This window comes from Lutzomyia longipalpis, chromosome 3 (assembly GCF_024334085.1).
Source record: "Lutzomyia longipalpis isolate SR_M1_2022 chromosome 3, ASM2433408v1".
NCBI classification, from domain to species: Eukaryota; Metazoa; Arthropoda; class Insecta; order Diptera; family Psychodidae; genus Lutzomyia; species Lutzomyia longipalpis.
Window position 1 is genome coordinate 22,455,927 of NC_074709.1, and position 115,559 is coordinate 22,571,485.

The window sequence follows — 115,559 nt, forward strand, 5'->3', positions numbered from 1 at the left end:
GATGTAGAAATCACTCCAGAAACGAAAATATAAACATTTATTTTGACTAGAAAAAAAAACTCCACGGAAAATGAGCGACAAGTCTACAAAAAAGTTTTCAAACATTTTTTATAGGGAAAAAAATGTCAAATGGCGTCGCAATATTTGAATTTTTTTGCAATTTTTATTTGCACTTTTCGATGTGATCCCAGTGGATTTTGGGGAGGTTCTCTCGCGATTCTTCAATGTTTTTTGATCCTCTACAAGATGGAATGGGTTAAAATTGTTCTGCGATAGAGGATCATCTTTCATACAAGCCTGAATAAACTCCTTTATTGAGACAACAAAATTTCAAGAAGATGAAATCAATCAGATTGATTAATTATTGACAATAAATTGACCAACCCTAGATTGAATATGATTGCTTTATTATAATTGATTAATTGAATTAATTTCATCTCAATCAAACTTTGATCATGAATTGAGCAAATATTGGCAAAATTTTGGCATTACTCGGTTGGTCAATTTATACGCAATTACCAGTCAATCACATAATTATCGCTCAAACTTTAATAAAAGTTTAAATAATTCCTTTAATGATTGACTTAGATTTTTCTTAATTAATGAATTCTACTTTTTACTCTTTCGAATTTACTTTTCTCTTTATAATTAATTATGAAAAACTCTAAAATTTAATGTAGAAAACTTACAAACTTGTAAAGAATTTTCTCACAAGAAGCCCATCACTGGGTTTGTGCATAAGGGGTGGATTATGCCCTTTTACCGCTGAAATTAATACCTACTCATTAGTTTAATTGAAAAAATATTTAAACAGTTTTATCAAGTACACACCCACGCTTTCCCCAGACAGCATATAAAGTCATCCTATTCATTTGACTTTTTAATAAATAATATCTCCCTCCACATCCTACACCTGACCATTGCAAACAGCACCATATGTGCGGGGCTTGCGGTTGTAAATTGTGTGTACAAATAACATTTCTCATTGAATGAATGGTGTTTGTAATATCGATATAGATGATAGATATTTTGATAAAATTAGTTTTATTGCGTAGTCGTACGTTTTTTTTTTTTATACAATTTTACACTGATTACCATTGAAGACTCACTAAATCGCTTGATAAAACATTCACACATTGAGCCAACAATTTTTTTTTAAATAAGTCTTCTTATAGGTAAGAAAGTTGTGCTTTTTCATATGGGAGGAGGAGGAGGAGGTGAGAGAATAAATAATAAAAAAAAATACATAAAATGAATATAATTGAATGAAGACAGTGAAGAGATGAAGTATTCAACAATATGTTGAATATCCGGAAGAGCATTTTGTGCGCGAGAAAAGAGCGCAACCATTGTGGGCAGAATTGCGATGCCACACACAGGTGCGAATTCAGCGAAATCCAATGCAATTCTGAACAATTGCTCATTTGAATAGTAAAGATACCCTCCCTCCCGGACTGACTCTTCTCTTCATTCTCTGCACCTCCTCCCACAAAACTTCCTCTCACTTTCGCCACAAATTCACATACACTCGCTCTCTAAAGGTCACCCGGTGTGTACTCCTCAACTTTTGATGACACTGTACCCAGAACTTATGACCACGTCATGTGTATCAGCTGCATCATCCACAAACTCATCTGGGTCAGCACGACTCTCAATAATATCCGATGAAGCAGCTTCCATGGGATCCTCCGTGTCTGGCGTGGGGGTTGTTGATGGTTCTTCCGAAACATCCTCTTCAGGTTTTCCTTCTGAATCCATTTGCTGAATTATCCCACTATCCACCACGGTGGCCTTATCAATATCCTCTGTGGCGGCATTTGCTTCTGCAACACTCACAAAAGCCGAAGAAAGTTCACCACTGAGTCGATTAACAGTTTTTGATGGGATGTCATACATAAAGATCTCCTGATCTGTTGCATTTTGGGGGTTCCTGAAATGTGATTATTTTTTTTACATTAGTCCTTAATAAAAAAAAACAGTTCTTCCTCTAATCCTCACCTTGTTACTAAAAGAACAACACTCTGGTACTCAACATCCGTAGTAGCTTCCTTATCGAGCCATTTCTTGAAGTTCTCTTGCGATGGTTTCTTGATGAGTTGCTTAAGTGCATCTCCCGCTAGGAATCTTACATGTTTAGCATCAATGACATCCCTCTCGAATCGTCCATCTTCGGGATCTTCAACAGTCTGCAAATTATCCACTGTGGCCAACACCACAACACTGCTAATCTTCTTGCCAAGCAATTCCTGTGGAATCGGGAAGTGTGCCCCATTGATTTTCAGTGGCAGGTATCGGTTGTAGTGATGATCATGTATGTCAACAGATGGTAGAACAGTGGAATCTTCCTTAATGTACTTATCCGAGATGGATTTCTGGGATGCAGCATCGAATCTAACGACTCTTAAATCAACATTCTCCTTTGATGAGAGTGCCGGAGTCGCTTCATCGAGCTTTGAGCGTTTCTCTTTGTCGGGATTTGCGAAAACCTCAACGCGATTTGAGCTGGAAATTTGCGATGCTCCACCTGCATTGAAGAAGTTCGCCAAATGCTCTGGTGGGAGACTCTGCAAATCCGTATCTCCTATCTTGTCGTAGTCTAGAACACTAATATCGGCATTATCGAGAATGCCCGAAGAAAGAAGTTGCTCCCGCAGATCATCTGGCACCTCGTCAGGAAGAACAACATTCGGTGGGGGTTTCTTTGATGTTCTCTGAGTTGTTGAAGATACCTGCTGGGTTGTTTCGGTTACTCTGTGTGTTGTAGGTTTGTACGTGGTTGACGTAGGGACTGTCGATTGCTCTGTACTTCCTCCATTGCGTCCTGCAATGTTTACCTGAAGAAAAAAAAAAGATTTTATTTTGTCAATTTTTTAAAAGATTAAAAAAAAATCTAACCGTCTGAAGTTGATCCTGGCCTTGGTCAGAGACGGGATTTTTGTTGTAGTATCGTTGTTGCTGCTGCTCGAAGATGGGGAAAACTTCAGAGTGCAAAGTAGACACACTCTGTCCCGGTGCTGGTCGCTGAGCCGTTGGGTGAGAATTTGGAATAATTTGTGGCTGAATATTGTATTGGTAGTTTGCCTGATGTGGTGGATCCTGCAGCAATTGCGATATTTGCTGCTGAATGTATGTCTGCGCCGAGGTTTGAGTATTCTGATGGAAGCTACTCTGAGGCAGAGGTGCGACTGAATTTGAGACACCCTGCAGTGGAAGAGGAGTACTCAAGTGTCCAATCTCATTGGCAAGAGGTCCAATGTTGGGTCTCTCCTTGGATGGTGGGGGTGTTGACGAGAAGAATTGCTGCTGGTATTGTGTCTGACTAGAGATGTACTGATTGACTGTGGGCACATGCTCAACGATATGCTGCTCATATTTAGCCACAGAAGGGATGAGTTCACTTTCAGGTCCGAGATTCTGAATGATATCCTGAGGTGGGTGATTCTGCTGGATGTTCTGTTGGATGTTCTGTTGAATGTTTTGCTGGAAGTTTGGCTCTCGACTGAGATTGGGTGCTTGATGTTGCACTAAACCACCACCCTGGATTGCTCCTGGAGGTGGGGGTGTGAATGAGAATTGTTGCTGTGGTGGAGGTAAATGCGATTGATGGATTTGGTGCTGAGGATGGTGCTGCTGAGGAATTTGCTGCTGATGATGTTGCTGCTGTGGATGTATTTGCTGATGATGGGGCTGTTGATGATGGATCTGCTGGTGCTGTGGTGGCTGATGAACTGGTTGATGTTGCTGCTGAATCGGTTGATGTTGCGGCCCCTGATGAATCTGCTGAGGCTGATGAGAAGGACTTTGATGTGGTGGTCGGAATTGCGATTGCGACTGTGGTGGTTGACTAAATTGATGGATTGGAATAGGAATGGGACGCTGTGGTGGTGGATGTGGTCGATACTTCAATGGCTGGTATTGTTGACTTTGATGATTTGGTGGCTGGTTCTGTGGTGGAGGTCCCGGGAAACGAACTTGCTGAGGGGGTGGCGGTGGAGGCTGCTGCGGAGGTGGTGGTTGGAAGAATGGTGGTTGCGATGGTGGTCTCTGTGAGAAGTGATTCGATGGAACAGGCCGGAAAGGTGGTGGAGGTCCAAAAGCCGGTGGAGTTGGCGTAAAGTGTGGTGCTGGAGGGGGAGGTCCAGTATGTCTTGGAGGCTCTTGATGGTGTTCCTGATGGTGCGGCACATGCTGTGAATAGTGTTCCTGACGGTATTGCTGTTCTTGATGATGGTTTGCCTGGAAACGATGGTGACCTCCGAAAAATTGTCCAGGTGGCTGATGGAAGTTCGGTCCAGAGCGGAATTGCTGTGTCGGTGTATTTTGTAGAGGCAACTGAAGATTAGGACTCACAAGGCCTTGATGGAGATTCTGTGGTGGGTAGTTGAATTGATCACCACCGAAATTTCTTCCTTGTTGTACAAATCTCTGACGGAATTCTGTAGCTTGAACATTTGATTGATGTGGAGGGAAGGAAACGGATCGTGGGAGAGCTACTACGGGCTTTACGACACTCTCAACTCTATCCTCCTGAATCTGATGACCAAACTGTGATTTATCCTCTGTATTGAAGGAGACATGAATCCCACTGTTGCTGTGGAATTTCTCTGAATCAGGATGGATTATCGTTCTAAGCGTGGTGGTCTTTAGAGGTGGAGGCAGAGTTACGATCACAGGCTCCTCATGCTGTTCGTCCTCAACTTCATCATGCCGCTCCTGATGGTATGCTGTTGGGGAAAGTGCTGGTACGGGTTGGTCAATGATCACACCTTTGTGTCCATCTTTCTTATACTTTACGTAGAAGACTTGAACCTATAGACGAAATTATTTTTTTTTTAAATTGTTTTTCTTTAGTTTTAATGAAGCTCCAAAAATACTGACCTGTTCTTTCTTCTTCTTTCGCGGATGTACAACTGGGGGTGGTGCAGGAAGAGTCTCATTACTGTCTTTAATGATGATCTCAATAATGGGCTCTGGCGCTTCAATGTAGTGTGGATGGGGTGCATAGGAATGTCCCCCAATGAAGTTACTTCCCTCATGTTCATACTGTGGCTGATAGTTGAATGATGGCACGTTGAAATTCTCCTCGTACTTCCGCTCTAGCGGCGTCTGCAGGTAAGATCTTCCGTCTGGCAGGGCATTTCCTACTCGTCGCTGCATAACGCGCGGGTATGTGAAGAAGGCCGGCGTGAGATCGTCGAAATTGCCGAACTTGTTGAGTGTCCGCTTGTCCCGGAGCTCCTTCCCCGTTCTTCCGCTTTTTGTGGCTTCTGTGGCATTTTTTTGCTCCTCCGCCCCACAAATTGCCACCAGCACACCCAAAATCTAGCCAAAAGAAATTATGAGAGGTGTCGTAAATAAATATTTATAGTGACTTTCTCTCCCATCTGGCACAAGTCGCATGGGCAGTGAATCTCCTCCTCACAGATTAAATTGCCTCGCAAACATTGGAATCTTATGAGAAGCAAATTGCCGGACAGATTGGATGGTTTTTTTTTAAATACACATTCTAACACTCTTTATTTCACTTGATGCGTTTAACGCTGTTTTTTGTTGTAGGTTTTGTGGCACATCTTATTCTCATCATATAAGATTTGCTGCGTAAAATTGAGGAGAGGTTCTCACTAAGCGGAAGTATATACTTATGATGACCAACATCTTATTCACCTCCTATTCTTCTTTCTCAATTACACAAGAATAATCGATTGAGCTTCAGGAGTTTTAATTTTTAACGCTATTTAGCGTGCCCACTAAGAAAGTTAAAAAAAAAATGAGAAAAGTTCCATAACTAATGTGACTAATTTAAATCCCCTAACGACGATAGACTGTGAGTTTGAGCTTAAGATCTCTGTAGCCCAGATTCCAGAAGAATATTCTATTTTTTCATACCTTTAAAAAATTCAAAGAAACTTTATTAAACCTGCTTTTACTTTTAATATTTGTGAAAGGTATTTGATATTTAGAAAATTATTGAAAATGGTTTTATTAATTTCATCTAATTTAAACCATTTTGCGTCCTCTCATGTAATCTAGAAGTATGTGACAAATATTTTTGAAGAAAGAAATTAATTATATAGTCACGTGAAAGTGCATACAAATTTGATCTTATTGACTTTATTTGTCTCGCTGGGATGCTCTCTGAAGCACATAATAGAAACATAAAACAAACTCTCAGCATGGAGAAAATGTATGAGATCATCTAAACAACTTTTAGAATGTGTGATTTTCCATGCGACACCTTTCGATGACCATAAATAATCCACACCTTTCTGTGAGTGAGAGGAGCGCGTATAGCTTCAAAGTCAAATATCACAAATTATTGGGAGTGACACTGTTATCTCTTCCAAGAACTTCCTCTTTCATGGGCTGCACACAGCCACCACAAATTCCATTTCAATCGTCACGAGGAATTTGGGGTCAAAGACAGGGAGCGCAAAAAAAAAGCCAATCGGTAATCCTCTGCGGAGAGATGTCTGTGCATTTTTCCTCACACGATTGAACAATCCCATTTGATGGAGATGTAATAGATTGGGGGCTTCTTCGCGGCTTCTTGCCTTTTTTCCTCATCATTATACATAGCATATACCATGAACTTGATCTTGGTGTTCCAGTGAAGTGTGTCCGATTATGTCAGAGCACCGCATGTCTCTAATCTCGTTATGTTGTTGCTGGGGATATTGATTCATGTGCGCGATGCAACATAATTGTGAAGCCGCTGATCCAGATCTCGCTTAATTTACTGCCATACCATCCAAAGTGTGCCTCTTTCGCATTTTCATCTCTTATTTTATCTCAATATAACAAGCCGCACATTGACCAAAGAGACACACGTCTCAATGGCTGATCGCGCGTCTTTCTTCTCTTTTTTTTTGTACACCGCGCGCGATCTCCTTAAGACATGTCGATAGTGAAAAGATGTGCCCATAGCGGTTGGGGTCGAAGACGGTGGAAAAAAAAGAGATGAAAAGTACACAGACAAAGTGGTTTAGTAGTCTCCACAGACAACATTGCATTTTAATAACATATATACTGGATTGTGTAATTTCCGCCCACAATTGGGCGCGCAACAGCTCCATTTCGATTCCCATCGTTCTCACACCACACTATATCTCTTTAAAAAAAAAAGCGGCGACCAAATATATGTAATTATTAGTGGAAAAATGGAGTGAAAAGTACATTAATCATCATCCACTTTTAGATGAAAAATACATCTTCCTAACGAGAGACTCAATCAATTGCCGGATATTTTTTTTGATTCAACACTCATCCCGGCATTTTATGGCATTATAGAGGCAACCACCTCACCGAAAGACATGAGCGCAATCTCAATCTTTCCAACTCTGTAATCTCCAGAGGGGTATTTAAGTTCGCCTATCTCCACTTGAGCATCTACACGTGAAATATTTTCAATTGTTGTAATTCAGGTAGTACACATACATTTTCCGTTTTTTCCCCTCACAAAATTAAAGAAAAAAAATATGAATTAAAATCATTTGTTGAATCACTTTTCTTGTACATTTTTGTGTCTTGCTCAATGCAATCGTAAAATGGCCAACGAACAACGCATCTTTGTCTCCCGTAGCAAAAGAAAAAAATTTCCATTGAGAGAATATGGCAATTATTTGTAGAAATTATAAAGATCATCGCTCATTTGCATTAAATATTGTATAATTATGTTTATCTCCAACTCTCGCTTTGTGAGTTGCTGCCATACTAATTTTAACTGCCTATTTTGGGCTCATTTATGGAGAGAATTAACCAAATAAACATTGTGACGGTGAATTACTGCTTTTTTTTAAGACAAAAAATCCATTTTTGAAAAATATTCAAATGATGTAATAAAAAAATTATAATATAGGTAAGCATGCAGATTCAGTAACCAAATAACCAATATCCATAAACCAATATGTAATGATAATTAATTAAAGTTACGAAAGGTATTGCATTTTAATTAAGTGGAGGTTGTAACCACAGAATTTTTGTGGTTGAAAGTGAATTTTAACATAAAGTTAAAACTCACTTGACGATACATTAGCGAGAATGTTTCATAAATTTATTGAAAGGGACATAAAATACAGTAGTGACGTCATTTTTATTGCATTTTTGAGGTCAACTTTGTTGGTTTTTCTCAGCAAATCCTGCAGTGAAAATGGTAAGTTTCGTCTAATGAGGATCCATATCCAAAATTAGTGGGATTACAATTTAGAACGTGGACAGATTAAGAGGCGGTAAAAATATTCTATTCTAATTAAATTTCCCGAAACATCAATCGATCCCTCAATTGGATCGAAAGACTCACTCGGGTGTGAATTCTATAATGAAGACATATCACACGATTAGTGAATGATTTGTGAGATTCTCTTGAGTAAATACCGCGCCAGTATTTCAAAGCTTTTTCATTCTTTTTCTTTCTTTATTTTTTTTCTCCTTTTTAACCGAAATAAAGTGTGTGAAATTGGGGGTTGAAATCCACGTCAATTTACAAATGAAAAAAAAGTAATGCTGACTCACCGGAGAAAATTAATGTTCGGAAACACCTGAGAGATGGAATTCCACGTGAGATTTAAGTATTAAAGTGTTGCGAAGATGTTGGTAAAAAAATGACATCATTTTCCCACACAATTGAAGAATCTCAATTGTTACCTATCACGGAATTTTTCCTCCCGCTCGATTTATCGAAGAGGATGGAGAAAAAAAAGCACGTGAAATTGCCCAGATAGTTCATTGAAACTCTCATTAAGTGCAAAGTGTCATCACATTGAATCTCCCGCTCTTCTTTTGTGCCAACGAGATTGTGAATGAAGGTTCAACGGATTTGGAGTGAAAGCAATTCCGAGTCAATGGGCAAAAATTGCAAGACACGGTGCTTCTTTTCCCTCTGGGCGCGAAAAAAGCATTGTTCACGTTGCTGATTTTTTTTTCTTCTTCTTCACACAAACCAAGATCACGATCTTCAGAGGTGATCTCCCGTGAGGGACGGTATTACGAACCAAAAAAGGCCCTCCTCGACTTTAACTTTTGGCTGTGTTCTCCCCTTTATTTCCTGTAGCACCGAATATGATACAATTTGACCTGAATTTCAGCAAAATGACCACAAAATTGTAATCGAGTTGATTGCGTTACAGCGCGGTGCAAAATGTTTCGAGTATTTTTATTACAAAATTTATGATAATTTTGCCAAATTTTTGGGCTTTTAATCTTTTGAGAAATGCAATTCATTCGAAACTTTGCATTAAAAACCCCTTTGATTCCCCAGGAATACATACAAAATTAAAATAGACAAACAATTTACAATAGTGACGTCATTGTTGGCATTTTTGAGCATATTCTAGCCAACTTTTCCCAAACAAAGCTCAGCGAAAAAGAATGAAAAGTCTTCTTGGCGATTTCTTGTTCTTTTTCATTCTTAACAGAGATTAAGAGCATCCTGCTCATTTCCTCAGATGAGGGGTTTTCCCACACATTATTGAATAAACTCCTTTAATTTTTACTTCACTGGAAATAGATTTTTAGCAATATCTTCCGTCAAAATTAATTAATTTACCTACTCCAGTTTATCTAATTAATATTTAGAAATTTTAATATCTCTTTTTTTTTAGAAATCTCATTCGCGTACATTTTAGCACCTAACTGTCGATCGCTCCCCCTAATTTTTTTGTCCACCAGACCAGCAGAGTGAAGTCAATTTTTACGGGTGTTGAGACTTCTTGCGCGTTATCGTACCATTAAAATCGTACACCTCTCATGTCGTTGGCACTCTCCCTTCGGGTATTTGAGAAAATAAAGAGAAGTGACTCAAAGTCGTGAAAAGATATTTAATACCGCCGAAAATGAAGCGAGATAGCCCAGAAAAAGTGGACGGTCCACTTTTTCCACCCATGGATGGATAAAGACAAACCGCGAAGGTGGAGAATGAGAGAGATGAGCAATAATATTAAAACAAATATGAGAAAATGATAATTTCTCTGGGATAATCAAACATTGGAGGAGGTAGTAAAAATGAAGAGAAGACCACGGTTTTTTTTGTTCCTGTGTGTGAGTGCTGTGGGGTCGAAGAAAGGGAAAATTGGGTGCGTGACCGACTTCCTCGTATATTTTTTCTTCTTCTTCAGCACTCATCATCACCCAAAAAAAAGCCAATGATGATGAAAAATATGCGTTTTATCCATCGATCGTGCTTGATTTCACATTTTTCGGTGAACTCTTGGACAATTTGCATGATTGATTGGATGAGAGAAGTGTTCCAAATTTTGGGATTCCGGTAGCGGTGCATTATCAATTCTCTGTGGCATTATGGTAGGTTTAAAAGTGAAGAAAATATTTTTTTCTTTCGCCGACATCACATTACCGTTTTTTTTTCTTCTTACTTAGCGGGATGAATGAAGAAGAGTGCAATGCGGTGGAAGAATAATGTGGAAAATGGCAAAGGTCGCGGATGTATGAGAAAGAAGCTCTGTGAGGAGATTTCACTGCCAGATGAGACATACACGAAAATTCCACCAACTTTCTTGTATGATACTCACAATTAGCATAAGTCGCATTGTTGGACTTTCTCATTCAGTGTCTACAGACGACTTCGTGTATATCCTTCATGAACAAGATCACTGATCTTTTCCTTCGTGATCACACTTCTTCTCCCAAATCCTCAGGAGTTTTCTCTTCAACTCTTTTCTTTTTCACACACAACTAATAAATCTATAAATTCACTGGCGTATGTCACTTTAAAAGAAATCCTCATGGACTTATTTTATCACTGAAATCCATTCATTTTTTTCACGATTTTTTCTTTAAAAAAATTATTTCTTTTTTTTTAAAGGAGAACACCTCCAAAAACTCCACGGAGGAAGAACCGCAATTATTGTGTGTGAAGATCTCACGTGCCTATGAGGTGAAGAAGAAAACGTCCAACGAGCTTCACCTTCGATGCAACACTGCCGATGTTCATCTTGGTCTTCCGTGTCTCCAGCCACTCAAATTTAACCCCACCAATCGCACCTGCAAGATGATGATTCCAGGTAAACTAGCTGTATAGGAGTCTCTCACAATATTTCCCTCGCAATCGGTTAATAATTTTTTCACACAACACACCACAATAATACGACCCCATCGTACCAGGAGAAAGGTATAAGAAACTCTTTTTTTTTTCCAACACACACACGCACTTTATCATATTGGCTAAGATGTCTATAATAATAAAAAAGCTCACAGTGGCAACTTTTACTCTTGCCCACGACACGAAGAAGATGCTATATGCTCCTTCCTCATTGATTTGCTACTTTTTTTTCCCGCGCGCGCTCAACATCATCTGCCAGCAACTATTTGCCTTTTATTAATGTTTACTGTAAATGAAATTTAAAGCTCTTGCTGAGTATTTAATTTCTATTTTTGCGCAAAACATCTTTTTGGTGCATCAATCGAGTCTTGGATTTTTTTTAGCAAGCTACATATGTATATTTTCTCTTTCTCTCGCAGAGAAACTTTGTAGTCTTTGTCACAGATATCTAATGATTTTGCCAATATATCACCGCAAGAAAAGCTGCTGTGGAAGCTTGATAAGGCTACTCATGGCTTATACGGTAAAGTGTAATAAATATGTACATATGTATGTTCAATGTTAAATGAAAGATAACATGTTATTTATATGTTTTTAAAATTGAATAATTATAAGAATTTATTTATCTTAAAACGTTCAAAGATAAAGACAATTTTATGGCAAAAATACCAATTTTGAAGATATAGAAATGAAATGTAAGAAAAAAATCACAGCTAATAATTAAGGGAACAGACCTAACGTTTATATTTATTGTGTTAGCTAGAAACTATTTAATTTGATATTTTACAATGATTTTTTATAAAAATTGTTGAATAAAAAATAAATAAAATGATAATACACAATATTTGTAAATAAAAACTTATTAAAAAAATAAACGAAAGTAATTTTTTGATATGAAAATTAAACTAATTTTCATTTCATTTCATAAATATTTTCATGATGAAGACAATTTTACTTTTCAAGTTCACCAAAATGAATTGTTTTAAAATTCAATTAGGTTTAAAAATTATTTTATTGTTAGGTATTTTATTATTATGTTTGCCTAATTGATATATTGTGCTAAAATAAAAACCTTTCACTGTATTTCTTAAAAATCAGGGAAAGAAGGTAAATTCTCTTTCTCGCTTGCCGAATCATGAGCAGCATATTACTAATTGCTCTCAATTTTACTTTTCCTCCTTGCTAATTAATCCGAAAATTATTCCGCTTATTTTATCAAAAAAAAAAAAAGAAGAAAAATCGTTTCTTTATATAAAATGCGCGCGTACCAGTGAAAGATTTCGAAGGCGGTGTGCGCATGTATACATGAAATTTAATATTCTTTTTCAATTTTTAAGATTGAGATTTCAAATTGAGGTTCCTCTCTTGCGCTCTTGCAATTATTGACCTCCATGAAAAAATGACTTCATTTACCACACGAAATACACGAAGAATCGTGCAAGATCAATTAAAAGACTTACCGCAAACGCACAGTGATGAAATTTGGCTATACGATTTTATTTTAGTTTTTGTGTTTGTGTGATCATCGGGGCGCTTTTGGAGCTCACAATTATTGGTTCAGCAGAGATGTTTTTGGCGCGAGCAATTTGTGGGCCACTAACCTCCTTCGTAAAATCAGTTAAATAAAATTCACTGGCTTGTGCAGGTTTTTCAAGTCGATGGACACTCAAAGAAATTTCAATGCGAAGATCTCTTGATTGACTTCCTTGTCCACATCTCGCACTCATGGTGTTCGCGGACTCTCTATCGTCGTGAACCATGTCAAATTCCATTTGGCTTTGTATGCAAAAATCTCACGCGGAACATGATCAAGCGATCGATTGGAGGAGAAGACAAAAAAACAGCCGTACGACAGTAAAGAATTCCATTGAGTCGCTGGCTGGTGTCTCCCATTGCGAGCTGGATGGTACTTTATAGTGTTTTATTTGAGAAAACGGAAATGATCAAAGTGTGATCGCTTTGACCACCATTTCTTGCTCTTTTTCACCTCCACGCAGAAAAAACCCATACCCATCCTTCTTAGCCGAGACAAACATGTAATACAAATTAATTCATCGGTGAAAGTAAATTTGAGCACGAGTGATCGTGAGAATATGCCTTAATTTTGGCGATCAAGGCAACAAAAACAGACAGACACGAGCTCTGTTTTGCGGCTATATCGATGGGATCGCTTGTGGGTGGAGGAGAGAATATTGCGCCAAAGAAGATTCACGATGGGAGTTTAAATAATTAATTGGACAGCGGACTTCTCAATTGTGGTGATCTTCACCATATAACCGTCAAAGTGATTAAAAGCACAATGATCGCAAAGCTCCATACAAAGCCACAAGATCACTTTCACGCGATGCATTCAAGCATGTGCGGTGTGGTGAGTACGATCATCAAAAGAGGATGACACCAAAATGACCAAAAAGATCGTGATCTTGTGAAAATTTCTGAAATTTTCATTCGATCTTGCGTTCATTCCTTCATGTACGTTTGGTTAAATTATTTTGCAACCCAGAGATGCATGGGAGGAAATAAATGAAAATTTCACACCACATCTTTCGAAAGTTGCCCATCATCATCTATCAATATATCCACCTATATGTATATGCGCGAATTCTTTCGTAAATCTTCCTCCTCCATCTCCTTATATCAAGCATGTATGTATGTATGTTGGATGTCTTGGGGCGTTTTAGAAGGTGTCAAAAAGCATTTCTCCTTGGTGATCTTTCAGGTGATCGTGTGCGCGCATACGCATAAAAAACATATATGCTCATTTTTATTAATAACCACATCTAATGATAATTCCACTCACATTTTTATAGCGGGCGGACGAGTCATGCGAAGAAATTTTTCCCAATTTGCCTTTCATCAAAAAATTCACCTTCACTTTTGTCCAATTTTGTGCCATTATTTCATATATATTGTTTGAGATCTACGGACCACGATAAAAAAATTCAAGTAAAATATGAATGGAAGAATAACTTCGTGATCATGACATTGATTCATCCGAAAAGACATGCTCAAACACAGAGGTGGAAGCATTGAGAGGTGCGATGAAAACACCTGCCAATGACTTTTATTTCATCATAATACAAATCATAAAATCATTCCCCAAAATAATCGAAACAGGGAATTAAATTAAAAAAAAAACAATCACAGCTTATAATATAAAAAAAAGGAATTTCACTTTTATGCAAAAAGACGCAGGGAAACCCAAAATTATTAACTTGAATATTTATATTAATCATAAAAATGAATTTCTTCACTTACAAATTTGCACTTCAATTGTCTATCGTGTCAATTAAAATCAAATTAAAAGCATCTCCCATCGACTTAATGACTCAACGTCATGTTTCTCTTGCAGCAATCCTCAATGGGCATCATCTTTCTCACGAAATCATTTAATCCCAATTGAGAAACATTAATCTCAATGAATTTTTCTTCAAGTAATATGAAAGAGTGGGGCAAAAAAAAAACATTAATTCCAACCTCATGTAAAAGCCCTCCCGTGAAAAATGATTAGCTTAAACAGAACATGAAAGTTAGAATGAATGAGTTTATTATTATTTCTTGACATACCAAATTTTGGGCAAAATATTTCAACATCCAAGAACGTGGCATTTTTAATTTCTTTTACACCTGTTAAATGAATTTAAAAAAATATTATTTAATCATTAACTAAATAACTAAAAAGCCTATAGAGAACTTTGATAAAAAAATCAAAATAATATTTTAGGGAAATATGTTAGCTTAAAATGATTTAAAAGGTGAACATTATAAATGTATATTAAATGCAGAATGATGTATATATAAATAAGAAATGCCGAAGAATGCGATGTCTATATGGCTGAAAAGTGATCATAATAAATTATCAATTTATTTCACAATCATCAGTCGTTGTTGTTAAGAAAGAATATAAATGGGTGCTTCTTTCACTCAATTTCTTACTCATACGTTATGTATATAAATTTCTCTCCGTGGTGCTCTTTTTACCATTCCACCAGAAATATATTCCTCTTCCATATTATCCGAAAGATGAATGCCATTGAAATGAGAATTCCCAAACAGCACGATCTCATAAATAGTCTTAAATTTTTTCTTTACTTCTTTTATAATTTATCGTCGCTCAACCACCTTTATATAAAATCAATGAATGATGAAAAACCAGTGGTTTTGATGAAGATTCACCCAAGAGATCGATGAAAGTCAACAATAAATGCAATTATTATTATTCATTGCATGGTGAGAGCTAATATTTTGACATTGAATATACATTTTACGATTTATTGATTGAAGTTCTTTTTGTGGTGATCGTGAGGTTTACATTGAATGAACATCGCATTTGATCATCCAGCATAATCATACGGTTTGCCCTGAGGAAATGTTTCAATTCATGCAAGTATGATCGCAATTCAATCACATTTGATCTCTTTTCCTATTTGACCATAAATTTGCATTTTCTTCCTTCTGCAGCAGCATCAATTACGAAATATATAACTTGTTGATTTATGTTATTTATGGATTGCAAATCAATTTCGTGCTCATTCTTACATTAGCAGATTCTTTCAAATATGAATTTTTTTCTTAAGAATTCCATCCAATTGCACGATCACGTAGAATTCCTCACAACTCAATTGCAGCACATTTCTCCTTGAAGTACATGAGATACATTCAAAATTGCCGCAATTCGGTTTTTTTCTGTGACTGGAATTTTGATATTAAAAATAGGCATGCGATTGAGCAAAAAAGTGACAACTTTCACCTCAATATTCGCCAAAGCAACTACTTTTAATGCTCAACAATAATCAAAAGTGATTGCCAATAAAAGAAGTGTTCTCCATGGCATATTAAAAGTAATAGTGCCGGACATTGAGATACCTTTTGCAGTGAAAAAAAAAGCTCATCTTTCTTTTAACACATAATAAAGCTTCTTTTATTATTATTTCGCGATTCCCAACGTTTGCCAAAACAGTATCCTCGCTTAGGAAAACAAAGTAAATAATTTCTTCTGCACAATTTTAGAGACCGTAAGTTCATTCATGCATTGTATTTCCTCCATCTGATAGCTTATGTTGAAAGGTAATCTTAATCAAACACGGTTGTAAAGTATTTGCTCGTTAATTAATGAGCTGTTTTTTAGTGAAGAAATTTCACGGAAGTCCTCGTGTGGAGGTGTAAAAGAAGCAATAAGCTGCGTTTAAAAAATTAACAAAGGTGGTCCTTTCCCTTTACGTATTCCGCATACAAAAAAAAGTATCAAGTATTCAAATATTTACATTCGACACTACACCACATGAAGACGCGATGCGAGTAGCGTGATTCAAACATCAAGAGTGAACCATTGGAAAATTAGGTGGGAAGAGTGGTTTTATTTGAAGATATACGTCTTCTATTTGTTACTCAAAGAGAAATGACCAGAAAGGCATTTGTCGAAAATCTTGTGTCCACATCATTCATGAATTGTCTCGCATGTGACCATGCATCACTTTCATCAATTTCACTTTCTTTTAATTTTGAATTCTTTCTTTTATGTTAAAAGTTCCTTTCCTTCATTTAATTATTTTAAATGAAATAAATTTTTTTAAAGAAAGCATCAGAATCTTTGTGAGGATTGTCCAATACAAGGATGTAGCTTATGTTCTAGCTAAGGGATGTTTAGAACATTTTTTTTATAATTAAAATTTTTCCTAACGATTGACGTGCCTTTTCAATGTTTGACGTATCTTTTTATCGTTTCGTGTGACTTTTTAACGTTTGACGTTTTTTTTAACGAATTTTTTCACTAATGTTATGATCAAGAAAGAATGAAAGATCCAATGAATTTGTTTCAAAAGAGCATGGGAACTTCTTCAATTTGTTCTTAAACAACTAAACAATAAAATGGACTTAAGAAATTATTATATCCAAACCTATCAAAACTCTTCAACTATACGCCAGACTCATCAAAATCTTTTGTAATAGATTTTTGCCAGTAAGCATTTTCTTTTGTAATAAATCTCAACACCTTTCGCTTCGTGTCAAAGAACTACAGGTGCATTTTTTCCCTCATGTTTGCTGGTTAAACCAGACACTCTATAATGAATGAGTAATTAACATCCTCACAGCAAAATGCTGAGAGAGATAGAATGGAAGCCAACTTCGGGTGCACCGAAGAAAGGGTCATAATAGGAGACGGTATTTGAAAGAGAAACGTCGTATAATGGAAAACATACACTAAAAAGGTGTGTTGGGGCAAACCACCAGAAGTCACACATAAAAATACTCGTTGGATGAAGAAATATTCTTTTCTTATGCAACATCATCATTTTCTTTGTGCTGTCCCCCAAGATGAGTTATTAAGTAATTGCAAATTGGTTTTCTTTCACACATTGCTTATTACACACGTGGGGGAGATGCAGAATATAAAGATGTGATTTTCTTTCAGCGGGGTGAATTAATTTATGTGGACTTTCACCTCAATATGCCATCCGATATAATCCTTATTGTGAAGAAAAAATCACAAGAAAATACAAATCTATTAAATCCAATAAATTTTCTTAATAACGCAAAATGAATAAAATGCAATTATGGGTGGCTGGAAGATGAGCTTCTTAATAGCAAAAATACATACCCAATACGTCGTATTGGCGTATAAAATGAAAGTAAAAGTCGTATGAGCATTAAACACGTTTTCGAAAAAGGAGATAATCATTTCATCGGCATAAGTCCCAATCACATATTGCAGAGATAATCGAAAATGATCGATACAGTGATGATCTCTTATAGAGACTTTCCTCCATTGGGATAACATCAATTCAAGCATCAATTGCCCCAAGAGAGAGAGGTGCTTTTCTTTGTATAAATTGAAAATATTATCTCTTCTTTGCGCACTTTGCATCACTCATCTGGACAAAGATCACACATCTTGACACGGAGGTGATCATTGATCGAGTGTGTGATGCATTGATTGGGCGCTATGTGAAGAGGGATTATGGTACGAGAAGCATATTTTGGTGGATTCGCGTACCTACAAAAAAAAGAGAAAATTCATAGAAATCCGATGATTTAATGCATGAGCAAAAAGATTGCACAATATTTTGATGAAAAACATAATCCACACCAATCTCGTGCGATGCAGTAATCAATTAATGGGACGTTCCTTTTAATTGAAAAATTATAATCTATCTTTAATTAAAGAAATAAGTGATTGCTGACCATTTGTTGCAAAATTCATCTCTGCAGTAAGTACCTACATGCATTAATGACTTGGAATAGCCCCTCATAATAAGATTTTTTCATACAGAGCTATCTTTTATGATTCAAAAAAAATCAATGATCACGTTGATGAGCAATTTCTGATCAACTCGCCAATTCATTTTCCTCTGCAAGAGTCATGCCAAGACCGTAATGAAGATCTCTCACGTGCACTTCCTGAACTTTGCGTGCCATTTAACCATCACAAGTGGTTTGAGATCACAAAATTGGATCTCTTCCGCTCAGAGTCATATGCTTTGGCTTTTATTGTGGTTTAGCTGAGAAACTCATCTCACGCGAAATCATTCGTATAATGATGCAATCTGATCATTCAACTTTTAAATTAGATTTTAAGATTTTAAACCAGAAAACTACCAAAATAATGCGTTTTCGAACTACGAGATTGCTTAAGTGATTGAGGGTATATCTTGCACGATGATTTAATTTGATTCCAACCGATAAATCACAGCGTTTTTTTTTGCTTGGTAAACTTCATGTGAAACTCGAGGTAAAATGGGCAAGACATAATGATAGTTATTAGTAAAGTGGCTCTCAAAAATGGTAACATTTTGCACCCAATTTCAGTAAACACCCATTTAATAAGTATTTTCCACAAGAAGAGTCATTGGAATTGTCGGTGAAGCACATCATTTAGCCTCCATGTGAGCTTTTCTATAAATCGCCGTCCGTAACTTCAGCTCGCCGATTCCTCCCGCTGCTGGCTCTTGTGTAATGATCAATTGGTTGCGTTGGGTGAAATTACACGGGGAATGGCACATCTTTTCCGCCTCTCTCAATCCTCCTTAGTCAGCCTTTAGGTGGACGTACCTGACACGTTGTAGCCCACAAGGTGCCTCTTTCCAATGCATTCACCAACGAAGAACCACATGAGCACCTCCGTGGCAACGAGAGCATTCAGCCAGGCCTCTCGAACTGTTGTGTAGCGCCAATTTCCCAGCAGCATTTGGCAGTAGAGTGATCTACATTGCTCTCGAATTGCCGGCAAATCCTGCCGTGTGGGTGGTATTAGTTCCACTCTCGCAAACTTAATTAATGTCTCCACTTTGGGGGAAGTTCTCATGTAGATGTTCTTCACAAAGAGTGCACTTTTTCCAATAGTTCGGCCGATTTTAATCTTTTTTAACATAATTGTAGTTTATTTTAGAATCGGTTTGAGATTTTAACAAAAATTTGGGGAAAAAATGTTTCCAAAAGAGAAACAGCTAATAATTTAATTACAGGAATTTTAAGTGGTTGCTAAGATATCTTATGGGTAAAAATGAACAGCGAGATTGGGGTTAATAAGGTCAGAAAAAAAAAGATTAAGGAAAAGGATTAATATACATATAAAATAATTACCGATTTTGTTCAAATCTTTGCAGGCTATTCCCAGCTCTTCTGGCTCTTTTACGCATATCCCGATTGTTTCTTTGAAAGAAGGATTTTTTTCTTGCAAAAACGACTAAAGTCGTTAAAAAAATAAATATTACAAAATAATTAAAGCATTAAAAATTTTCAAAAGGCAAAGAAATTTGCGAAATATACGTAGATGGGATTTTTTTTTAAATTGAATTGATGAACTTAATTTTAATTAACAAATAAGTAAATTCATGTATAAATAGGCTCAGGTATTAATGCAATCGCCAAATTTAGCGTAAAAGTACATTTCACGCTCTTTTACCCCTTTATAAAATTTAAGCTGCGCGGTGTTAGTTTTGAAATCATCTCCTTTGGGGCATCTCAATTGATGAATTTCCAATTGAAATGCGAAAGGTAGGTATAATAAGATGTGCCCAACAGTGAAGATATTGCAAGAGTTTGGACAGAAGTCTTTTTTAGAGGCATAGAAGTGAAAGAAGATGCGGTCAATTGAAATTGCTAAATTCCCACATTATAGTACAAGATTAATTTCTCACAATCACCTCGAATTTCATAATAGAGATGACAAGACTTTAATAAATTTTTCGAAAATTTATATCTATTTTTGCGCAGGGAATTAGATCAGAATTATGCAACAAGCGTTGGACCATCATGATGAAAATCTCTTCTGTCATGTGGCGCTTGAGAAGACATTCTCCTCCATCTAAACTCATCTCGTATGGAGAGTCTCATCTAGAAATTCAAGTTGCTGCCTTATTTTATTTATTACCTAATGGCAAATTACTTTGAGAGCAGATTCACAAGACCCGCTTGTTGTGGTGATCAAAATGAAAGGCAAAATCTTGGACTTCTAATTGATTTTCAACGTTCAACACAAATTACCTTCTTTGCAATTACACCCAGGATCGTATTTTTTTCTCATCACACCTGGGCTTTACAAATTACTTTCACTCTTTCACGGAGTGTTGATCTTCTTTTTTTTTATTAACATTCCACTGGCATCTCCGGGGTATGATTTTTGTGCTACTGAAACTCCCACACATACAATTTACCTCGATTACAAATTACTCACCGCCACAGCAGATCTCTTGGGGATTTCCTCATCAATCTCATGCAGGGTACCGCGCTCGTTGGTAAGCCAGAAGTGTTGTGTTTATATGCTATACGATGTTGTATCAGGGGTGGTGCTTTGAATCTCCATGAGAAAATCATTGAGGAGGGCCAAAGAAGCGAAATTTCCGCGATAAGATTTAACATCTCATTTCGTATGCATAGAGATCTGAATGATTGCAAACCCGCAGAAAAGATTTCTATGGAGCTGATAGTTTCGTATGAGATTAAAGGAAAGAGAAAAGTTATAAGATAATGAGTTTGACGCGCGGACCCTCTTTTTTTACCACCATAATTTTCCCATCATCTTGTATTACGTTCAAAAAACGTTGTATTGTGCACAGAGGAAGATCAAAACTGTTGAACTTTCAGCAAATATAAGATGAGGTTTGAAATAAGACAAAATGAAAGAAAACAAGAGATGTCCATGACAAAAAAAGAATCACCAAATCTTATGTAAATAGACGGGGCAATTTTTTTCTCCATTTCAATCGCCGATTAAATAATTGCCAGCCTTTTATATTCCATCCACTCTGAGACAAGCTGTTACGGTCTTTCACACAAAGAGACATAGCCATTAAATATGTGGCATCTTTTACTGCGCGTATACGCTAAAATATTCCTCGTCAATTTTCTCTATGAGCTTCACGACAAAATCTTTCTCTCGTACTATTTCATCACACATATAAATCACAAAATGTGATTTTGCCACACAAGGGGACAACAATGGGAGGGAAAAAAAAGGTGTAAATATCACTATAAATCAACATAATTGCCAATTTTGCAAAACTATTGCATAGGACACAATTTTTTGGGCACTTCAACTAACGCACATACATTTTTTTTCTTAACCGCGAGTAATGAGATTGTAAATTGATGATCATATGGTGAAGAGAATCATCGGTAGCTCCATAAGATGTTAATCAAGTATTTATAATCCACCATAAAATTGCAAAAGTACTTTTTATGAAGATGGAATTGCAATAGAGTTATGTGTGGCAAGAAAAAAATTGTAGGTCTTCTCAATATTAATTATTTTGTAAGCTTCCGATGAAGATCTTATATTCACAAAGTACATAAAGCTCTTAATAAATTGGGCACGGGGATAGACATGAGAGAGCTTTAAGTAAAGGCTAAGAGATTTTTCACATTTGATTCGGTTCCTTTGTTAAGCATTTTCATATGTTTTGTGATAAAATCATGATTCTTTTAAAGCTTTCAATTTGCGAGAGCTTTTAAATAAATTCTTTGTCTTTCTAAGAATAATATTAAATTAAGATTTAAACAAAACAATTAAATAAGCCCCTCCTTTTTCTAAAAAAAAATTATTAATGATTGTAAGACTTTTGATTTTGCTCTTTCTTCGGCATTTTTCGTGGCATTTTTAGCGGAAGAAAAATTTACATTTTTAAGGTGAAGAATAGGTGGTAAATTGCTCAAAACAAAACCTTCTCCTCCCCCTCGACATCAATCATTTTTGTTGAAAACATGGAGTAAGAAAAAAAAACGATAAATGTGAGCTGATAAAAGAATCTCATCTCTCGTCTTGTTGTATGATGTAAGATTGTGGATTTTTCTCTCTATACAGTCTAACTAAAAAACGAGCCAAGCAATACCTTTCACTTTGAAATGCAAATTATTTCTCTCATCTTTCGGGCCAATTTATCATCATTTTATTGCCCATATGCAAATAAATTCCAACATATGCTGCCTCAATTGCACCAACCACCTAACAATTACGGGAGAACTTTTCTCACGCGCTAATCCCCATTATCCGGCTGAAAATTGCTTCCTCTCTTTTCGGGGGGACTTTGTTTTGCAATGAAAATGGGCAGGTGCTGGGGCTATTGGAGGGACTGTGTGGCATACATAAAGGGTTTATGTTTGAAAGGTGAAAATATTGAGGGAATTTAGAACGTTTTTTGCGCACAGTTTGAGATTAATTTCAGCTATAAATCAGCATCATGTGGAAGTTATACCAACAATACTCATCAAGACTTGGCAAGTGTCTCTAATTGATTGATTTCTAATGAGAATTGCATTTAAAATTATTACTTTCTTACCTTCGTCTATTACACTGCTTGCACATTATCACACAATATCTTATGAATGGAGAAAGACTCAATAGTCGTTAAAATCATGTTTTACATTTTATTTCATCTTCCATTTAAATGTGCCAATGATGATCGTAGCAATAATTTCTCATTCTCTACCAATTTGGGCATATTTTTTGTTGCGCATCTGAAATACAATCGAAAGTGTGAGCTAATCGAACGTTATTTGAGAGATAATTAATTTTAAACTCACCTCTTTTTATGCCTTTAGTGTTACCAAACCATCTTCCACAGAGACGTCCTTTATCTTCCGCAGCCTCCGGGACATCACGATATCAATTGTTTTCTCAATTCTCGTACATTCCGGATACAATTTTAGATATTTCTTCAGAAGACGTTTCTTCAATTTCTCTTTCGAAATATTACCTTCCGCCTTCTCCAAGATTTTCCTTATAGTTTCCATCCAGGGGAAACTTACTTGATTTGCATCAGATTCTTTGATTGATTTCATAACTTCCTTCCTTTTTTTGGTCTTGGCAGGAGACTCTTTTTGTTCTGGAATCTTTTCGCTGTTTTCCATATTCTCCTCTACAACATCTTCAGTGGTCTGCTGCTTTTTCCTCTTCTTTTTGGGTTCCATAGCTTCCTGGACACTTTCATCCTGCACTGCATCTCCGTTTTCTTGCTTCTTCCGTTTTTTCTTGGGCTTCTCTTCCTGTTCCTGAACATTATCCGTTACCCCATTATCTGTTGGAATCTTGGGCTCTGCAGCTTCCTGAACACTTTCATCATGCACTGCATCTCCGTTTTCTTGCTTCTTTCGTTTTTTCTTAGGCTTCTCTTCCTGTTCCTGGACATCACCTACAACTGCATCATCTACTGAAGCCTCTGGAGCCTTATGCTCCAATAGCTGCTCGCTGGGCTCCGGGTTTTTATTCTTTTTCTTTTTCTTCTTGGGTGGCTCCCCTTCTTGGGCGATTTTTTCCAATCCATTCTCATTTTTATCAGTTTTGCTGTTACTTTCCTTCTTGTCTTCTAAAGAATGTTCCTGAACCTCCTCGGAATCTCCATTCTCCTTAGCTTCATTGCCATTCTCGCCATTCTCAGACGTCTCATGGCCATTTGCAGTGGTCTTTTTGTCTTTTACATTGCTGGAAGATTCCCCATTTGGTACCTCCTTTGCCTTCTGGAAAGCTTCCTCAATTAGATCAAAGATTCTCGTGGCATCGTATTCTGATGTCTGCTTGGAGACATTCTTCATGAAATTGAGAAATTTGGGCTTTTTACGTGGGACATTCTGATGTTTTGTCAATGTATGCAGAACCCCACGGAGTCTCGTGGAGAGATCATCACGCTGAAGAACACTCTGAATTATATCCGTCCATGCTTCCTGCTTCTTTTGCCCCTTATTCTGCGATGGTTTTGCTTGATAATCCTTGCCGTAGTACCTTTCCGCTTCAGAGATGCATTTTATATGTCCCACATATTCATCCTGCCGGAAATCCTTGAGGCAATCGACACATGTGAGAAAGACCGGAGCACCCTGGCACTTCTGCCACTTGTAGTGCTTTTCCACAGCTTGCTTCTTCAAACTCTCACCACAGTGATTACATGTGAAGACCACCATTCTGTTCACGTATTCCTTTACACCTGGAGAGTGCGGAGATCCTCAAGGAATAGCCACAATTGAGCGAAATTGAATGGAAAACTTTCTAAGAAAGCACGTGGAGTTTGTAATTTGTTGTGACATTTCTATTGTGCCGAAGGAAAATTTGGTGGCGAATCAAAGACGCCGCTATTTTTTCTATCGGCACAATACGCACGTGGAGCGAAATTTCAAATCCCAAAAATTACAAAAAAAATTCACCGAAAGAATAAAAAATCGTAATTCTTGAATTTAGAGATTTAATTAAGTGTAATACAGATAAATAAGTTTCCTCTTGATGTCAATTTATGTATTAAGCAATTATTTCAAGGATTTTCCATCTTCAAGCAGCGGGTTGATCGAAAAAAGTATGTGTTGTGTGGATATTAAATTGTGGCCAGTCTTTGAAGAATCATCGCTCTTCTAGGATCACCGTCTCTTGTGGGCACAGACGTAAATTCTTTAGCGTTTCATCTGCATCCATCGTTGTCAACTGCAAATTAGTTTTATTTTATTATAATTAATGCTTGTTATATAGAAGAAGAAAAAAAGAAATACTCACATCTTTTCTTGGCCACCCGGAGAACATTTTATATTCAGCCACTGGAAATCCCACAGATGTTATGTAATTTAGAAGAATCTGCAACATATAAAAAGATTTTAAATAATTTGCCAACATAATCCTAATGAATTTTTATGCTTCTTACATTCAATTTGGTATCTGCAGTAAATCTCCGTTCGAGGAAATCACCACTGGGTTGACGAACACGAATCTTGGTGACTTCAGCCGGATGATTGGCATCTGGTTCAACTGGCAGAGTCTTTTCCGCCTGGAAAGATTGATTAATCAATAAAGTTTTTTTTCTCAATATTAAAACCTAAAAAAAAGTATTAATATCTCACTTCAAGACGCATAGCTACTCTTCTAGCTTCTTGTTCCGCCTTCTCCGACTCGAGACGCTTCCTCTCTGACGCTAGCATTTGTTCCCTTCTCTTTCTTGCCTCCTCTTTGGCCCGGTCCGCCTCTAAGCTTTCCCGATACGCCATATCCTGCTCAAAAAGCACCTGCTCACGCGCCGCTCGCTCATTCTCCTCACGAATCTCCACACGCTGCTGCTCGGTGTAGAGATCAATGGACTCCATTAGCTGCGACAGGAGATCATCTACCCCAACATTCCCGTGTATAACGCTAAACACTTCGCAGTTGCTGCGACTTTTGGAGATGATGAGAATTGCCGGGAGACGATCTGTGGGTATATTGCGCACTGTGAGTGATGCCGGTGTACCAATTGCGCCCGTAATTGCCGACAGAAACATGTTTTTATTGCTCTCAAAGGTCAAATCCCATCCGTAGAGGATAAAGTTGTGCATAAGTGTCTGAATGATGCTCTCACAGCTTAGCAATTGACCACAGAAGACATTTGTGAGGACACTGCTGTCATGATGAAGGTAAATGGCCAACAATTTTCTCTGTGCAAAAGAAAAATATTCTCTCTTGTAAAATTTGCCTCTTAATGAGAAGAAATTCCATCTAAAAAAAAAAAACATTAAAACTCACATCTTTAGCTGGCTTGTGACATGCCTCAGCGAGAGCATCTGAGAGTGTTCCCTGATAGAATTCCGGATGAGGTTCCCCATACCGTTGAATGTAGTTTTGGACAAATTCAATGCTTCCAATGATTTCATCACTCACTTGATCGGGCACTAAAATTGAATTTAATTAATTAAAAATTTCAAAATCCAATTAATCCCCATTAATTGAAACTTACTCAAATAATTCTGACGACTCTGGGGAGGAGACTCAGCAAAAAGATCATCATCTGCATTGAAATCCTCAGACGCATCTTCGTACTCTTCCATTGAACTCTCAGAATCTAAATCTATCGTGCTGAAAAATTAATTTAATTTACTTTAGATTAGAAGAAACTTTCCATTTTATCCAACAACGTAAAGACTTTTAATAATTTCGGAGTTAACTTTAGAAACTTTTTACTACCTTGAAGTAGGTTTATTGCTTTTCTTCAGACAGCTACTAACTTTTTTTTTAAATAAATAGGAAAAAAATCTCACCTGTTGTTGGATCTTGTTTGCCTCTGGGACCTCTTGGAGGACATACTCTCAGCCGATTTTAATACTAAATTGTGCTCGAGATCAATCCCGGATTGCTAAAACAAACAAATATCGTGGAAATTAAAATAAAACAGCCCACAACATTTGTGCCCAACTCACAGCCAATGATGTGCCTTGAGAAACATTCTCCGGCCATCCTGTCCACACTTGATGCCTCACTGCTATGTCTGTAATGTCTGAAACGTCTGACTTTACATCAAGAATCGTATGTGTCCCTGGAAACTTGAGTGGAATTGTCCTTCCTTCCGGTTGAATGGTTATTTTCAAATTGAACGTATCATTTAGCCGAGATGGGGAAGACCTAGAATGGCAAGAATAACAAAAAAAAAAAAAAATTAAGAATCTTCCAAAAGAATTGATTATTTAGCATTTACCCATCATCTGTAAGATCCGTTAAATCCGTAAGATCCAGCAAATTTTCTCTGGCCACATTGAGATTCTTGAGGACGGCTGCACTATTTTGCGCCTCCCTGTGCCGAAAAGGCGTGATTCCCTTGAGTGCCTGACGGCAGGGTGGTACGTTTGTTGCTTCATAAATGCGTGTCTTGAGCTCTCCAATCGTGGCATGATCCGAGATCACAAAGTTGTGCATTCGATTGTTGAAATTGATGGTAAAATTGACGTCCTTGGGACGCTGTTGGGCATCATTGAGAAATCCATTGTTCCCCGAAGTGGAGGGACCCGCAGTGCGACTATTCGTTGCCGGAATGTTGTACACAATGCTCATTGGTGACGATGACGATGGAGTCCCCGCCGCCATTGGCTCCACACCTGTATTGGATGTCACATCGAGGTTATTCAGATTGAGCTTCTCTGTTGCCATGGAGGATGATGCCATGCTGTATGGTGGTGGATGCTCAGCCGGTGGGTCATCTTGGGGGATTACTTTGTGGATTGCCGTCTATGAGAGAGAGAAAAAAAAACCAAAATTGTCTTGATCCAATTGGAAAGAAAAATATCAACCATCACACTTACCAACAAGTCCCAATTGCTTTCCTCCAGCACAAGAATAGCCTCTCCCACATCATCAATAGCTGTTATATTCTATTGATAGACGTTCAATTTATTCGAAAATTGTGATTTTATTGTGAAAAAAGGGAGACAAAGGAAAATTTCAGAGTCATTTAAGCGAACATAACCACATTTCTCATACACTCGAATTGCTGGGGAAAAATTAACAATTATCAGGGGATTTCTTACTTGAAAATTAGCCAGAGTCTCTTCCCTATTCTCTGCCATGCTCGAACCGATGCAAAAATGCACGAATTATTGATATAAAGCACTTTTTTCGTATAAATTTTCTTTGGAATTTTTTACACAAATATTTTTTGGTTCGAGAACGAGACACAAATACGCACTATGTATGCAAGAGTGAAACAGAATGATTCATGTTGCTCATGTTGCTCGAAAGCGGAAAGAAACTGATGTTTCATCAATGTTTTTTTTTATGCTGAAACTCTGAGCTAAAATCACCACGATTTCTCTGCAATTTGAAAAACAACGGACATTGCTTTGCCATTATCTTCATTAATTTTTGTTTACGTGAAAATTCAGTGGAAAACTCAAATTTTCTACATTTTCACTCTTTTTCACGCACACTCTTGGAATGCCAGATGTTGCAATTTTTTTCCACTTACTACAGCACTTTACACCGCTACATCGCGAATTTTGCAGTGTATTGCCACTTTGCGCACTTATGGTGCATTTTCCGACTTTCTTCACACTTTCACAAAGTTTTTAACGTTTTTAATAATGAAAATACACGACAAATACAACATTTTTCTGTAAAAGAAAAACCCTTCGAAAACAAAAAAAAAAATTTTAATTTTGGAATTTTTGGAAAAATCAAAGTAGGCATTCTAGAACAATCGAGCTATTGATCAGTTTAGCTTTAGCTTAAAGTACCTGAATAAAATAAATCTAATAATAAAAAAATAGCTTTAGCTTTCCTTAAGAGCGGTCGTGAGTTTAGTTCAGTCCAGGTTTTAGTGGTGAATATTGTTAGAAAAAGTGAATTAGTGATCAGGATATAAGAAGGGTAAGCAATAGAAGAATATTTGGGGTAGAGAGAGATAGGGAAACGATGGATATGGTGAAACGATTGGAGGTGAATTTTGATTTGGTTAGGAGAGAGAATGAGGAGTTGAGGGACATTTTGAAGGGAAGGGATAGAAAAATTTTGATTTTAGAAATGAGAATTGAGGAGTTAGAAGGGGCTAGGGAGGAGGAGAAGAGTTTGAGGGAGATTGATGAAATTATTGGAAGGTGGGATAGGGAGGGATGGGAGAAGAAGAATAGGGAGTTGGAGGAGAAAGTGTTAGGGTTAGAGAAGAAGATTGAAGAGTTGCAGGAAGATAGAGAGGAAGGGATCAGGAGGGTGAAGAAGTATAGGGAAAAGTTGGAATTGGATAGGGAAAATTTTGAGGTAAAAATTTTCGAGTATGATGAGTTTATTGAGGAATTGATGGAGATTGTTGAGGTAGCGATGAAGGGGGAAGAGGAGATAAGATTAGTGAGGGAAGATTTTGAATTGAAGATGTTTGAATATGAGGAGAAAATTGCGGAGTTGATTGAGGAGAAATTAGAGTTGGAGGAAGAGAAGTTTAGGAGGTGGGTAGGGAGAATTAGGAAGGGAAAATTAAGGGGAAGGAAGTTTAGGGTGTTAGAGACGATAGTAGAAGAGAGTGAGGGAGATGTTAGTGAGGAGGAGAAAGATTTAGGAGTTAGGAGAGATGGAGGGATTGAGGAAATTATTGAGGATTATTGATTTGATTTAAATTATAATTAGATATGATGATTGGATGAGGTGGAGGAATATAAAAGGGGATAGGAAGGTAAAATTAAAATTCTGATGGTAGGATAGGTAGGGAAAAAATAATAAAATACAAAAAATAAATAAAAAAATTTAAAAAAAATTAAAAAATTAAAAAAATATAAAAAAAAAGTTAAATTTTTATTTAATTTTTTAATAATAATAAGTTATGTGTGTGTGTTAAGTTAAAAAAAAATTAAAAAATTAAAAAAATATAAAAAAGTTAAATGTTTGTTTAACACTTGGAGGATCGAGGTTTCTAACCTCAAAAGTTTGACTTTAATTTTCTCTCAAAAGAAAATACTTTTCCAAGTTTTCTTTCGAAGACATTGAAGTAATGAATTTTTTCTATACTCAGAGATAGAATTTATCACGAAATGCTAAATAGATTTTAATTCTGAGGCGATTGAAAAAATTAGAATTGGCCACTTTGGCCGGGAAAATCCTCCAAGGGTTAATTTTTTAATAATAATAAGTTATGTGTGTGTGTTAAGTTAAAAAATAAATAAAAGTTTTAAAAAATAATAAAAAAAATAAAAAAATATAAAAAAAGTTAAATTTTTATTTAATTAAAAAATTTAATTTAATTTAATTTAAAAAAAGTTAAATTTTAATTTAATTTTTTAATGATAATAAGTTATGTGTGTGTGAATTAAAAAAAAATAAAAATAAATAAAAAAAGAACTATCCATCACGTGGAATTAGAGAGTTGGAGGGGGGGTCGAGCATACCGAGGTGAACCAATACAACAGGTAAATATAAATTAATTTAATAATGTCTATTCAGAATAATATTTCTATCTTTTCAGATTTTTTTGGATTCTCAAAGGGATAGGATGCGTCTCAAATAGCCTCTCCTATCCAACTCCTCGTCCGCACCTCCCCGTTGGTAGAATCTGGGCGCTTAGGGCGGCAGACGCGGAAAGGGGGGAGGATTATGATTCAGACTTCTGTTTGACACGTATTCCTCTAAAAATTGTTAATGATTTTTTAGTGATTTGTATAAATTATTGATTAGTTTTAAAACTATGTATAAGAAAATATATAAATTTCAAAAATTAAAAAAAAATGATTTTTATTAAAATACATATATTCATGTTACTCGTAGAGGACGAATGATTTATAAAATTAACGTACAACTTAAACCGTTCGCGAGATATTGCCTTCAAAACATTTCTTAGGGGATAACTTTTCTTCTTTTCCCGAATTTGCGCATATTTAAATTTATTTGCGTTCTAGTTTGCTCTCACAAAATTGGTACACTGAAAGAAACACAGCTCTCGTAAGCTTGGTCAGCTTACCAGTGTTACCAGTACATTTGTTTTTTTTTTTCTTTTCTTTGCAGTTCTGAGGAAACTTTTCATCATCATTATCATGGATTAACGTGGAAATCAACCCAAAATGTAAGTAATGTATGTACTCAGAAAATAAATATATAGAGTTGAATTCAAATTAGAAATTTTTAATAAAATAAATATTAATTAAATTGCACTTTTTTATTTCCTCAAAGAACGTGTTGAATTTTGGCGCCAAAATGCAGAGAGGCTTAAAATTTTTCCAATTTTTCAATCGGAAACTATAAATTTAATTCATTACATTTCACGAGAACCGTTGCCATTCAAAAAGGTCTATTATCTCACTCGCATGTTACATATTGCTGTCTCATTCTTCGTGCGCACTCAAGGTGTCAGTTGTGTGTTCTTCTTCTTTTTTTTATTGTTGTTATCCGCGGGCCGTCAGTGTGTGTTCAAGTTATTTCGTGGAAAGATTGTTCGTTTCTCTCGCAAGAAGGTGTATCTATTTTTTCCATTGATTTTCACATAATAATATTCCTCTATTTACACCAACAATCCCTGGACAATTAATTGAAGAAATCGCAGTTAAAGGGAGTAATTATATGGCACATTGTGAAAATTCGCGGAGAGTTTTTGACCAGGACGTCGCGGTGCCCCACACATACGGATTTCCTGCAATTTCCCGTGCATTGTCTCCGTGATCGATGGAGCTGAGCATTCTCAATTGATTGGGGGTCCCTGGTAGAGTTGAGACAAGTGAAATACTACTATTTACTTTCTTTCTTGCCATCTTTTATTCGTCTCCCACATCCCCAACAAAGTGCTTCGCTTTAGAATAATTTATTTTGTGTGACGAAAGGAAAACATACAGTGTGTGTGAAAAAAGTGTTTTGGTGTTTTTCTCCGCAATATCACGATTGAATGGATTTTATCGTGGAATCACCATCTCTCTAAACTGCATGAGGTACAATTATTTATTTAATATTTCAACAAATCATCAAAAATGTCCAAAATTAACTCCATCACACCGCCACCTGACTCGCTCCCCCCGAAAATAGGAAAATTTTTGTGGGTTGTTTTGGAAGGAAATCGATGCTTTGAAAAACTATTTCTGGGGCGATGAATTTCTAGGGAAAATACATTTTTTTCTGCTCCAAAAAAATTCAATGTCAATCAATAGAGAAGAAATGCGATTTATTGCAAAAAAATACTCGCATGGGCCCAGCGTCTGATACTATATTAAATGGAATATGTACGTACAGCGAATGCCTTGAACTCATGCGGAAATGCAATTTACACAGTCGCCCCCGCAGTGCCAGAGACCCGATGTTGATGAAAGAATTTTTGTTGCTCAAAGAGAACAGAAGAGGAAAGCAATGGGAGATAAGGTGGAATTAAAGATAAATCCCTTTCAAGCTGCCTATAACATTTACCTGATGACTTGACGCAATATTTTAGTAAAAGCTTAAGCCTCTCATTCAGTGAACTTAATTAAGGATAAACACGATAAAGGACTTTAGTCATGACTAAGCTTTATTATTTTATTTTCTCGTTTTAGCAGCTCCGATGGTTTTGGGGTTGATTTCGAACATTATACAGTATCTAATTCGAAATGTACAAGAACTAGGGAAACCAATATGTACCTAAATCTCTAAATCGGACCTTTGATTTATTCGATTTATTTATTCTCTAATAAATTAAAACCAGATGTAAAGAATTGATGATTAAATGAAAGGATCAGCGCTGAAATTTTAAAGAATTTTAATAAAATCTAAAAGAACTTGCAAAATTATTGAACATTCAACATTGATAAATGATGAATTTATCACATCACAGTCCATACTTAAGAAAAGATTAATATAAATCGAAAAGACTTGTCCCTTGTTTTCTTAATGAAATGTGGACGGCATTGACACGAGACTGTGACTGAAAAGAGAAAAACGTCTTTCGTCTGTAAACAAACCTCCCAGAATGGACAAAGACTTTGTGCAATGAGTGCACTGCGGTGGCGAATGGTTAAGAAAAAGTGCAACTATTGTGGTGAAAAAGGGCAGACTTGGATGGGAGAATCCAAATTTATGCGGGGTTCATTGTTGTCTGAAACGTGAGGAGGCTCAAAGGGGGGCTGGCTCATTGACGTCACCTGCCAGGGTAATGTGTGTGGAGGCATGGCAAAGTGTAGCGTACAAACAACATACGAGGCCAGGGAACCCAACTATAAAGTGAAAAGTCCGAAAGCTCCATCCAAAAGAGATTGGAATTTTTAAGTGACTTCTCTTTAAGAAAAAAAAACATCGCATATTTTTCTTCACCAAGTGTACAGCATTTTTTTTGCACGCGGAACGTAAAATGAACCAATATAAAATAATCCACATTGAACCAGAAATGTCCGAAAATTGCTAGACTTGTACGAATCTGTGGAGATTAACAAGAGAGAATGAGGGGGACAGAGATTTTTTTCTCATGCCATGCTTTCTGCGTGATTTCAATTCCCATAATACTTTTTCATCTTCACGGATATTCTATAAATATGATTCATACAATTTTATCGTATATATTTTTAGTTGAACTCCAGGCTAAAACGGGTTATGCATATCATGTGACTCTTTAGAGAATTTTAATTGTTTTTTTTTAATGATTTTTTTTACTGATCAGATGATAGTTCGATTTTATGAGACGAACCCAGAATCCTCATTAATAGTTCGGCTTTAGTTTTTTCAATCAGTTCTAAGAATTTTTGAATCAGGTTTAAGTTTTTTTTTTAAATGAGGTTTATATTTTCAAAGTCAAGGTTTTTTTGCTCAGACTTAAATCTTAAATCAGACTTGAATGTTGACTAACTTAAGTCTAGGTTTTTTAAAGTTATATTAGGCTTTTAAAATTAGTTTCAGTCCAGATTCCGCTTGATCTAAGAAACTTAGAACCGGTCAAAGAGAACTAAATGCTTTCTTTATTTTTTTTCAACTTTTTTTTTAGATAATACAAAAATATATTTTTTTTCAATGTAAAAAGGTTTGAAACCCCCTCATATGATTTTCTGTCTTCCAACTATGTAGGTTTTCTCCGCTCCCACAAATTCATTCTAGTCAAATGTCGATTATTTTAGTTAGATCTCGATAGTTTAAGATCTAACCGACATGAATCATCTGATGATATTGCAATACCGCCAATTTCAGATTTCTCTCAAAGTGAGAATACATAAAACTCTTTTGTTTACAAGACAGACCGAAAGTAAAAAACTTAAAAATAACAAAAAAAGAAGCACAAAAACCTGAAGAATTTCAACACAAACCGTGGAAGCTAAATATAGATGTTTGTGTTGCTTTTATCTATTTTTTGATTCTCTTTTATTCGACATTGTTGATTTGTCTTTTTTATCAACATTCGAGAAGTACATACTACCTCTACTGGAGAGTTCCACACTTTAGCAAAGAAAATTTTATTCTATTACCGCTATATTACTTTCTTGTTACCTAAGAAACGTTATCATATCACTATTTTTTGTATTGTTTTATGAACTCTTAAAAAAATAGCCAAGAGGGAGTTTGTATTATAAAAAGTGAGATAAGCAGAACTTTATTGATGCTGAACTTTAGCATTTTTCTTCCATATTTTTGCTTATTTGAATTGGTTTAAATTTGAAAAAATATTTTGATAAAAGAAAAGAATTCGCATCAATGATAAGGCTCACTGAGAAATCTCATTTGATATTCTCAAAGTTAATGCGTAAAAACAAAATTTATAGAAAAATATAGATAAGAGGAATGGGAAATGTGCTTGAAACGTCTGTTGATTTCATTGGGCAAATAAAAAGAATAAGCGATGCAGTGCTAAATTTAACTTTCGTCAATACATAATGGCAGCTTTTATGTTAAATTTAAGGGAGATGAGATAACTTAAGTATTTTTATACGAATGGAATTCCGGAACGCGAGAATCGAAACGGGCACGTGTAGACAAGAAGACTGCAGATGAATAAATTAAAATAAATTTTAGCTATATGTATTCATAGTTGTACACAAGAATTGGCAAAACAAATATCGATACTCGCACACGTATCTGCCTCATATCTACAGAGGTCACGATCATTCATTTTCAGATTAGACATTTTAGACAAAATACATACATAGATAACTTTCGATTTCATTAAAGAATCGGCGCAAAAAATATCACGTGATTTTCTGCGCGTTTTTACGATCAGGGAATCGTTTCTGTTGTTTTCGCTTCGACTCTGCGAGGGATATAAAGACATTAACAGACGCACTAGAGTCTGTTTTTTTTAATTTCATAGAATGTATTGAAGATAAGTTTGAATTCTAATTTAAAGAAATTAAAGTTAAAAAAAAAACAGCGCCTGTACTTGAACCGAAGTTAATAATCATGAGAGCCTAAAGCTCTGACTGTATTCCAACAAAAAAAACTTTTTTTTAATGATCTCGTTATACTTAAACTTTTTTTTGAACAATTACTAAACTTAACGAACTATTTAATTATTAAAAAAATGTTTGTAAAAAAGTGTCTCGTTGTCGAAATTACCGAGACGGACCAGACGGTCTATAAAATCGTGGTATTCGACGATGAACATCAAAAGATCGCCATTAAAAATCTCAAGTTACCTGATAGAGTAATCTCGAGTGATTCAGTACATAAAGTGTTTGTGAAATCGCAACGGGAAGTATTCTGTTGAAGGATATTTTGGTGATAAAATAGACTTTTTTCATCAATTTTTATGGTTTATACATATTTTTCTTCTCATTCAACAAGATTTTCTCTATTTTTGGAATATGTAAAAGAAAAAAGAACTTATATTATGTCAAATATTTACATTTGATTCATCATGTGGAAAATTATATTTGTGTCACATGATCACTTCTTCCGTTGTAAGTGAATGAATGTGGAAACATATGACGCCAATTTACGTACCACCTTTATTTGATTGAACATTAAGTTATTTTGAGATGCATAATAAAGAGACATAATCAAATATTTAACATTTTGTTGATGCCGTATCAGCTTTTCGTATTTATAAATGCACAAGTTATAATACAAGAAGACAGAATTTGTATTTTTTTATATATAAATATTCTCATTATCATCTGAGAAAAATAAGAACGTGGCAAATAATAGAGAAGAGTAAATAGAAATATGGAAATTCTGAAAAGAATGGAAATGGCTTAAACGGCTGAGAAGGGGTTGAAGAGTTGGGGGGTGTACGATTTAAGTGAGATGTGTGGTGCAAAGAGTCAGCAGGCGCCACTGAACCATCCCACTCTTCTTCTGGCTCACAAGAAGGTGAGACTTGTTATGTGTCTGGCCATAATAAGTAATAATATTGTGCAAATGTGCTAGAAAAATAGAGCGCGTGCTTTTATCACGTGGATGGTACAGACATTTAAAACATTTTGTTCGCTATAAGAAATAAAAAAAAACACGAGGAAGTGTTTTTAGTTCCCCTCTGCTGATTTTTCTACTCCAGGAATCCCACAGCGTGGCATTTTGCAAATGAAATGTTCTGTACATGATGTGTCTTGCTGTATATACATGTGAATTTTATAGTAAAATGTCAAAGAAGATATTAACATTTTGATTTTTTTTCTCACAAAGTGAAAATGATTCAACTTTCTCATTCGAACATAGCATAGTCTGATGAATAGAGTTAATAATGTTCTTCTACTAGGTACTACAAAACCTTTTGTTCTTTCCTCTAAACTAAAACTGAAAAACTCTAAAACTAATAAACTATGTAGACGATGTAGACTGAATACATTATCAATAATGAATCTTATTTTAAACAAATTTAATTCTAAGCTGCAAGAGAGTTTTACACCTGAATGTTATTTGGGTACTACATTTATAGTTGGAATTAAAATGCATTTCTTGTGGTTAACCTATTTTCATTTTATTGATTTTGTTGTAGCGCTTTTTTCTGCATTTCACCGAAAAAAATTATTCAATCATGTGAGTTTCACTTCCGGGTTGTTTTTCTTTTTTTGGAATGCGAATTATTGCAAATTTTTGCAGAAATGTGAAATGGTCAATTAGCTATTTTGCACGTAGAATGGAGCATTTTTACGGTAGATTGGAGGTGTGTAATGATGATTTCTCGCGATGAAATTTAAGACTTTTCACGCGCAATCTCATTTTGTCATTGTACATACAATTAAATTAATAGCAATAAAATTGTTGTATGGTAGCTGCGCTTATATCAGCACTTACAGGGGCCTACGTGTTGGATGGAAAATATGCGAAGAACATACATATATGTGTAATACTTATATGTATCACTATGGGGGCTGAAGTACTTAATTGGTCATTGGTCGTAGTGTATATTTTCAATGAGCTGTGAGCAAATTATTAACAAGAGCGCGCAAGTTATGTGGAGATGGAGAAATTATTGATATTTTAAGTGGTTCTAAATTGATTGATTGAATTTCAATTGGCTACAATGGCTTCAATTACTCAAATTGAGTAGACAATTTAATTTTCCTTGAGTTAGATATGAAAAAAAAACAGGTGGGAAGATTCAATTGAGGGAGATCAATTAATTTGCCAACCACTGGCACATGGCTTATTTATTACATGTTCATTGTATGTTGCTCAAGTCAATTAAAACCATCGAGCTTCTTTCTTTGGTGGTGGATCAGAGAATCAATTGGATGCTGCCTTCCCTTTATGTACTATATATATAGATGGGGTTAATGCGAGGAAGTTCATTGACGGTCGGTGCCATTTGGTATACCAACCATACTCTTATTCATTTCATTTGCGGTTGTGGTCTTTCTCTTGAATTACGGATCTTTTACCATTTGTCCCTGAATGCCCGCACATAAATTACAATCCATGTAATTGCATTAACCTCAAGCAATTATGATGTATTTTATGAACTGAAAATGCTTGTTGACTGGCTCTGTAATAAATAAAAAGCTGTTCTCCTCATATTATACATCCTTTAAGTTGTTCTTTTATCTCTTCAGATACTCTCACCGGGAATGGCAGAATGGACAACGAACAGCCACACCAGGAGCTGGTGAAATGTGTCCTCGTTGGAGACACGGCGGTCGGGAAGACGCGCCTGATTTGTGCCAGAGCGTGCAACAAACACGTTTCACTTTCGCAATTGCTATCGACGCATGTGCCAACAGTGTGGGCCATTGACCAGTACAGAATCTACAAGGATGTGAGTATCAATAGAGCACAATTGCAACGTCCCGGGAAGAAATGAAGCTTGCGCTAGTCATACAATGCACTCTCAACTCCTCATACTCTCTCTCTTGACTTAAGGGTATATGAAGAACATAGATAAAAGCAGTCTGGAGCCGGAAGGGGCTTTTCTCCCTTCATCCACCTTTTTGGTAGTTCAATCACTAACCGTTGGATCTGTAAAATTAAATATTTTTGTTTAAAACATTGTTTGAAAACTAACTAAACTATGCGAATATTAAAATTAAAAGTAATCATAGCGAATAAATTCAAAAATGATAAAATAATTTCTATAGACAAAAGAATAGAAAGATGGATTTTTAATGAGATTAAAATTTATGGTTTAAGATGTTAGAAAAGTCGTGAGACGGTAGTTGGCAACCACGGAATTTGAATTCCTTAAGTCCTTATTTTACACACTAATTTAGTAAATTAGCCGACCTAAAAGTTAATCCTATATCTTTCTTGATTTTATGAAACGTTTATTCTTAAGAAAATTGTTCTTCCTAATAGTTTTCGTGTTGTTCAGATTTTAGGACCTATCAGAGTTAAAATTTAACGTTTATTTCGTTCAATCCGTTAATTTTTATATAAAAGCTGATGATCGATATAAAAAATTGTCCCTCAATTTATAAACTTAAATAAAATCTCTACGACAACATCTTATGAAACCGTCGATGTGTTTGGAAACTTTCTCGCCAAGAAGCAAGTTGGGAATCTCCCTCGGGAAAGGAGGGGCGATACAGAAGAGACTGTGTGGAGGATGAACAAATGGGAGACTAAACTTTAATGCATCGGAAAGTGAGACTACATCAGCTATTTATGGCATGAAGTGCACCCAATGGTAGAGTCTCTGGTGTGTAAATGGAAGCGCCAGACAGGAAGCAGAAAAAAAAAGTACCACAAACTCGTGGTATGAGAAAAATGACCCTATAGAAATACACTGGGAATTTAACTAGCTCATACTATCATGGGAAAATACATTGGTTTGTATATAATATGGGTAGTAGGAGTTACATATATATATGTAGTATTGGAAATTAATTTGTTCGCCATTCAATACCCTGTGGTTAAGTTAATGGAAAAGCCAAGATGAGAATATTTTTCTGGGGTAGGTTTGTTTATTTTTGTTCGGTGCGCGGCAAAGTGCAGAATTGCGTGGTAAAAGAAAAATAATTATTAAATTTTCAGTAGTCAGCGAGAGTTCATGAGTCAATTTATGAATATATAATACTACTTCACGGGTTATTGGGGGTATGGGAAACATGAAAAACGTGTTTGATATTTTTATTACATACCTACTAATTCTATTCACGAAAGTGACAGAAAGAGAGTAAAATAAATGAAGAAAGCTGCATTATGGAAAACATAATACTATATACATAGCAATTTATCCGCAGTTTATTTAACAATCAGACTGCGCTCTTCGTAAAGTTTTTTTCTGTGCTTTTGCGATGCCATATAGTTGAAAATATTGTTTGATAGCGGTATGCGACTGTTTAGAGAGAATCTTATTTAGTTAGACGCAGAACACACGCAGTTATTCCGCACCTTTTTAGTCAAAACACCGTGAACTACAGTGGCGAAATTAATCTTGCAGTCACCAAGCTATTTTTGGGTGAAAATTAGCACCCATTTAGACAATTTAGAGACAATCATTTGACACAGTGGTGATAAAAAGAAATTTGCATAGATGATAAATGATGACGATGCTGCAGAATTCCCTTTTTATTTAATTAAATGTATATAATGTCGGTATTTGATTTGCTTCTGCTTCTCACCAATTTATAATAGAGACACACAATTAACATGACTGGAACTTATTATTTTTCTCCATTTATTGCCACAATTTGGAGAGAATGAAAAAAAATCTATAAAAAAAGCTATGGGAAAAGTTTTTCATTGCATGCAATATACTTTACGGTTCGTTTTCCTCTCATTTTCTAAATAATAATGTCTTTTAGTTTTACAAATTTTATTTAATTGCATTTAAAAATGAGATGTTGATTAAATAGTTCTTATGATTAACCTAGTTTTCTTGGAACATTTCGTTCGAGTTAGTATAATAAATTAAAGATTTTTATGGATTCAATGATCGTTAATAAGTATTTGTTGATTTTATCTGTTCATTGTACATAGAGACGGGAAAGAAAAATGCATTTTGTGCCCAAGCGATGTTTAATTGGCTGTTTCCATTCACTTTATCCTCTCACCGTACTCAATAGATTACAATATAATTGGTTGAGAGACTTAATTTATTCTACCAATAATCACTCAATATGAATTATGATGAAAAACAAACGGAATAGGTTTTGCGTGGTGGAATCTATTTGAGATAATTTCTATGGTAATTTTTCTTCAATTTCTAGCGCTCTAATAAGTTTCCTCATTAATACTGAAGCGAATAATGTACGTAAAAATGTTCTTCCTACTGTAACTCTCCTCATTCTTTTTTGCAAACACGCTTCTTGTGATCTTACAAAAGAAGAAAAAAATATAAATATATTTTGATAACATTTTATATCAGAATGTTTGTATTTAGGCTTTATGTATTTTTTTTTCTTTTAATGTGATGCTTTTTTGTAACAGTATAAACGTTGCTATATGAACATTTTTGCTACTGAGCTGAGAAGCTGAGAGTGATCACGTTCATTTACACAAACGAAAGACGGAGGAAAATACTTTTGCCAATGCGTAAAATATTCTATTGAATTCAAGATGTTCCAGACATCATATTTTTAAAATTTTTTAAAACATTTATTGAATTAATAAAGAAACTATAAAATTAAACGGAATCAGAGATTTATTCATTAAGTTTGTTTCACAAAGAAACCAGTTGGAAATAAAACTAATGAATCAAATTACAACGCATAGAGATAATTCCTTCATGTTGTGCTGTACAGAATCTCATAAAAATTGAGCAATATTTATGACTTTATTGTATCAACAACTTGTACATCACTTAGTGATCGCTAAAACTTATGTTTTCTGTATAATTTTCCCACAATTATATACAATTTAGTATTTAGCAACTTAATTTATAATGTAAACACGATGTGTCTGGATTACCTTGTGTTGCCAACAACTTAAAGTGAATGTAAACAAAGAGAGAGGAGAATACGATCAATTGAGAGATGAAAAACACCAAGAGTTGATCTTCCCGGAGTTATTTTTGTCTCACACTTTCTATGTACGTAGTTGAATTTATTATGTATATAAATATGCGGTATGTATATAATGTAAAATGTGAATCATAATATGCAAAAACAACGGTGTTTGCGAATCATTATTATAAACATTCTTTTATATTCGAGACATGCGTATCGTTCTCTCTCTCTTTCAGGTACTGGAAAGATCGTGGGAGGTTGTTGATGGTGTGAATGTCTCATTGAGACTCTGGGATACATTTGGGGATCATGAGAAAGATCGTCGATTTGCATATGGACGATCCGATGTTGTTCTCCTATGCTTCTCAATTGCAAATCCCGTCTCATTGCGCAATTGTCGCGCAATGTGGTACCCAGAAATCCGTAGATTCTGCCCTCAGACACCAGTTATCCTTGTTGGATGCAAAAATGATCTACGCTACATGTACAGAGATGAAACGTACTTGTCGTACTTTGGAGATCGAAGTCCTTTCGTTAGGTGAGTCATTTTTTATTTTTGATAAATTCACTATTTTTTTACTGAATGTTTTAAAATTAAAAGTCAATCATAACGCGTCCAGTTATAAGAGTTGGTGTCCCACAACGTGTAGAAGTTTGTTTATGCGTTGTAATACTATTTGTGAGCAGAATTAGTAGGCTTTAATTTTTTTTTTGTAAAATTCGGCAATTTGATGGATAAAAATGGTCATATCTTTGGTTCTATAAGACCTACAGAAATTTCTTGACTAGTTTTGGAAAGGTATAAAAGCAGGCTATAAATTGACATAAATTTCAATAATTTTCAAGGTCATCTCTAGAACACAAAATGGCGGCTTTTTGTTTTACTAAAATAGTTATTGGCATTTTTTGTCTCGAAGAAGTGGTTCTAGAGGGTTCTGATGTTCTAGAAAGTTATAGATAATTGCAAAACCTTTAATTTGATACTAAGATGAGCAAAATCGGTCAAACAGTGCAGGAGATATGACTCTTAGAACTTTTCAAATTCAAGAATTTTTCAAATGGCCATATCTTCTAAACAGCGACATAGATTTTCTTCATTTTCGGACTGGTGAAAGATATTGAGTCAGGCTACAACATATCAAAATTTAAAAGATTTGCCTAATGGGGATTCGGAGATATTGCCCCTTAAAGTTAGGCAATTTTTGCTTTTAATTTTAGCGCCTCTTGCGGATGTTTTTAGAACTTGAAATGTTCTAGACAGTTGTAGGGCTTGTTAAAACCTTTCATTTGATACCAATATGGTCAAAATCGGTCAAGCCGTTCTCGAGATATATCGAAAAAACACTTTTTGCTTTAGGCCGCCATATTTGCTAAACCGCTTGACCGATTTTCAAGTATGAATTATCGATGAAAACGTCTCACTGAGCTCTACAATATACTGAAATTTCAGACCTCTAGCTATAAGGGAAGTGGTTGACAGTAGTTCAAAATGGCGGACGGCGGCCATCTTGGATCTCGAAAATACGAAAAATTGAAATTTTACACCCACATTTCTATAGAAAACTTCAAACCGGAAGTCTCTATCTGTTACCGTTCTCAAGCTATAAGGGAAAGTTTGGCGCACCGGCAGGCCGGCCGGCCGGATCAAAAATTTTCCACCACCATTTTTGGAATGTGGGTTGTCTGAAACGTGCTCATACCAAGTTTGAGCCCGATCTGAGGTGGTCGGAAAATCCGACGATTACAATACTTGGTGTTGGCCACGAAGTGGAACACCAACTAATTTTAAAGTGCCTGCGATGGGAAAAATTGATTTAGCTTTATCACTTATTGGGGGATAAAATATCAACCAATTTACCGTGGGAATTGCGGATAAAATGCAAAAGTTTTACATGTTTCATGGAATATTTTTCCACTGAAATTGTTTTTCCTTTTTAAACTGCTCCATTTTCCTGGTTATTTATTCTCAGTTTTTATCTTTTGTTGTTTTACCCGTAAACCAAATGTAAATAAAGAAAAAAGACAAGAAAAGTTCCCATTCTCTAAGAATGAAAAATAAAGTGATCTCAAAAAAAATTTGGGTTAGAATTAAGATAAAATTTATGAGGTAAAGAGCCTATAAATTTATACATAAATAAATTTGTGACAGTGTGAGATGAAAAAAAAGGGCAGCTATTATGTCGCAATAACAGGTTTTAGTGTTGCTTAACAAACATTATGTTAATTTAGTTCTTATCATTTTGAATTTCAAATTGAATGATTTATTATTTTGAAGATAATTTTTAACTTTGGCCTATTACCATGAAAAAAATGTTTTTTTTTTCATTGTTATATTTTATAGAGTTAATAATTGGATATAAACAAAATAAGAGATTAATAAATTTTTATGCTTTATTTGTCTTTGCTACAAATTATTATCTTTTACCCTATTTTCAATTAAAATTCACCCGCAGGAAATATGTTAAAATCAGGTAAAAAGACTTTTATTGTTCGTCCTTAAAAGCTTCCTAATCTTTATATTACCTCATTTAAAATCCTTGTAGTTTGTTTATATTTTTCTCGATTTTATCAATATTCACCTTATATTGAGTAAAATATAAAATATAATGTAGCTAGTTATCACCTGGGGCAGATTTTTCTGACAAAAAAGAAGCTATAGAAAGCTCAATGAAAATAGATGTGGATTTTAGTTTTGGCCTCGATAAAATGTTTTCCAGGGCGGCTAGGAAGTCCGATCTCGTGATGCCTGACGAGGCGAGGGCTGTTGCAAAGGATCTGGGAGTGGCGTACTATGAGTCGAGTGTCTTCACCTACTTCGGGGTGAATGAGGTGTTTGAGAATGCCATTCGAGCGGCATTGATTGCACGTAGGCAGCAAAGATTTTGGATTACGAATCTCAAGCGTGTGCAGCGTCCGCTCCTTCAGGCACCATTTAGACCTCCGAAGCCACCACCTCCGGAGGTTACTGTCATCACGGGAACACACTCAAAGGATATGCTAACGATGCTCAATGGGCAGAGATATACGGACTTGGTGCTTGTTGTGGGTGCTGTGAGATTTCCAGTGCATCGATTCGTTCTTGCGGCTGGTTCGTGTGCTTTCAATCGGTTGCTAACGATGGAATTGACAGATCTGGGGGCAAGGAGTAGCAGTGAATCCAGCATGGTGGGAACACAAAGCTGGATTTTAAAAAAAAAAATTATTTTAGTTGATATTCGCAAATTTTCTTCTTCAGGTCAGTTCAACGTATGGTGATAATTCAACTGCCGACTTCAACGAAGACACGGAGTGCCTTCTGCGATGTGATCCACAGTCCAGAGCTGCAGCTCAACCACTCAGGTTTGTTTCTGTGTCAATTGGAAATTTTCAGAAAATAAATTTAAATTATTTTTCTACATAGAATGTGGGAACAGTTGAAGCGCCGCTCGAGCTATCAAGCACTTCCGACACACGAACCAAAGAAGCCACCAAGCGATCTCTTCCGTGAGCTCCATCATCCCGTGTTCCAGAGCATCCGTGTTGTTCAGATGGCAGAAATATCTGCCCCTGCCATGGCCAGTTTCACCACACTCTGCACGCGTTCTCAAACACAAACAATTGTGACCCTGAGTAAACTCATAACACCCCAGGCTATGCAGCAGTGTCTTAAATTCATCTACTCCGGGAGCATCGATCGTGAATGCCTGGATATTCAGGTGAATGATTACAATGAGACTCAATACCTGGGGATGGAGGGGGGGATTACTCTGACACAGAAACTCATCGTTTCACTCGCGTTCTTTTTGTTACCTTTGTCTCTCGCACACACCAGAGAAAAAAAACAAATTATTTACAAAATAAAGTCAAACGGAAAATCACCAAACATCTCATATATCACGTTTTAATACCTTTTTTTTAGACACATGTATTAGATTGAGAGAGAGAGAGAAAGACATACAGAATGTAAGGAAACTCTTACGAGATCATACTCCTTAATTTTCATCTGGGTTCGATGGTCATTCTGCACAAAAAAACTCCAATTTGTACAATAGATTTGAATTTGATTAGAATTTGTCTTTTATCACCCAAAAAAGGGATGTTCTCGATATAATTCTTTGTCACTTTCAACGTTTTTTCAGACCGCTTCTATAGGATTGCTTCTGGTAATGGAAATTTGTCTAAAATAACAAACCCTTTCACATAGAAAAAAAACCCCCAAGCAATTTCTTTAGAGTTGTGAGAAAAGTTCTTGTTAACTGAGAATTATTTTTATTAGATATTAGTGGGTGCAGATGTTGGCAGTTTTAACATCCTAATTAAATTCTAAATTTCTTACAACTAATGATTTCTTTTTGGTGAAATTCGATTTGTTTTTATAGGAAATAAGACAGGCGGCAGAATTCCTCGAACTTCCTCAATTATCGGTGCTTTTGTCCAACATTCAGACGAATCAGAATTTCATGAATGACGAAACTATTCAGCACTATTCCAAGGTAAGAAGTTTTTTTTAATGATTTTTCTTGTAGATTAGTTTTAGCAAAAAAAAATGCTCATCTTAAAAAAAATTACTCCTGTGTCTTTTAAAGGCATTCAGAAGATTTTTAAAGTGATAACTTTGCCAACATTCTTAGCAGAGTAACAATGTTAATTCTATTAGAGACGCATAAAAATATCCATCGTGGCTGTAATTGAATACAAATTAGTTTTGTCTGACTAGAAAATTAATATTTTTCTGTTTTTTTGCGACATCTTGCCCAATTAGTGTGTCCGGAAAAATCTGGAAAAGATGTGTGTGAATAGCGGTTTGTTTGGTGATTTGACTTTTGAACTGGATGATGGTCACGTGAAAGCTCACCGGGCAATTCTTGTTGCGCGCTGCGATGTTATGAGAGCAATGCTCAACGGTGACTTCCGGGAGGCTCATGCCAATGTGGTGAGTAAAGTATAAATGGAACAAAATGCTGTAGAATTTAGCATTTAGGAGGTGTTCTAATGGTGTGCTCTGTGCCCTTTTGCAGATTGTCTTTCCGGGTGTGACAGAGTACACATTCCATAAATTGCTGTGTTATCTCTATACAGACGAAATACCTCCAATATCTGCGGATAAATGTCTGAATTTATTAGAATTAGCCAATAGATTATGTTTACCTAGGCTATTGAATCTTGTAGAGTGTCGCGTAATAGAGGATCTAACGAGAATGTCACAAAGTGAGAGCAGCGATGCCGTAGAGCACTGTTTGAAGCTCCTAGAGCCCGTTAAGGTAGTAAAACTTGAGATACTTTGGTAGAAAAACGTTCTTAAACTGATTAATTTTAAAAAAAATCTTTTAGTTACACAATGCCCATCAATTGGCTGAATGGTGCATGTCGTATTTGTGCGTGAATTACAACATCATTTGCCGTGTGTCGCCGAAGAGTCTGAAGGCACTGCATCCCGACAATCAGGACTACTTGAGGGAACACCGTTGGCCACCTGTGTGGTATCTCAAAGACTACGATTACTACCAGCGATGTATGAATGAAATTTCTCGAGAGATGAAGGATAACAAGAAATCTCCATCTGACGATGAGGGTTGTCTCTGTTTCTCAGGAGGTAATTTAGTTAATGCAGTTAGTTTTCTTTGTATTTCCTTTATTTTTTGTTAAATTAATTTTCAACTATTATTAGCATTAGCACTTTCTTTGCTTTTGCCTCATAAGTTCCTTTTTCATTTAATATAGTTTATCCCCCTGAAAATTCATCAAACTACAAATTGAAATTGAAAGATGAATTTTGTATTAGGGGAGAATGGCCTAAATCATAACTTTTCGTTTCGGTTTATGAAAGTTTTCAAAAATATGTTTAACTATAATTCCCATGTGGTCAGATTAATGCCAATCTCTCTATAATTTTGTTTTATATTAATTGCTAGAAATGCCTCCAAGGAAAATAAAATGACGCAAGGAATGAATTTTGAATCAATTTGTAATTTGATGCAAATGATCATCTTTTCAAAAAGAACAAAAAAAAACCGAGAAATAATCCTCTGAGCGAGAGAAAGTAAAAAAAAACCAAATATCATTGGCTTGTCAAAAATATTCTGTAGCAATTGATCTCTCATTAGTTCCTGGTGGCTTTTATCGTTTGGCGAAGTTAGTGAGTTCACAAAGGGATTAATGTGTGGAAAATGGGAAAAGTGTTCTCTTGGCTGACAGGAAAATCGCGACGAACTGCGGATTCATCGGTGATTGGTGGGCAGCAACAGCGAATGCCTCTGACGTCCCAACCAGGAGCGGCGGGTGCTGATGTGGCCGCGGGCGGCCTCTTTCCCAGCAATCCCAATTCCGTGCACCAGATCGAGGGTGATGCTGAGGTGGATTTAAATCTCTGACATCCGCCAAATTGGAGGTAATGTACAAATCTCTTTAATTTCCATTTATTTTATCATCTTCTTATGAATTCTTTTAGATCACTTCGCTTTGTTGTGATCTTTCCTGTACTCCTCTGCTTCATTGCCACGATCCTGAGTATCCTCATTGTCTTTCAGCTGTACACACAAAGTGCAGATTAGGCAGATACATATAGGTCTTTTTTCTTTTAGTTTTTTAATGTATTCTGTATACGTTCACTAAGCGTTTACTTAAAACAGTCAAAAGGTTCTTTTTTTTTTAATTAAAATGATGTACATACACACACCTACATTAAAAGTTGGGGTCCATATAACGATGCGACGAAGAGATCGACATCAAACATTGGGAGTAAGAAAATTTAGCAAATACGTTAGATTTATTTTTTATACAAAAATGAAATATATTTTTTATTTAATATTCAGGCCATAGTTTAGTCGAAAAATAAAGAAGTATGTATAGAATTTACTGCAAATTCTTTCAAATAAGCAAATTTTTTCTTCTTATAAAATCAAATAATTGGCGATTTTTTATACATTAAATAGAGAATGTAATGTAAAATGAATTCATGAAGTAGTTCGTGGTGTGAGAACGGAATCGCCTAATTGTTGGAAAAACTAAGAAAATGGATTTTTCTTTCCTTTTCAAAAGCGAATTAAAAAGATTCGATAACATATTTTGGCATTTTAAAAAAAAAATGATTTTTTTTAGGCATGCAGGGTTCTTTAAATTAATTTAAAATTTATCAAGGCTTTTAAAAAGGGCATTGATCTTATTCCTTATTTGTTGAGATTTTAAAGACTGCGGGAAACGATTATTAAAAGTTAGATTGACGTCATTAAATAATAAAATTTTCGTAAAACAATCCTAAAATTGTTCGTTTAATTCATTCTAATGCTTCAGCAGATTCCAGATGTAATAAAAATTGAAATTCAATAATAATTTTGCAATATTTTCAATTTTTTTTATTTATTGGTCTTTTACGAATCCTCAATTTCAGAATAATTTTTAGTAAAAAAAAATTCTTCCTTTAAATAAATTCTAAATCAACTCTGAACAGAAATTTATGCTAGAAGTTTTGTACTTTCTCGTTATATCCTGGGCAAATTTTTTAACAAAAAAAAATAAATAAATGCAAAATAAAAATAAATCCGATTCTACTTTTGCTAATAAAAAAATTTAAAAAGTTTTCTCAAAGTAATGAAAACTCTAATTATGCAAATTAAAACTTTTAGCACAAAATTCTGCTATTATAAACCCTATAAAAAAGTATTTTTATGAGTCAATGTTTTTGAAATTACAGCGGAAAAAAGGAGAAGGTTTTTGTAAGTCTTGCAATGAAAGAAAATGGTGCTTAAAAGAAATAATGAGAGAAAGATTAAAAAGAAAAAAGTAAAAATGATGCATTTCTTTAAAAATTTATGGCTAGATAATAAAAAAGAAAACTTAATGAAAAGTGGAAAGTTTTCCTTTAAATTTAGAATGGGTATTTTAGTGAAGGAGTTTTAAGATAGAAAGTAAACTTGTGCAAGATTAGGAGTTGATAAACTTTAGTTCGATGTATATTTTAAAGAAATAAATTTTGCTAGTAATGAATATCGATAATTATTAAATTTTTGATACAAAAAAAAGAAGTCGAAGGAACTTTTGATGATAGAATTATTGTCTTTTTATTAATGATTAAAAAAAGGACAAAAAAAGATAAAGAAAACCTTTAACAATTTGATTAATATCTCTACGTAATAAAATATACTCTGTAACTGTATGATTAAGGAGAACTATGTAAACACACAACACAACACAAGAAGAAACATCCAACAATTGCAAACTGCCTGATGAAATCAATATTACGTAGATTAACCATTATAAAAAGAAAAATTTAAAATAAATCATGCTTAAAGATGGCGATAAATTATAGAAAAAAAAGTGTCTCCAAATTTGCATTTTTTCCATTAACAAGTCAATTTCCATAATTATTGGATTTCAAAATATATTTCTTTTATTATGACAAATATGATAAAAAAATATGCGGAAAAGTAGGATTGAATGTGACCTACCCAAGGCAAACTTTCACCAAATTAAAAATATTAGAAATTTCTAATTAAAAATCCAACAATTTCTGTGCAATTTATTTATTCCGTAATCAAAAATAAAATCATTCTACTAAAAACTTGTTAAAATACAACAAGTTATGCATTTTTTATCTTTGAAATTTGAATTAAAACAAAAATTAAAAAAAAATGATTTGTGATAAAAAAAAGAAATGAGTGAAATTCGTGTGATTTTTTGTCAAAGGAAAAACGAAGAAAAAATAATCAAAATTTCACACAAAGCAGTGAAGGATTTTTGCAAAAAAAATGAGGATGAAAAGAAATATTAAATAGCATTTTTCTCAATTTTTTCAGACACATTAGAAATATCTATAAATATAATAAAGTAACAATCCGGGAAGAAAGAAAATTAATCAAGAGCTAAAAAAGTGGTGAAAACAAGAAAGATAAATTGACTGTGCAATATTTTTTAGTTAAAAGAAAATGGTATATAAATGAGAAATAGCTCAGCTTTTTAGACATGTCAAATTAACTAATTATTATATTAATATTAACTTTAGTCATTAACACATTTTTTCAACATAAAAAGGAAGAAAAATGAAAATTTCTTATATACAAACTGAACAAAAAGGTCTTTTCTCATTCCACCTGGCGCTTTACCTCGATAAAAGATTGACGATGGCATTAATTATTTGGCAAAGCTATTATTTGGTCATTTACGGAAAAGGTGTTAAAAGGTCTATGCAGTCAGCTGTGGCCCAACATTTCGCGTGTGAAAGTTCTTGTAGAGAGAGAAAGTCATTCCCAGGTGGCGAGAGCAACATGATTCATCCGGAGGATAATTTGAAGAAAATTCTCAATCCCAATCAGAAGCAATTGCTTGATGATGAGCGTCGTTTGGCAAGGAAGATTAAACAATTGAGTGAACGTGAGTAAAATTAAACTATTCTTAGTTTTTTGCCACAAAGAGGGAACAATTCTGGTAGCTTTGTTTTGTGCATAGAACAAGGATCAGCATCACAGGCATTTTTGAGGCCACAGGAGCGAGAAACAGATCCCGATATTCTTGACTATCACGATAGCTTCTACAAGACCACCAAGAGTCTGTTGGTGCTGTTCCAGATCATGGGCATTATGCCCATTATGCGTAGTACAGCTGGAAGCAATAAGCCTCGTACGACATTTCATTGGACTTCTAAAGCACATATCTGGGCCTATGTTATCTATGGCCTTGAAACTGTGCTCGTGGTATGGGGTGAGTTGTTGCGGCATTTGAATGATCTCTATAAAAAAGCAGCTCTTTGGATCACTAGAGAATGTATTTTCTGATAATGATAAACTCCCGCCCGAAGGAAAACTTCACGGGAGCTTGATTACCTAAGAAAAGGAATGAATCTGTGATAAACTCCCGTAAGATTTTCCCGGTTTTCACTTTGCTTTGAAAGTGCTAAAGCCTTGTGGAGAGAAAAATTGGAAAAACTTCCTTTCTCAGGAGGAATTATCCTGGGGAGTTTATCATTTTTAGAGAATTCGCCTCCAAGAGAAACAAATTTATTCCATCCTTCGTGATCTTTATGATCATTTGAGAGCTGAAGGAAATTCAATAATAAGAGAGAAAATTAAAGATTTTCTTTTTTTTTTAAGTTGCCCATGAACGTATTGGAAAATTCATTTCAACAACGGACAAACGTTTCGATGAGGTAATCTACAATGTAATTTTCATGAGTATCCTTCTGCCGCACTTTCTCCTCCCCGTGGCATCATGGAGACATGGTTCCGAAGTGGCAAAGTTCAAGAATATGTGGACTCACTACCAGGTGCAATACCTTCGTGTAACGGGCACACCAATGCTCTTTCCCAGCCTCTACCCGCTCACGTGGGCGCTTTGCTTTGTATCGTGGGGCCTCAGTATAGTGATCATCCTTTCGCAATACTACCTACAGCGAGATTTTCCATTCAGCCACACATTTGCATACTATCACATTATTGCTATGCTCAATGGGTTTTGTAGTTTGTGGTACATTAATTGCACGGCCTTTGGGATGACGAGTAGGGAGTTGTCGAAGCATCTCATTGAAACACTCAAGAGTGAGAAACCCTCTGAGAAGTTAACTGAATATCGTCATCTTTGGGTAGATCTGAGCCATCAAATGCAGCAATTAGGTTGACTTGATAAAATAATGCTGCTTTGTAGTCTCCTTGCTGATGTATTTTGTACTCCCAGGTCGGGCCTATTCCAACATGTACGGCATCTACTGCCTTGTAATCTTCTTCACGACCATCATTGCAACCTATGGTGCGCTGAGTGAGATCATCGATCGCGGAGGGACTTTCAAGGAGTTGGGGCTCTTTGTCATTATGATCTACTGCATGACACTCCTCTTTATCATCTGCAACGAAGCTCATGCAGCCACAAAGAGTGTCGGTTTGGATTTTCAGGATGTCCTACTGAATGTTAACTTAACAGGTGTGGACAATGATACGCAGCGTGAGGTTGAGATGTTCCTGGTGGCCATTGCAAAGAATCCACCAACAATGAATTTGGATGGTTTTGCAAACATTAATCGGGAACTCATCACCTCCAATATATCCTTCATGGCAACATATTTGGTGGTGCTAATGCAGTTTAAATTAACCCTTCTGCGTCAAGCTGCTCGCACCAACTTTCTCAACAGTCTTAAAAATAATATGACAATGAGGAGGATTGTGGAATGAACAATAAATGTATCTATCAATTGTTTGGCTAATAAATTGGCATCATAATTGAGATTGATTGACACAGAGAGATCGTGAAAATTATTTAATTGTTAAAGGAAATGAGTTTATTCACTATTGAGGGCTTCAATAGAGGTGTTGAGGATACATGTTGAACTATATTAATGGCATGGCTAGGCAGCCTATGGATTGCAGGGATTTTTCAACATTTTTAGAAAAAAATCAAACGTTATAAAAGGAACATCAAATAAAGGTCAAACGTTAATAAAATAAACTTAAAATATTACAAAAAAAAATATTAAACCTTTAAATTAAATAAAATTATTAAAAATTGAATGTCAAACGTTAGAATAAACTTGAAACGTTAGAAAATAAATGTCACGTGTTAGAATTGTTAAAAGATGCTTATTCGAATGCAAAAACTGTTAAAATGATTTAGTAATCTCAATTTACATAGTCCGCATCTCCTAACTCGTTTTCCGATGAGAATGAATAAACTCCTTTGATAGAAAAACTTTGCCCTTTGCGTTCAAAATTTGTTCTGCAACCTTGTCTCCCTTTTTCCAGATCTTTATTGAATAAATTGATAATTTATGACGATTCATCACAAATTTCCACAGAAAAAGAAGAAAGTAAATCACCTGTAGACCTTTCAATTGAAATCATCCTCTAAGAAGTAGCTTCAAAGCAAATGTAAAATCTTATTCAAATTTCACAAAATAAAAGACAAATTGAATATTTTTCTTTAAAATATCTTTAATTACACCAAATAAGTGTCTAAATGAGGGCATAAAATGGTTTTAATCACAAGAAAAAGATATATATTTATCGCTTAATGATAAATTACATAACAAAAAAAGATGGGGAATTTATTGTACAAGGTGGCAATTTTTTCACTCATTAATATTCTCTTTCCACAAAGAAATTTTTATTAATTTTCGAGAAGATTCTCTTTATTGGAATCCTGTTAATCCACATTATATACCAATAAAAATCACGATTTTTTTTAGTCTGTTCGGTATATAAAGTTGAGAACCACCTAGAATTTTACTGCGTTGAGTGTAAAAAAATGTGCCCGCTGTTAAATCAATAGACCGAATAAATGGGGAATTTGCGCAAATAAGAAAAAAATATTTTACACATCAAACTGTGCTGAAGAGACAGCGCTATATGGATTAATCTGCTCTGGAACATTATTTTGTAGCCTAGAAATGCGCGAAAGATGCAGAAAAAGGGGAAGAATTTGAAAATTTGTTTTGTGTACAATTTTTTAGGGTAAAAGGTATTAGAGGAAGATTTTTTTTGCCTTTTTTTACGGTGAATCATAGTCCGAATGCTTTTGTCGGACCTTAATGAAGTCCACGCGTGACATGTGAAGAGCTTTCTGAATCATCTCTGTCTCGGACATTTGAATGTCGCCTACGGAGAGAGGGAAAAATGTTGGTAAATAAATGAAATTTTGAGAAAATTAAATTAATAAAATTGAGATCATACCGTCATCAGCGTATGAAGACTCAAGGAGAGATCGATAGAAAAGCGATAGGGGCTTCTCATCGGGACTCTCCTCACGACTGGAAGGTCCTGGTGTCGAGGCGGGTGTCCCCACGGGGCTATTCGAACCAGATTGCGGACGTCGTTTGGCCTTTTTGCTGTCGCTCCCTTCGGATGTTGCAGTCTCCTCCTCAAGGCGCCTCCGTCGTCGTCGTTGCCGTTCACACGATGGCGAATTCCCACCACTCCCTGTTTCCGTGTCACTCGGTCGACTTGTGGCATTCTCCGTGGATGTGGAGCACACCTCCGCCCTGAGATCCATCGTCGAGGAGCCAGCTCCCATGTTATTGCCACTAACCGCCGTTGAAGTCACCGTTGAACTACTTCCGGATGACTTTTGTGCCCTCTGCTCACGGCACCACTGAAGATACGACTCCCGGGCAATTTGTTCCTCAATCGCCTCATTCGTAGCCTCCCAGTCGGTTGTCTTCAGCTTATCTTCGAACATTGTCTGCTCAATTTCGAGATCCTCACTGAGACGCACAGCATCCCGTACCTGCTTTACGTCCAAATCTTCGGGTTTATACCCTGCCAAGCCCAAACCAACGCCCACGGATGCCTTAAAAGGATCCAAAATGGCATTGTAGTGGGAACAGCGTTGATACGAGAGCCTAAGTGGCTCGTAACCATTGTCACATTGTCCCGGATTGAAGATATTTATCGGTTCTGTGGAAGGCAGACAACACAAATTAGTCATTAACAAGTTCATCCTTTCCCTGTACGTTCCACCTCTTGCCAGCAGTTTGGAGCTATTTAACATGCTTTACAGATAAGACCCAAAAGTATGCCTATAGGCAAAAATTTGACCACAATCCCTCCTGATTGATGTAAGAGATAGAATAAAGTGAAAAAAAAAAGATGCCAACTCACTCGTCTGATAGCAGTACAACTCCACTGGACGATTGTAAATTTCAGACATGGCTTGGATTTCAATGTGATTCCCATGGACGTGATTCTGACGCTTCCTCTGCACATAGCTGGAGATGTCCTCCGTGACAAATTGGGCAAAGTATTCGCGATTTTGGTACTGAAATGATAATTAAAGTTTGTGTGTTAAGATTAACTGACAACGGGGTAGGCTTAAAGAGGAACTTACAATGTAGTCCAAAGCTTGCTTCCGTATCACTTCGTGCATGTCTTGATCACCGTAGATTTGCAGTGAAATGGCCCGGAAGAGGCAGGCACCGTCCTCAGCAATCTCCTTCACAATTAGCCCCCTCTCTGACATGGCTTTTACGAATTTCTCATCACGCTCCGTCCACTCTTCGGGCGTGAGAACGGCATCCCGTTGCCCAATGTGCTCATCACCGCTGTTGTAGCCCGAAAAGGACTCCTCGAGGAGTTCACGTACATTTCCCGAAGTTGCTGCGCCTGTTCTCTCGTGACTCGTTGTGGCGCTTGAGATGTTGTTGTTGTGTGGACTTGAGCTACCCAGAGGTTTCTCACGTTCACCTCGCTCCCTCTTCTCGCGCTTCCGCAGTCCACATCCCTTTTGCGGGGTCCTCCGGTGACGTCCCACATTCTCCTCACCGTACACATGACCACTACTGTGGCTCCTCTTCTCCCGCTGAGGGCTCTGAAACACAGCACAGTAATGAATCTTTTGCAACAATACTTATTCACTTCTTGGAATTCCCCAAAAAGTAATTTTCGCAGACAGGGGAGCTTTTGCCAACAAAACACCCCCCCGTCCACGAGACAACACACTACCATTGTGATTACTCAAAAACCTCCACATTATTGGGAACTATGGTGAGCACATCCTTTCTATTTGCACGAGAAACTTACATTGTTCTGGGTTTGCTCCTCTTTGTTGCCCTCGTCTTTGCTCTTTTGATTAATAAGTGGTTTTATGGTCATTTTTCTGGATTCTTTTTGCGCACTCCCAAATACCCCAATTTACGTTCTCTTTGCACAAATCAATTCTCCACGCACTACCCTTTACGCCTCCAATGGTATCGACATAATCTGCAATGGGGAAATGCAGTAAAAGTTACAATTAAATTTTCCAAAATGAAGAGAAAAACTTACTCAGAAAATGACAGCCATTCATTGGGGTGTCCCACATTCATAACCTCCAAAATTGTCCAAAATTATTTCTTCTTCTTCTTCGTGGGTGTGTTGTCAAAACGAGATTTTTCCTCGAAACGTCAAAAAATTGTGCGGAAAATTTTCTCACACGCAGGAAAGGTTGCAAAAAAGGACTGAAAAGACGCAAAAAGTGCTGTATTGTGTGGACGGAAGTGTGCAAAGTAGCATCCAACACGTCGCGTGGTGTGCACGGGAATGTGCTGGACGGGTGAAATAATGTGTGAAAGCTTGGGTGAAGATTACGGAGGTACCGAGAGAAATATTCCATCTTGATCCTGACGTCATTGGAAAATGGTGAAATAAAAATACTTGACGCGCGATTCCGGAGCGAACGACGATTTTGTAGAAAGAAAATCCAACTTGTGAAGATTATTTCCCCAGCCAGGAGGGAGTTAAGTGCAAAATAAGCATTCAATCATGGAAGGTTCCAGCAACAATCATCAGCAGCTTTACAGGTAGTTTCCCCCGACCTTGAGGGTTTTTTTCTTTGGAATTTTGTGTCTAAATATGCTTCTTCTTTTGTTCTACTCCATGGTTTCCTAGGTCTCTCCTGTCAGCAGTCAAGCAATTGGATGAGCAGAAATCATCAGAGAATCTTACGGAATTGTTTGGGGAGACATTGCACCAGAAACGATGGGGATTTGTGAGAAAATGCGAATATTTGATCTATCAGGACGATGACGGCGTCAGCCCAAAGGCAAGGGTCCTCCTGTGGCGTAAGGGCTTCTATGAGCCCATTGCAATTGCCAAGCGCTTGGTGCGCAGCCAAATTCCCACGTTTGAGGAAATGAGGCGCCTCGAGGGGTTCATTTTGAGTGCCATTGGGTGCCTAAAGGTTATTTTTGTGACATTGGAGCAACGCTTTGATCTCAATCTCAAGCATTTGATCAATCTACGTATCTTTGGGAGTGATTTCGACCGAATCACCGCGGAGGAGCAGAAAGAAAAGACTTATCTGACTGCTGCTTCACGCACCTACGCCCTCGAGACCATTCATTCTTTGGCCATTTCTCTGGGAGATCTCCATCGGTACTATCTTGATTTCTCATTTCTCGAAGCATTGGGAAGCGATGCAAGTGGCCCAGAATGTGCAGCTGTCTTCTATTTTGAAGCTTTCAAACTAAATCCAAAAGTGGGAATGCCCCAAAATCAACTGGGGACCCTCTACACGGGACACAATAGCAATCTTGATTCAATCTATCACTACTTCTACGCTCTCGTGTGTCCAGTTCCCTTTGATCTGAGCGATGACAATGTGGCAAAGTTGCTGCTTGAGAATGCCACCTACCTTGAGCATTTGGATATTGACAATGAAGCAGACTACCAAGTGACTGTACGAGATTTCCTTGCACGCTTCATCCTCATTGCAGACATTTTCTTCTACGACAAAGATGTGGCGGATTTCAGTGGGCTCTGTCATGCCCTCCTGGTGGACCTCAAGTGGCTGCTGGAAGAGAAGAGGACTCATCTTACGCAGGATATGCTGTACAAGATTGTATCAATTCTCTTCTTCTGCATGATTAAGCTGCAGAGCTTGCAGTCCGATAAGGTGCATCATCTCAATGCTTTTCTCCTGGCAATTTGTGCTCAGCTCATTGGATCGTGCATTCAGCGTGTGGAGGAGTTTATACAGCAACATGAGGGGCAAAACACCCTCTTCCGCGAAGCATATTTGCAGCAATATGAAGCTTACGATCGCAATGTTCGCGAGGCAAGACGGGAACGTCAAAAGAAGATGACAGACGTGACAAAGAAAGCCCCATCAATGTCTTCCTATTCTGATCGCAATAGTCTCTCCGTGGGTGGATCGAGTCAAATTGAGAAGGGAAATCAGCAGCAACCGCCAAAGGAAGCCCGGAAGGTGAAGTCAACAAAGCTACGACGTCGTCGAAAGAGAGGACAATCCACGAGTTCATCTGAAAGTGATTTAACATCAAATTTTGATTCTGATTCTGAACTATCGGATGTATCGTCTGCTCTCTCGGATACGGAAGATGAGGAGGAGGATGAGGAGAATGCTCCAGGAGATTTTCCCACTGATAAAGCAACTTTCAATGATTTCTCCATGATTAATCTCAATGGTTTAACTTTTAATGAAGTTCAACAACACGCTGAAGATGATGATGATGTTGTTGTGGAGGAGGAGACCATTATCTTCCCAACAGGAGATAATCCACCGGAGGTTTGTTTATCTATCTTGATAATTTGTTTGCTTATTCAACTTTAATTGATTTATTTTTTATTTTTTAGTTGACCGTGGAGGTGGCTAAAGAGGAGGAAGAAGCAGCCCAATTGGATGTGCCGAAGAAGATGAAATTCAAGCAGAAATTCCACAAAGTCGATCCGAATATTATTGTGGAATTTGCACAGACGGAGATAACACTCAAGGCGATTAAGGTGCTGTTTGATTGGTTGAGAAATAACCGGGAAATCGTGATCAGTTGCCATCAGACAAACCCGGAATTCATCCATCAGACCATGACGCTGCTCAATCACTTCAACATTGACATCTTCACCAGTAAGGTCTTCTTTGAGCGTCAAATGCTCAATGTGGGTGGAATTAGGGAGAATCTCCGGGAGCTCTTTGACGAGAGACTCCACATTCCCATTCACGAGGATATGGCACTGAAGCAGTTGCCGCTCTTTGTGGCCAATCAGGAACAACTTGACTGGGAGATTTCGTCAAAGATGGATGTTTCGGCGTGCGAAGAGAATCTCCTGCGACTCTTCAAGATGCTCGATTTTGGCTTCTACATTTGCAAGACGTTCAAATTCAACTATGTCTTTTGCACCAAGGGGAGGATTTTTGTTGAGAATTTCCTGGCGAAGAAGAAGAGACGCACAAAACGTGCCAAAGTCAAGCAAGTGGACACAGCGAAACGTCGTCAGGCACGTATAAGGCCCCAAAGTGGACCCCCAAAGGTGGCCAGTGATGCATCCGAAGATGACGGAGAGAGCAGCTCAGGGCGGAAGAATGCAACAAAGAGGGGCTACTTGCGGAGCCGCAATGCGGGGAATGTGACTGAGAATGAGGAACGCGATAGGAAGATTGAGGATGGAGATAAGAGTGAAAAGTATGCGTTGATGGGAAAACTCTGGCTACGGAGCGAGGTTAAATCTCTCGAATCCAAGGTGAGCATCTATTCAAAAAACAAAAATGTTTACCCCTCACGTATTTTTGATTGTAAAAAAAACGTGTTGTTGGCTCTCTTGAGCGACTTTTTGCGTGAGTTTTCCCTCCTAAAATTGGCTTAAGCTACATTTTAAGCGTAGAAAAATGTCTTTGGATGGAAATGTGGAAATTTTATGACATTTTTATGTGTTCAGGGGGCAAATTGACGCGATAATAATTTTAATTATTTACGGGAAAATCTTTTCTTTCAATGAATTTCTACCTTTTTATTTGTTTTCTCTTTAAGGTAAAGAAACCAAATGGACTTCACTTAACACCCTACCTTATGATGGATTCAAAATCACTCACGGAATATCAGACTACAGTGAGGAATTTGGTTAAGGCTCGAAAGTTTGTTGTTCTCATCCCAAATGCCGTTCTTTCGGAATTGGATGAGCTGAAGAAGCACAGTGATCGTGCGAGGAATGTTATCAGATGGTTGGAGCAGGAATTCAAGAAAGGCAATCGTTTCCTTCGTTCGCAGCGAGATCATGAGACACTCCCCCTGCCGCTTATAAAGACCCCTAAAAAGATTGGTGAGAAGATGCCTTTTCTGGAAAAGTTTTGTTTTTACATAAAATTAATTTTATTTAATTTGTTTTGTTTTGATAGATCGCGAAGCTTCAGTGTTTCTGCAGATTGCCCAATTTTGCAATTACATCGTAACAAATCAAATGAATCCCGATGGAAGTACAGATGCTGTTACCCTGCTGACTGGAGAGAATTTGGTGGAGAAGAAATGCCCACATTTCAGCTATTATGGAATTCTCAATTCAATTCCCGTAAAATTTGATCAAATTCAGGGATTCTACGCCAAGTATAGGAAGAAGTGAAATCACAATTGAAAACACAAAACTTGGTTAAAAAAAAAGAAGGATTCATTGAAGAAAACAAGACACACACACACTTAAACTCTGTCCAAATGGCGCACATAGAGGTGATTAAAGAGGAATTGAGGTCTCAACTCTTCTTCTTAGGAATCATCAGGAGGGCCAGACAATGATTGCAGCATATTCAATTCATTGTCTCCTTCTGTGAGAAAGAATTAACTCTGCAAAACAAAAAAGCCAAAAGGCGAGTAATTTCTTGTGTTTTTGGGCAGAAAGTTTGCGCGCGTGTGTGTGTGTGGAAAGAATGCCGAATTAATCTGCAAAAATGCAAAATTGAGGAATTGATTTGATGTCTCTCTCTCTCTAAATCCCCATTTCCTCGAAGAGATTTTGCAGTGCCCGGATCTGCACGGGAGTCATGAGTTTTTAAATCTCATTTATTATTCTGTTTAAATTGTTCCTTCATCTGTTTCATGCTCTTATAACTTCTTTACTAAAACAAATGAAATCCCCCCTTCCTTTTAATTCCCTTTTCTGCTTCATAATGTTGATGGGAAATCCTTGAAAGCAAAAATAACAATAAAAAAAACATGTATTGGAAAAAAACTAATTAATGGAATTAAATAAAAAATAAAATATGAGTAAAATGAGAGATTTTGTGCGCGACATTTGCAGTGTCTTGTTGTATTTCTTTCCAAATTACATTTACATATTTTTTCATGCCTCACCCACCTCACCACTCTGTCCAATGTGTTCAACACAATACGCGCATCTGTCGCGGTCGCTAAGTAGACAGTCTGTGGAGGGAAACGGTGGACCTTTTATTTTGCCTTTTTGGTCTCCTTTTTATTGCCACTACTACTGCTACTCTTCTTCTCAGCTGCTTCTTTCTTCTCCTCTGGGTTGTCGTCATACCTGCAAGAAGGACAAAAGAGATGTGTTGGATGATTTATGCTAATTTATGTAAAGGCTCCAACAGATGGACGAGAAATTCCTCGTGCGGTGCGGCGCGGCGAGGTTTTCGGCCAATCAGAAGCGAGAGATGGCACACACATTCTCACCCCACCGTACGAGAACGTTTTTCGGCCAATCCGAGGCGACGATAGGCCACGAAATCCTCGCCGCACCGCACCGCACGAGGAATTTCTCGTCTATCTGTTGGAGCCTTAACAAAGTTTGGTCGTTCAGTTGCAAAAGGATTCTTCAGTTTAATTCTATTAAAAGGTTTTACTTGTAGGAGATCATTCATTGATATAAGCATTGACTATGACGTCATTCTTTCGATTTTTGGCTAAATTTTTCCCATTTTCTCACCACTGTTAATGAAAGTTGATAATGTGAGTAAAATTTTTATTTTCTTTTTTTTTATTCATTGAAAGATTATGCGAGTTTGATTGATTGACATAGAAAATGAATAAACTCCTTTGGGAATAAAATTCGAATAAAATATAAAAGGATTGAAAAGATTACTCACGCAAACATAGTTTTAATGTCTCCCTTGACGAGTGCTAGTGCCACGGGTGTTCCAATGCAGGCCGGCACGAGGTAGAGGAGTGCCGGTTGGGCATGCTTAAACATGTGCATCACAAAGATGGTCATCATGAGTCCCAGGAAGTATGCAATGAATGTGGCGTAGAAGTAGAGTTTACTCTTGCGCTTGAGGCTGATGTCAAAGCGCAGCAGGAGAGCGATAAAAATACCCGGAATGACGATATCTCCAAGACCCAGCATGGCAAAGTTGGAAGCACTGAGGCCATTTGTGAGAATATCCTGCGGGAAGACAAGCTTGATGGGTGCCTCGAAGGATTTTGCCACTGTAACCATGACATTTGTGCCAAAGACCCAGAAGATGTCGTAGACAAAGAGTCCACCGAGGAGGATACATCCCGTGACGACATTATTTAGCCGAAGCAGGGCCACGGCATTCACGGCAAATGCCACCCCGAAGAGATTATTGGCAATCCAGTGCTTCTGCAGCGAATACCACACACCAATGACAGTTGAGATCACAATGCACGCCACGTCGTATGAGGAGAATTTGTAGTTGATTATATCCTCCTTCTGGGCACCCTCACCTTGGGTAAATTGCAACTGGAACGGTATGTTTGGTATGGAAGTGGGTACGAGGACATTTATGACGGGGCTCATCATACTCGAGAGCGCAAGTACGCCCAAGAAGAAGAAATAGCCAGTTAGCAAGAGATTAATGTAGTCCTGGGAGAAGATTTTGAAGAAGAGATAGAGCCCAAAGAGGGAAAGGGAAGCTATCACAGGAAACATCATTGCATCCTTGGAATTCATACGTTCCGGAGCCCGTGAATTGCTGCCACCTTTGAGTGATCTGAAGGAGCCAAAGAAGATGGGCAGCATAGCCTACATGGGGAGTCAATAAAGAGAGAGAGAGAATGGTGAATGAGACTTCAATTCCTGAACCCGGAAGGTGGTTTTTCTGCATTACCATCACAACGAGTGATCCATATGCCACGGCGGTTCCTTCCACACTCGCTGGGGGCTTCCCATTTGACGCTGTTGTCTCTGTTAAGTTTTCAGCCGCCTGCTGCATCACATTCTCAACAATATCTGCCATACCTCACCACTATTTTATCACCGTGAAAATACCAATTTTACTTTTTCTCCAAGAAACAAGAAATTGCACCAAGAAATTATTCACGACAATGACTGACACGCACTCAATTTATTACGTTGTCCCACATTTCTCTTTAGCAAAATGTACCAGTGGTGGCTTTTGGAACTACATTATAGGGCGCTAAATTCAAAAAGTAGTCGAAATGCATGAAATTTGTATGGGGGCGCTATGAATGGGGGCTTTGGGGGGAAATGAATATGGCCATCTGGATCCACCTGATTTCAAGGAGCTTCTGTACCAAAATGCTTTCTCAATTAACAAAAAAAAGAATAAAATTGCCTTTCCATTATTTTTATTATTCTTACTACAAAAAAATGCAGTACGGAGAGGCGCTTATATGATGCCGATCTTGTTGGCAATATCCAGGGCGTCGTAGTCCCTTGCGAGTCGTACGTAAGCCTTCTTCTTGCCGTCTGGCTGGATGAGGAGGTTGACCTTTGCCACCTTGATGTCATACAATTTCCGGACAGCCGCCCTAACGTGGTGTTTGTTGGAACGGAGATGCGTGAGGAAGACGAGGGTGTTGTTGTCTTCAATCTTCTTCATGGCAGCTTCCGTCGTCAGGGGATATTTAATCACATTGTAAGCATCCATACGATTGCGCCTGGGAGCGGATTTCCTGGGATACTTTGGATTACGGGGCAGCTTCAGGGTCTTGGGGCGACGGAAATGCACAGATGTGCGGATCTTCCTGGTGCGTGTACCATATGGACCCTTGATGACCTAAAAAAAATAGAGAATTCTTCATTATTCCACCTTCCTTACGTATAAAAGATAAAAGTTCTTTTTTTAGTGATCAGATAAAGGTTGTTATTGTTTTCACTGGAGCATCCTCAAAGAGATTCCTACAAAAGTTTATCATCACGAAGAGAATTATGCTGAATAAATCAGAAAATACTGAATCACTCACCTTTGTTGCAACCCTCTTGGCTCTCACAACAGCAGCAGCCTTGGCCTTTGCAGTTCCCTTTTGCAGCTTAGCAGCTCCCTTTGCTTTAGCGAGTTTTGCCTTAGCAGCAGCCTGTTTCTTTGCTACTGGCTTCGACACAGCTCCGGGTTTCTTTGCACCAGCTGGCTTCTTCTCCTTAGGCTTACCATCCTTGGTAGCGCCGGCAGCCTTCTTGGTGGTTGCTGCCTTCTTAGCAGCAGGTGCACCAGCAGCACCCTTAGCGGGGGTCTTCTTAGCTGTGGCCTTCTTTTCAGCTCCTGGAGCAGCTGGGGTCTTCTTGGCACCAGTTGCAGTCGCCTTCTTAGGAGCTGCAGCACCAGTTGAAGCTGCAGTCTTCTTCTTATCGCCAGCAGCAGCAGGTGCTTTGGCAGTTCCAGCAGCTGCCTTTGGAGCAGCACCAGCCTTGGGAGCAGCAGCAGCTTTGGGTGCTGGGGCTGCCTTCTTCTCTCCCGGTTTCTTCTCAGCAGCAGGCTTCTTCTCAGCTGCTGGCTTCTTCTCCGCCGGAGGTGTGGGTTTCTTCTCGGCAGGCTTCTTTTCAGCCGGAGCTGCCTTGGTACCGCTCGATGTAGAAGCGGCTCCAGGAGCAGCAGCAGCTGCGGGCTTCTTCTTCTTCTCTTCGGGCTTAGCCGCTGAAAAAAATATTTCCGGATTAGAAAATATAAACACAAACTAACATTAATTTTGAGGTTATGTCACACTGCAATTCTCATTTTCTACATTCCACACCCAAATAATCCTGTGTACCGCTCATTATCGAAGTGCACTCCTTTGTGGTAAATTCATTGTTTCTGCACAAAGAAACCTTTTGCCGTAATCAGTACATTTGGACGAGCTATTTGGGCAACATCGCCAGTCAATTTTTCTTCTGGACCGCGTGGCGTTTTGTACACAGTGTATTTTCTCGGTGATAAAACACATTTAGCACGTAAATTTTACAACAGACACATACATCAGCACTTCAGGAAAATTTTGGCATAGCATTGAAAGGTAAAATTGCAGTGGAAATAGGTGAAAAACGAAGAAAATCCTTACCAGGTTTATCCGTGGGCTTTTTCGGTGCCATGATTTAGTCAGAAAGATCGACTGTCAAAAATGACGTCTACACCTTGTAAAAAATTACGTGTCCATATGGGGTCACTGGAAAAAAGCTCTGGGGTGATTTTTCAGCTTTTTCAGTCATTTTTTAAAAAAGTAACGAAAAAATCGGAAAAATCATGAGAATTTTCTTGTTCGCCAAAAGGATTTCATAAGTTTTTCCTGAATTTCATGAAATTAATATACAAGATTCGAGACAAAAATTAATTCCCTAAAATCTCAGACGATTTATTTATTTTAATTTTAATTTGTAAGATAAAAAGTAACGTTTCTAATCGCTTCCGGTGCAGGAAAGGGAGGAAAGGAAAATACATAGTTTGCTCTTCCGGTTATCTTCATTTTCCAATTAAAAGGGCGATAAATTGCATGTTAAGTTGTCTTTTTTTTCTGAAGAGATAAGCAATGCTGATGAGCAAATTCCATGAACTTGAGTGGGATAGATAAGAAATTGGCAACAATGTTGGTTGAATGTGCTGAAATTTTTATTTATTTGCATAATACTCTTAAAAATATTTGCCAAAATGAAGATTTTCCCGAGGAGCACAAGAGAATGCGCGTAGAAGGCCAGTTTGCTCGGAGATAGACAGTTCAGTTCTTCTTCAGCTGCTCTCAAGAGTGCAACATACGAGCTTTTAAAATGGATCAGATTGGTTGAAGGGTAGAGCTTTGTTAACGACCCTACGTCGCTCTGTGAGAAATGATGTAAGGTTGCGCAGCAAAAAGTGACTATAAAAAATTCATTTAATCACATAATTCGCTCCCAAGAACACAGATATCTCCCAGAGAGTGTAGATTCTGAGGAACCGTCGAGGGGATCGAAGAAAAGTTTGTAATTTTATTATTTTTAGACGAATTTCACCCACCGACGAAATGAGGAAACTTCGACGATTCTTGTCCGGCGATGAACTCGAGAAGCGCATCATACGCTATTTTCAGCGTCCCCATCGCCTCAACATCACTCCCTATGTACAAGAGGACTTTTCCAGCCATTGTAGGGATCTCGCGACGAATCACGTGGATGTACTGCTGAAGCGCAAGGACGATTCAACGTTGATGATGAGAAAAATTATTTTTGTGGGTGAAAGTGCCGTTGGGAAGACTTCACTCATCACAAAATTCTACTATGGAGAATTTGATTCAACCTACATGTCTACCCTGGGCATTGACTACCAAGTGGAGAGATTCGTCGTTCTCAACTGCGAGCATCGCCTTCAATTGTGGGACACAGCTGGGCAGGAACGTTTCCGTGCAATGGCACTTCCCTTCTACAGAGGAGCCTCGACAATTGTGTCAGTTTTTGACATGAGCAATCCCTCTACAATAGCAAGTGCCGTGGATTATATATCAATTGCACGACTTCATTCTGAGATGGCCAGGAAGACACCCTGCCCCACATTCCTCATTGGCAATAAGTTGGATTTATTGGTAAATAAATAAGCACAGCATGCCTTAATTTACAAAGATTTCAAAATTAATTGAAGAAATCTCTCATTTTTTTAGTCACCCAACGATTATCGAAATATCTCGGAGCAGGGACAGAAGATTGCACAAGAGATAAATGCCGAATACTACGAGGTGTCATGCAAAGATGCTTCTAGTGTCACCAGACTCTTCCGACGCATTGCTCTGATTAACTTTGAGGACTACTGTGCCGGAATTGAAATTCCCATTGAGCTCAATCCCTTCGAAAAGTTCTTCACGAGTAAGGCATTAAAAATATGTTTTAAAACTTAAATCAGAAATTAATTAAAGGATGTTACTTTTCAGGAGTTTTCCGGCTGAAACAGGATTCCGAGAGAAAGAGACCACGGTGCTCACTCAGCTAAAAATTTTAACTTTTTTTTTTATATTTTGGGAAATAAATGATTTTAAACACGAATGAAAAAATCAATATTGAAGGGGTCAGGAAATAGGGGAATTAGGGCGCAAATGATGCACAAAACAATCCTCGTATTGATCAAACTTTTTACTCCTCTAAAAATGGAAGAAGTTCTTGAAAACGACTCACTTGTGGTGGCTCAGGATAAGTTAGCAAAACCACCGACTTTTATCAAGATCCTCCTCCGAGAGACGGATGATGTTGTTCTCTTTGAAAATCCCAGTGAGACTGTTCCACGAGATAGTGAGGAAGCTGCTGAAGTTGTGGCTGCCAATGAGAGGTATGAATATTTGACCCGTGGTAAGGGAAGGAATCGACGTACTACAAATTCCGAGGCTCAGACAATGGACTGCTTGTTCAAGTCCCGTGCCGTGAATACTGATCGCATAAAGCAGGAGAGTATTGGGACTTTTGTATCGAATTATGAGATGTTCGACACGTACGAGGATCTCGCTCGATCAACTCAGAGTCTGGATGTCACTGAAGAGACCAAGATTGTTATAACTACCTATGCTAGAGAAGGAGAAGAAGATCCTGGACAATTTCTCAAGTTAGTTTTTTACACTTAATTCTCATATTTTTTGAGCTCTTCCTTGCATTTTGCCCATATATCGCCGTTTTTTGCAGCACATCAGCAAATTTTCGCCTATCCGCTATGATTATTCAGCGTCTTCTTGCGGGAAATGTTTTTCGTGAGAAGCAAAAACGCTTCCGGAATATGTATCTCCCAGATCCATTGGCTATGAATGTAAAGTATCACTATACAATGGAAAAACTCTGGTCATACCAATGGGTTGCATTGGCTGGGTATGCTGTAACGAGTTTTAGTTGGTGCGAAACAAATCGAGACATTCTAGCCGTTGGTTATGGGCTTTTCTACATGGATCCCAAGCAGGAACAGCCGGAAGATGGATGTGTGTGCATTTGGAGTATTAAGAACCCAGTCAATCCTGAAAGAAAGTTTAATTTTGATGCTCCCGTGAGTGCTGTTTCCTTCTCACCGTATTTCTCGCAAATGCTGGCTGTTGGGTTGTACAATGGCACCATGGAAATTCGGGATTTCACAGATGAGCATGGAGCATTGGTTGCCAGTACAGATCGAGAAACATCACCGGGATTTGAGTCAATTTGGCAAATTGATTGGCTTCCCGGTGAGGGGTTGTACAGTGAGTTTGGGCAATTGTTGACCATCTCCATTGATGGGAGAATCATGAAGTACTCCTTCACTTCGGGACCCCATTTAGCGGGTATTCAGTTGCTACGGCTAAGTCGTGTCGAGGGGGTCGTTGAGGGTTTACCGATTGCAAAGAAGAAAGACCTCATGGAAGCATATCGTCATCCACAAGCTCTCTGCCTCCGTATACATCCCCTTCGTCAGCATACGTATTTCGTGGGAACGGATGAAGGATGCCTCCACACGTGCTCCCTAAACTATCCACATCACCATATTGGGGTATCACAGGTGCATAAAGGTTCAGTGTACAGCATAGAGTACTCCCCGTGGAGCCCTCGAATCTTCCTCACATGTGGCAGTGATTGGTGCATCCGTGTTTGGGTGGAGGGAGTCTTTGAGCCCGTCATTGAACTCTCAAGTGGCTTTAATGCTGTCAACTGTGCATTCTGGAGTCCCATTCATGCCACCATCATTGCCAGCTGCAGTCGTGATTGTGTTGAACTCTGGGACATTCGGCGAAAGACTCTGAAACCCGCTTCAACGCATAAATTCGATACGGCTCCCCTTACTAAGATCAAGTGAGATTGTGTGGGGAGAAAAATACTAAATAATTTTCCAATTCTAATGAAAATCTCTTTTTTTTTTAGATTCTCAAAATGTGGTCGTTCGCTGATTGTGGGTACATCCGATGGAACTGTTCATGTTTGTGCCTTGGAAGATATGCCATTTCCACCGCATTTTCAATACAATGAACTCCAAAAGGCAATTTATGGGGCTATTAGTGGAGATCTTCTTGAGAAAGTAAAGAGTCTGGGTCATCTGGGGTATCCAGAAGATAGAAAGAAACGTCCCACCTCAGCTTCAGGAAGCTCGAAATGATCTTTAATCTAATGAAATGATTGCATTTTTTATCAGTCTATTAATCAGTGTGAAATGCTTGAAGAATTTTTTAGTTGTTTTGTAACATTTTTATGATTTTTTATGTAACGAAAAATATTTTGCTTAATTTTGAGAACGGATTGGTCGTAAAATTAGCATTTTTATACGTTTTAGTTAAATGGAAAATATATTCTAAAAAAATTAATAAAATTTAGTATTGCAAATTACAAAAGAACCGTAATGAAATAAAATTATTTTACAGAAAGCTATAGGTAATAATGTTCATAAGCCGGGACTAAGTGCTCACACATATTCTTTGTATTAAATGTTTTCTGGAGTTCTCCCCTTTTTATCTTTATTTTAATTTAACACGAAAAGATCCCCATACACAGGAAGTTGAAGCGCACATGGAGCGATATCCCTCTGCAGCTGACTCGAATATTATTGCATGGCCAGACAAAAAAGGAGGGAAACAAAGAAGTCAAAATGTAGCACAAATTGACCACTTTTGTGAGCAATCACCTTGTCTCTCATGTTCACGGAGAATCCTACTATTCACACATATCACACCAATTCCGCTGTACAAATACGAAGTGAGCACCATGGAGAATCATTGAATGTTGATTGTCCATCGATTACCATTCTCATGTGGCATGTGATGGCCAATATAATCAACTTCTTGGACTCCTTTTGCCCCCTCCGCGCACATTCCCTCGCTCATAGAAAATATTCTCTCTTGCACACGACGAAACTTTTCACCCAAAGAGGTTCATCAAATACTTCTCATCGCACCCATGAGTATCGTCTTTCATGGGAGCTTTTCTCCCACCCATATGTGATGCCTTTTTGGTGAAATATGCAAATTTTCCGCCTGATTTTAATCGCTTCAGAATTAATGGCAACCATTCGGGTGTCGTAAATTTTAAATGAATGAGGAATCAAAATTTTAATGTGACTCTTTCGCCTCTCTATAGCCATCAAGTATAAATATTATATTTTATTGAAATGATCCTCCTAAAAAAAATTTGGTCGAACGAAACAGTGAACAAAGCGTGCCCAATAAATGTCCACTGTAAGTGCCAAAAAAGACTTACATATAGCACCATTGCTCATAATTTTGCACAAAATGCTCAAAATTTTTCAGGTTTATAAACCCACGCTGGATGTGGTTCGTTGATTTTTCCAGCAGAGAAGAAAACAAAGTCGAGGTAACCAATGCGGAACTGCGGCCACGAGAAAAGTGTGGATTTTGTGCCTTTCGGGGATCTTTGGCATGCTTCTATGAATCCCTCAAAGTATATAACTTTTTTTGTTGTCTTCTCTCTTATATCTTGTGCTCTCTAGAGCGGTAAGAAATGCTAATATTTTCCATAAAGTGCTCAAGTTCCTCCTACTCCATACCACCCCCTGCTCCCCTTTTCTCACCTCTCTTGCCGATCTTTCACCACAACTTCAAGTGGCTTCAGCAGAAAGTGCTCGAGACCGAGACTCTTGTCTGGCTACCAAAGCAGAAAATTATTGGGCTTGCAAGGGGTTGATGATTAATATTATTTTGTTTTATTTTATTAATTTAATTTACTTTCCTGGTAGTAGGGGGCTTTCGACATCCGTAACGTAAGGGCACGTTACTAGATGAGAGTGCAGAAATGTTGAATATTTATTTGTGTTTTAAAGAGTAATTTATCTTTGGTTCAATAAAAATCTTTGATGGTGGCGTTTTAACTCATTTAGCCAGCTCTAGGAATTTTAAACGAATTTAATGAAATTTTTAGGCATGATAGATCTTGATCCTTTAAACCTTTAAATCTTGTGCATATTTTCTAAGATATCTAGGACTTAGTCTTTAAGAGATTTCTTTCAATTTGAATAAACTCGGTTTTGAAATTTTCTTTATTAAAAAAAAATCCAGAATTTTCAATGAAAACCCTTAAACGGAAAAATGAACCGATTTTACGCAAAGTAAAAGAAAAGTAAAAAGTCTTAAGATTAATGATGTGCCTCTCGTGGATTTCCCTCCAATTTCCGCATGGCTTCCCCAGAGAATTTTTCTTCGCACAAGCTATACACAAGTATTGCACCTGGAATTGTTCATTTAGTCTTGTGTGTCACTGCTCTTAAGACCAAACTATAATATTCTTCTTCTTCAACTAGTTGAGTGATTGTGGTGCAATCGAAAATTAACAAAAAAATGCTGTCGAAATTGTGCAAAAATTCAACAAATTCGTGTAAGTGATGATGAGTGCCCCAACTCAAAGTGGGGCAGAAATTCCCTGCGCATGGAAACACGTGCAATGAAATGCATCAGAGATGCTCCTTTTCGATATTATAACGTTTTGATTCTGCAATGCTATTATAACACGATTCGCGGTGGATTGTCGATTAACCTTTTGGTGGTTCGGGGTCAAATCGATTTTTTCATTCCTCTACCGCACACCTCGTGCAGCATCCACCACGATCATGGAGGAGGATGCTGGCAGAATTAAAATCGATATGTACAAGGAACGACGAAATATCTTTTGCGCGCACAGACATTCCAACTCCAATGTGTTTTCTTGTGCCTTTTTGCCTAATACTTAAAATTCACAAACTTCGGACTTCTTTACTCATCTCACCCTGGCCTGTACGGTGGATATGGGGATCATTTGGAGAGATAAATGTTGCAAGTGTACCATAAATAATGATAATAGTACAATAATGTTGAATATTTAATGCATATAACCATTTCGAAGATGGCTCTCTTCTCTGATTTCTTATAATATGTATGCATTTCACCATATATTCCCGAGGAAAACCAAATTTCTCGCGTGAAAGCAAACTTCTATAGCATCTAACATGGAAATTTGATTTTTTTTCATCTTATGTTACAGGTTGTAAAACACTCTGCATAAAGTAGAGGTTTAAGCATGACTCTCTTACTTTTTTTTCTATAATTTTTTAAAAATAATAAACAGATTTTTGTACAAAGTCTGATAAAAATGATTTTTTATGCGTGGGAACAGGACAAGATAAAAATAAATGTATTTTGTACCATGAGAAGGAAATCCCCCTTTTTTGGGGCCACACCAATTGCGCGGAGATGGAGAAACATATTAATTATCATTTGAACCCTTCATCATCCACAAAATTCTCTCCCTCTCGTGCTCTCCGATGCGATGGTGAAAAATTAAATTGCCCCATCTTCGCAGTGGTCCATGGGTGCAAAGAGCGCGCGGAATAAGAGCTTCGCGCGCGATGTACTGTGTTGAGAGTTTTGCGAAAAAGATGATGAACACAAGAAGACCGACTCAAGTCACGCATCTCACGATCTAACTATTAATCCTCCTCCTCCTTCTCAATTTTATCCGTAAGTAGAGAGGCGAAGGCTAAAAAACCGACCCACAGGAGATTCCGCTTTGGATCATTCTTCCTTTTTTCTTTCTCCCCACGCTGGTGGGACTCTTTTCCCATATATCTACCACCGCAAAAGAAAATATATATGTAGGTGCATACCTATATATTCAAAAAATCGGCACTAAGGGAATTTGTGTGCCTCCTCTCCTTGGGATCACTTCATGCATCCACACAATCCATCAGACTATACGTGAGATGGGTATGCTTGGGAAAAGATCACTCTCATTTGTGAATTCCTCAGACTTCTCAAGGGGCATTTCCGTGATGGAATACTTCTGGTAGGTAAGTACCTACATTGAACAAAACTGTAAGTTCTACAAACGAAAGAACTCTCAAGAGGATCTCAATTACTTCTAGGAGGTTTTGCATAGTTCTTCACGACGTTACAAGAAATTCTCCATTATTTGAGAGTTTCTTTGGCAATACGGATTTTGAGGAAGATGGTTAATTTTGAGAAAAGATACAGCCTTCCAGGTATATGTCATCCATCACTGACATTCAGAGGCACGTGCCAATTAAGTCCTTCCTTCATCTTATATGATAAACTGCAGAGGAAGAAATACTATAATCCCCACAAAATTCCGCAATTTCTCCCAACGAAATGCAAATCCCTCGGGGGCAGTTTATGGATCAATCTTCAATTTTGGTGAGATACCTGCGCGAAGAAATCTCTACCACATCTTCTGATGCTCGTATTCCCAATCAAGAGATCACGTTTTATCCGATCGAAGCTATATATCGGGGACTTTTGATGAATTCTCTTCACACTTCTCTAATTCATCGGCATTGCACGATACCGAATTCGCGCAATGGTCTAACATTTTAATGCCCATCCACCGTACCACCATTGATTCTTTGTCAGTAATTTGCTCGCGAGAATAATCATTCAAAGGGAATTCTTTGGAGTTATTTGCACGAAAGTGGAAAATTACTCTGCTGTTGCGCTCAGAGAATAGAATGATATTCGTGATCCACTTATCAAAAATATGTTCTTCCTCGTTTTCTTTCATCGTCTATGTTCTCCTCAACACCGTGTGTTGGGCTGTCTGGAAGAAATCACAGCAATTGCACATGCCTTGGAATAATTCTTTCGTTTTAGTCTTTTTTATTCTTTTCTTTTATACAAATTGTTTTTGTTTTCTGAATCTGAAAGATTCCAAAAAATGAAAAATATTAATTTGATTTCATTTTAGACAAAAAAAATCTTAATTTTAAACCAATTTAATCATATATAAAGCACGTCACTTGAGGAAACATTTGGGGTATGCAAAATCTTGTAGAGAATCATGAAAAAAAGAAATAGTGAAAAAGACTTCTCATCTCCCACTTGATGCACTAGCTTGGGAGACCCGGCAATAATTTGCTCAAAAATCTAAACAATGACGTCACTATTTGAATTTTTGGGCATAATTTTTTATGACTTTTTCCTGTTGATCCATCAAGTGGAAAATAAGAAGCTCTTTTAGCAATTCCTTATTTGGATACTCTTACAGTATTATGTGTAATATACGAATTGTTCCCTTAAATAAGAAGTTTTCCCATAGAGAAACGGGTAAACTTCTTTAAAAAATGTTAACGTGAGAATCATAAGTGAAAATAACTTGGAAAATCTTTTTGCTATGCCATTTTATTTGTTAAAGTAGAAATGAATTTAAGAAACTCTTTTTTTGTTTGAAACTAATCATGATAAAAAAAGTATTTAATAATCACTTTTATTCTGGAGAGATGAAAGAAGAAGAAAAAAAAACTTTGGAGAATGAAGAGGAATTTCTCCTGTAGGTAATGTATAACATTAAAAATCTGGAGAGAGAGAAGACCACCTCGAGTTTATGGTTATCTGATTACTTTCAAATGTGATGATGGGAATTCCATAAAATCTCCTGATAATATTCAGGTATTTCACGTCAAGAACTAGACTATTTAGTAGCAAATAAAACCCATGGGGGATTCTCTCTTGTGACCCCCACGAGATACAAACGCGCGAGAGAGCCACTGCGCTGTTTACAGACAATGCTGGGATGAGGAAGATTTTCTTTTATACCGCAATCTTTCTCTGTTTTCTGTAAAGAATCTATTTACCCATTTGGTGAGATGATGGCCAATAAATCAGGTGGACGATTGAAATTTATTTAGAAATTTTCCTCCTCCAATTCACATTGATTTTCCTCGTTAGACAGCCAATTTACGATTATTTACGTGCATTTGAATTATGATGATCTCGTGATAGAAGTTTCTCCGTATATATATTATTTCTCATTGTTTTATAACCATAGAGAGTGTATCGAGAAGAAAATGATTTAATTGAAGTTCCACCAAGAGAAGAATTGAGAGAGCATATCTATATGTACATACTGTGTACATTACAATACATATGGGATAAAATGTAGGACAACGTGTTATTCACATTCTTGGGCATTTGATGAGAAATGTATATTCAACTGATTCTTCTTCGTTTTTTTTAAATATATTTTGTATGAGATTTTTCTCCACTTCATCCCACACAGAGTGAATTCAATAATATCCCATAGAAGAGGAGACTTTTCAACTCAAGAAAATCCACAAAAGCCGTTAAAATATTTCAATCGCCACACGATCGATTCTGTCTTATACAGAACATTCTTTATAATACATAAGAAATCAAATGCAATGTAACGAAATGGGTTTTTAAATGGAATATAATGGCAATTGGGGAGTAAAAACTTTCATTCAGCAGTCGTCTGATAAATGTGCGCTTTCTATAAAATGTGTAATTTGATAGATAACCAAATGCGTGAACGCTTCCCCGGGGAATCATTAAATTACCATAAATATGCTCGAAGATGGGAAAGGTTTCAAATCATTTAACTGATCCCCAGATGGAATCACCAACGACTCGCGACACGGGACAATATCCCACTCGGGAGTCAATGAGACAGGCCTCACACAAAATTAGAGTTGAGAAAATAATTTTGTGCAGATTTAATGATTAAAATAAGAAAAGTGTTTATTCGTAATATTATTGAAGTAAGAAATTATCAAAGAGACATTTTATATTTCACTGAAAATTATTTTCTCTAAAATACAAACAATGACGTCACTATTGTGTTTTTTGTCTCTTTCTCAATTCATAAAGCATAAAAATATTTTGTCATAAATCAACGATGCATTAAAAGAGAAAAAATACAACAATTAGAATTCTGTTTTGGAGTTTCTTTTGAAAAGGTAATAGGGGGCTTTCATTATACTGCAACGTGAGAACTTATCTAGAATAGAGAGTTTCTTAAACACTCGAAAAAACGTTTTCTAGATATATATTTTTTTAAATATACTAATTCAGGATTAATGTCCTGTATTGCATACCTGTAACTGGGATTTTTTCTTAAAAATCAAGCTTTTAATCTAACATGTAGATTCTTTGCAAATCTGCAGCACTCTTATGTTTTGGAGTCACACATCAGGGAAGTTTATTGAGAAATTGACCAGGCGCAATGGGAATATTACACTTTATTCGCCTCTTCTCTTCCATCTCCTCATATTCTTCCTCTGTCGCGAGATAAACAACAAAAACGAGCCACTCCACAACTTGAGGATCCGTATGGATCATCCAACGCATGATTGAAGAAATATCTTAACACTCCAGCACACCTCAGTTGCTGTTCAGACGCTCACGCGGGTGGATCACAAAAATGCGCGGGAACTTCTTGTGGTGGTTTTAATATCGTTTCTTTTGTAGCGTTATCGCTTTTTTTGTCTCGAGAGTGCCTCTCATTACCCGGTCTATAGCGTGTACATATATAGAGGAAATTATTGAATAGAAACTACAACGGAAAGGAGCTGATTGTCGTCATTCTTGTGCATCAATCAAACTGCCCTATCGTGATTTGCAATCTTTTCTGCAGCAGGTTGCATCTGCTTTGTGGTTTCTTTCCCGAAGACGATCTTGTGGCATCATCGTGTATGCATATAATTTCAAATGCGGCCTCCACCGCGGAAGCATAAATTCGTTTGCCTCCGAAAGAGTTTTATTCTCAAAGTGAAGAGAGTGTGAAGAGATAAATCAATCTTAATGGGAATTTCTCAGCTTCAGTGAAATTTGTGCTCCAGTTCAATTGTTATCTTCATTTTATTTTCTTTAAATATATTTAAAGTCACCCGACCTTTACCTGCGCTGCCGACCACTAAAAACACCACTATCTTTGCCTCAGACGACTCCACAACCGACTCATCCGATAATGAAGCAATCAAGCATCCTTCTTTTGTAGCAGGTACCCCAAATTCCGAGACTATCTCTTTGAGGGTCGGTCGGAAGGTTCCTAAGTGGCGGGAGTGCTCAATTGAAATATATTGTACGTTCTTTTTCTCGCAGCAAAAAATGCTCGTTTTGTGCCGGACCTCGTGACAAGTTGTCCGGAAGTGACTCTTAGTGCTTGTTCAGATGTCTACGAAGAGATTGAGGATGTGCGTGAACGTATGTCGCAATTGTCGTGTTTCACAGCGGACGCGGCAAAGCCCACCAGAGACCCAATAGCAAAGGTCATGGGGCAAAACGTGAGCCTCCGCCGACCCCGAATATCCCTAACATGGGTCCTCAGAGATAACAATGATTCCCCAGCAACGACTTCAGGAGAGCATCGCTCCAATAAGCAACCTCAATACCGAAAGAAATCAAGAGGTGAGCGGCTGTTTAGTGAGAGGTATGCAAATGGTCAAGAAAGCGATCGCAAAGTATGTCCCGAATCGGATAGGAATTCCCTCAGTGGCAACAGCAAATCCAGCTTGATTGCCCATGAGAGGCTCCTCGAGGGTACCCTAAAAAATACACGCTCAGAACCAGCACTCTTTGCCTCAAGTCAGACCACTCGTCGGCATCGGCACCGGAAGAGGCGCGACAGGAATAGGTGTCCACGTTTTGGTTATGAAATCACCAATGTCGATGACTTCCTCTCAAAAGTGAGTTTTTTTTTTGCGTTTTTGTGGATTCCTTCATCTGATTGATTTTTATCATCTTTGTGCAGTGCTCCCTATCATCACCTGGAAATATTCCAGTTGTCTTATCCGAGGCCAGTACACTCTATCAGACCCGATCCGGAGGGTACCAGCTTGAGATTCCCCTCCCACTAGGCATGGTGGTAAATGCTGTGTTTAAGAACCAAACATGGCTCTATGTGCAGACACCACATGCAGAGGAGGGCTATGTTAACTACACAGCGTGCCTGCCCCTTGGGATACTTCCGGCAGTCAAGTGAGTTTAAATCGTTTTCAAAGTTTTTAAAATTAAATTATGTTCTTGTCTGAATTTAAGTTCAAACGTTGTTTTTTTTACAAAATAATTTATAAATCTATTGTACTTACCGTGTTTGCCTATTACAGATCATCTAAGCCGCCACCGTGTTGGGAGACGAATGGCGATATATTCCCAAAACCTTGCGGTGGTAATCTCACAGACAGCGAAAAGGAACTACAGATGCGTGGTACACGCTCTGAAGGAGCACGAACACCTCGCTCGCGACGTTCAAAATCATGTGGAGAGAAGCAGGTGGATGCACTCTTCTTGCGGGCAACTAGTCAGCCAAAACTCTACGAGAAGCCTGCACCTGTGAGGATTTCACCATACTCCTGTGGTGCTCCAAAGCCAAATCTCCACGATGAGTACGTGTCGTTGCTACCTAAACCACGTCGAGGTGCACCATTGGGTATCAAATCACCCCTATTGTTGCGAGAGACTCTCCTAGCTGTCCGTGAGAATTATATGTCGGAGTCTGTGAGTGTCCGAAAGGGGGACGTAGTAACTTTATTGGCGTGCAAGGAGTACCGAGACAAGAACTCCTATCGCCAGTGGTTTTTTGTAAAAACCAGAGATGGTGGAGAGGGCTACATTCCTGCGGAAGTGGCTGGACATGGGTTCCTCTGAGTGAAAGACTGACTTCTCCAAAATGATTTTTCTTTTCTCTTTTCTGTATCGTTTTTATAGAATAAATCAATTCATACGTCAGGTGTCTCATTCGTGTAGGTCTTGAGAAGAATGTCCTTGTAATTGAAATTGAGACAGATATCTATCTCATTTTGAGCTCCAGCGATGGACATGATCTTTGTGGGCGCTGTCTGCCAGATGACGGAGTAGGTTGCTGGGGAAGATATTGGTATTTCCGCGGAGATATCCCCATTGAGGCTATAGCGAATAACATTGGAGTTCTGTCCAGCCAATAGAACGCTGTCTTCATTGAAACCAGACACATGAACTGCTCCTGGGAATGGGTAGATCGTCGTACACTCATTTGTTCTCGTGTGCCAGAGGGAAGCCTTAGGTCCACCTCCACAAACGAAGAAATTCTCAGTACATGACACAGTACCAAGCCATTTACCCATCTGTGGGCGGAAGAGTTCGTGATTCTTGTAAGGTTCCACTGATCCAGTAGACTTCTTCTGCCTAAGATCCCAGAATTTAACACTTCCATCTTCAGAAGCAGAGTACAGGCGATTCTCCAGTCCACTTAGGCAATGAATGTAGTCCTTGTGTTCAGCATAAGTCTTCATTATCTGTCCTCCTTCAAGATTAATTCCCAATATTCTGGAATCTCCGCATCCCAAGAAAACCTCATCGGTCTCTTCATTAAGCCACAGAGAATTTACATCCACGGCTTCTATGCTCTCATAACTGTTAGGTATACGGATTTCCCAGACTTTTTTCTTGATCTTCTTGCTGTCTTCGCACCATTGATATCCCCGAATCTCTCCCGGAATTCCCACAATAAGGAAGTCCTTGTAGAAGACCATACTCTGCACATGACCCACGTCTGTGACATTGTAAACCTGAATAGGTTCCAACGATGGGGCTACCTTGGTAACATCTTCCTCACTAGGAGTCTCCGTAATATCTAGAATGCTTTAGGAAATAGAAAAATATTAAAAACTTTTTTCTAAAAAAGATAAATTCAAAATCTAACCTGTAAACGAAGACGTCACCGAAATTGTTGCCAGCAAAGAGGAAGTTCCCACAGGAAGAGAAGGTCTGACACAGTACAGTGTTGTAGAGTTTTTTGCGCTTCCCAATGCCCATGATAGAGGTAATGTTTTTTAATAATTTCCACCACAAAACACAAAATTGCAAAATGCGAGGAGAGATTATTAAAACCGGTGTAAACAAAACAGAGTTCCCAGTCACCGAAATTTCAAGCCGCCGCCGCCGATAGTGCGGCTGCGGGCTCTGAAGCAAAATGAATCTCCCGGTGGACATAAAACACACAAATATATACATTTCACATTCCCAACATGAAAAGTATTGGTAAGTAATTTCCAAGTTCTTCAAAATTAAAAATAAAATTTAATTCTTTAAAAAATATTTTAGATTTTTAATATTTTTTGGTTTACTAAAATTTTCTATAAATCATCAAATATATCGATGATTGGATATGGTGTAATTTCCGGGTAATTTGTGTAGTTTAATGGTTCAAAGTTCAAATTATTGACCTTTTCGGGAAGATCATTGAGGGAGCAATTTTATTTGAGAAGTAGATCAGAATGACTCACGCAAATTTGTACAAAAATCCACTAATTTTTAGATGATCGTCAATATAGATGGCTAATATCGGGCATTTCAGCTCATGACTCTCGTGAAGGTTCATCAATTCATCTCGAGACAGGCCAGCTTGATCAAATCTTGAGAAAGGGAATTGAGAGAAATCATAGAAATTGAGAAATTATATAAATTTAAAACTCTCATTACCTTGAAAATACTACTCGATAGTCCGGAGGAGGTGGTTGGGATTTTCTAAAGATTTTCCTTGGATTGTAGAGGTCAAAGGCGTATGATAATTTCCTCATTCCAGCTGTTAAATTATTTTCTGTGGTCAGTTTATTCCCTCCGGAGGTTAAATGTACAATGCTAAATGAGGCAAATGAACTTTTGAGGTTTTCCGAGCATTGCTCTTCGGTTGCTTCATCAATAAGATGTTCAATTATGCTTCCTTTAGTATAGCTTTGCGTTAAGTTTTCTCCTTTCAGTTTTTTGGAAATCCCACACTCGTTTGAGATGTTTTTCCTTTTAGAACCAGAAGAAGATTCTGTGCATTCAATATCAGACACTTTTTCTGCATTGTAAGTAGTGTTTGTATTGAACTTCTTAACTATGTAGCCTAATTTATTGAGAAAGGAGAAGATGAAATACTCTTCCAGGGATAAGGATTCGTGATTCAGAAAAATTTCATATGCCTCCTCTAGGGACATAACGACGGTATTTTGAAAGATAATCAGTCGATTCATCTCGAGAAGATATAGAGCCTCATATGGTTCGAGATAGGTTTCATTCAACTCATTTGTCTGACCAAAAGATTGTAAAGTTCCGGAAATTTTTCTCAAACGAATTTGGCCTGTTGTACTATTGTAATCAGCAATTATGCGGGTATTTTCTGTACCTACACGCTCCAGTGAAAGGACTTCTTTTAAATTATCATGTAATTCCGCAAGTTTTGCCACTTCCTGATCACTTCTATCTAGAGAGTTTTTCTTTGAGCCAGGTGTGTATGATGAGATTGATGGAGTATTTTCCGTGGACTTTTGCGCTAAATCCTTGGCACTAAATTTTGAAAATCAATGTGAAAATAGTAAAGACAATGTTTATTAATAATTATTTACCTCAATAACTTGAGTTCTTGTGAGTTTTCCATTAATTTTCCCTCTTTTTTCACGCACTGAAAAGACTTAAAATTTTCTAACACTGTTTACAAAACATATTTTTGAGGTTAGGAATACGCGAGGCGCGATGTCAAGAATGCGAAAGTGAGAGCCTCTGGTGGTGGTTAAAAAAAACGCATAATTTAATTTTAAAAAAGATTCGTTTATTCAATCAACCGTATGATTTTGGTTTTAGTATATTTCCACATCTTTCTGTTGTGCACACAAAATTATCCCCTCGATCGTTGCACTTGCACCAGTTGCATTCATCTAGAAAGGTGCTATCGGGTATGCAGTACCTCTTGGCACCAGGTGCGAGAGATCTTTGTGTAAAATGATGCCCTTGCCGAAGAGGAACTGAGTTTCCTGTGAGATCACAAAAAGCAATATTTTTATGAGATTCCTGCCAACGAGTAAGTAAAGTACAGATTGATAAATAAATTACCATAGTTAACTACACCGAAGAAAACTATCACAAAGATCACAAGAAATATTTTTCCACAACCTGCCATCTCGAAGATGCGAATGTTACTGTGAGAAGAGTCTGGTTGATGACCAAGAAGCTAATCTCGGCAGACAGAGTGTCTTGTGATTTCTTATCACCACAACCCAGTCCCGTGGGGTCAAGACGTCATGATAAAAGCGCGTACGCCACTTAGTTCGCCTTTTGCAAGTAAGGCATAACAACAAAATCAAATGATTTCATCAGAACATTCTGAGGTGGATCAAAAACACTTTTTTTTGTCTCAATGACTCGAATGTGTTATTTTGTATATTATTCTGAGCAGAATCAAAATATTTTTCACATACATGGCATTATTAATTTACAAGGAAAATTCGGAAAATTCCAACTTTGCTCACAATCAGCGGTTTGAGTAAATCATGCTACTGTTGCATGGAGTAGCCTTCTCTCTGATCAAATCATTAAAACTGATTAATTATCCAATCAGTGATCGAGTTCTCAGCCCTTATTCGGAGATTGTTCGCGTTCTATTTGAAGACGGAGCCTAGCTGCAATGCTCTTTTGAATAAAGTACACATGAGCACACAATTAACCCACTTTTTCCCTGATTCCTTTTTCTTGCCTATAGAAGTCATAATAATCATTTAATAAATTAAATTTTTAAATTAAAATAATTTAAGAAAATCTCTTTCCATTTAGCAATAATCACTATATCCCCGTATAAACCCAATAGGACCTTTGCCAATTGATTTGACTTTATTGTTATTGGATTTTACCTTTGCGTTTGATTGTGTCTGGGTGGCTTTGATGGAAGAAAATGGAAAGTCATTGAGATTGATTTAAATTCCTATCCCGATCCGTAAGCTACAGAGAACCATATAAGCCATATGCTTTGGAGATATTATATGCCCACCTTCGACCTTTCTATACCTTTTGCATTGCTGAATGTCCGTCCACACTTCCTTGTACACTCTTTGACTATTTCAGTAGACCACTTAACCATGGAGTTTGCAAAATGTCACAATAAATACATTGTGCTTTTGCCTTCTTTAGCTATCTATATATTGTAGGTATATATTATGAACTACTCACCTTCAATGTTTTCTGAGAGAAAGTCCTTTTTCCACTTGGAGTCCTTCAAGTGGTATACCATGCATGGCTCTCACACACAATCATGGTGGGAAGAAGGAAAAATATTTTGTGTCTGTTATCCTCCCAATTCACATTGATTTTTATTCAATATTGTCAAATCACATCATTTACATAAGTTAATCGCATCGCTCCCCAGCTGGTGTGTTTCCTCCATTTTCTTGTAAATGTACAATATTTGGGGTGAAAATTGCAGAAAATGCCATACAATTTCTACACATAACACGTGATAGCATTTGGCGCGATTTCCGTGTCTCAAGCGGGAAAGTGTGAATGATGGCCCGATTTTGGATAAGAAAGACACGCAAATTCTCAATCAATATCTCTATATTTTTTTTACCATGAATTTTTGTATATTATTATAGAGAGTAGGATTTTTATTTAGAAAAATGACTCACCAAAAAAAATTTTGTTCTTCCTGCTTTTGATGTTCATCGCCTACTACTACTTCTTCCTCGTCACACTTTACTAACACTAATTCAGTTTCTCAATCACACACACACTAATTCATTTGTAACGTCTTTAATGTTTCTTCATTTAATTCGTCATCTCCACACGGCCTTTCCTGACACGGCCACTACGCCGGGTGGCCACGACCCACGGCTTCATAAAATCTGCACTCGTTGTAGTTGCCTCTGGGCCTTCTCCATCATCAACACGCTTGACCTTGTATCTATCATTTCCTGAAACTTCCTCGATACGATAAGGTCCCAAAAACTTCTGCTTCAACTTCAAACCTCCTCCAAATTGCGTTCTTTTGATGACAACGAGATTTCCAACTTCATATTTCACGGCTTGCTTTCGCTTTGCATTAAATCCTCGACGATTCTCTTCCTGAATCTTCTCAATTTGACGCTTCGCAGACTCTCGTAGTTCATCACGCTTTTCGTTCAACTCCTTTCTGTACTCATCCTCCAGAATTTCAATCATTTTTTCATCTTCCGGACATCTCATCTTAACTCCAGTCATAAGTTCAAACGGCGTCATCTGTACACTGCGTTGGAATGAAGAGTTGATGAATCTCTGTGCTTTCCCAACGTATTTAAACCATTCTTCAGGTTTCTCAATCGCCAATTTTGCTAGCATAGGAATGATAATCCTGTGTATCCTTTCCACCTGACCATTTCCTCTTGAAACTCCTGTCGTCACATGATGCAATTCGATTCCTCGTGTGGAACAATAATCCTTGAATTGTCCCGAGGTGAACGCTGTTCCCCTATCGGCTATCACACGTCTTGGATCTCCCCACTCATCGCTAAGCAATGACAACTTCTTGATCGTCTCCTCTGTAGTTGTACTCTTCACTGGAAATATCCACACAAACTTTGAGAACGCATCTACGATTGTGAGAATATAATTGTACGACTTTCTTGTTGATGGCAGGGGTCCCAGATGGTCAATATGCCACGTATCCAGAGGCAAATCTCCCTTGGGTATCGGCTTCAATTCTCCCTCCATCTTCCCCGACTTCCTCTCCACCAAAATGCACTGTACACAATTTGTAAGACATCTTCTCAGTTCTTCGTCTATCTTCGGAATGAAATACTGCTGCATCAATTTAGATTTCATCTTTCTCTCTCCAATGTGCCCAGTCAAATGGCACCTTCTCACAATATCCTCCTTCATCGCTTCCGGCACAACCAACAGCTTCTTATCATCACACATCTTATAGAGAATATCTCCTTCCAACGTAAAATCATCGTGTGGTCCAGCTTTAAGCGCATCTTTCACCGCTTTGATGTACGAATCCTGCATTTGGGCAGCTTGCATCCGACTCAACACTTCCGACGTGATTGTCAACACTTGGCATCGTGATAAAGCATCTACGTGCTGCATCCTCTCAGCTGGTCTATGCTCCGTCGTATACTCGTACTCACTCAATCTCAACACCCATTTTGCTACCCTTGGATCAATATCTTTTTTAGACAATGCCTGCTTCATTGCAGAGCAATCCGTCACCAACTTGAATTTTATACCCAGGAGGTATACACGGAATTTCGTCACAGTCTCCACCACAGCTAAGAATTCAAGAATATAGGAGTGATATGTTGACTCCTTACCTTGCGTCGTTCGGCTATAAAAGTGACATGGATGCATTGCGCCGTCATCTGGGGATCTCTGCATAAGAATTCCCGCCAATCCATCTTTGCTAGCATCTGTATGCACTTCCGTCTCAGCTTCAGGATCGTAAATGCGAAGAACAGGTGCCTCGCACAACGCTTTCTTTAGTGCCTCAAATGCACTCACTTCTTTTTCTCCAAACACAAAATCACTATCCTTCTTCAGCAGCGTTGTCAATGGTTTAGCAATTCTCGCAAAACCTTCAATGAATCTTCTAAAATAATTTGCCATCCCATGAAATCTTTGGAGTTCCTTCACAGTTTTGGGTTGAGGAAACTTCATCACAGCTTCAACTTTACTCGGGGAAGGAGCAATCTGCCCTTCAGATACCTCATAGCCCAAATATTCAACTTTCCTCTTCAAAAAGTGGCATTTCTTCCAATTGAACTGAAGTCCAGCTTTCTCAGCTACAGACATCACTAATCTCAATGACTCCAATCCTTTCGCTTCGTCTTCAGAGGGAATAATCAAATCGTCCACGAATGCCAACACTATCCCTTTATTAATCAGTTCGCGAAACACGGCACTGATAAATCGTCCAAAGCTTGATGGACTAAGACACAGTCCAAATGGCGTCTTCAAGAACTCATATTGGCCCTCATGAGTCACGAACGCGGTGAACTTTTGGCTCTCTTCCTGCACCGGTACGTGGAAATATGAATTCTTCAAATCAAGCGTCGTGAATACCTTCGCACCCACCAGTCTATCAATTTGATCGTCTATCAACGGCATGGGGTATCGATCACGCTCTACACGGCTATTCAACTCACGATAGTCTATGCAAAGCCGATACGAACCATCCTTCTTTTTAGCAAGTGTCACTGGGCTTGCATACTCACTGACCGAGGGCTTCACAATTCCTTCCTCGATCCACTCACGCACCTGCTTCTCAATGCATCTCTTCTCCAATGGTGCAAATCGTCGTGGTCGGCTAATCACTGGTGTGTCATCGTGCAATTTAATCACAGTTTTGACACCAACATTCTCAGGCGTTTGAGGATCATATTTTTCAATCAAGCTCTCAATTTGACCTTTGTACACCGCTGGGCAATCAATCTCATCATTATCCCCTTGGATTTGCAAAAGCCAACCATCACCCTCAACTGATTTTTCATCGTGTGAATCCTCCGTCGTCACGCCCTCTTCTTCTGTACTTTCATCTTCATCTGACAACTCTAATGGAGAGATACTCACCCTCCCGCGATCAATGCGATGATTCACCGTCATCAGGAAATCTGTACCCAATAGCAACTGCGCTGAAATGGCTTCCTTCGGAGCAATGTGGAACATCTGTTTGTATTTGTGACCATCTACGGTGAAGTCCAGCACGACTTTTCCCTTCGAATTTTTCACACCACCTCCAAAGCCATGAATCCTCATCGTCGTTGGTTTAACCGTCAATTTTGGAGTACGAATCTTTTCCCACAAATCATCACGTATCACGCAAATCTCACTGCCAGTATCAACGAGAGTTGACACTTTCACATCATTGATGGACACTTCCACCTGAAAATCATCTTTACCCTGGACGTGCATAACATTCACTGTTGTGTCCTTCTTCTTCTCATCTTTCTTCTTTTTATCGTCTTTTGGCTTCTTCGTACAATCGTGTGAGCTATGCCCAAACTCTCCGCAGCTAAAACACTTTCTTCCACGCTGTTTGTCAGGACACTCATCACTCTTATGCCCTCTTTCTCCACAATTGTAGCATCGTACGTCTTTCACATCTTTCCCGCCTTTCTTCTCATTCTTTTTCTCACCTGAATGCTTCGTCTTACTCTTCTGAGATTTCTCCTTTTGTCTCTCGTACCTCTCGAGCTTCTCTTTGAGTTCCCGAATAGAATCAGCTTCGTACAAATTCACTTTCTCCATCGCGTCACCAGGAACTCCATCACAAATGTACTCAATTATGGCTGAATCTCTCAAATTGCCCATCTTACCGATCCGCTGCATTTCATACACGTAGTCGAGATAACTCTCGTCATTCTTCTTCGTCCTTCCCGCAAGTCTTCTATGAATTTCAGCTTCATTCACCTTTCTGCCGAATTCCTCCAGCAGCATCTTCTTCAATGTGCGCCACGATTTCACACTCTTCTCTGCGAAAATGAAATTCTTTGCGGTTCCCTTTAGCATCTTTCGGCAAATAAGAATCTTCTGTTGGGATGTCCAGCCAGCCATGTCGGCCACATCCTCAAATTCACTCATCCACATCCTCACATCTTGCTTCTTACTTCCGCTAAATTCTTCCAAACTTCCTTCAATGTCCCGGAAATTGAACGTCTTGGTTTCCGTGATTCGTCTTCGTCTTGCACTTCTTGTTGATTCACCCGAAAGCGAATCATCATCATCATCATCGTCTGAGGATTGCCCATTGCGTCTCTGGGACTTACGCGTCTTCGTCTTTTTGGCCACATTGGATGAAGCTTTGCGTCCGGTTCTCGCATTCCGAGGAGCGTCATCGTTGGAGAGATCTTCGTCATTGTGATCATCTCCATCCTCATCATTTTGAGAATCATCGTCTTCCGATCCGCTTTGCTCAACCTGTATTGCTGCCACATCTTCGTCATGGTTGCACGGGGATCCGTCTTGTAATCCCGTATTTGTGCCGTCATTGCTGCAAGACACCTCATTCCTTGCAGTGATTTGAAGAGTTGGTTCCTCGTTTGCCTTCCTCATGGCATCAGCCAACCTCTTCGCCAAAGCATCTTTTGTACCTTTGTTTGATAGATTTCTCTTTGTGCACTCTTCCTGCAGTGTGCACCGCGTCAAATGATCCATCAACCACTTAAACGTCGTCATTTTGTTTGATTTTTCTCGCAAAATCATTCAATTCACGTCTTTTTCACAAAATTGTGTCTATTGTTTGTTTTGCTTTTCGCAAACGTCAATGTCAATACCGCGACACACGCGCCACTCACACTCTACCGGCAAACACTCGCGACACTGCGCTACTTCGCTACTTTCGCACTCGCGCCAATCGTCCACTAGCGGCAAATAGTCGCACTACACTTTTCGCCCAAATGGGGCACTCGGGCTCCAATGGCGGACGCGTCTTTTCTACACAGTTTTTTCGCGAATTTCACCGCACTTTCACAATCTTCGTCTTTAATGGCTATCGGGAAGTCCTATTGTCCATCCCGGTTGAGCCCCCATATAGAGAGTAGGATTTTTATTTAGAAAAATGACTCACCAAAAAAAATTTTGTTCTTCCTGCTTTTGATGTTCATCGCCTACTACTACTTCTTCCTCGTCACACTTTACTAACACTAATTCAGTTTCTCAATCACACACACACTAATTCATTTGTAACGTCTTTAATGTTTCTTCATTTAATTCGTCATCTCCACATTATGTATTTATTCTTTTTTGTTCAAAAGGAAAAATCCTTTCATTCATACTTTCCTCTCAACTCTCAACATATTATCTTAATCACTATCTATTTTATAGAGTTATCACGGCAATATTACAATCATGAATTATTTATTAAAATGTTACTCAACGATTTTTTTTCCTTCATATTACATTTACGAGACAGGAAAATGTGGTTGTTATAACACATTGAAATGAATTTTATCATAGAACTATCTACGTTTTATTTATACATAGTTGAGAAGTGGCTGAAGAAGGAGATTATTATTTACATATGTGAAAGTACACAACATCATTTTTTTTGGCTTATGTGGTGTCATATATCACGGAAAATTTTTATGGAGACAAAGGAGAGCATATGGGAATTATTTTATTTTCGCTAGAATTTGATATCAAATACTATTTATAGAAAAAATGAATATGTATCATTTTGAATTCAAAATTTTATTGCAACCCTTTTGTTTTCAGAATGATAAAAAATCCTTTTTTTTTGTAATTTTGGGAAATTTTTTTTATCAGAAATTTTATAGCTAAAAGCAAAGTTTATATTCTCATAAATCGAAAGATTCCCATGGTGCTGCTGCGTCCATAAAAGCTCAAGTGTGGGAAAAAACTTCAATAGGAAGTAGCGCACTTAAAGTAACATCCGCCTTTTCATCACACGAAATGGGGTAATGAGCTGAAGTGGCGAATTGAGGAAAGGCGAGATAAAAAGGTTGTCAATAAAAGTTGTCGAGAAAATAAGCTCAATATCGATTTCGAAGAGAGCATGCAAAATATTTCTCAAAGTTAATTCAATTTAGCCAACAACCGTCTCACAGCGACACTTTGTGCGCGCACACAATTCAATTTTGAATGCTGATTAAAGTTTTAATAATGATTTAATTTGAAGAAAATTAAGTGGGAAAGGCACTTTATTAACTCTGTGAAATTTTCACCGAATCCTTCAATTAAAATCCTTTTAAATTTTTATGTAGGTAGCTTTAGTCGAACTTGCTGAAAAGTTTTCTCGTGTGACTGTTAAGCAAGAACTTTTTAGTATTTTACCAATAAACGCCAAAACTTTGTTCATATTTTCATCACAGAGTAATTGGAGTCATCCACTTTGCATTTTCTTTTATGAATCAAAGTCAGAAATGTTCTCTAAAAGCTGTGCAATATACAGATGTGAGTCAGTACGATGTGGACCTTGTATATTTTATGAGGAAATTAAATTAGCCTCTATTTTGCAAAAAAAAAAAAATTTTGCTAAAACATTAGGACAAATTGGACTGATGTATGTACCTACTATTTCTGTTTAATTCTTTCAAGTTTGTTTTTTAAGTAATTTACGTATTTTTTTCTTTTTTTAAATTAATTATTCAATTCATGATACTTAGCGAGCGACTCACACCATATTATATGCCTTATGTTCTTATTCATGTTGTTCCATTACTATTTAAGAAGGAATAAATAGAAATTTCAATATATATAGCGAATTAGTGGCATGAAAATGGGAAACCTTGTTGATAAAATTGGTCTCTTGTTTGCATTCTTTTGATTCAAATTCATACAATACAATTATTTTAAAAAACTACGTACTGGAGGGAGGATACTATTCCAAAGTTATTTCTGTGTGTTTCGCAATTCAAATAAAATTCCATTTTACGATTCTTTTTCTATTGTTGAAATAAAATAGCTGATTGGAAGGAATGTTATATATAAATATATATTTACGCTGCGCTTGGGAAGAGTGGATTTGTGAAAGTAAATTGAGAAAATGGGTATGGAAAATTGAATAATTTCATGTGAATCTGGAAAGGACATCAAGGGGGAGATGGAGGATGGTTATGTTTACGAGGAGACTGATATAAAAAGGTACAAATAGAGATTACATTATACTTAAATGTGGAAGAAGTAAAAGAGATGGAGAAGGAAATCGTGTCAAATATTGACGAGGGAAAATGGGAAAAGTTTCATTATAAGTTATATAAAGATGTGAAAATTCTACGTGGAACCTATTATTTTTGGATTAATCCACATATTTTCTTCCAAAAGATCATCTATTATTTCTCATCGCATTTTTTTTCTTGTTTTATTATGGAAGAATTAGAAATATTTCTATTTATATTATATTTATGAAAATGTGTATGGATAATAAACACAAAACCTATTATAAATGGCATCATTCTATAGCGCCTCCATGTCACAATTTTCTTTTTTTTCTTTCTTTTAAATTATTTTATTATATTCTAATTGTTTTTTTTATTAATTTATGTAATGCCTATTAAATAGAATTTTCATATTGTTATTAGCATTTACTTACACTTAAGATAATAATTTTTAAATTACTTTCATTATTATTACTATGTACAAACATACATACATAGAAGGTTCTTTAGAGAATTTGGAGATTTTCGCAATTTTTAAATTTTGAATCTTCCTTTCCCAAAATCCATGTGATCATTTGACGTGCCTTCATACTAGCTCTCATAACGCTTCTTGACTTGTACCAATGAGGTGAAGAGCCTTCTCTGGACCCCTTTAAAACAAACAAATAAAACAATTTTTTTTAAAGAATAGTAGAATCTTACAAAACTTAAAGATTTTTTGATTTTATCAAAATTTATTTAATCAAGAAGTATATAGGACCATCTTTGTTATTTATGACAAAAGAACTCACCTGAATTAAATTATGTTCCTTTTTCAAACGAATTTGTGTCAGTGTCCCAGCCAGCAATTCATCGACATTGTGATTAATACCCACGGAGACTTCAATGAATTTTGCACGAAAAGTGCATGCTAAACATTTTCCATCTGCAAAGAAAGGAAGTGCAGAAAGGCAAATAAGAAAATTCCCTCATCAAAGTGAGATCGTGCAAGTTGAATAAATTATTTCCACTCTTTTTCCCATTTCACGCCACAGTGTACAAAAGCGCGGGAAAGTTCTGTAATTAATTGTATTTCCTGAGACATGAAATTTTTTCTGCATTTAAAACTCTACTTATGGCATTTTCTTTTCCTCTTAAAATAGCACAAAGGTAATAAATATTTAATGTCACGACATTTGCTCTAATGATCAGTATATAGAATTACCTTGTGCTGAGACTGCTCTAGATCTTGCCAAATCAATTTTATTGCCTACAAGGATTAGAGCGCGAGATCTCGCGAGGTCCATATCTTGAAGCATTGAAATAAGTTGCTCACAGCGGCTAAATGAGGCCTTGTCCACCACGGAGTAAACCACAAGAAATGCATCAGCTTTCTCCAGTTCATCCTTTTTAAATGAAATTAAATTGTTATAAAATTGATTTAAGTGTTGATTTTTATTTTTAGTTACCTTGTTTCCGTTCCATGTGAAAAAATTCAATTCCGATTCTATTCCATTGAGAATTATTGATATATTCTGTTCCTCTAAAGATTCTGTAAAGGAAAATGGAAAATTTCAGGTGGTCTTGTTTAAAAATCTACTATAATCTATTTATTAAATTGGGACATAGGAGATTATGTAGGTATGATGAAAAAATCTCAACGACAAACTTTTGAAGGGATTAATTAAGTGTTGGAAATTTTTTATGACAAACTTTTCCATAAACTCACTCCTTGCCCATTATATTTATCAAGCTTAAAATAATTATGAAACAAAGAAAGCGAAGAATAATGAAGTAACGAAGGGGGTGGGTGGAAGAATTGTAGGAAGGGATAATACTTTATAGGATTGGATTACATTGGAGTGCAATCTTACCTGGTCCCTCGTAAGCATTTATGCACTCTGATGTGCGAAATTGGGATACAAGTGCAGCTTTTCCTACGCCAGGTGCTCCCAACATTGCTACCTGGAAAGTTTCCACGTTTGCGGACGTCGTTACGACGTCTTCTGTGCGTGTGTGAATGGGACTCGTGGGCACCAAACTGTTGCTCCTGGAGCGTCTCCGTCGAAATGAATCTCCACGATTGATGACACCTTTAGCCGCATGGGGTGAATCAACCGAGAAAATGAGATACAATTACTCTGCAATTCCCCCGCACTTAGAGGGCGAGGGAGCTTCTATATCTGGGGTTTATCAATTCAATTTAACGCTTTGCTGCCTCCATTCCCCAGGAAATGTCGCCAAGCGTGAATTAAGGCGAGTTGAAAGAGAGGGATTAGGATGATAATTGTAATATCTTTCCCATGGATTTTTTTTTCATCCATCGCATTACGTGGGATTCTCTCAAATCTCGCCTATAAAATCAGGAAAAGGTACAAAAAAGCTCACCTCCTTTTGTACTGCTAAATGTCCGTAGTCTGTAATTGTCATCATCATCATCACCTTGCGTGTACTGAAAATTCGAAGGAACATCCAAAAATGTTGCCGGTTTCCGTTGACCTGTAAATATAAGCACACAACAACATGGCTTTCATTCAATTTAACTTAATCCCTCACAGAGGAGCAATCACTTTGTTTTACGTGGGGTATAGAGACGAAAATTTTATGGAATTAATTATAGCCTTTTAATTGGTACCTTATCGAGGGGATAAATGTATTTATTTTCACCCTCGACAGAAGATTGCTTAAAGTGCCTATATCAAAATTAAATCCCCCGCATAGGATAAGTGGATTCCAATTTATTCAATTGGCGTTATATTTATTTTTCAGATAACCACATTTCCACAAATAGGATTTATTTTAATCTTTTGATTTCATTTTAATGGAAATTTAAAATATAAATAATGTAATTTTTGTATAATAAATTAATTGAATATTTTTGATATTTTAATCCCTGCTTTTGTCATCAAAGAATCTAAAACTTCTTCGTTAATATTCAGCAAAAAAATGCTGTTGCTAGTTTGATAAAAAAATCGTTTTGCATAACTTCAAAATTGATTAAAAGTTGTTATAATTCAAAGGTCTAAAAATATTTTATTTTCATCACTGAGATTGATGATTTTTGTAATTGTTACGCAATTTGTCACCAGAAATTGCAAAGAAATTAATTTAAGCGTTTCTTTACTCACGCAGGATGCTAGAACGGATGGAGCTTTTGGCATTATAGGGCTAGAGAGACGAGGTCGAAAGTCTGAAAGAAAGCTTCCGGCAATATGGAATTAAATTCGTTGAGAGAAAGTCATTTAAAAAGGGGGAGGGATGAATACAAAAGACAATTTGGGGTTGTTCCAAGGATCGCTTTTGAGTGTCTCGAAGGGAAATTGTGGAGCTGAAAATGAGATTGCAAATGACTGTATTTAAATTAATGTTTGAGACACAGCATTTGAGGGAGGGGAGAGAGGGGGTGGTATATGCAAACTACATTATTATTTCACAAATATAAAATCCGTCGAAATACGAGAAGCAATTCATGCAAGAGAAAATAAATCTCTCTCGCTCGCTTTTCCTCATTGTTTTGAGGGGGATAAAGTGAATTTTAAAGATTTTTTTCTTCGGATCATGGTGCTTTTTTGGAATCCGCAAAATAAATGATGCGGCAGGGAAGGAAGAAAATAAGATAAATCATTCGTCATCAGTTAAAACACGAATTTTCTCAATTTATTCCCCCGTCCAGTAGGGAGAAGAAATCTGTCTTCTTATAAGCAAAAGTGTGATGGATTTTAGTCCGCTTCAAAAAAAACTTTTCTCCGCACGCAAAAATGACGAGGGATAAAAATGGTAAATTACTGATTAAATGCCAAACTCACACCCCTTTTCCCGCTTAATCAAAAATCAATTGTTCATCTACAGAACTTGATGTTATACTACAATTGCCCATGATTTTCCATATAGCCAATTCCATATACAAAGTTTGTCCGCAATGAAAACAATGTGTGCCAAATGTTGATTCATTTTCACATCTATTCATAACTATTTATTTAGCCCATCATTATTCAAATAAGTAGATCCCCTAGTCATTTTTTTGCATCACCCTTTTCAACATATAAAAGCATAGGTACTAAAAGTTGTCAGGGTGGTTGTGAAAATAAATAATAACAAAGTTTCAGTTTATGAGGAAAATGGGATGATGTTGTGTGGGCTTTTCACATGCAGGATGAATGAGTTTTTCTTCACACTTCCTTTGCTGTCGATTCAATGTTCTCGCTCTATCTCATTTCCCAATGTGTCTTTCAAAAAGTTCAAAACTTTGGAAACTTAGCTTTTCCAAACGAGTCGAAACAAAGACATGTATGTAGCAAAAGTTTTCAGACGAAAATACATTTTGAGAAAGTTTCTTTTTTAAGAAATTATATTGTTTTAATTAATATGATAAGTGAATCGAGTGAATCTTACCAGCAAGACCTCCACACAAGGAGAAGGAATAAAGTTTTAATTGTGGCAATGCAATATACTCACTTTGTGTATGCGTTGGCCTCCTTTGGGATCCTCTTCTTCTCTGTGGAGGAGTTTCTGTATCATTGAGTCTAGGTTCACTCGTGCAGTGTGATCTGCTGGTCTCCTGAAGGTTGCTAGGCTGTGGTTGTGTCTTTCGTTTCACCTAAAACACAAGCATGAATATTAAATTCCAAATTCAAATTTACATATAGCAAAAGTTTCGAGTGATGTGTCTAATTTGTCGTGCTTCAAATTAGTTTTGAAAGTTTAAATTTCCGTAGATAGGTTGAAGAGAAGAAAGTGAGTTTAAAGAGATTTTCTTTGGGAGGTTGCTGAACAATAAAATAGGTTCAAACTTACGGATCTAGGGCCGGTGATCCTGGCACTTTGGGATCGAGTAGCCGGTCGCCGTCGTCGATAGCTCGGGGTCCCATTATCAGGTGTACCACTGCCAGATGGTGGAAGGAGGACATTTTCGAGACTAGTACTGGCAGGGGCACAAATTGAAGCACTTCGTGTTTTTGTGTAATTTATCCTCGTATGTGCAGATATGTCGTCCATTGCTGCTACCCGATTCCTTCCTCGATTGCCTGTCCACAGCTGACAGGGATTTATTTCACTTGAAATGGCATTTAATTTGCTCACACTATCCACCACATCGCCGCAGATTGCTGAAAAAAAACCAAGAAAAAAAGAGGTGGAAAATTTATTTTTATACCTTCGCCTGATAAGAGAGTCATGAAGGGCTGACGTGGTGTTTGTAGAAAGCTTCAACACATAAGTTAAACAAATAAGATATCAATCTACTGAATAGCTCGAATAGCTTCACAATGCACCCCCTGAGCTAACCATCCCTCTTTCCTTTGGTAAACATAGTGGAAGAGGGATGAAAACCATTCTCTAATTGCGTCCCTGTCTCTTCTGGCTTTTGCTGTGAAAAATGAAACACCTAATAACACTTTAGGCATTCTGCAGCTATGGTGGAACCTACAATACGCTGGGATTTCTGAAAAGGTACCAACTATATGAGCAATCATGCTCCAAGGGGAACATGAGAGTTCTTTTCATTTTCTATGTAGGTAGGTACTTAATTAAACTCGGAGAGTTGGTTTGTAATTCAAAATTGTCTCATTTTTGCATAAATGCAAGTTACACAACATACACATAACAGCATGATTATTCTTAAAATTAGCCAAACACGGTTACATCTCAACAAAGTTTAAAGCATAATTAAAGTAAATTTATCTTTTATGTAGGTATACTTTTCATAATTTTACCTTATTTATCTACATTAATTGTATGAGCTAAGTGAGCAGTGTTCACGTATGAGGAAAATTTTGTAAATTTCATTATTCACTTGTTGATACATTTAAATCTTGTATCGTGTCAGAGACAATAATTGAATAATTCATTGATCCAATTACGATGTACTTTGTGTTCTATTGGGTACAAAATGAAGTGAATTATAAAATTATCAAGCGCAGTCTAAAATGATACAAAAATTTAATTCTCAATATTCATTTGAGCCTAATTTTATCGCAACTTCTGCACACATAACTCCAATAAAAACCACATAATTCAATTTAATTTTATCAATACGACGCGTAATCCGCGCAATGCAATAATTATGACAGGGATGTGTGAAGAATGATTAATACAGCTATCCCGAATGAATGGTATTGCAATGACCAAATTTTAACAAAACTCATATCTATTACATTTCGAATAGAAATGAGTATAGCTTTTAAGTTTGCAAGTCCATTGAGAGTTTGAAGGAATCACTTTATAGAGGTATCTTAATTCTTCTTCCTCTCCACGTCTTCCGCTACTTCCTGCCACTTTAAATATTTCATTTTAATCACACAGATTTCCCAGTGAATTCATTACAATTCCTAACTCTGTGGAAATTGTATTTACTTTACTGAAATTGTGTAACTCAAGATTAAGGAAACTCAAATAAATATGTAAACGTGCACTACGACAAAGTACTTATGGAAGTTTATTAAAACTTTTTTTTTAAAATAGTTTCGTTACTTGCCTAACAAATATTATGATTTTAACCAAAATATAAAGAGTTAAAGCTAAAAAGCAAATAAAAATACTCTAAATTAATATTACTTCGTATTTGGCATAGTGTGTCTTCTTACGTGTACACACGTGAGTTTTCCTAATTGAAATTCTTCTTTCACGAGGATTTTCACCCACAGAACGGATGTGGTAAAAGTTTCATGCTCTTCGCTATATACACATCCTCATTTCAGATCTTCCTTAAATTCCCTGTTTACGCAGTGGTTTGGTACATATAGAGATAAATAATAAGACGATTGGGTTTATGTTTATGGCTTTTAGCTCATTTCACGGGAATCAGAATTTATCTTTTGCCACGCAAAAATTATTCAAACATCCAAAACTACGGCAAACACTTTATTTTAAAATAATGCAAATTAAATAGAAGAAATATAATATTTTATGTGAATAAAAAATCATTGGAATTCTTGAAATATTTTCTCTGGATAAATTTTACAATAATTTCACTCAAAAATATTACGAATGCTAAAAAGTAGCCAAAAACAAGGATGTAATATGCTACGATGTAGTCGGTGAAGGTCATTGCATAGAATTTCTCCTTTTTCGCGTGGGTAAAGTTGTAGTTAACATAGGTCATCCACTGATGGAATAGGCCACTCTCTATTACCCAAGATTGATAGAGATTGACTCTATCTGCAAACGAATTTCCTGGACTGACTAAAAATCTGCGATGTGTAGTATAGTAGCATTCATCAACTACATGATACTTCGGCTGTCCATTGCTATCTCGGTTTAGCTTTGAGTCCATAAATATACGAATGAGATTCTCCGATGTAACAAAACCAGCATTGGGTGTTGTGATTACTTTTTGGATAATTCCATCGAAAGTATATGATGCAACATCATAATTTTGAAATACATAATTTTTTCCACGAATACCATTAATTTCAAATGCAATTGATGAAGTCATATAGAGTGTAATGGTTCCATTGAGTTCTTCGATAGTGTTGATATTTGGTTTGTAAAGGGGTTTTGTGAGAAATGATACGAGAACAGAGGAAAAGATAGATAAAATGAGGAAATTGTAGATGATGAAAATGGTATAGATACTCCTGTTCCACTTTGTTAAAATCCTCTGGCTCGTTGCGCCGAGCAATTGAATTTCCCATAGAGAAAAGTAAGTATCCGATATGAGTAGCGATGATTTTTTGGCTAAACAGAAGAAGATACCACCCATTGCAACGAAAATTAATCCAATAATGAGCCATGTAATCTTATCAAAAATATTCACAATGTTCCTTATTGTGGAATATTTTGCACTACGTGGTACAACTGCACACACTTTTGTGATATCAAGAGGATATAGGCCATCTACTTTATCACCTATGTCTCCAATTGAATATCTAGACATTTCTCTGGCGTTGAAGGAGAAGTCTACTACATCACTTGCCACCATTACTATAGACGAAATGACATGATCAGTGTTCAATGTTCCAAGCTCTATCACATTGAAGTTAACAATCTTGTAAGACATCTTAAGAAGTTTACAAACAACATTGAGGAATTCACTATCATATCCGTAAATTCGACCATTTGTAATTATTGAAAGTGGTGGATTGTTATATTGAGCAATTTTAAGGACGCCATCACTGATAATTTCAATTCGATCTGGAACTTGCACATTATTACTAATTGGGAGCTCTATTTCATGCCATTGGCTGTTGATTGTAAAGAGGCGAGTCTTATTGTTGTTGTTGAAGAAAGCCAAGTAATAGATATTCATATTTTTCAAAAGAGTGTAGATGTATAAATAATCCGCCCACACAGTATTCCAATATAGAGGCTTCTCATCAACAGGCTCATCGAGCACCACGAATATTTTGCGATTTTTGCGATCAACTTCGAGCAAATTCTTCTTCAATGATAACGACATGTGTACAATGTGAATGACTATATAGTTGCATTTCCATGGATTTTCAATGAGAGCTGTTTTTCTGGATACATCATGTGTTTCTTGATTGATGACAATTACGGGAAATTCATTTGATTCAATACGCCGTAGAATCTCACCTTTTATATCAACTGACTGCTTGGTACGTCCCACAACAGCCACTGTGAGGGATTTCAGTGGATTTACCTCAGAGGTAACCAAATGGGAAATCGTAGTGGAAACACTCTCAATAAATTTATCATGTTTCCAATCACCACCAAAGAAAAGCTGCCCCTGACTCATGGTAAGAATAGAAGTGAGGAAATAAATGAATTTTGAATGATCCCACATTTTCACACAATACCCAATGAAATGGTCAGAGACTGTGATGAAAGAATCCACACGCCATCACACGAGAGTTCTTTAAATAAGGATGAATCCGCAGCAGGAAAATTGTCCGTTCACTTGCATGATATGGATGGAAACCTGTAATGTCATCACTTATTCAAATTGCAATGTTCTAATAAGTACTCATGGCATTCGAGTGGTGTTGAGGAAAATAAATTAGATAACATGCAATGAGAAAGAAATTTTAATTAAAAAGATAAAAGAAAGCTTCAGCTGTGGCATAATAAGAACATTATATGTATATTTATCAAAAGTTTGAAAGCTATTGTAGGAATTATTGGTTTAATCATTCGGTTGAAAAGAAAAATTAATTAATAAAAAATAAATAAAATGCTCACGGTGATGCTATATATGGCTTTATTATAAAAGTTTTCACAAAATTTGATTATTAACAATTCAAGCACAGTCGTGAGAGTAGTTTGAAAAATTCATATTCTCAAATCGAACTTTTCTGTTCAAATTGTTTAATAATGTGTGAAAGCTCAGAAGAATAAAATCGTTCATTTTTTAAAACTAATTTTGTCTGACTAAAATCTTCTTTATTTTATTTTATATAAAACAACTCTGTGGTTTTGTATTTCCTCCTGTTTACACACAATATTTAATGGTGAGCGTGGTCGTTTTCGCGTTCTACTCCTCCTCTTCACGTGTGCACCCGAAATGACCGAATAATACAATTATCACGCAATCAAATTGCGGATAAGTGGGTGTTCAAGTGAATTTAACCCTTTAGTCAGGTTTTCAAATTATTCATGTTTTTTTTTTAGTTTCCCAATAAGCTTTTTTACGTTAGAATATTCTTTTAAAAAGCTTAAAAAGCTTTTTTCCAAGTAAATTCTTTGGGTTAATCTTAAGAACCAAAAGAGCGTTCAAATGTTGAGAATTTTGGCAAAGGAAATTTTGCACGAGAAAAATTTCTTAAGTTACCGTAACCCATTAAAGGTCGAACGGGGTTAATGGGGTTTCATAATAATTCATCGACAAGGCTACATAGAGAGGAGGTAAAATTGCCACTAAAATGCATTACACTGCACTCTAATTTCCTTCGTTAAGTGCCAGTAGTACCATTTTGTGAATTTTCCCTAAATAAAACGTGGAGATTATCACAATTGAATATCTATAAATTATTTGGCTAGAAGGTTGGAATTCCGTGAACAATTATAGGGGGATTGTTGCCACGTCCATTCATTATGAATTTATTGAGGAATTATTTTGTAAGTCAAGAATCACCGAAGCACGCACATTTCTTCCAGTAATAAATGCCCAGTAGTGGCGGAAAAGCTTCTCGCAGGATTAATGGTTAAGAGAAGTGGAAAATTTGCCTATACAAACGCCTACAATCATAAAGAAAAATATGGGAAAGTGGTTAAAATTAACTGGTCTAATAGTGTTTGTCGTCACTATTTGTTTATATGTGGTAAAAGAAGGAAGTTATATAACAAAAATGTATATAATTAAAAGACTTTTAAATTATGGATCGAGATTGAGCTCATGTGAAAAGATTAAAGACGTAAAATAAACAGATATGAGTGCTATAAAATATTTTAAGGTGGTTTAAAAGATGATTAAGATATCTCAACGACATCATTTGTGTTTCGTGTCTGGAAGGTATATAGTCACTGAGACATTAGAATTTTTTTTACATACAACAACAATAACACCTCATCGCGATTTTTCTTTTTTGTGAATTTTCAGTACAATTTTTCAAATACATTTCAATGTTTATATTTTGTGACAACCCTTCTGTAAAAGCCACCCCCCTATTTCACGTGTTTTAACACATTTTCAAGTAAACTCCCCAAATTGTGTTTGCTTATTTAGCATTTTGATGAGCTGTAATAATAGAAACAAACAAAGTAAAAGAGAAACCCCATCAAAAGCCAAAAAAAATTTAAAACTAAAAGAAACTTTGCAACTTTTTCACCTTACACACGTGCAGATTTTCGCAAAAGGTTTTTAGGATCACAATACAAAAGTTTTGGGGATGGGAGGGCGGATATATACTTTGTAGAAGTCTTTGGGAAAAATTGTAACCAGCTCATTGGGAATTCAACCCCCTTTGGCACAATTTTCTTCGGAGTGTAAAGTAACATTGTCACCAAAGACGTGGAAGAGGAAAAATCCATGAGATTTCACTCGAGAAGTTTTCCTCTCTTCGACTCAATATTTGCACTACCTTCGCCTTCTTCGTGCTTCAGGGTGAACACTGCCATTTCAACACCTGACTTTCTCCTAACTACACCGTCTTGCTTCTCTCTATACCGCATAATATACCTTGAGGGAAATCTCATACCAATCGCTTTTCTATACCTTGCATAAGGAAGACATTTTATGGTACCTATATGTGATACTTCTGAAGCACCACAAAAATTCACTCTGAGCAATAAATTCTTGGTTAAACATTTGCCTTTGCGGATTCTCTACAGTTTGCCATATATCCACAAAATATACCGCGTGAATTCAGTTAAATCACTTCATTTTGGATCATCTGACGAATTTATCGGTGCTGAGCTTTTCCGTCGAAGCGCAAATAAATCGAGCAACAAAGTGAGGGGTAATTCATCAAAATAGGACGATGAAACGTGGCGTGTTTCCATCGCAATTCACATAATTTGATATCACCAATAAATTGTGGCTAAGCATACAATGGGTGGATGATGTCTTTTGGCATAGAACGTGAGGAAAACTTAAGCATGCAATGAATGGATGAAATTCAAGTGTAAAGATGAAATATCGGCTAGAAAGCCTCATTCATTGTCCATCTGCTAAGAAAGTTTTACCCATATAGAAAAGCTTCTCATGCAGAACTTTCCTGCGAGAAAAGTAGGTACATGAGGAAAATTGATTTCTCATCTCAATTGCTCGTGATACGGATAAATGTGCGGGAAAATTCATAAACTTGATATGGAATGAGAGGTGTGAGCGGAAATGTTTACCTACTATTTTCCAATTTAAAAAAGAAAACTCGTTATTGTCAATAAAATTAAATTCTTGTTTGCTATGAAAAAAGCACGTCGCGTTTTTATATTTATGACTTCGCCTTTAGTACTGTAGAACATCGTCGCCACTTCAACTCACATCCATTGAATATTGTGCTTCATATGTAGTACAAGATGCTTGAGGAAAATTCAATTGTAATAGCTCTGGGAAGGATATCGAAAAGTGAAGCTTTTGTAGATGTGAACGAACAAGGAAGTAGAGAATATGATTTGCAGACAGATGTGCCTGTGACATTTCTTCTCATGCTGCGGCGGTATCAATCCCACAAACTTTCTCCGAAAAGGCATCATACGTAAAATGGAGCTTTTAGTGCAAAAGGTTTTTTTTTTACTTTTGAAATCCATCAATTTCAGCAAAAAATATAAAATGCATGAATATTGTTTGCCATCAGAATTTTATGTAAATGTAATTATAAACTTTCTAGCTATGTTATATATATTTTTTTATTTGCAGAAAATTGATTTGCTTTTCGCGTTCATGGGAATTATTTTTAGACATGCCATGCGACGCAACTGAAAACAAATTAAGAGGTAGATAATCCATTTTCCAACGAAAATTACATTCCCTGTGATACATGGGGTACTTAATGATTAAACAAAAAGCTTCCATCAAACTTTTTTCTTTCATTTCATGAAAATTTTAAATGATTGCCAAAGAAGATTTCCCGGTTATTTTATTTTCACTTCTTTTCTTATAAATATTTTCTCATTTCCACTATATTGTTAACAAAAGGAGCGTGTTATACATCAAGGGAAGGAGCGACGAGTATAAGTAGCTACTGAAGGATGCTTTAAATTTTTCAAGAGATTGACACAAATCTTGAGAAAGGATTCCTTCGGGTAAGGAAATTGAACGTATACTGCCAGTACTGGTGACCCATGTGAAGTATTTTCAACTCAGCACACGCCTCACATGATTAAAGCCATGAGTCTACAACGAAAATGAAGACGGAAATAAATTCCCACGTGATTTGGGATTCAAGAGAGTGTTTGTATGTCTTTCGAGAGTATTTAATCCCATCTCCAACATCCCTCTTCTCGCTTTGATTGATTTGAGGAGAAAAGCATCTTGTTTAAATTGGAGCATATACACAACGCAAAAAAACCGCGCGGCGCGAAAAAAAAGTCACGTCAAGGATTGAGCTCTCACTTTACACATTTTCTTTTCTTTTTAAAAATTTTTCCTCCTTTTGCTAACACTTAAACAGACAATGTGTTTAAACACACCGCTCATTTTGCGATGTAACACAGCGAATGATGAGATTTGTTTAGAAGGATTCTATTTAGTCATTTCCTCATAAAACTTTGCCGAAGGCGAATTATACAAATTTGAGAAAAAATATGCTTCATGAATTTTCCAGCTTCTTCACTTTTAGTATAATTTTTTAGGCAATAACGCCTAATTTCAATTGCTAATCTCTCAGGGTGATACAAGATTTAAATTAGAAAACTTCCTGATACTTAGAGGCGGGATAAATTAAATAACAAAACTTATTTATGAACACGATGAGCTGTAGATAGAAGCGTCGTGAAATAATGCCTCAAAAATGTAAGAGAATTTCAATTGAAAGTGCAAACGATCATTAGTGAGTTATTTACGCTGACATGTCTAACCTCTATTTTAGTCCTACTGTTTAGCTATGAATAATTCAATGGTCTGCAGCAGTGCAAGGGGGCCCTTTCTGGGTGATATAATTGACTTTAAAATAAAATAATTTTATAACTTTCCTTAAAAGAATTTTAAAGTAACTCTAATGTGGATGATTGCTATCTTCAAAATTTTAAGGCTATAAGTTAAATCTATGTTCTAGCTTCTGTTTTATACACTCCCAATCATACCACAAAAAAATTCTGTGAACAAATAATACCTATAAACAAGATTGATTTCATCACATTTGTTCAAACATTTACTTTCTGCTCTCATCGTGATTCAATATTAAATTCAATTTTTGATCAAATCTCCACTAACGCTCAAAATTGGTTGAATGATTTAATACGGGGAAAGTACTAAAACATTTTCCTCGTATATAACGTTTGGGTTGTGCACCTCAAAAATCCAACTTGGGGTTAGGGAGTGCTTTCCCTTTAATTGTTTCTTCCTTTCAGTCTGATTAATATTCATGAACTCACTTAACCCAGGGGATGATAAAAATAGTACTTTAAATCCCATGAGGATCCTAAAGTTGGTCCCACATCGTTGCAAATGGTGCATCTTTTGAGTGGATTGCTATCTTGTGGTAAATAAAATAAATTGCTGGGGTATATACGTGTGCAATTTACATGATTCACATCTAAACACTTCATGGAGATGCTTAATTAATAAAGCTAATTAGATGGTGGATAGTATGTAATAATAATATCCTCCATTTAATTTGCAATCGTATCATTTTCCCACGCAAAGCTTTATCATTTTTAGTGGGACGATATAATTTATTTGGTAGAATAAGTTTTGGATACTTTAATCTTTTTTTTAGTATGCTATAAATTATTCAATTAAAACAAACAGATGCAACAAATGCTTAGTGAATCTCTTCAGCAGCTTCTTTTACGACCGAGATTTTCTCTTGCTTTTTTATGAACCTAACCGCAGGTGGGTGAGCAAGGAGGTGACATAAGTTTTACCACAATTTCCTTCCCAAGTTGGGGTGACATCGACCTTTTTTTTACTTTCATACGTTCCACAGATTAAAAATATTATATACCTTTTGGTTTATTTTGTGATCTGTAGAGAGTTTGATGAATAAGCTAAAAATTTTATAAGCGGGCTTATCACAAATTAGGTGGAAGTTTTAATGTAAATAAAAATATGGAAGGATTGTGATATTACTTTTATATTTATCAGGATTCTTATAAAGATCATAAAGAAAGGAATAAACATTAAAAATTGCCAGATTAATTCCCCTTAAGTTCAAGCTGGATATTTTCAAGGGTTCGTTGACACAGAATACTTTCTCCTTTTTATTTATAAAATCCAAAGTGCATAATAAAGTGCAGGCAAGTGTGAAGAAGTGAACTGAATAATCGAAATTGACCTCATTTGCTGTCCACACTCGGTGCTCATTTTGGGAGGAAAAAAAAGAGAGTAAGAATGGTTATATTTATACCAAATAAATCGTATGTAATGGGTTAATTTTAGAATATTTCATCTAAACATTTACAGTATCATTCGCCATTTTACCGCTCTTTTATGTAAATAGAATGCTTCCATAAGCAATATAATGTTGGATTTTATGTTTCATCTAACTCCACTAAAACGCTTAAACATTTTACAATTTCTCAGTGGTTTTGCATTTTTCCACCCCCACATTACTTCCTCCTTAAATGTGATGCTTTAGCGCCATCGGCATTTCAACACTACATTACATACAACATACATACCATATACATATAGAAAGCTTCCTTTTCCCGGAGAGGCGTGATTGGGGATTCTTCGTGACTTCTTGAAAGCCCCATATGCTTTTTTTTCTTCTTCTTCTGCGTGTCTTGCTGTGAAATTTATTGCAATTGTTGTCATTCTCTGATCCGAGGGTTTCACGCGTTACCTCCTTATGCGGCACTCCTTTCACTTTACTCCCCACGGACCATGGCTGAATTTACCCCATACATATGTACATTGTACTACCCCAAATTCTCACACCTACACTGACCCCACTGTGGCGTAATTTTCTTTCGTGCGGTATTCTCGTCCAAAACTTCTGCGAAATATTTGATGTGCACCCAAGGGGCTCACTCTATTGTACTAAAATTAATCTCCTGTATGTGCCCCCCTTGAATATTAAATATCATTTCTTAGGGTCAATTGAGTCATTTTCCTAGAAGCTTTTTAACTATGACATTATGTATACTATATACATTTGTGTCTTCTTTCGGTTGTTCAACGGTGCTGTAATCTTTAATTTTATTATTGTACTATTTTACCCAAAATTGTGTAATACCAGCATGACCCTCTTGGACAACCATATAATGTAATTTTGGGCTGCTTCTTTTTATTATGAAGATATGAGAAGCTGTAAAATGCAGTCATATTTCATTTCTGACAAACATTCCAACACTAAATTCTGAATTATGTGTTCACTTTTACTTTTTATATGCATTTTGGACACTTTACGACGCTCTAAAATCCTTTTTCTTACATCCAAGAATGTACATTTGGCAAAGACGGTAGGTATATAGCATGTGAAAATTAATGAAGAATATAAACTTAATCTAAGAGATTTGTCTAGTCTACAATTTTTAATTGAAGGATTACTCTGTAATCAATTTGATTTACTAGCTTCATTCTCACACAAATTGATCAAAAATTCTGAGAATTGTTTCGAGCTTTTTGAGTTTTTTTTCAGATTTTACTATAAGAAAAAGAAAAAGTTTTCTACCGCTTTAAACATATTGTTCTTCAAAATATTAGAAGTATTTGGAAGATTTATAGCTCTAAACATGACACATTCCGTATGTTAAGTGCAAAAGTTTAAGTATGAAGAACCTGCGTCATTCTCATTCTTTTTGACTCTTGAAAAATGTAAATCTTAACGCATAAATAAACATTCAAAACGAAAAATTTTCATAACGTAAATAAGCAAATGCAAGTATTTTAATGAAACTTTTTCAAAAATGTGGTTAAAAATTCTTTTTTTTTCTGCATGAATTTCGTTGGGGAGCTTTCGGAGCTTTAATATGGTAAAATGTACAATTTGTGTAGTTCTATGACCCCAAAAGGTGTTCAAAAAGCCCGAATGCCTACCCCTTCAGCTTAGGCTGTTTTGCGTAAGAGGACTCTCTCTTCTCCCACAATGCACTGTTAGGGGTGTCTTTCGAGGAGGGAGTCAGACCGCCTCGGCTGATACAAGTGGTAAGACTCAACAGGAGTCAGAGCGTTAGTGTATGTGACATTTTGGGTACAGTGCCGGGAGTTGAAAGGGGGCGGAGTCCTCCAGATCCATGAAGCCCCTACTTCGGGTACTTCACTCAGAAGTGGGATCTGAACAGATCCCCAAGTGTGTAGTGTAAAGATGGAAAAAGGATTCAGCAATTCACAAAGATAAGTATTCTTTTTCTAATCACAAAGATATGGCGTGGGCATGCATATATATGTATGTATGTATGCACGTATGTATGTGTGCGAGAAATGGGGCCCATGAATGATGCTGATTGAGAATGAAAGAGTGGAAAATTACCAGTCATAGAAAAGGAACCCAATACTAATGCAACTGAAGCTTTCCAGATCGCTAGAAAGAGAAGAAGAGAGAAGGGGAACGAGATCGACTGGGATCAGGAGAAAGTGAGGATTACTCATCGACCGACAAGAGGGTAAACGAAAATTGCCGAAGGCGGTGAGTAAGCTTTGTGTAAATTAACCAGGCGAGTGGAAAATTTTCAAGTCCTGAGAAAATGTGTGAGTCATCAGGAAGACAAAGCATTAAGTCTTCTTTGTCGAGGCAAAGCACTCTGCGTTTCTCTCGGGACAAAGCATTCCGCATATCGCTCTCAGTCAAGCAACACGCGTTAAGTGAAAAGTGATTAGTGAAATGGACGAAGAAACTCTTGTGCAATTCCAACGCTGGCTCACATCAACCAGGAGAAATAACCCTGGAGATGCCGAGGAGCAGGGTGAGGTCCCACCAAGGCTCAGTGAGACCGACAGCTCTGTATTCAGGGGTTTCCCGGAAACACGGGAATACCCCACTGTGCCGCTATTGGGCCTGTCCATAGGAAAAAGGGAAGTTGAATCTATGCTTCCCGAATTTAATCCGGACCAGGACAGAACCCTGTCAGCCCAGAAATGGGTTGAAATGGTCGAAAAATGCTGCGCCCAGTTCAGCATTACCAATGAACAAAAGGTAATCATAGCCACCATGAGGCTAAAAGGGGCAGCACGATCATGGCTGGAGGGAAACATGGACTTGGCATATACATGGCCCAAGCTAAAAGAGGCACTTTTAAAATTCTTCCCGGATGATGTGGACGACTTGAGCGCCATGGTGAAAATGGAGGCCACCCGCAAGAGGGATGAACCGGTGGAGGCCTATGTCATGGGCAAGTATGCCCTGGGCCAGCGCATTGGACTGTCTACTCGGTTAATAATAAAATACATAATCCAGGGAGTGCCGGGGCATGTAGAGCGCTCATCATTGACATGCACCAATCCCCAATCAATACCTGAGCTGATGCTGGCGTTAAAGCGACTCGATGACAGCAATCACAACTCACGCAATCGCTACTCTGTGCGTGGAACTTTTCGTCGAAGTGAGAGGAACCGCTCACGCGAGAGGGACAATAGAATGAGAGAACGACGCAGGGATCGCCGACATCTAAGCCGAAGCCCGAGGCGAGATCGCTCCCGCTCCTGTGAAGGGAGACACAAGCCGAACTATAGGGGAAGATCACGCGATCGTCAATATCGCAATTCATGGAAAGATGATGCTATCAAGACTGAGCGAAGGAAGCCCCAATCCGGACAATCGGGTGGAAGTCGCCGGGGAAATACGCAGAAAAGATGTTTCATCTGCAACTCTGATGAACATCTGGCGTCTAAGTGCCCGGAGAAGAAGGATTTTCGGGTTAGGCTGGTGCATGAGCGTACCACCAGCCTGAGCCCCATCCGCAAATCGCTCACTCAAATCGAATTAGAAGGGAGGAAATTGGACGCACTCCTGGACAGCGGAAGCGACATCTCCCTGCTGCAGGAAAACGTGGCCACAAGTTTGGGATTGTCGAAGGAAGGACGTGCCATCCACTTTAGGGTGTATGGAGGAGGACGGAGGAAAACATTGTGGGCCACCAGCGCGAGAGTAAAATCAGGAGATGGGTACTGCAGAATTAAAATACATGTTGTGCCCCAAAAGTACCAACAATTTCCTTTGCTGCTGGGGCAAAATTATTTGGAAGCAAGCACAAAAGGTGGATGAGGCCCTAAAGGAGCTCCTAGACAACAACATTATCCGGAAGTCCACATCAGAATTTGCAAGCCCAATGGTGGCTCTGCAGAAAAAGAACGGTGATCTGCGACTATGTGTGGATTATCGTAAACTAAATGCACTGATTGTCAAGGAGCATTATCCAATGCCATCCGTAGAAGAGGAGGTGCATAAGCTGCAGGGAAAAGCAGTGTTTTCCACCGTTGACCTGATGATGGGATACCACCAGGTTGCCGTGGAGGAACAATCTAAATATCTCACTGCCTTTGTCACACCATCGGGGCAGTATGAATTCAATAGGGTGCCGTTTGGTCTCGCCAATTCCCCTGCAGTGTTCATGCGCACAATGAGCCATGTGCTAGAGCCACTAAAGGGTGATACATTGCACTGTTTTGTAGACGATATAATCGTAGCTACTACATCTGTGGAAGAAAATCTGGCGGTGTTGGAAAAGCTATTTGCTGAATTGGCGAAGCACAACCTGACTTTAAAACTCAGTAAGTGTAAATTCCTACACTCCTCCATTAACTTCCTGGGTCATAACATCAATGGGGAAAGCATGTCGCCGGGTAAAGCCAAAGTTCATGCAGTAGAACAATTCCCAAAGCCACAGAACCAGCGCCATGTGCGTCAATTCCTCGGACTGGCAGGATATTTCAGGAGATTCATCCCCGATTTTCAAAAGATTTCTCAGCCCCTGAGGGAATTGTTGAAGAAACAGAAAGGGGCGGAAGCTCATCAAGAGAAGACAATAACTTGGAGTGAAAGTCAGGAAAAAGCTTTTCTACAAATCAAAAAGCTTCTCACAAGTGAACCGCTGTTGACACTCTACAACCCAGAGGCATTCCATGAGCTACACTGCGATGGATCAAAGCTAGGAATAGGAAGTGTGCTAATGCAACGTACCGGAAACGACCCCCTACGTCCGGTGGCATACTTCAGCAGAGCAGCAACTGATGCAGAGTCCAGGTATCCATCATATGAAATGGAGACCTTGGCAGTTGTGGAATCAATGGAGAGGTTCCGCTACTTTCTGTTGGGAAAGCAGTTTAAAGTGGTGACGGACTGTAGTGCTCTTCAAATGACACAAAACAAGCACAAGATAAGAGACAGCGTGGCACGTTGGTGGATACGGATGATGGCATTTGATTTTGTGTTGGAGCATAGAGAAGGAACTGCCATGACCCATGCAGACACTCTTAGCCGATGCCCAGTACCTTTGGACGGGAACAAAGAAGATCCATGGGTAAGGGTAATTGGAATATCTGGTGAAGATTGGGTAGTGGCACGACAGATGGAAAGCCCAAAATTGGAGAGAATATACTCAGTTGTCATTGGGAAGTTGAAAGGAGAGGTGGATCAGAAACAAATTCTGCAAGAATACGTGGTGCAGGACAACAAGTTATTTAGACTCACTCCCCAGGGAAATCGCCTTGTAGTGCCCCCAGGATTGAAATTCTTTGTGATGCGTGCAGCACACGATGAGCGTGGACACCCGGGAACCGACCGAACCATCAAGAGCATTCAAAAGGACTTTTGGTTCCCAAAACTTCGACAATTAACGCGAAAATATGTCAGAAACTGTATGAAATGTGCCATGCATAAAGCCAGCCCAGACGAACATCGATACCAGTGGCACGTTATGCAGAAGAAACCCATACCGTTTCACACAGTTCATCTTGATTTCTGTGGACCTTTTCCACGTACATCGGGAGGCAAGGAACACATTCTGGCCATTGTGGATGCCTTCACACGATTCACGATTCTTCGACCTGTGGCTCGTCCCACAACACTCACTGTAACAAGGGCATTGGAGGAAATATCACAATTCTTCGGACTCCCATGCATTGCAGTGAGCGACAATGGGTCTGCGTTCACATCTCGCGAATTCCAGGAATACTGCAAGCAGAATAACATTCAGCATTCCCCTGTGGCTGTGGCCACTGCTAGAGCCAATGGTCAGGTAGAACGCATCTTCAGGGTGGTCAAGGACTCATTACGCTGCCTGTCAGAAGATGAGCTTGGCAAGGATTGGGCAAAACATTTACCGACTGTGCAATGGGCAATCAATTCATCAATAAATAGAGTAACAGGGGAGACTCCCTATCAGCTCTTGTTGGGGTACAATCCTCGACAACAACGGGAGAATCTGTTGTCATTTGCTGTGACCACCGCAGTAGAAAGAACAGACACCGCGATGGAAGACTTGCAGAGCCTAAGAAGCAAGGCTGAAGCAAGGATGTTGGAGCATCAACGTGTTGAAGCAGAAAAACATAATCTGATGAAGAAGAAGCCCACACAATTCAAGGAAGGAAATCTGGTGTTGGTTAGATACACTGCTCCAGCGACAGGAGGATCAAGGAAGATGATACCCAGATACAGAGGTCCCTACATTGTTGCCAAAGTGGTGGGTCGCGATAGATATTTGATAAAGGACACCCCAGCTACACAAGTGACAATACGACCGTTTGAGGCCATATATGCAGCTGATCGCCTCAAGAGGTGTGGTGTTCCTGAAGGATTAGAGGAATTAGAAGAGGAAATGGAAGTGGATTTGAGAGATGACGATTTTTCTGAATAAAATGTAATAAAAGAACACAGAGGCTTTAATTTCTGGGATGAACTCGAGAGTGAGAAGTAGATCCTTGGAAATTAAAAATATCGTTGAGTATCATTTCAGATCCAAGAGTTCATTGGCAGACAGAGTGCACATAGTTGAATGTTGTAGGCGTGGTGAGTCAGACACATGCACGCACCATCTTGTGATCTTGAACGGACTCCAGGACAATGAAGGTCCAAATGTATGGAATTGAACAGCAGGGTAATCAAAGGGGTGAGCAATTGTCACTGTGTATTGCCTCTGGGACCGCCTGGCAGACGCGTCTGCCAAACTTCCTCCCAGATAGCTGCATGGCATTGTTCACCAAACCCCGGAGATAACCCCGATTAACCTGGATGTGTATGGGTGAAAGACCTGCACTTGCCTACAGGTGGAACCCGAAAGGAGATGGCAGTAAAGGAACTTCAAAGACAAAGCTAGCTCAACGGATATGTGAGAACGTCAATATGCAGTATACATGCTTACAGAAGGAACTGTTGAAGCAGATTGAAGAAAGGCGAAGGGCCTTGGGACCAGAAGGGTAACATGTTACTAGAAAATTGGTAAGCGTGCACGCTAAACATCAGAATGACCCGAGTAAAGGAAAGGAACTTTCAAAGAGATACAGGCCAAGCTTAGGTTAGCTTGATAGGATAGGATTACTAGGTTAGGAGATGGGAGATAGAAGAGTGAGGTGGGGTTAGAGATAGGCTGATGTCCTCCACAAATCATTGATTCATTTAATTTTTCGCCGAGGACGTCGAAATTCAGGAATGGCCGAGTGTAGTTCTATGACCCCAAAAGGTGTTCAAAAAGCCCGAATGCCTACCCCTTCAGCTTAGGCTGTTTTGCGTAAGAGGACTCTCTCTTCTCCCACAATGCACTGTTAGGGGTGTCTTTCGAGGAGGGAGTCAGACCGCCTCGGCTGATACAAGTGGTAAGACTCAACAGGAGTCAGAGCGTTAGTGTATGTGACATTTTGGGTACAGTGCCGGGAGTTGAAAGGGGGCGGAGTCCTCCAGATCCATGAAGCCCCTACTTCGGGTACTTCATTTGTAGGAGTCATTCAATTGATAGGCACGTTTCTGCAATTAAGTATTACTCTGGAATTCCCAAAATGCTCTAAAAGCGCTCTAAGGCAATGAAATCAGTGCCTTGAATCAATATTTGGTGAAGGTGGCACAAACAAGAACCTTTAAACAAACCGACAGGCGGGGTATTTGGAGTATTTCCAAAGCATTTAGTCACAGCGGAAGGATGGGGGTTACTCCTCTCTTGAGGTATTCAGCAGAGGTTAGAGGGCGGAATGCCAGTCACTTTGGCGACGCACGACAGACAGAAAGAGGAGAGAAGAGTAAAAAAAAAGTCTTATGTCTTTAAATTTTGCTAATTCCATCCCGTCATTATTTTGAATCATTTGGTGGCAGAGACATGTTCATTTTGTTGCTTTAAAAAAATATATAAGTTGCAATTGAATGAAGAGAACGAATCACGTCTAAAAGAAGGATATGGATGAGATCTTCTGCGAGAAAGCTCAAAAAGGGATACTGTAAAAGACATTTAATCAATTGTAATTAATTACATAGATATACATACTAAATATCTTTCAAGGATATAAAACTATTCCTATCCTATAATTTTTTTTAAATATTAAAAAATAACTATTGGAAGCTTTTTCATAGCTATGTTCTTTAAATTACATGAAAGATTTCTAAGATGAAAGTTTTATAAGATTTCCCTCTTTATTTTCTCAGATTAGCGTCCTTTGAAAAAAACATTTTGTGAGAGACGGAATGTGAAGATTTTCCCTTGTGTGATTCCTCAAGTAAAAACTTTCACTTGTAAGACGAGAATTGATTAAAAAACTTGACTGGAGAAAGTCCTTTGGAACTTTAAAGAATTTCATCATCAACTTTTCCTTTACCTTTCCTGCGTTTTTCCCATTTTCAGCTCTTTTTTTTTTCTCTCACACCTTTTTCAACCCTCTCCCTTTTGCAAACTCCAAGAGTGAGGAAGTTGAAAATAAACACACTCATTGTATAAATAAATTTTCACTGTAAGTATCTGAGGTGATTGATCAGAGTGGAAGTGGATGAGTGAAATAAAAATCCAGAGCACCTCTGTATAGGCGCAGCTTCCCTAAAAACACATTCTCACCCAGTTGGGGGGAGGGACAAAAATCACCCAATTCCTCATTCCTCATTTTCCTGCGTGGGAAAACCACACAGGGCGGAAAAAGGGGGCGGCAAATGATCAATTTGTGGACGCACCGCATGTACATTGAGAGTTGAGTGTATGTCACAATCCCCAGACCCCTATGGCGTCCATTGTGACAGCCTAATAATCAATAATATGCACTAAATTGAAACGAAAAGTTAATATTAGTTGGGGGAATATACAATATTGTGTGTCTCAAGTTGCTCCCCAAAGAGGTGCTTCCTTGCGTCTTTTGTGCCTCTTCGTCTCCCATGGTGGGAAATGCCCGCACGTCACAAAGAAATGTGTCTCGAGAAATTTCTCCTCACGAGGAAATTCCGCCGAAAGAGCAGAATACCTCGAGACTTGGTGCAAAAGTGGAGGAAGATTTTATAAATAGCCCATTTTAGTTTCATCTTGCAGCATAGAATACAAAAAAAAAACACCAGAGACACACACACATCGTGAAAATGACTAAAGAGATGAAAATAGAATTATTTTGTAGAACATTATAGTATTTTTAGGGTAGAAACATTTCATGAAAATTCAACAGCTAAAAGCTATACGCAGTCTGTAACTTTTCTTCTTGCTTTACAAAATGTATAAACGCGGTTTTTTCGTAAAGAAAATTGTGAATAATTTCTTTGGTTTTCTTTGCTATTTAATCCATGAATTATGTATCTAAAAAAATAAAATTAGATAGATTTTAAATACCTGAATATTTCTGGGGAAAATCGTTTAAGGTCTTCAGAAAATAGTCTAAGGGACAGTGGAAATTCCTTTTCCGGTTTATAATATTGCAAAAAAATAAATAAAATTGTTCTAAAAGGGAGGGGCACCAACTAATTTAGGAGACAAGACCCAAAAAAATTCTCGAAAGATTTTTTTTTGGAAAATTGTTTCATTGATTTCTTTTAAATTCAAAATACAAATAAATTAAGAATTTAGGATTTAAGGAAAACCAATATAGATCCCTGAAACACGGAAAGTCTTAAAAAGGATCATAAATCATTGCCACTTTTGATCCAGAAGTTTTCGACTTTGAGCTTTTTGTGAAAAGAATATTTTCAAAAAGCTGCCTTTTGCATAGTTGAAACTTTCGGCTTTCTGGAGTAATTTCTTTCTCCACCACTTATCCACTTTTCAAAGATTTTCCATTAGTTTGTGATAGTTTGTGGTGGAGAAATGTACCATGCAATTACGTTCAAAGTAAACTTTCATTACCGGGCGATGAGTGATTTAATTATGCAAGTTGATGTCAAAAGTTTGAAACTATATATAAGTATAATCGCATTGCTAACTTAATTTGCGATTTATTTAAATTAAAAAAATAAATAAATAGAAAAACTTTTATTGATTTATACTTCTCAATAGGTGGGAAGTAGGAAATTCTTTGTAAAGAATGTTCTTCTGTATACAGTTGTTTGCCTCATGTTGTATAAATTGCTTCAATATGAGCGGTTTTGGCTAAATACAATGTGTTGTAGCTTTTGAGTAAAGTAGCATGCTTGCTACTATACATATATCGCCGCTACAGGCGTGATAGAGGTACAGTCTCCAAGAATTGGAGTGTGGGGAATTAGTGAGGGTGGGAATATGGACTCACCGTTGATTTTCAAACACAATGTAATGCCCGGCGATGAGTAAAGGAAATTCACAATTTTCGCTTCAAAATTCACTAATTCAATTTTTTTTTTTCAAGATAAAAGAATCCTGTCGACACTGGGCGTGGAAATTCAGTTGAAAACTATTTCATTGCGGAAATAGGCGACGAAAGTTTCATGTGAGTTGCACTGTGGGGATAAAAAAAAAGTCCTCACTTTATTTAGTAGACGGTAACAACTATTTGAGAGCACGTCCGTATCTCTTGGATCATTCCACCGAACTAAAAAGTAACTCCTCATACTCGAGCTTCGGTGTCGACGAGGAAAATCGGAAAATTGATGTGCTATGTTGCCCATTGCATATTTATACACATTATACCCATAGTGGAGTATTCACACCGCCCGAAAGGCATGAAACACCTTCTGCGGATATTCAGCACAGCACACACACATCATGTTGAGTTGAAAGTTGGTGCTGAATTTTCGATAAAATTCCCAATGAATCTCCTACCCTCACCCCGGGGGGCTCCTCCAATCTTCCCACCTCATAAAGCATCAATTGTGAATAAGACCACCCATCCCAATTTATTTTTATACTTCTCTCCAGTAGGACGCACATATATAGACTGAAGACGAGTCAATAAATTTGCAATGAAGTGTGTGGCGAATACACTTAGAGTATATGGTTGGAGAAAGAACACCGAGTCGACGCATTTGCAGCACTTTCTCCCCCTTTACGCCCCACTCGTGTCCACCAATCATAAAAATATATACATATAGTTAGAATTGTGATCCCAGGTTGGGAAATGCAACTATGCCATCCTTTACCTCACATCTTTACCCACATTCTCACCCGCATATATATGTACATAAAATCCCGAGTCATACAACTTCACCCTCACCTTGCTGTATTGATTCATAAATAATCTAAAGAATATTAATTCTCGACGTTTTGCTCTTTAGCAGCATAAGTAGCTCTGGCTCTATACATAATTTTTTTTTTCATCGTAAAAAATTCACAAAAGTCCTCAAGGCAAGAAAGTTTCCCAACACCACTC

The 115,559-nt window shown here is 37.5% G+C and overlaps 15 protein-coding genes and 1 long non-coding RNA gene across 20 annotated transcripts; 6 read left to right on the forward strand and 10 right to left on the reverse strand.

Moving 5' to 3' along the window:
- Positions 1-1,027: 1,027 nt before the first annotated feature.
- LOC129792736 (uncharacterized) lies at positions 1,028-10,934 on the reverse strand. Its single transcript, XM_055832079.1, has 5 exons — positions 10,521-10,934; positions 4,879-5,322; positions 2,896-4,809; positions 1,999-2,834; positions 1,028-1,930 (listed from the first exon to the last, which is right to left on the reverse strand). Exons 1-5 carry the CDS (start codon positions 10,536-10,538, stop codon positions 1,561-1,563), a joined length of 3,582 nt encoding a protein of 1,193 aa, XP_055688054.1. The 5' UTR covers positions 10,539-10,934; the 3' UTR covers positions 1,028-1,560.
- Positions 10,935-22,888: 11,954 nt separating this feature from the next.
- LOC129792740 (cell growth-regulating nucleolar protein) lies at positions 22,889-24,575 on the reverse strand. Its single transcript, XM_055832084.1, has 2 exons — positions 23,069-24,575; positions 22,889-23,002 (listed from the first exon to the last, which is right to left on the reverse strand). Exon 1 carries the CDS (start codon positions 24,440-24,442, stop codon positions 23,075-23,077), a length of 1,368 nt encoding a protein of 455 aa, XP_055688059.1. The 5' UTR covers positions 24,443-24,575; the 3' UTR covers positions 22,889-23,002; positions 23,069-23,074.
- A 128-nt stretch (positions 24,576-24,703) lies between these two features.
- LOC129792741 (FAS-associated factor 1) lies at positions 24,704-28,008 on the reverse strand. Its single transcript, XM_055832085.1, has 11 exons — positions 27,791-28,008; positions 27,566-27,634; positions 26,965-27,491; positions 26,690-26,891; positions 26,531-26,625; positions 26,230-26,348; positions 26,019-26,164; positions 25,364-25,930; positions 25,168-25,290; positions 25,023-25,100; positions 24,704-24,953 (listed from the first exon to the last, which is right to left on the reverse strand). The coding sequence occupies exons 1-11, from the start codon at positions 27,827-27,829 to the stop codon at positions 24,873-24,875; spliced, it is 2,046 nt and encodes a 681-aa protein (XP_055688060.1). The 5' UTR covers positions 27,830-28,008; the 3' UTR covers positions 24,704-24,872.
- A 3,111-nt stretch (positions 28,009-31,119) lies between these two features.
- LOC129792743 (rho-related BTB domain-containing protein 2) lies at positions 31,120-50,049 on the forward strand. 3 transcript variants are annotated; one of them, XR_008750839.1, is made up of 12 exons: positions 31,120-31,660; positions 37,670-37,872; positions 41,239-41,540; positions 43,720-44,167; positions 44,238-44,341; positions 44,403-44,697; positions 45,361-45,474; positions 45,744-45,914; positions 46,000-46,242; positions 46,313-46,574; positions 47,086-47,369; positions 47,430-50,049. XR_008750839.1 is itself a non-coding variant. In XM_055832086.1 (12 exons), the coding sequence occupies exons 2-11, from the start codon at positions 37,693-37,695 to the stop codon at positions 47,350-47,352; spliced, it is 2,313 nt and encodes a 770-aa protein (XP_055688061.1). In that variant the 5' UTR covers positions 31,120-31,660; positions 37,670-37,692; the 3' UTR covers positions 47,353-47,369; positions 47,430-50,049. The 3 variants fall into 3 exon arrangements, 2 of the variants coding, with proteins under 2 accessions (XP_055688061.1, XP_055688062.1); XM_055832086.1 differs by having other exon boundaries at positions 47,159-47,369; XM_055832087.1 differs by having other exon boundaries at positions 31,136-31,660; positions 47,177-47,369.
- LOC129792744 (gustatory and odorant receptor 22) lies at positions 50,017-52,186 on the forward strand. The gene is made up of 4 exons (XM_055832088.1): positions 50,017-50,347; positions 50,423-50,674; positions 51,064-51,582; positions 51,644-52,186. The coding sequence occupies exons 1-4, from the start codon at positions 50,017-50,019 to the stop codon at positions 52,132-52,134; spliced, it is 1,593 nt and encodes a 530-aa protein (XP_055688063.1). The 3' UTR covers positions 52,135-52,186.
- A 686-nt stretch (positions 52,187-52,872) lies between these two features.
- LOC129792746 (OTU domain-containing protein 5) lies at positions 52,873-55,809 on the reverse strand. 2 transcript variants are annotated; one of them, XM_055832092.1, is made up of 7 exons: positions 55,717-55,809; positions 55,474-55,653; positions 54,782-55,261; positions 54,556-54,712; positions 53,629-54,351; positions 53,441-53,553; positions 52,873-53,339 (listed from the first exon to the last, which is right to left on the reverse strand). In XM_055832092.1, exons 2-6 carry the CDS (start codon positions 55,543-55,545, stop codon positions 53,447-53,449), a joined length of 1,539 nt encoding a protein of 512 aa, XP_055688067.1. In that variant the 5' UTR covers positions 55,546-55,653; positions 55,717-55,809; the 3' UTR covers positions 52,873-53,339; positions 53,441-53,446. The 2 variants fall into 2 exon arrangements, with proteins under 2 accessions (XP_055688067.1, XP_055688066.1); XM_055832091.1 differs by having other exon boundaries at positions 52,873-53,553.
- Positions 55,804-60,425, forward strand: LOC129792745 (nonsense-mediated mRNA decay factor SMG5). The gene is made up of 5 exons (XM_055832090.1): positions 55,804-56,231; positions 56,320-57,958; positions 58,027-58,908; positions 59,196-59,484; positions 59,561-60,425. The coding sequence occupies exons 1-5, from the start codon at positions 56,194-56,196 to the stop codon at positions 59,779-59,781; spliced, it is 3,069 nt and encodes a 1,022-aa protein (XP_055688065.1). The 5' UTR covers positions 55,804-56,193; the 3' UTR covers positions 59,782-60,425.
- A 7-nt stretch (positions 60,426-60,432) lies between these two features.
- LOC129792747 (minor histocompatibility antigen H13) lies at positions 60,433-62,497 on the reverse strand. The gene is made up of 3 exons (XM_055832093.1): positions 62,237-62,497; positions 61,253-62,151; positions 60,433-60,693 (listed from the first exon to the last, which is right to left on the reverse strand). Exons 1-3 carry the CDS (start codon positions 62,363-62,365, stop codon positions 60,600-60,602), a joined length of 1,122 nt encoding a protein of 373 aa, XP_055688068.1. The 5' UTR covers positions 62,366-62,497; the 3' UTR covers positions 60,433-60,599.
- A 203-nt stretch (positions 62,498-62,700) lies between these two features.
- LOC129792748 (transcriptional regulatory protein AlgP) lies at positions 62,701-64,523 on the reverse strand. The gene is made up of 3 exons (XM_055832094.1): positions 64,407-64,523; positions 63,336-64,003; positions 62,701-63,148 (listed from the first exon to the last, which is right to left on the reverse strand). Exons 1-3 carry the CDS (start codon positions 64,435-64,437, stop codon positions 62,759-62,761), a joined length of 1,089 nt encoding a protein of 362 aa, XP_055688069.1. The 5' UTR covers positions 64,438-64,523; the 3' UTR covers positions 62,701-62,758.
- On the forward strand, positions 64,191-66,356 carry LOC129792749 (ras-related protein Rab-6A). Of its 2 annotated transcripts, none has more exons than XM_055832095.1 (4): positions 64,191-64,361; positions 65,318-65,894; positions 65,970-66,171; positions 66,237-66,356. In XM_055832095.1, exons 2-4 carry the CDS (start codon positions 65,340-65,342, stop codon positions 66,293-66,295), a joined length of 816 nt encoding a protein of 271 aa, XP_055688070.1. In that variant the 5' UTR covers positions 64,191-64,361; positions 65,318-65,339; the 3' UTR covers positions 66,296-66,356. The 2 variants fall into 2 exon arrangements, with proteins under 2 accessions (XP_055688070.1, XP_055688071.1); XM_055832096.1 differs by having other exon boundaries at positions 64,246-64,361; positions 66,240-66,356.
- Positions 66,357-66,449: 93 nt separating this feature from the next.
- Positions 66,450-68,401, forward strand: LOC129792314 (dynein axonemal intermediate chain 4). The gene is made up of 3 exons (XM_055831223.1): positions 66,450-66,898; positions 66,976-68,100; positions 68,170-68,401. The coding sequence occupies exons 1-3, from the start codon at positions 66,450-66,452 to the stop codon at positions 68,399-68,401; spliced, it is 1,806 nt and encodes a 601-aa protein (XP_055687198.1).
- Positions 68,402-70,487: 2,086 nt separating this feature from the next.
- On the forward strand, positions 70,488-77,762 carry LOC129792750 (uncharacterized). Its single transcript, XM_055832097.1, has 5 exons — positions 70,488-70,626; positions 75,919-76,035; positions 76,137-76,720; positions 76,786-77,012; positions 77,141-77,762. Exons 1-5 carry the CDS (start codon positions 70,590-70,592, stop codon positions 77,679-77,681), a joined length of 1,506 nt encoding a protein of 501 aa, XP_055688072.1. The 5' UTR covers positions 70,488-70,589; the 3' UTR covers positions 77,682-77,762.
- Positions 77,695-78,970, reverse strand: LOC129792752 (THO complex subunit 6). Its single transcript, XM_055832098.1, has 2 exons — positions 78,715-78,970; positions 77,695-78,653 (listed from the first exon to the last, which is right to left on the reverse strand). Exons 1-2 carry the CDS (start codon positions 78,825-78,827, stop codon positions 77,753-77,755), a joined length of 1,014 nt encoding a protein of 337 aa, XP_055688073.1. The 5' UTR covers positions 78,828-78,970; the 3' UTR covers positions 77,695-77,752.
- A 104-nt stretch (positions 78,971-79,074) lies between these two features.
- Positions 79,075-80,499, reverse strand: LOC129792753 (tRNA-splicing endonuclease subunit Sen54). The gene is made up of 3 exons (XM_055832099.1): positions 80,402-80,499; positions 79,494-80,342; positions 79,075-79,426 (listed from the first exon to the last, which is right to left on the reverse strand). Exons 1-3 carry the CDS (start codon positions 80,431-80,433, stop codon positions 79,294-79,296), a joined length of 1,014 nt encoding a protein of 337 aa, XP_055688074.1. The 5' UTR covers positions 80,434-80,499; the 3' UTR covers positions 79,075-79,293.
- Positions 80,500-80,582: 83 nt separating this feature from the next.
- Positions 80,583-81,054, reverse strand: LOC129792754 (uncharacterized). The gene is made up of 2 exons (XR_008750840.1): positions 80,886-81,054; positions 80,583-80,806 (listed from the first exon to the last, which is right to left on the reverse strand). It is a non-coding gene; the product is annotated as an uncharacterized LOC129792754 (long non-coding RNA).
- Positions 81,055-85,742: 4,688 nt separating this feature from the next.
- Positions 85,743-114,847, reverse strand: LOC129792755 (GTP-binding protein REM 1). The gene is made up of 9 exons (XM_055832101.1): positions 114,504-114,847; positions 94,187-94,497; positions 93,848-93,989; positions 91,781-91,891; positions 91,267-91,485; positions 90,862-90,944; positions 90,618-90,798; positions 90,205-90,338; positions 85,743-90,063 (listed from the first exon to the last, which is right to left on the reverse strand). Exons 2-9 carry the CDS (start codon positions 94,385-94,387, stop codon positions 89,920-89,922), a joined length of 1,215 nt encoding a protein of 404 aa, XP_055688076.1. The 5' UTR covers positions 94,388-94,497; positions 114,504-114,847; the 3' UTR covers positions 85,743-89,919.
- Between the last annotated feature and the right edge of the window lie 712 nt (positions 114,848-115,559).

What these genes read in the sequence shown, in the direction of transcription:
- LOC129792750 (XM_055832097.1), top strand. Translation starts at nt 70,590, where the DNA reads ATGCTGTCGAAATTGTGCAAAAATTCAACAAATTCGT. An exon ending in GCATCCTTCTTTTGTAGCAG is followed by an intron (nt 76,036 to 76,136) that starts GTACCCCAAATT and finishes TTTTTCTCGCAG; the next exon opens with CAAAAAATGCTCGTTTTGTG. An exon ending in TCGATGACTTCCTCTCAAAA is followed by an intron (nt 76,721 to 76,785) that starts GTGAGTTTTTTT and finishes ATCTTTGTGCAG; the next exon opens with TGCTCCCTATCATCACCTGG.
- LOC129792745 (XM_055832090.1), top strand. Translation starts at nt 56,194, where the DNA reads ATGGAAGGTTCCAGCAACAATCATCAGCAGCTTTACAG. An exon ending in AATCATCAGCAGCTTTACAG is followed by an intron (nt 56,232 to 56,319) that starts GTAGTTTCCCCC and finishes ATGGTTTCCTAG; the next exon opens with GTCTCTCCTGTCAGCAGTCA. An exon ending in AAAGACCCCTAAAAAGATTG is followed by an intron (nt 59,485 to 59,560) that starts GTGAGAAGATGC and finishes TTGTTTTGATAG; the next exon opens with ATCGCGAAGCTTCAGTGTTT.
- LOC129792755 (XM_055832101.1), bottom strand. Translation starts at nt 94,387, where the DNA reads ATGGACGACATATCTGCACATACGAGGATAAATTACACAAAAACACGA. An exon ending in GGATCACCGGCCCTAGATCC is followed by an intron (nt 93,990 to 94,186) that starts GTAAGTTTGAAC and finishes CTTGTGTTTTAG; the next exon opens with GTGAAACGAAAGACACAACC. An exon ending in ATTTAGCAGTACAAAAGGAG is followed by an intron (nt 91,486 to 91,780) that starts GTGAGCTTTTTT and finishes ATGCGGCTAAAG; the next exon opens with GTGTCATCAATCGTGGAGAT.
- LOC129792753 (XM_055832099.1), bottom strand. Translation starts at nt 80,433, where the DNA reads ATGGAAAACTCACAAGAACTCAAGTTATTGAG. An exon ending in CAAGAACTCAAGTTATTGAG is followed by an intron (nt 80,343 to 80,401) that starts GTAAATAATTAT and finishes TTCAAAATTTAG; the next exon opens with TGCCAAGGATTTAGCGCAAA. An exon ending in TATCGAGTAGTATTTTCAAG is followed by an intron (nt 79,427 to 79,493) that starts GTAATGAGAGTT and finishes CCCTTTCTCAAG; the next exon opens with ATTTGATCAAGCTGGCCTGT.
- LOC129792748 (XM_055832094.1), bottom strand. Translation starts at nt 64,437, where the DNA reads ATGGCACCGAAAAAGCCCACGGATAAACCTG. An exon ending in AAAGCCCACGGATAAACCTG is followed by an intron (nt 64,004 to 64,406) that starts GTAAGGATTTTC and finishes TATTTTTTTCAG; the next exon opens with CGGCTAAGCCCGAAGAGAAG. An exon ending in CCAAGAGGGTTGCAACAAAG is followed by an intron (nt 63,149 to 63,335) that starts GTGAGTGATTCA and finishes TATTTTTTTTAG; the next exon opens with GTCATCAAGGGTCCATATGG.
- LOC129792743 (XM_055832086.1), top strand. Translation starts at nt 37,693, where the DNA reads ATGGACAACGAACAGCCACACCAGGAGCTGGTGAAATGTGTCCTCGTT. An exon ending in AGTACAGAATCTACAAGGAT is followed by an intron (nt 37,873 to 41,238) that starts GTGAGTATCAAT and finishes TCTCTCTTTCAG; the next exon opens with GTACTGGAAAGATCGTGGGA. An exon ending in CTATTCAGCACTATTCCAAG is followed by an intron (nt 45,475 to 45,743) that starts GTAAGAAGTTTT and finishes TTGCCCAATTAG; the next exon opens with TGTGTCCGGAAAAATCTGGA.
- LOC129792736 (XM_055832079.1), bottom strand. An exon ending in GCCAGGATCAACTTCAGACG is followed by an intron (nt 2,835 to 2,895) that starts GTTAGATTTTTT and finishes TTTTTTCTTCAG; the next exon opens with GTAAACATTGCAGGACGCAA. An exon ending in GTTGTTCTTTTAGTAACAAG is followed by an intron (nt 1,931 to 1,998) that starts GTGAGGATTAGA and finishes ATCACATTTCAG; the next exon opens with GAACCCCCAAAATGCAACAG.
- LOC129792314 (XM_055831223.1), top strand. Translation starts at nt 66,450, where the DNA reads ATGGAAGAAGTTCTTGAAAACGACTCACTTGTGGTGGCTCAGGATAAG. An exon ending in GATCCTGGACAATTTCTCAA is followed by an intron (nt 66,899 to 66,975) that starts GTTAGTTTTTTA and finishes CGTTTTTTGCAG; the next exon opens with CACATCAGCAAATTTTCGCC. An exon ending in GCTCCCCTTACTAAGATCAA is followed by an intron (nt 68,101 to 68,169) that starts GTGAGATTGTGT and finishes TTTTTTTTTTAG; the next exon opens with ATTCTCAAAATGTGGTCGTT.
- LOC129792752 (XM_055832098.1), bottom strand. Translation starts at nt 78,827, where the DNA reads ATGGGCATTGGGAAGCGCAAAAAACTCTACAACACTGTACTGTGTCAG. An exon ending in GGTGACGTCTTCGTTTACAG is followed by an intron (nt 78,654 to 78,714) that starts GTTAGATTTTGA and finishes TATTTCCTAAAG; the next exon opens with CATTCTAGATATTACGGAGA.
- LOC129792740 (XM_055832084.1), bottom strand. Translation starts at nt 24,442, where the DNA reads ATGGTGGTCTTCACATGTAATCACTGTGGTGAGAGTTTGAAGAAGCAA.
- LOC129792746 (XM_055832092.1), bottom strand. Translation starts at nt 55,545, where the DNA reads ATGACCATAAAACCACTTATTAATCAAAAGAGCAAAGACGAGGGCAAC. An exon ending in AGGAGCAAACCCAGAACAAT is followed by an intron (nt 55,262 to 55,473) that starts GTAAGTTTCTCG and finishes GCTGTGTTTCAG; the next exon opens with AGCCCTCAGCGGGAGAAGAG. An exon ending in GTCTTCATACGCTGATGACG is followed by an intron (nt 53,554 to 53,628) that starts GTATGATCTCAA and finishes CTCTCTCCGTAG; the next exon opens with GCGACATTCAAATGTCCGAG.
- LOC129792744 (XM_055832088.1), top strand. Translation starts at nt 50,017, where the DNA reads ATGAAAATTTCTTATATACAAACTGAACAAAAAGGTCTTTTCTCATTC. An exon ending in GATTAAACAATTGAGTGAAC is followed by an intron (nt 50,348 to 50,422) that starts GTGAGTAAAATT and finishes TTTTGTGCATAG; the next exon opens with AACAAGGATCAGCATCACAG. An exon ending in AACTGTGCTCGTGGTATGGG is followed by an intron (nt 50,675 to 51,063) that starts GTGAGTTGTTGC and finishes TTTTTTTTTAAG; the next exon opens with TTGCCCATGAACGTATTGGA.
- LOC129792741 (XM_055832085.1), bottom strand. Translation starts at nt 27,829, where the DNA reads ATGGCAGAGAATAGGGAAGAGACTCTGGCTAATTTTCAA. An exon ending in AGACTCTGGCTAATTTTCAA is followed by an intron (nt 27,635 to 27,790) that starts GTAAGAAATCCC and finishes GTCTATCAATAG; the next exon opens with AATATAACAGCTATTGATGA. An exon ending in ACGGATCTTACAGATGATGG is followed by an intron (nt 26,892 to 26,964) that starts GTAAATGCTAAA and finishes TTGCCATTCTAG; the next exon opens with GTCTTCCCCATCTCGGCTAA.
- LOC129792749 (XM_055832095.1), top strand. Translation starts at nt 65,340, where the DNA reads ATGAGGAAACTTCGACGATTCTTGTCCGGCGATGAACTCGAGAAGCGC. An exon ending in GCAATAAGTTGGATTTATTG is followed by an intron (nt 65,895 to 65,969) that starts GTAAATAAATAA and finishes TCATTTTTTTAG; the next exon opens with TCACCCAACGATTATCGAAA. An exon ending in CTTCGAAAAGTTCTTCACGA is followed by an intron (nt 66,172 to 66,236) that starts GTAAGGCATTAA and finishes GTTACTTTTCAG; the next exon opens with GAGTTTTCCGGCTGAAACAG.
- LOC129792747 (XM_055832093.1), bottom strand. Translation starts at nt 62,365, where the DNA reads ATGGCAGATATTGTTGAGAATGTGATGCAGCAGGCGGCTGAAAACTTA. An exon ending in ATGGATCACTCGTTGTGATG is followed by an intron (nt 62,152 to 62,236) that starts GTAATGCAGAAA and finishes CTCCCCATGTAG; the next exon opens with GCTATGCTGCCCATCTTCTT. An exon ending in GACATTAAAACTATGTTTGC is followed by an intron (nt 60,694 to 61,252) that starts GTGAGTAATCTT and finishes TCCTTCTTGCAG; the next exon opens with GTATGACGACAACCCAGAGG.